Source organism: Canis lupus, chromosome 34, assembly GCF_003254725.2.
Source record: "Canis lupus dingo isolate Sandy chromosome 34, ASM325472v2, whole genome shotgun sequence".
NCBI lineage: Eukaryota > Metazoa > Chordata > Mammalia > Carnivora > Canidae > Canis > Canis lupus.
This window is the reverse complement of record NC_064276.1, coordinates 9,885,599-10,029,777: the sequence shown is the minus strand read 5'-3', so window position 1 is coordinate 10,029,777 and position 144,179 is coordinate 9,885,599.

The following is a 144,179-nucleotide window of genomic DNA, read 5'->3' as shown; positions in this document are numbered from 1 at the left end:
GCTCTTTTCCAGATTCTTCTGGAACATTCTGCAGTCTCTGCAAGCCTCTGGCAGCTCCACTGCTGACCCGCAGGGTGTCCTGGCTCCCTGGCCTTTGGGGGGCAGTTCCAGAAAGCTCCTGTATGACTCAGGGCTGCTGTCTGTGGGGCTGTTCTGAGAGAGGTCCACCCTCTGAGTCCACAGTGACCCAGCAGGCTTTACCCGTCTGCCTGGGGACCCTGCTCTTGACGTACAAAGTTGGGGGCCTAGCCTACTAAGCCATTCCCTCCAGCTATTTCAGGTCGGTACTAAGAGCATTAAGCAAATTATAGCCCTAGGGGAAGTGCAGAGAGAAAGATGGAGCTTCAGCCTCCCTTCAACTTAGGTTAAAAAGAAAATGAAAGCACAAAAAAAACTTGGTCCAACCAGCCATGTCTACAGGAACCTTTTTTTTTTTTTTTTTTTTTTTTAAGGCCCCAAGCCTGGCAATTGAACTTGCAAATGAATGCAGTGCTGGGCATCAAACAGCCCACAGCCTGACCACCCTGCAGCCTGAGCACACGGGGCTGTCTGACCGTGGTATCTTCACAGAGTTTGGCAGCTACTTGTGCCACACATGCCCCATGCCCTTCAGACCCTTGGGGTCTTAACTCACTAAATCTGCATAGCAATGCCATGCTGGGGAGGGTCTCTATGGTCCTCGTTCTGCAGGTGGCCAGTAGAGACCCAGCTGTGGTGGGAAGCCTGCAGCCTGGCCCACACACCCTTGGGATCTCAGCTGTCTGTCCCACAAAAGGTACCGGAGGGTCCCTGGCCAGGGCTCATTCCCAGCTGGGCTTTTTGCTTCCCTATGGCTGGATTGGGTCCACCACCCTGGCTCTGAGCTGCCACGTCTATTCTAACATCCTAACGGGTACCTCCTGAAACAGTCTATGTATCAGCTGTTCTCTCCGGGAGTCCACCTCTTCACTGGGGTGTGCTAAAGAGCTGTGTGATGCTGTGAGCTCCGCTGAGCCCTTCAGAGCTTCCCTACAAAGGAGCTTGCTGCCAATGGGCTGGCCCTGTGCAGGAGTAACTGGCCTGGTCAGCTATCTGGGGGCCCCTGGAACAAACCACCACACACTGAAGTTCTTTCTCTCAGCCCAGAGCCAGAAATCCAACATCAAGGTGTCCCAGAACCCAGCTCTGTCTGGAGACTCTAGGGGAAGACCCTTCCTGCCTCTTCCAGCTGCTGATGGGTGCTGGTGTTCCTGACTTGTGATCACATTGCTTGATTCTACGCCTCCACCTTCCCGTGGACTCCTTCTGTATCTCTATGTCCCCATGTTTTCACATCACCTTCTTACAGGGACACAAGTCACTGGATTTGGGCCTCGCCTATTCCAGTATGATTCATTTAACTGACCACATCTACAAACACCCTATTTCCAAAGAGGATCCCATTCGGATATTCAACTTGTGCATGAATTTTGGGGGCACACTCTTTATCCTTGGAGATGAAAATTAAAGGTGCAGCACACTTTTAAACTATACTGTGGCAATCAAGAAAAGGAATTGTAATTTTACCAGCAGAAAATGGGAGACAATACCATTTACAGGAATTGATCACTGTCTGGACTTTTAAATACTTAGGTTTTTTTTTTTTCCTTTACTGATTATTTTTGCAAGCTCATGCTTCCACAATCAAATTATTGATGTACAAGTATGTGAAATATATATATATATATATATGTATATAGGTATATATATATATATAAAACTTTTAAAACTTCTTTTAAAAGATAGCATTCTTAAAAAAAATAAAAAAAAATAAAAGATAGCATTCTTCAAATAAGTAAATAAAATCTTTAAGAGAGAGAGAAAAAGAGAGCATTCACTTGAAGTAAACTGATTAGGAAAGGTAGTGGGGGCAGGTTTACTTTTCCAGTCCATATACTTTCTTTTTGTTTTAAGATTTTATTATTTATTCATGAGAGACACACAGAGAAAGGCAGTGACAAAGGCAGAGGGAGAAGCAGGCTCCCTGCGGGAAACCCGATGTGGACTTGAATCTCAGGACCTGGGATCATGACCTGAGCCAAAGGCAGACGCTCAACCACTGAGCCACCCAGGTGCCCCCCAGCCCATATACTTTCCTCAAAGATGCATTTATTTTACTTAGAATCTTGAAAACCCAAATAAAATTCCATTACTTTGAAAGAAACAAAGTGGACTTTCAGCACACATCTGTTCTCCCACTTCGGAGCAAATCAGAAGGTGATTGGGTGAAGAAAGAGCATTAATCCTACCTACTTCCATTGTCCAGACCACTTCCTCAAGCTCCCTGAGCTTCAGGGTCCTTTCAAATCCTGATGCAAATTCCCCCACTCGACCCATTCTTGCTGCTTGCCTACTCTGCAAGGAACCAGAAGGGCTGGGGAGACCTGGTCTACAGTGAACACAAATAGAGCAGGTGTGAGCAAGTAGACCTGTGGCCACATGAACCAGTGGCTGGAGCTAAGGAATCAGTTAGCTAAATCTGTTTCCCAATCCTCGACTACTTCAGGACCCCCAATAAAAAAGTAATCCAAAGATATCTTGTTTTTGGACACTTAATAAGACATACACGAACATGAGTGCACCCAGAGTAGGAGGCAATTAGTCTGGGGGTGCCTGGGAAAGGCTCATGAATGTAAAATGGTTATTCGGTTCTCAGCAAGTGTGTCTTACCTAGTTATTCTTCAGTAGATTGTCTTGACTCAGATGTGCCACTGCTTCGGCCTCCCTCAGAGTGCCCAGACAGCTGTCCTGACCCTTCCATGAGTCACAGGAGTGTCCAGCCCAGCAGGTCCTGCTGTTCTCTCCAGACAACCTCTGGCCTCTATGGTCTGTGGATGGAAGATTCCAAGCAAGGCTCCTCAATGTGACACATGAAGTTTGACTTGTTCCCAAACCAAAGTACAGAGAGTTGACAGATGAAAGAAACTCTCTCCAGAGTAATAGAAGCCAGATGACAGTGAGCAAATCTTGAACCAAAATGTGTGGAAAGACAGCTGGGGCCACAGGATGTGAGAAAGAAGTTGGAGCCAATGGCTTGGTTCAGGAGTAGGAACAAGATCAAAGGGTCAGGGCCCAGAGCTGTTGTGATAGAGGTCAGGGACAAGTGAGGAAGACAGGGCTTGGGCTGTCTTCACTGGCCACATCTGAGTGAGGACAATGCAGAGGAGGGTTATTGAGTCCCATGGCCCTCCCAGGAGCACCCAGACTCAGGCGCCCGATTCCATTCTCCGAGGGAAGCAGTGGATGTGGCATTCCGTTGTGCACAAGTCAAGGATGCACCAAATGCTTTCACCCCCTGCAGGGCCTCTCAGAAACCTGCTATATGCTAGCTGTTGTTCTTAGGCCCAGTCGGTAGCCTATCGTTGCAAGAATGAGTGTTGAACTCAGTGGATACTTACTGGATAATTCTTTCAAATAATTTTACATTTTCCTGGCCCAAGACTCAAGAGTATTCCTTTCACCAGGCAACTAATAAACAAATTTATGTCATCCATGGCCCACCTGCCTCTTCATCTTCATCTCTCCCTCCTACATCGCTTTCTTCTCTCCTCTTCCCTCCTTCTCTCCTGCCTGCTTCCCTAACTTCCCCCTCCCTTCTTTCCTTCCATTTTGCCACTCCTTAACAGGTATTTATTGAGTACACACCTGGGACTGGGCTCTGTCCTAATAACTTTGAATTGCTGTCATATTGGCCCCATCCACACTCATTTATTTTATGTCTTCCATGAAGTGAGTTCCAATGCTTTGTCCAAATACCCCTAAATCTTAGTCACCTGTAAGTCAGCAGCTAAACTATGCATCTTAATGAGTCATAGCTATAAAGATTAATTAATTAATTAATTAATTAATTATTTTATTTGTCTACTTGAGAGAGAGAGAGAGAGAGAGAGAGAGAGAGAAGCAGACTCCTGCTGAGCAGGAAGCCTGATGCAGGACTTGATCCCAGGACCCTGAGATCAGGACCTGAGCCAAAAGCAGACTCTTAACCAACTGAGCCACCCAGGTGCTCCTATAAGGCTAAATTTTAATGAGCCTGCTAGCATACCATCATTTCTAATGCCTGTTCCACACACTTCCTGCTCCAGTGCATGTGATCGTGCGGGCATAGTGCCCCGAGACCACTGAGCAGGTCCTGGGTTTCCCTTCCCCAGATGCCCTGGAGCCTCAGTGAGATCCTTGGTCTTCCTTGTCAATTTGACTGGGTCACAGGGCTATGGGTCACCCAGATATTTGGTTCATCATTATTCTGAGTGTGTCTACGAGAAGGTTTCTAGATGAGGTAGACAGATTATCTTCCCCAGTGTGCATGGGCCTCATTCCATTTGTTGGAGACCTGAAAAGAACAACAGGTTCATTCATTAGGGAGAAGTCTCTCTCCATCTGACTATCCAAGCTAGGACATCAGTGTCCTCCTGCCCTCAGACTGGGACCAGACTGGACCTCACCCCAAGGGCTGCCCTGCCCACCCTTCACAGTAGGACTGGAACCAGCTCACCAGCTGAAGATCTGGGACTCCTCCATAATCACATGAGCCAATTTATCATAATAAATCTCTTATTATAAGGACATATAAATGGATAGATATGATCTATATTATATCTCATTGTTTCTCTGGAGAACCCTAATAGCACAGTTGCCACCTTTTATCATCTTGGCACAATAGACGCTGTTCCTTATTTTATTTCTTCATTTTCTAAGTCATTTTATAGACAATTTATAATGATAAGAATTTTTAATCACAAGAAAAGATTTCTTTAAGACATATTTTTATATTTCACCTGTGGATGTCTGGAACTTCACTCTTGGTATGTTCCCAAATATGTGCTGCCATTGAAAGGGCAAAACATTATACTGGTGGAGTTTTCTACTAATTGCATTTTAAAGCGTTATTTTTCCCAATACAAAATAACTTTTTTTCTCAATATATATAACAAAAATCGAAACCCCTATGTGTATTAAATAGTAAATAGACAAATACTTTTTTTATTTCTCTTGAAGAATTACATTTTGTATAAAAGTTTACAAATTATGGTTTTTGTTTTTTCCAGTATAAAAAATTGACTTGATGGCATATTCTGATGTAATGCTAATTGCTTATAGCATAGTTCAATGTCAGTATTGAAGCCTACTCTTTCACTGCCGTCTTGTTTATACGAACCAGTGTTGACCAAGCATGTATTTTGTATGTTGTTGTGTTGTACATTGCAACTAATAAGTCGAGGAATCGACTTATATTAGGTGTGTGTGTACTGTTTCTAAAAACCACAAACTAAGAGTGATGAATTATCAGAATATTTTAGTATTTGCTAATTTTACTACAGTCTTTTGTCATGTATGTATAGGGAAGTCATAGGGATTATAAATTATATTTGAGTCAAGTTTCAAACCATGTATTTTGTGATAAAGGGTCTTTAACTTAAGACAGCCAAAGCACTGGTATTATATACGTGCTGTAAAGAGAATTATGAGAGTTTTATTTTTCTGATATTAAAAGTTACTTAATACTCGTTTCCATTAAAAAAATTTTCACATGGCAAACTCACATTTGATTCCATATTTTCCATGTTTCCAAGTTTCAAGGTCCATATTCATGAAATGGATAAAATCTTCTGAATACACTATCTACTCATAAACCTTCTTGCATAAATCTGGAATAAAACTTCCCTATAAACACCGACTTCAGATTGCAGATCCTCCTCTGATCCTTTTTCGAGTAGCGTTACTTCTTGTTCTCCTTTTTTTTTATATATATTTTATTTATTTATTCATGAGAGACACAGAGAGGGAGAGAGGCAGAGACACAAGCAGAGGTAGAAGCAGGCTCTGTGCAGGGAGCTCGACGTGGGACTCGATCCCAGGTCTCCAGGACCAGGCCCTGGGCTGAAGGTGGCGCTAAATCTCTGAGCCACTGGGACTGCCCTTGTTCTCCTTTTTGCATTTGCATCATCAACGCACACTTTAAGTAGTGCTTCGATTGTTTTGAAATTGTCGACAGCTCATCATTTTCGTAGAGTGAGACAGTTATCTTTGCTTCCTAATGGCAAGCAATTTTGATTTTCCGTTTTATGGTCGTTAGTTGAAAGAATATTCGATACTCTACTTCCTTCCCATCGTTCTGTACGCATGCTTTTTGCTACTTAAGAATAATGTTCAATGAATTTGGGACAAACCTCCCAATGCCATCATGGCACTTGGAAAGACTGTCATGTTTTCACTTTGCAGGACGGGATGCTGTGGGGCTGGTGTCTGGATGGTGTGATGGGTTTTCTCTGTTGGACGGCTGACCTGGAGAGCAATAAGTTTCCTCCTCGTGTGTTGACACACACGGCTCTCAGTACGGATTCTCAGCTCGAGGAAGGTATCTAGGACGTCTGAACAAGCTGATCTCAGAGAACTGCTGTCTGTGCTTTATACTAACTCTCTGGTTTGTCTCACAATTGTGAAACATGCTCCTGGTTCATTGCTTTTCTGTTGACCACTTTGGGCAAAATCAGAAAAACCCCAAAGTATCTTGAATCATTTTTACATCTCCCTGAAAGGTGGTCCAATATTTTGGACAGCGCAAAAAAGCCCAAAGGATGATGAACTAAGTTAAAAGCAGTTTATTTCATCATTTCTCATCCTTCCGGGAGATTCCATCATTCTTCCATTCTAATCGTTTCAGGTTTTCTGAGCAGTGCTGGAGATAATGAGTAAAGACAAAATCGTTCCTGGAATGCTCAAAGAGTGAAGTGCTTCCAGACACAAGGAAGAGGTCACCAAGACTCTGGCTTTTATTTCAGACTCGATGTGAAGGGACCAATGGCCCGGATGGTAACCGGGAGGTAAAGAAATCTCACTGCATTAAAAATAATAGTAAATAATATGTCTGCACAACAATGAAGAGTGCTTTTAAATAAGTGAATTTTTTCTTTGTTCTCTGGGCAATCTCTAGCAACTAGTGAAAGTCGTGGGCTTGGACCTGCCATGGAAACCTGGAAACAGAAGTTGGATGCACTGACCCTGGGGGAGCCCCAGGGCTCCGAGCTCGCGCCTCGCTTCCTGCTTTACTGACACAAACTGTGCTGGTCCCCGTATGAATATTTTTTTAAGAAAAAAATTTAAGTTTTATTCGCATATGGTAGATTTGTTTGCAAGTTCTACATTTTGTATCTGATATTTGTGAATTAGTAAAGAAAGAAATATCTTTGAAACTGCTTAAACTATCCTTGCAACTTTACATCAGTATCAAATCTCTGAATTAGACAACAGGGGTCTGAAAATCTGCTGTAGTCCCAGATTTTTTTTAACCTTTTTTATTGGAGTTCAATTTGCCAACATTTAGCATAACACCCTGTGCTCATCCCGCCAAGTGCCCCCCTCAGTGCCCATCACCCAGTCACCCCAACCCCCCGCCCACCTCCCTTTCCACCACCCGTTGTTCGTTTCCCAGAGTTAGGTGTCTGTCATGTTTTGTCACCCTCACAGATATTTTCACTCATTTTCTCTCATTTCCCTTTATTCCCTTTCACTGATTTTTATATTCCCCAAATGAATGAGACCATATCATGTTTGTCCTTCTCTGATTGACTTATTTCACTCAGCACAATACCCTCCAGGTCCATCCACGTCGAAGCAAATGGTGGGTATTTGTCGTTTCTAATGGCTGAGTAATATTCCCGTGTGAACCTTAAACGTGGAAACCTGGCGATTGTTTACTTAGAACAAAAAGACAGCTGCCCCCAGCCTCACGGTGTGAGATGCTCGCAAGCGGGGGCTCCGTGGTAAACCGGGAAATCATCATCACCTTCGAAAATGCTGCCAGCGACACGTGGTGGTTACTGGGTGCTGCGTCCCTGTGCTCAGTCCTCCTTGGCCAGGTTCCCTGAGACGGGGCCCCGGTGCTGCTGGACCCCAGCCCCCCACCACCGTCCACCCCCGGTGCAGGGCGGCTGCACACCCAGGGAGCTGTACATGGAGACCAGAAACATCTAACGCCCCACGACAGATTTGTGTCTGCTTTCCATAAAATCTAAACCAAAAATAGATTCTTGGCTAAAGTCTCACCTATTAGTTAGTGGCCTTATTATTGAATCAAGCATGAGCTATCCAATCAAAACTAAATCTTGAGGCAACAGCAACAAGAAGCCCTTCATTCAATTTCTAACTAAGTGAGGAAAGAAAGACAAAAGACACGCTGCTGCTGAAACTCCTGGCTCCCCGTCCCAGGGAGCCCCAGCGGGGATGGTAAGTGAAGCGAGCCAGGCAGTCAGGATGTTTGGGACCCGGAGCCAGACAGAGCGGCACCTGTCCTACAGCCCCGGGGTCCCCAGGCTGTGTGGAGGGGAAGCAGAGAGGAGCCCTGCAGCCTTGCGGGTCTGGTACCTCCATGCCAGACTGCAGGTGCACATATTTGCTCTTGTATGACAAAGGTTTCACAGCTAGTTTATACATAAGTGGTTTGGGGCAAGAAAATTGAGAGTTTGACCTAGATGTGCCAAAGAAATATTCTGGATGGTTCTCCCATTTGCTACCATGTAGCTTTGAATTCTGCTTTGTCTTGTGGGAGTGTTGCCTCTGGGACTGCTACTCTAAGACATAGTGAATTTTGCCTGAATTGCTTTTATGAAGAAAGGAGTGAAGACCAAAAAAAAAAAAAAAAAAGAAATAAAGGAGAGAGAGGAAAGAGAGATAACATGTTACTTTTAAAAATGAGTTTAAATGAGCTTCTTTCAAAGATTCATGTTTACCCACATAATATCAGGCATTAAGACCATCCTGCCAAATGTACCGCCTTTGGAAATTAGTATTCCTGGAACAGAGGACTTTAGTATCAGCTCATCAGATTTTCTGGCAATGCAATGCTACTGAAAGGTAAGTATCATTATTCTTTAGGGCAAGATGCAAAGAAAAATGAGATGGGATCCATGAGCATCCATGGCTGGGTTTCAAATACACTTGTACTAATCGTCCTTGAAGCTGTACTCCTGTGCATTATAGATTACCCCAAACATCCCTGGATAATATTTACACTAGAATAAATATTGGCTTTATGTAGAATAAAATTGTGCTAACATTTTGAGCAATTAAAAGATAAAACATGTATGGCTTGCTGAAATGAAAAGGAAGACTTTTTTTTTTTTTTTTTTTTTTTTTTTTTTGAGTACTGAACATAAAAGCCAGACCCTTCAAAACACAGGAGAAGCAAGTGTGGCTCTTGGTTAAAAGATCATTGTGGAATGTAGAGCTGTCACCTTGGAAAGCAGAGCCTCCACCACAGTGTCGACAGCCACCCTGGAGCCCATGCACAGCCACACATCTCAACATCAACAGAAAGCTACCCACAACAATAAGTAGTTTGGTTCTGGTTCAGTGAGCAAAAGTTTAATTTCAGTGTGATCAACAAGGCACACACTTGGTTCACATGTAACTTATCTCTCTGATAAGCATAGAGCCAGTCATGTTACATTTGCATTAAAATAAAATTATAGTTTATATGTGCCTTCAATTAATATTTTTTACATCACAGACATCAACTTAACAGTGGGGATGTTGAACTTCTATAAAAACAAAGGGAATGGCCATTTACTTCTCTAGACTTTTGTTATTTCCTTTTGTGTGTGTGTTTGAGCCAGACACGGACCAAAAATAGATAAAACAGCCCTACCTGGTTGAGTCATTTATCATCTTATATAAGAAAAACAATAAACAGGTTTATTTAGCTGTACTAATCTTTCATATCTTCCTAAATTTGACGTTCACATTTAATTTCAATAAAATAATATATTAAAAGTTTGAGAATATTCAGAATCCTAGTGTCTTTAGTTTATAAAATAAGCTTTGTTGATTTTATATCTATCTCTGCCCCCATTCTCTGTATGTTTATCTATAACCGTATCATATCTATACCTTTACCTACATCATTTATATGTATAGGTACAGGTGCACCTGGGGGGGGGTTGTGTTTAGATACACAGATGGAAGGAGAGATAGACAGTAGATAGATAGACAGAGAGGTAGATAGGCAGACAAGTAGATAGGCAGACAGAAAGACAGATAAACCTATACCTACACCCATATCTATGTTACTATTCCTCTGAGTAGCCTGTTAAAAATTTTCAGTAGCTACTCAGAATTACCCAGTTACCAGAGCTCCTGTGTTCTGCTCACAGCCATCATAAACATCCAAATAGACTTTGTGTGCCTTTTCCAAGGTTTCAGAAGAGTTGAACTAGGTTCATAATGGAAGCCACTGTTTGCTCAGATAAAGCAAATCACTCTGGCGCTTCCCAATGCCTGGACAGGGCATGGTGTGGACATCCAAAGATAAAAGAAAACGTGGAGCTGTTGGCCGAGCACCTCAAGCATGATGCTATGCAAATAAGTTACCAGTTTTCCACCGGGCCCGAAGCGAGCTGCGTGCGAGGAACCGCAGCCCTCTTCTCCATCGAGGGCCCCGGGAGCCCCTTCTGGCCACAGCCTCGCACGGTTGCCGGACAACGTGCCGCAGTTCTGGAGGACGTGCTGTTTTTCCAGGCACCACTGTTGAACTTTTACCAATCACACACACACACACACACACACACACACACACACACACACATTCAAAAAGCTCCTTCATTAAATCAACAAAGCCTCCCTGGAGTGTATGGCTTTATTTTATTTACACAGGCTGTCCCTGGGCAGCTCGTGTTGGTCTCCACCCTTCCAAGGTCTAAAGAGTCAGGTTTGATCTGATTAATCCCAAGGGGCCCAGAAGAAGTAAGTGAGTATTATGTCCAGGTCTGGATTCACATGTGGGGCGTCGTCACAGAGTCTACCGTAAAGGGCTCCCCTTCATAAACTTCATGAGAGCGTGACTCAGGATAAGGTAACAGTATGTGCTCAGATCTTACTGAGGTTGTCTAGAGAAAAAGGAGTTCTGTGTCTACGTAGTAGCAGCAGCTCCTGCCTGGCCTTTCAGCCTGCTGGCCTGCCTGTCCTGTGTCGTATTAGCTGTCCAGGAAAACTGTAGTCACCCAATGGAGAAACGTGGTACATACACGGAAATTAAATGGTTGCAAATCGATTTACAACAGAATAATTTATATATAAGGAAACATAATAAAACACCGACATCCCCAAGAAAGAAAAATATCCATAAGCTTACTCCATGGACTTCAGACTTGCTGTCTCCATAATTGTGAGAGCCAATTTTAAAAAATAAACTTGTTTTTCTAATAAAATAATATAGAAATGTAATACTAGAAATGTAATACTAGATTGATTTATATATCGGTCTGTAAAGAATACACAAAGATGTTTAATATAGAGATATACAGACATAGATGCAGATACTTCATGAGTCCTCTTTCTCTGGAGATCTTTGACTGATGCGCCATCCATGGCTAAGACTCTGTCCCTGGCAGGAACAAGGGGCCCCAGATGAGAAGAAGAGTTCTTCCCTGTTTGTTCCCAGGCAGGTTCTTAAAATTTATTTGCAGTGGGAAGTACCACTTAGGACCCTGCAGACTTCACAGTGGTCAGTCAGGACTTGGCCAGATACCTGGAGAGGAATGATAGGCACAGATTGCCCATCCTTCACGTCGGTTGACCACATACTTCATATCAGACAGAGGCCTGTGAGGACATAGAAAGTGCCAGCAAAGCATGAGTGTTACATCCTCACAGATAAACAGAATGCCTGCAGAAGAGCCAGGAACCTCTGGACACCCCTCCCTCTTGAGTTGGGATGTGTTAGAAATGCCTTCATGTAAGGTAAACTTAGGGTTGACCAAAGGATGGTTTGGGGATGTGTTAGAGATGCCTTCACATAGGATAAACTTAGGGTTGACCAAGGGACGGTGTCTCCTTCCACATGTCCTCGATCAGGTGTGCATGCCTGGGCTCGTCTGGCTCAGGACTCCCAGGAAGGTGAGTCTTGTCATGAGGACCAGCGCTGACCTTCATATGCACGTGGCCCATCCAAGCCAGATGGGCCGTCTTCTCAAGCCTGAGGTGATTTTACTTCACACAACTGAGAGGAGCTGCGAAGATATGGGTGAGAAGTTTATTAAGATCAAAAAAGTCATAGTGACTATAATTTCTGTGGCTGCTGTAACTCATTAGCCCAGGCTGGATGGGTTCAACCAACAGGACTTTATGTTTTTATAGTTCTGGAGACTAGAAGTTTGAGATAAAGACGTTGGCAGGTCCATGTTTACTCTGGAAGTTCTAGAGAAGAATTCCTCCTCCCTCCAGCTCCTGAGGGCTGCCACCATCCTGGGCATTCCCTGGCTTATGGATGCATCCCCCAATCTCTGCCTGTGTCACTCCACAGCTGTCTTTTCCCTGTGTGTCTGTCTTTTCTCTTCTTATGAGGACATCAGTCATTGGATAAGGGCCACCCTAATGCACTACAACCTCATCTTAATGGGGTTATATCAGCAAAGGCTCTACTTCTAAATAATGTCGCGTTCTAAGCTCCAGGTGGGTGTAAATTTGGTGGGGGGCACAGTTCACCACAGCCCAGAGAGGCCCATGGGATTTCCTTAATCACTGCAGTGGATGTGTGAACCCACAGGGAACATGAACACAGGGGTTCCTGCTCAAGCAGAGTCCTCAGTAAGGGTAGGGGTCCTTCACCCTGCTTTACCTGAAATGAGGGGTTCCCAGATCATGGACTTTCAGTGCTAAACCTACAATAGCCCTGCCAAGTCAGTCAAGTCAGAAGGGGCCCTTCTTAAGTACCTGGCCACAGGCAAGGTCGTTGCCATCCAGCCCAGTTCTGTCATCCTCCTCTTTTGGAGAACAGTGTGCCCCTCTGTCCACTTCTTGGGTCTTGGCTGTCCTCAGCCTTGGATCTTCTCTGTCCGCTGCCCGAGACTCTGCCACACTTTGCTTGTTGGTTTTCACATTTGATCTCCTCTCCACAGAATTCTCTGCCCCTTCTGGGTTCTCTTGACTTTCTATCATCCTATCAGGACAGTCTTTTTCTTCATGTTTTCTTATTTCCTGCAGGAAGCCTGGACCATAGAGTTTATGAACACATGGAGCTGAACAAGAAGATTGTCAGGTTCTTCAAGCTTTCACTTGTTCTTGTGTAGAGAAAGTTAAGTGAATAATGCATTTTTTTTCAAAGGGAGCACCTTCCCATTGCATCTAATGTTTGGTAACTCTAGCTTCGACAATGACCAAGACCTCATTTCGTAGCTCATGGAATCAGACAAGAACACAGAAAACTCAATGAGCCCTTCTCACTTCTTAGAAGGCCATTTGAGGAGTCCTAATCTCTGATGGGTACAACTTCCTTATGAAAATGAGCTCTTACTGACCCTAGCTACTGTTCCCTGGGAACTCACTGCTCTGATTTCTTGACTTATCTACCTGACATAGGGGGCTCTGCAACAATGCATGACAATTTAGGGGACCTTACCTAAACTCTGGTCGTCTGACATTTGCCTTTGACTGAACAAGACCACAGGGTTTACTCCCTAAAATAACAAATTCTGAGCAACTCAATAGAATCTTTGTATGGTCTCCAGCTTAGTTAGCAAAAATCCTTGTTGGTTCTTTGACATTCATGGGGTCCCACTGAAGGTTAAAGCACAGACTCGTGGCGCTGCATCAGCATCCCTATAGCGGACCCCACATGCTCCAGTCACATTGAAATCTAGATTCATATTGTAGGAAGTAAATGGCAAGGTGGGAACCTACTTAGAATGGCTATAGCTTGTTCAGATAAGTCTTTTCAACTCTAGGGAAATTAAGTATATACTAATCTACATAATGTGAAATCAAAGAGCATGAACAACAATTGATAGCAGCTTTGCTGGGTTCTGGTGGGATTCTTCAGTCAATGGTGCACTAACCAGGCAAAACAGCCGATTAACATGGTGTTTCCCACCAGTGAGTCTTAAACCCCACTCGAGTGCCCAGAGGAAATGTTTCATCTCCTCCAGAGGGCAAGGACCTGTCTCCCATGGGGCTCTGGAAGGAGTAGCAAGTCAGACAACTCCTCCTATAGAACGAGGCGCCTCACGTTCATGAGAAAGTCAGGGCTGCCAGAAATGAGGTGTCTTCAAGCTGCGTACTACGCTCCTGGCAAGGGCTGCTGGAACCTGTGATCACATTCCCTGTTTGGGGTGGTGACTACTCCCTCCATACAGTCCTTCTATAGCATCTTGAACATTTATAAATTTGTCTTTGTGTTTTAATTATTCCTACTAATAACTAAAAGTTTCAGGAGAACTTGAAGTTCGCAAATCTCTCATATAGACATTGTTGTCTGTGATTCTCCTGATGGTCTGTCTGGCATGAAGTGGATAACCAGCTTCTTGAAACAGGTGAAAAGATTGGGACTGAGGAAACCTCTGCCATGGCGGGAGAACCGCTTCCAGGCCCACGAGAACTCGCCAGCAATCGTCATGCAGAATTGGGTTGACGTGGGAGCCACACTCCCAGGGGTGGGCCCAGATATACTTCACTGCCAGAAAAGCCTGGGACCCGACTGGTCAGGGCAGAGACAGCTATAAGCCTGGCACACCTCATCAAAGCTTCCGCAGCAGTGGCGACCCAAGCACAGGTGACACCAGGGCTGTTGGGCAACAGCAGGAATCTGGAAACAAATGTGCTGGAGGAACCTGACAACATAGTCGCCAGACTCTGGGTGCCTTTACTCTGCTGATGAGCAGTATTCTAGCTCTCCCAGGGGAGGGCGGGCTGCATTATGCTTTCCAAGCACCTGGGCCTGGAAATCTCTGCTGCAGGGAACGTCCCCAGGGCCTGGGAAACCTGCTGTGGGAGAGATGTCGTCCCTGGGTCACAGGAACTTGGGAAAGGATGCCATAGCAAAGTTGCTCTTCTCAAAGGGGCAAGTGTATAAATATGTAGAGGCTGGCGGACACTGGGGACCAGACTCCGGGGTGGCCCTCAAGGGGACATGTCTACCGCCAGGTCTCACTTTACCCTGTTTTAAAGGACTGTGGTGTCCATCTTTCTGCACAAACCGTTTTTGAGTGTGACTCATTCTTATCTGTCTGGAAGTGCATGAATATGAGCATGTGTGAGTCTGAGCACGTGTGCACAAACCTGTGTGTGCTAGAAACTGAAAGGTGACATTTAACGTAACACAAGACTGACCCTTGAACCTCAAAACAAAAGCGATGAGAAAGTAGAAATGATGAGAACATGGGGAGATTCACCCCCACGGCTCCCCACCCCCCAGCACACATACTTACAGAAAGTTGGTGGATGTTTCACACCTGACCCCTTGGCCTCAAGGTCAGAAGCCAGCCCTGCCCAGGCTCAGTAACAGACTCCTTCCCCCAGTCCTGGTCTTTCAAGATCCTAATACTGTCAAAAGAGTTGGCCAAATATATATTTTGTGCCTACTTTTCTGCATATAACTGCATTTTCTAAATTTAGATGAGCCTTCTGAGATTTAAAGACAGCTTTGACATTTTTATCTTACTTTTGTCTCATTTCTACTAAGTTGTGTAAAATATTACAGTGAAACACTGAGTGTAGCAGCTGAAGGGTAGGGTTGAATTGACAGTCCTATAAATGAGTTTGTCCTTTCGGGGAAAGTCTAATTATTGAGGATTAAATGCTCTGCTACTTTCTAAAAATACTAAGCTAGAATTCGAAGGAAGATTCCCAGAATATTGTGACAATAGCTGACAGCAGAGCCGAGATCCCCCTGTTTTCTTCAAGGTGTGTTCTCATTACAGCAGGGACTCACAGTTAACCAGGGCGCAGACGCCCCCAACAGTAATAGATATAACTCAGCAGATCCTAATGAAAACAGAATATTCTATGGAGTTAAAAATCAATAGATTTTAGCCAGTCTTATGCTAATGAACTACTCAGATTTCTTTATCAGTCTCTTGGGGGTTTGAGAAAATTATAACAGCGAACCTCCGCCCAAAGTCGGGGTCAGCACTTTTCCTGGTGGGTTCTTTTTAATGCCCCCTTTCAAACATATGCAACGGTTGGATAAAGCTTGAATGCTCAGTTATGCAGTATTGATTTAAAGACATATTTGTTCTCGTCTGTTCAGAAAGAATACCCAATCCGAACTGCAGGATTCTCATAATTGGATTCAGCATGTTTTGTATTAACTAATTAGAAGTTTTGCCTTTTTGTGCTTGCTCTTTTTTGTCCGCTCAGCTATTTTAATCCTCTTTATTCTGTGAAGCTCGAATGTAAGATTCATTATTTTCTTTTTAAATATTTGACGATGCACTTTCAGCCAGATCGGGGTGACTGAGGATACTCATCTAATTCCTCCTATCCTTCTGAATATTCTCTCTGTAAACGTGTCTATAATGTTCCTGTCCATCCCCTGCCTCTAACACGCACATGCATGCACATGCATGCACACACACACACACACACACACACACAGCTCCTATTGACCTCAGGGCTCCCATTTGTGTGTCCGAAAGTTCTGATCAGATCTTTAACAGATAATCTTGTATCCCCTTAATATTATACACTAGTTTGCAAAAGAGATGGTGGTTGGTGGTTGATGCAACTTGCTTGCTACACCCGTCTGGCATTAAACCCGGTTACTGAATGGCTGTATTTGACTTAGCATTCCAGAGGCATTTGATCTGAGTGAAGGAAATTTTCTGGAACTGAGAAATCTTGAGTCTGACTCTGCACTGCCTTTGTCCTGACTGAGCTCCCCGAGCCCGGAGCTTCTATTGAAATCCATGGGAGCCCTGAGCCTGGGCCAGCTCTGTGGGGACAGGCAGGGAGGGGCGAGGCAGGCCTTCGTGGGGGCCCCTGAGGAGGAGAAGGATGTCTGCAAGCTGGTCGTGCAAGCCAGGCAGCCCGGAGCCGTTGGGGGAGCCATGTGGACGCAGATGGGATGGGCTGGAGGAAGGAGAGTGAGTGGTGGAGATCAGCACGTGTGTCCCATCTACTGAATTTTACTCCACATGTAGGGAAATAAGCCTTAAAATATGAAGATTATAAAAGCGTTACTCTATGTCGATTATATTCCGAGGTGCTTTCTTATCATTCTGACATAATGTATTCATTCTAATTGAAATCTGAGGAAATAGTTCAATAGAATAAATAGTGGGGCACCCCATCAGCCAAGATGTGGCTTCCTGGTGGTCCATAGCCAGCTTTTCTCTGCTGGAGGGACCCGCTTCTGTCTGATGGGCTCTGAGTATGTTGCAAGCATGGCTGTGTTTTTATTTTGGAAGTTCAAAATAATGCACCTTTTACCATCAGACTACTTCAATCCGGACAGCTCTGCAGATCACCGACAACACGGGTCTGTGGCCCTATCTGTGGTCTCCGGAGATCGGGAGCAAGTCAATGTTAGATTCCTGTCACCCAGTCACCCAAGGAGGGCACATCAGCCAGAAGGAGGAAGACAGGCTGCTTTCAGAGAAGCAGCACTAAGCCGTGGGTACCTCGGTTGTCACCAAGGCATCAAACCTACCAGTTGTCTCACCAGCTCATCTGGCTGTAAGACACCATCATGTCTTTCGTCATCTGAGAAAGTGCCCCCAAATCAAAAGCACAGCAAGCCTGGGACCCTGACCAGCATCTGTGCTGTTTTGTCCTTCCAGGGCTTTCAAATATTAGAAGCCCTAGGCATTTCTCTCACACTTCCAGAAATCCATGACCTGAAAATTTAAACAAGTCTAGTGGTGTTTTGTTTGTTAAATGCAAGTAAAATCTCTTAGGTGTGAAGCCTGTCCAATCTGCTGACCGTGCTCATCCCTGGGCTTTGGCTACCAGGGGGTCCATAGATTTTTCCTCTCGGCACAAGGTCAGAAATGGATTAGCTCCCACTCCTGTTTGTCAGCTCAGCCTCCCTCCTGGGAGGGTGCTGCTTGCTTCTTGCAGGAACTCCTCATGCTGCTCTAACCCCAGGCAGGCAGGTCCCCTCACAGCCCATCTTGTGGTTCATACCACCCATGATGAACCCCACTCATCTGGGACCAGCTTGGGTTACCCCATCATGAATGCATTGGTTCTGCTTCACTCTGAGTCTGAGCAAAATGACGCATGACCCTCCACAACGTCCCTGAAGTCTTGGGTTGCTTGAAGTCCCAGGGTCGGAGGAATCATGTCAGCCTGGATGTTAATGACCAGAACAATGGAAAGTGCTATGGCAGGGACAGCATTGTCAGTGTGTCTGTGAGAACCTCCGTGTGGGTACCCGGGCCCCAGCACCACACCAGGGTTTGTGCAGGTGTGCAAGTGTGTGTTGCAATCATTAGTGTGCATCCCTGCAGTATTCTTCAGTTGTTACATTCTGAAAACAGAGTGCTGAGAACCCTGCTGGCTGGCTTTCCCCCTCCCTGGGCATCACACCCGAGGCAGAGCACAGAGGTTTAACACTGCAAATTTGAGAAATCGGCTGTCTGGGCCCCAAGGAGAGAACTAACTCTGGCCAATTCCTCAAACTCTCTGTCCCTCCTTGTCCTGAGTCCCTAACTGGAGATCATAATGACATCCTTTTACCAGAATTGGGGTGAAGTGTAAATACAATCATGCATATGGAGTGCTCTGTATGGTATCTAGCATAGAGTAAAGGCTCCGTAAACTTTGGTTGCTACTGTTATTGCATTAGAAGCTGCCCTCCCTACCTCGGCTTCCCTGGGGACTTTCTGGAATGGGAAGGGGGAGAGGTGTTCAACCAGCTTCTTATCACTGTTTAATGATGTTTCTTTCTAAAAAAAAAAAAAAAAAAAAAAAGATGTTTCTTTCTATCATCTGGATTTTCCATACGTGTCCTTCTCCTGCCTGGAGCACATAGCATAAAGTGTCTATAAAATACTCAGCCTCAGGATTCAGCCTGAAGAGAGAAGGAAATCCTGTCCTCTGCAGCAACATGAACACAGGGGACACTGTGCTAAGTGACGTGAGGCGGACAGGCCAAGACAAACACTTTGTGATCTTACTTGTGGGATTTAAAGACGCTGAACTCAGAAGCAGAGAGTAGCGTGTGCTTTCCAGGGGCAGATGCTGGGGGGACTTGGGAGGGGGTGGCGAATGGTATCAATTTCTAGGCTGAGATGAGGAAGTGCTTGGGAGTGAATGTGCAGTGTGGCAATTGCAATTAGTAAGACTGTTGTACACTTGAGATTTGTTGAGAGTGAATCCTGTGTTCTCACACCACACACAGACACACAGTAAGTGAGGTGATAGATGTGTTAATGGACTCAGTTATCGTCACTATTTCATTCTATGTATGTTACATATATATATCGTCACATTGCACACCTAAATATATACAATTTTATTTAAAATAAAATAAAAATAACAAATCTCATTCTTTATCAAAATCCAAAGTCTTGAGGCGGGGCAAGATGATGGAAGAGTAGGGTCCCCAAGTCACCTGTCCCCACCAACTTACCTAGATAACTTTCAAATCATCCTGAAAACCTATGAATTTGGTCTGAGATTTAAAGAGAGAACAGCTGGAATGCTACAGTGAGAAGAGTTCACGCTTCTATCAAGTACAATTTGTTTTTGGCCACTGTGCAATGAGCAAAATGACTCGAAGGAAAAGCTCACCACAAAAGAAAGAATCAGAAACAGTCCTCTCTCCCACAGAGTTACAAAATTTGGATTACAATTCAATGTCAGAAAGCCATTTCAGAAGCACAATTATAAAGCTACTGGTGGCTCTAGAAAAAAGCATAAAAGATTCAAGAGACTTTATGACTGCAGAATTTAGATCTAATCAAGCTGAAATTAAAAATCAATTAAATGAGATGCAATCCAAACTGGAGGTCCTAACGACGAGGGTTAATGAGGTAGAAGAACAAGTGAGTGACATAGAAGACAAGTTGATGGCAAGGAAGGAAGCTGAGGAACAAAGAGAAAAAGAATTAAAAGATCATGAGGATAGGTTAAGGGAAATAAATGACAGCCTCAGAAGGAAAAATCTACATTTAATTGGGGTTCCCGAGGGCGCCGAAAGAGACAGAGGACCAGAAAGTGTATTTGAACAAATCATAGCTGAGAACTTCCCTAACTTGGGAAGGGAAACAGGCATTCAGATCCAGGAGATAGAAAGATCCCCCCCTAAAATCAATACAAACCCCTCAACACCTCGACATTTACTAGTGAAACTTACAAATTCCAAAGATAAAGAGAAGATCCTTAAAGCAGCAAGAGACAAGAAATCTCTAACCTTTATGGGGAGAAGTATTAGGTTAACAGCAGACCTCTCCACAGAGACCTGGCAGGCCAGAAAGGGCTGGCAGGATATATTCAGGGTCCTAAATGAGAAGAACATGCAGCCAAGAATACTTTATCCAGCAAAGCTCTCATACAGAATAGAAGGAGAGATAAAGATCTTCCAACATAGGCAGAAACTGAAAGAATATGTGACCACCAAACCAGCTCTGCAAGAAATAATAAGGGGGACTCTGTAAAAGAAAGAGGAAGCCCAAGGAAACAATCCACAAAAACAGGGACTAAATAGGTATCATGATGACACTAAATTCATATCTTTCAATAGTAACTCTAAACATGAATGGCCTTAATGACCCCATCAAAAGGCGCAGGGTTTCAGACTGGATAAAAAAGCAGGACCCATCTATTTGCTGTCTACAAGAGACTCATTTTAGACAGAAGGACACCTACAGCCTTAAAATAAAAGGTTGGAGATCCATGTACCATTCAAATGGTCCTCAAAAGAAAGCAGGGGTAGCCATCCTTATATCAGATAAACTAAAGTTTATCCTGAAGACTGTAGTGAGAGATGAAGAGGGACACTATATCATACTTAAAGGATCTATCCAACAAGAGGACTTAACAATCATGAATATTTATGCCCCAAATGTGGGAGCTGCCAAGTATATCAATCAATTAATAACCAAAGTAAAGACATACTTAGATAATAATACACTTATACTTGGTGACTTGAGCACAGCACTTTCTACAATCGACAGATCTTCTAAGCACAACATCTCCGAAGAAACAAGAGCTTTAAATGATACATTGGACCAGATGTATTTCACAGATATTTACAGAACTTTACATCCAAACGCAACTGAATACACATTCTTCTCAAGTGCACATACCACATACTGGGTCACGAATCAGGTCTGAACTGATACCGAAAGATTGGGATCATCCCCTGCATATTTTCAGACCATAATGCTTTGAAACTAGAACTAAATCACAAGAAGAAATTTGGAAGGATTTTAAACACGTGGAGGTTAAGGACCTTCCTGCTAAAAGATGAAAGGGTCAACCAGGAAATTAGAGAAGAATTAAAAAGATTCATGGAAACTAATGAGAATGAAGATAAAACCGTTCAAAATCTTTGGGATACAGCAAAAGCAGCCCTGAGGGAGAAATACATTGCAATACAAGCATCTGTCCAAAAACTGGAAAGAACTCAAATACAAAAGCTAACCTTGCACCTAAAGGAGCTGGAGAAAAAAGAGCAAATAGATCCTACACCCAGCAGAAGAAGAGAATTAATAAAGATTCGAGCAGAACTCAATGAAATAGAGACCAGAAGAACTGTGGAACAGATCAACAAAACAGGAGTTGGTTTTTTGAAAGAATTAATAAGGTAGATAAACCATTAGCCAGCCTTATTAAAAGAAAAGAGAAAAGACTCAAATTAATAAAATCATGAATGAGAAAGGAGAGATCACCACCAATACCAAGGAAATACAAACGATTTTAAAAACTTATTATGAGCAGCTATAAATTGCCAGTAAATTAGGCAATCTAGAAGAAATGGACGCATTTCTGGAAAACCACAAACTACCAAAACTGGAACAGGAAGCAGAAAACCTGAACAGGCCGATAACCAGGGAGGAAACTGAGCAAAAACCTCCCAAGACACAAAAGTCCAGGGCCAGATGGCTTTCCAGGGGAATTCTATGAAAGGTTTAAAGAAGAAACCATACCTATTCTACTAAAGCTGTTCGGAAAGATAGAAAGAGATGGAATACGTCCAAACTTGTTCTACAAAGCCAGCATCACCTTAATTCCAAAACCAGACAAAGACCCCACCAAAAAGGAGAATTATAGACCAATATCCGTGATGAACATGGATGCAAAAATTCTCAACAAGATACTAGCCAATGAGATCCAACAGTACATTATGAAGATTATTCATCATGACCAAGTGGGATTTATCCCTGGAATGCAAGGCTGGTTCAGCACTCGTCAAATAATCAATGTGATTCATCATATCAGAAAGAGAAAAAACAAGAACCATAAGATCCTGTCAATAGATGCAGAGAAAGCATTTGACAAAATACAGCATCCATTCCTGATCAAAACTCTTCAGAGTGTAGGGATAGAGGGAACATTTCTCAGCATCTTAAAAGCCATCTACGAAAAGCCCACAGCAAATATCATTCTCAATGGGGAAGCACTGGGAGCCTTTCCCCTAACATCAGGATCAAGACAGGGATGTCCACTCTCACCACTACTATTCAACATAGTACTGGAAGTCCTAGCCTCAGTAATCAGGCAACAAAAAGAAAGAAAAGGCATTCAAATTGGCAAAGAAGAAGTCAAACTCTCCCTCTTCGCGGATGACATGATACTCTACATAGAAAACCCAAAAGACTCCACCCCAAGATTGCTAGAACTCATACACCAATTTGGCAGTGTGGCAGGATACAAAATCAATGCCCAAAAGTCAGTGGCATTTCTATACACTAACAATGAGACTGAAGAAAGAGAAATGAAGGAGTCAGTCCCATTTACTATTGCACCCAAAAGCTTAAGTTACCTAGGAATAAACCTAACCAAAGAGGTAAAGGATCTATACCCTAAAAACTACAGAACGCTTCTGAAAGAAATTGAGGAAGACACAAAGAGATGGAAAATATTCCGTGCTTATGGATTGGAAGAATTAATATTGTGAAAATGTCAGTTACCCAGGGCAATCTACACGTTTAATGCAATCCCTATCAAAATACCATGGACTTTCTTCAGAGAATTGGAACAAATTATCTTAAGATTTGTGTGGAATCAGAAAAGACCCTGAATAGCCAGGGGAATTTTAAAAAAGAAAACCATATCTGGGGGCATCACAATGCCAGATTTCAGGTTGTACTACGAAGCTGTGGTCATCAAGACAGTGTGGTACTGGCACAAAAACAGACACATAGATCAATGGAACAGAATAGAGAACCCAGAAGTGGACCCTCAACTTTATGGTCAACTAATATTCGACAAAGCAGGAAAGACTATCCATTGGAAGAAAGACAGTCCCTTCAATAAATGGTGCTGGGAAAATTGGACATCCACATGCAGAAGAATGACACTAGACCACTCTCTTGCACCATACACAAAAGATAAACTCAAAATGGATGGAAGATCTAAATGTGAGACAAGATTCCATCAAAATCCTAGAGGAGAACACAGGCAACACCCTTTTTGAACTCGGCCACAGCAACTTCTGGCAAGATACATCCATGAAGGCAAGAGAACCAAAAGCAAAAATGAACTATTGGGACTTCATCAAGATGAGAAGCTCCTGCACAGCAAAAGAAACAGTCAACAAAACTGAAAGACAACCTACAGAATGGGAGAAGATATTTGCAAATGACGTATCAGATAAAGGGCTAGTTTCCAAGATCTATAAAGAACTTATTAAACTCAACAGCAAAGAAACAAACAATCCAATCATGAAATGGGCAAAAGGCATGAACAGAAATCTCACAGAGGAAGACATAGACATGGCCAACACGCACATGAGAAAATGCTCCGCATCCCTTGCCATCAGGGAAATACAAATCAAAACCACAATGAGATACCACCTCACACCAGTGAGAATGGGGAAAATTAAAAACACAGGAAACAACAAATGTTGGAGAGGATGCGGAGAAAGGGGAACCCTCTTGCACTGTTGGTGGGAATGTGAACTGGTGCAGCCACTCTGGAAAACTGTGTGGAGGTTCCTCAAAGAGTTAAAAACAGATCTGCCCTACGACCCAGCAATTGCACTGCTGGGGATTTCCCAGAGATACAGATTCAGTGAAATGCTGGAACTCCCGTATCCGATGTTTCTAGCAGCAATGTCCACAATAGCCAAACTGTGGAAGGAGCCTCGGTGTCCATCGAAAGATGAATGGATAAAGAAGATGTGGTCTATGTATACAATAGAATATTAGCCATTAGAAATGACAAATACCCACCATTTGCTTCAACGTGGATGGAACTGGAGGGTATTATGCTGAATGAAGTAAGTCAATCAGAGAAGGACAAACATGATATGGTCTCATTCATTTGGGGAATATAAAAATTAGTGAAAGGGAATAAAGGGAAAGGAGAGAAAATGAGTGAAAATATCAGTGAGGGTGACAAAACATGACAGATACCTAACTCTGGGAAATGAACAAGGGGTAGTGGAAGGGGAGGTGGGCAGAGGGTTGGGGTGACTGGGTGATGGGCACTGAGGGGGGCACTTGGTGGGATGACCACTGGTGTTATGCTATATGTTGGCAAATTGAACTCCAATAAAAAATTTTTTAAAAATTAAAAAATAAAAGGTAAAAAAATAAATTAATTAAATTTGAAAATATTTTTACTTCCAACATACAAAAAAAAAAAAAAAGAAAATCCAAAGTCTTGGCCTATTAAACAACATCCCAGCCAGGAGGTGGGGCAAAGGGAGAAACCAAAGGGCACAGCTATTTTGTGCCTGTTGCCATTGGGAGGACTGTGCTTGAGCACAGCCAGCTTTGCAGGTGGAGCAGGGTGGCCCCGTCTGGGCCTGTAGAGGTTGCCCATCTCCCATCATCAAGCTTTCCCTGAGGGAGGTAAAGGGCAAAGGCAGAACCAGCCTCCTTTTATGTACTTAACACAGGACTGAAAACATGAGCGAATCAAAACAAAAACAGAACTACAGGGACACGGCCGGGATCCCTGTGTAGCTTGTCCATCTGTCAAGGACAAAGGCATTTGTCACAACTTCACAAAGCCTCCCTGATGGCCATGCTGCTACCCTCCTCTGTCCCCATCCTTGGAGGCCCTGGGTACCCTTCCTGCATCCCGTAGCCCCGCCAGGGGCCAGATGGCAAGTGCTAGGTGTCCTTGCCTCCCTCTGCTGCCTCCCTTCTCCTTCCCCTGAACATCCAGACACCCCCTCGTGCACAGGGGCACTTCCTGTCCCTTCCTGGATCCAGGCATAGAAATGTGTTCTCAGGATGCCACGAGGTAACATCCAGACATAGGACACAGGAGCGGACGACAGAGAGAACCGGGGTAAAAATTTCCCCCAGTCTTACAGTGGAGGGGGTTTACCTTGACTGTAAAGACTAAACAGTAGATTGACAGGGAGAAAGCAGGAGAGGATGTGCAAAATGCCAAGGGATGAACCAACATGATGTATTTATATGCAGCAGTACATGTGATGAAGTGTGTGCATGTGATACATACAGGAAAGGTGAGCTGTCCCAAGCTTGCAGAGAATACAGAGAAAAATACAATTAATGTCTCCCTCCCTACCAACTGTATTTAATATCCTGTGACATTTGTCCAGGAAAAGGAAGTGTGATGATACATGCGGGCTTGTGTGTACAGAGATGGAGATCTCCATGCTTCTCTGCTCAGAGTATACATGTAAGACCACCCCCATACAACCTTGGCCAAACCTTATAGAGCTACAGTGCTCGCCCAGCAATTTCACTCCAACAGGTCCATCTCAGAGATCCACCAGGTCCTGAGATAAGATCACAGGGGTGTGTAAGGGCCAATCCAGGTAAATTAAGGGTGTGTGGTGCCAGGCAGGTCAGTGGGTGTCGTAGGACTTGACTTGCTACCTCGTCTGGGATAGCTGGCAGTTTTCAGGTAGGGGCGTGGCTTGGTCATATTTTTGTTTTAGGAAGACGTACCAGTCAGGTTGGGCTAAGTTCAGATGTGGTGATAAGCATCCCCAAAATCTCTGGGCAGGATGGGATGGTAGGGAGTGTTGAAACATGCAAGAGTTCTTCCAGTAGAGCATCAGAGCTCTCCTTTCAATCACTCCCAAATTCTGTGTGGTTTTTCCATCTTTGGTATTTTTCCCCAACTCTCCTCACTCTCCTCACTCTCCTCTGGAGGCAGAGCCTTTCCCTGAGAATGAACGGAATCCTGGGATTTGAGATCATAGGAAGTACAGGAAAGAGGATGATAAGGAAATCAGGGGCAGGGGTTACTTAAACCTTCCTAATCCTCACAAGTGAGATCCAGAATCTACTCAAGGTCTGGAAAAATACATCCACTTATTTTTTAACTATAACTGAAGGAATAATTTCACAGTGCTTTAAACCCAACAAATACTTAATAATGATGTCTTCTTACACTGAGTGCTGTGCTGGGGAGAATCTTGCACATTCAATACTGACATTGCTTTCCGATGTAGGCAACACTGGCAGGATGGTCCCAGTGCACCTGTTGGAAGTGTGTGCTCTGATCCCAGGAAGCGACTATGACATATATATCTGGAAGACAAGGTGATTTTAAAGGTGATCCAAGAAGATCTTATACTCAATTAACATCAGACAGTAAAACAAAAATATTAATGTGAAACCAAACTGACCTCTTAAAGGCTCAAGAAAGCACATACATTTCAAGATAAACTGGAGTTTGACTTAGTCTTTGGCTGTGACAAGAGGAGGTACTTCCAATCACGCATTTGGCTGCAATGTGTGTCCTGTTACTGGAAGTCCAGGAGTTGCTTCTCTTGTGTATCAGGTTCTTGCTTGTTTATTTCTGGCCTCCCTGTGTTGCAAGGATCCAGTCTCTACCACCATGAGTGTCATCAGCTTCACCCAATGTGTTTATCCACAACTTTTCATTTCAACATGAAAGGGAGGATGTATGCTGGAATATCTTGGGTGTCCTGGGCAGGGCTACGTCTGGCAGGAGATGGAGCTAATCATGCTGATTGGAAGGCAGCATTACCACGTGAAGTACTGAATAGGTGTGTCTGCTGAAGTAGAGCCAAGATATTTACGCAAATTATTAAAAGGTGTGAGATGCTTATCACTTCTAATCCACCAAATGAATCATTTAAATAAACTCTTCAGCACATCGGAAAAAAAGGAAAGGCTCAAATGACAGCCAAGATTGAATGAACTCAACAGATTTCCTCAAAGTCAGTCAACCAGAAGGAGAAAAATGCATTTACTCTGATAGAATGTCAGGAATGAGTTTATGGCAGCAGTTGCTTCTTGCTCAGCACTTTTTTCCTGATATCTGCATAGTGAGCTTGATGCTTAAAGAAATCGTTTCACACATTCCATCAAAAATGATTATCTAATAACATCAAATAAAATTAATTAATTTAAAGGGGACCACATGTAAATTTATTAGCTTATTAATATTTCTGTGCATATGTGAACATGAAGCCTCAATATTTTATTGCAACAAGGCTAAGACAATCTGCATTGTCATGAAATCTGAATTAGAGAACATTTGTTGAAATTTTTTTGTTGTAGTTCATAAAAGAAAATATTTCTCGGGGACTTTGTTTTAATAAGTATGTAAGAATGATTAAAAGTGTACAAATTAAGGTGAATGAATTAATATTTCTAAATTAAGGTACTCTAATTTATTTTACTAAGTGCTTCATAAACTCCCTCTGATCTTACATGCTTTAATAACTCATTGAGTAAATTCTAATTTTTGTTATTGTTGAAGATAGAAAACCCACCCAGACTAAACTACTCTTTGGTGGGTTCTTGGACAGAGGGGAGGCTCGGGGGCCAAACTACCCCCGTGGGCACAGCCATCCTGAGCTCCATGATGGTCAGCTCTAGTCTGGTGGCCATCTTCTGGTGGCAAAAGGACACATCCTGGTTCACAAGGGCTTTAGGTGCCAGGACTGCAAGCTGTGGTTGCTGTGTGGATTCCCCTTTGCCTGTCTACCACAAAATCAGATCATTCTCCACCTCAAGGTTCCACTTAACTTCATAAGAGGAATGAGTACCTATTGAACTCTGGGAAAACTCCTTCAATTCAGTTCTGGATTCCCTTCTTGCTCTCTTTGTCTGGGTGAAGGATCATAGTCCTAAGGCCTCCGAGCATGAGGGCATCAGGGAAGCATCAGTCCTGAGTCCTGGCTCCCTTGCCAAGGCATGCTCCTGTGTCCCCGAAGCCTGCCTTCTGCTTCAGGGACAGGGACGCTCTGAACATCTCACCTCCAGCTGCCCACATCACTCAGTGCCCAGTGTCCCACCTGGAGCCTCCATCTCCCCCCACTCCCCACCCACTCAGTAGGGGAGATGCTCAGGGATCCCTATACCCTACTTGGCCAGGACCTTCCAGTCTAGGAAGGAGTAAACTGGCTCATCATCCTTTCGCCTTTGTCTGCTGGCGAGGGCAGGAGGGTGGCCCCAACCCAACCCAATTATTGAAGAAATTTAGGCTGATAAGCTCCAACAATGAAGAGAACTTTATCTCTCACAGCTATTCTCTCTGGCATGCATAGCAAAAGCTTACTTTGGAACTCAAAAGCCACAACTTCATTACCTCTTCCCTGAAGTGTAAGCTTGAAGTGCCTCACCATCCATGACTATTTCTGTTGGGGGAAAGGGCCAAGAGGTAAAATAAATTAGAGGGTGTGAAACATCTTAATTCACATACGTATCTCTCACTTAATTTAACAACTTGGGCTTATTTCTGAAAATTCTGCCCTGAAGAGAAGAAGAAATAAATGGGGGGGGGGAGTTTCCATTAATTTCAGTAAGATAAATGACGATGTATCCCAGCTTAACCCAAGAGACTCACAACTTTCACAAAGAGAAAAACAAAACAGTTGAACAATAAGAGCAAGTTCATATAAATAGTAAGCAACAATTTCAAACTAAGTGCATATAGTTTGCACATAATATATAATATTAAGTGTGCACTTTTTTTCCTCTTTCTGCCCAACATTCTTTACCAATTTTTAAAAAGATTTTATTTATTTATTCATGAAAGGAACAGAGAGAGGCAGAGACACAGGCAGAGAAGGAAGCAGACTCCCTGCAGGGAGCCTGATGCAAGACTCAATCCCAGGACCCTGGGATCGCGACCTGAGCCAAAGGCAGATGCCCAACACTGAGCCACCCAAATGCCCCCATTCTTCACCAATTTAAAAATCTTTTTAGGCTTATGGTTATCTTGCATTCAAACTGTGGTAAAAGCTAAGTAATGGGGGCTCAACATAAAAGTAGCACTCGGACACCAATGGAAATAGGCAGGTGAGCCATGAACCCAAGGGTCTTCCAGGAAGGTCATCTTCATCCTTTGCACCCATACGAAGAGCAGTAGTCCTTGACATGAGATTGGAAGACACCCTCAGCATGTCCCCACTATGTAGCCACAGCTGGAGAACGTGGTGCTCCACAGAAAACTTGCTTCTTCTATGGAAACTCAGTGCCTTTGCATCATCTTCCACAGTGAGAAGTCATCCAGCACCAGGATTCACCAGCTTTGGATGTCCTGAGAGAACATCCAAGCCCACCCCATAAAGACAAACCTTTGCTTCCTGAACAAGACAGGCTTTGATTGTCTGGGTGGGGTTCTCTTGTTACAGTTAGGCAATAAAACATAGCATGCTTATGCAATGAGAGTGTCTTTAATTCAGGGAAGCTTTCCACAGTAGTGAAAGATATTCTGATTTTTCTTGGGATGTCAGGTAAATTGGTGAGAATTTCTATCTGAAAACCTAATGTGAGATGTCACTTTTCATAGCACACCTATTTTCTGTGTTTTCTGTTGAAGATGTCACTACACAAGAGTCATTATCCAGAGCCCCTGTTGTGAAACGTTGCTCCGTAAACCCTCCTTATACCAGACAAGTGTATAGCCAGAGATGTGGGGCTGTACTGGCAAAGCTCTCTGCCTACTATTCTTTCACTCTAAAAACACACCCTTGCCGTTGTACTTAAATAAAGCAAACACCTAGTCTGATCACCTAACCCACCTACACCACGGTATTATGGTACAAAAATTATATTGAGATACAAATGAAGATACTTCAAATAAAATAATTGAAATCATTGCTGTTACCTGAGTATTGAAACCAATATTTCATGAAATCAGTCTTCAGACCACAGCTTCACAGTCAGAAGATGTCTTCTAAGGACCACTGCTGTAGACGCATCTGCTCATGTAGGGCACACGTGGCAGCTGCAGCCACACCATGGGCTCACAGGCGGGCTCTCTTCCTACATGCGTGGTCTTCCTGTCCAGGTGAGACTGGACACCTTGGAAGAGAGACTGTGTTTTATGCTGTGGTGAACACCTCATGTCGCTACTTGGTCCTCAATTAGTCCTAAAGGCACATATCTTAGCTATTGAAATATCCATAGATATGGGACAAACTCAGTTTGGTAATACTAAGCTAGAAAAGCCTTAGACCCCAGGTTGAATTTCGACCACTCACACCTGATTTCCCAAGAAACGTCCTTCAGGCTCTCCAGTGACCCCATGAAGCAGCGCAGCCCAATTTGAATAGCTTTGGATGTTTGATTCTAGCTCAGTATAAAGAAAAGTATGCCACGCGAGGGACATGAAGCAGAAGTCTGAGTGGTTGAAGGCAGTCACCATTACCTTCTCAGGCTCCCATCTCAGGCTAAACAGCCAGATGTAGCTCCAGTTGTAACGTGGATAGGGTTCTGCACCAGAACCTGGTCCATGCCTCCCAAAGAAGTTCTGGATTGCTGGGCCATCTCTTGAAGCACCTGCCCAATGCTTGAGGCTCAATCACAGCTCGGCTGCCTTCAGCCTCCTTGTGCAGGTGCAGGAGGTCGCTTCGTTATCCAATGTGAAACTACAAAAAATGGAGGCAGCAAGCCACAAGCTGGGAGCAAGCTTCACGTTAGAAACTCCTTTACTAACACCCTGTAAGTTGTACTCTCCTCTCTTCACGTGCAACGAGGTTAACACACAGCGGACAGCAAACGACTTACCGTGGAGAGAGAGTCTCAGAGCAAAAACAGAACATCTCAGCCCCTTGACAGTGTTCCACCTATATGGCAGCAATTAGGGGGATAAATCCACTTGTGGCAGACCTAGCTAATCTAGCAACAAAGATGTGCCAACATAATGAAGAACTTGGGCATTTCCAAGAAATTGGATTAACTCATCATAATACAGAGCTCAGCATTTATGGAGTGACTGTTCCAAAAACTTGAAAATGAGCCACAGAGACAACACGTGGTGTTCACTCAGCACAGAGTGTACTGGAGAGGGAGGAAGAGGAGGCTGGCATTGTCACCTCTCTGTATACATGGGAAGGCATTGAGACAAAGCATCACTAGGAGCCCACACATTGACAAAATCAAAATTGACTGGATCCTGTGAGCAAAATGCATACCCTTCAACTTGCATGGAATATCTGATCATGTCATTGCAAATGAACCATTTTTTAAGATTTATTCCTTTATTTTAGAGAGAGAGTTTGTGCGTGTGTGAGTGGGGAGGGGCACATGGAGAGGGAGACAAGCAGACTCCCCTCTGAGTGGGGAGCCCCACATGGGGCTGGATCCCAGGACCCTAAGCTCATGACTTATGCCAAAACCAAGAGTCAGACACGTAACCACCTGAGCCACCCAGGCACCCTGCAAATTAAATCATAAATGCATCTTAAAAAACGAATGTCACATTATATTGGACACATGATTGGTGCTGGTGCTCAGCTGAGCTTCCAGAGATGTACCTTATTGAGGATGGAGTGCTGCTAGGTCCTATGTGATGGTGAGGCTTGAGCGTCCCAATTCCAGTGGCCTCTCATGAGATTTGAAAAGAGATGATGGGTTCATAAATGCTGCTGGTGAAAAGTTCTGGAGGCTTGGGATGAGCTGGGCTGTTGAGATCCATTCTAGGAACAGGATAAGTAGAGGGAGGGAAAACAAAATGAAATATTGTTTGCTGGTGACTCATCGAATTGGAAATTTTAATGACACATGAAGATCTTCTGGGAAGTTCTCTTTGGAGACTCCGAATTTGTGTTTCTGAATAGAAACAGAGTGATGGACCCATCAAGTTGGCTGCAGAGAAAAAAACAATTGATAGACATGGTTAAGCTTATTTTAATGTTTTTAACATAGGAAGAGTTGTGGGTAAATAACAATAGTTTCTGAGGGAGATGGAGAGAACCAGCAACTTCTTCCCTGGGGCCTGGGCACTCAATTCTCCACTAACAAGCACAGTACCCTGCCCTTGCCATTGGTTCTTTGTCCAGGTCCACACAATCCGTGCCTTCCTTTCTCAGCTGGCAGGTACTGCTATGGATAGTTCATGTATAGATCTATTTTTAATCTCTGCTTTTCTTTAAAACCAGACTATAAGCCCCTCCAGGACAGACTCCTGTCTGTCTCTCATGTTTGAGCTCTTCTGTAGGATGGCAGTGAACTGGGTGGTGGTGGTGGACTGGGTCTGTGGAGGAAGGGCAGGGTAGGAGGCAGTGCACTTTGGAATTCCTGATGCCGGCATGAACACTGGGCCCAGTGGTGGAGCAGGCGTCTTGATAGCAGTTGGCCTGGGTGTTAGTCTGGTGTGGCATTCCCAGCCTTTCTTGCCTTAGTTGTCACATCTGGAAATGAGAAATAAGATCATACCTACCCCAGAGGAGTAAAGAAACTATGCTATAATATAGTAGGTTACACGTGGCTCCCCTAAGCATGAACATCCCAATCCCAGAGCCTGTGAATAGGCTCTTACTTGGTGAAGGAGGCTCTGCAGATTCAGTTACGTTTGTGGGTTTTACAAGAGGGAAATTATCCAGTATGATTCGGTGAGGGGCGGGGAGGGGGGCTTCCAGGCCCTACAGCTGCCATAACAAAGCACAACCTCCTGAGTGGTTTTAGCAACAGGAATACGTCCTCTTGTAGCTCTGGAGGCTACAAGTCCCAGATCAAGGGGTCCACAGGCCTCGATCCTCTGAGGCTCTGAGGGACCACCTCTTGCAGGTTTCTCTCCAGCTCCTGGTGGCTGCTGGCCATCCTTGGCATTGTTTGGCTTGTAGAGACCCCACCCCAATCTCCGCCTTCATGTCCACAGGTGTTTGGCTTATGTGTGTCCATCTCTGTGTCCAAATGCCCTCCTCTGGTGAGGACTCTAGTCATATTGAATCAGAGCCCACCCTATGGCCTCATCTTAACTTGATCGTCAGCAAAAACACTATTTTCAAATAAGGTAATCCGCAGGTACTGGAGTTAAGGCTTCAACATCTTTTGTTGAAGATGGGACATAATTCAACCCAGTACAAGCCCCTGAAGCAGAGAGCTTTCTCTGGCTGGAGTCACAGAGCTGTGGCAGAGGGGAAGTAAGAGGGCTAAAGCCAGACGTGGGCCTGTTGCTCTGTTGGGCCTATAGATGGAGGACACAGACAAAATGCAGGTGAAAGGCAGATGCTGAGGGTGGCTCCCCACTGACAGCTGGATGAACCAGGCCTTCAGCTCTAGAAGCACAAGAACTGTCCACTGCCGATGCCCGAAGGGCAAGGGAACCGACTCTGCAGGGCCAGCATTGCTCGTCCCCCACGTCCTGGCCTATAGAAACCACTGATCCTATGTGGACCACTGACCTGCAGACTGGTGGGGCAGGTAATCTGTAGTGCTTTAAGATATTATGTTTGTGGTAACTTGGTACTCACACAAATGGCATATAAAGGTGACTTGCGGCACCCGGCTGAACAAATGTTGGCGGGCTTATGTAATCTGTCCAAAATATGCATGTGTGGGCAGCCCCAGTGGCCCAGTGGTTTAGCGCTGCCTTCAGCCCGGGGTATGATCCTGGAGACCCGGGATGGAGTGCCATGTCGGGCTCCCTGCATGGAGCCTGCTTCTCCCTCTGCCCGTGTCTCTGCCTCTCTCTCTCTCTCTGTGTCTGTCATGAATAAATAAATAAAATCTTTAAAAAATAATTTTAAAAATATGCGTGTGTTCATACCTGTGTAAATTCCCTTGTTCTCTTTCGGGGTCAAGGCTGCTATGTGGACCCACACGCACACACTCACCCACTCACACACTCACTCATCCTAAATCTAGATCTCTATCCTGCTATTTTTACATAATGACCTGCTCTACTGTAACATGTCTTCTCTACCTTTAGAAGACATAACATAAATCAACTATATACATCACTGAGATGATTCTTTGTTGATGAGATGCCCTAAGTGCATCTCGACTATTATTTTATTTAACATAATCCCACATAAAAAAACGATAAACTGATCTCTGCTCTACAAATGTTATTCCTTTTCAGAGGGAAACCCGCTGGCCTGAGGGTTCTGCTTGCATTCTTGTTGGATGACACCCATCATTTCCAAACTGAGAAGTGTAGCAGGCAAGAGCCAACATCCGGGTGCAGGCTGAGGGTAGCATGCTGGCTGCAGGGAGGGGAGCTCCCAGATAATTGAGAATGGAGCCTCACTCTCCAGTCAGGAAAGGGCTCAGGGATTTGTAAAGAATGATGAACACACAACATGCTAACTCTTATTTCTGGGGGGCATAAGACGGTAATTATGGTGGGACTAAGAAATCTATTCCATTGATAGAAGTGAAGCCAGAATTCTTTATTTATGGACACATGGCCTTGATGATGGCGTTCCAACCCTACCCACACTCCCCAAACTCAGCTCCAACCCTCCCCGGTGCAATGAATTAAAAAGACCCTCTAGGCTTAGAGCCACAGGGAGCCACACCAAGTCAGCCTTGTTGCTGATGAGGTGAACAACTACATTTATTGAGCATCTACTGTGTACCAGGACTTAAGCTCAGAGATTTTTTTCACATTATTTTAATCCTTTGAGAACATGCCCTTCCCTCCAGGAGTTACACTATTTCCTTTTTCTGGGCGAATACTAGGACCAGACATAAATCACTCAGCTGTCTGTTCTATGAAATACTTGATCCTGGAAGATAAGACCATTAACCATTTAAAATAACTTACTTATCAAGGTTTATCAAGACATTTGCTCTTCAAGACCCTCCCTTCAATGAACGGATCAACCTCAGACTATGATGTTACTGTTTACCAGTTCTTAGGGTCCTAAGAGAGGTTGACTGCAGACACCTCACTCACCGAGAGGTGACGCCATGGCCCCACTTCACAGAGCTGGAAGCTGAGGCAAAGAGAACAAAGTTGCTCACCAAGGCAGAGCTTCCATTCTCCCCGAACTTGTACCTTGGTTTCTGTTAACTGGATTCTTGTTATTCTGAGTTCCATTCCAATGTGCAGGTCCCAATATGCATTCTTGTGTCCATCTCTCAGTCACAGACCTCACCAGTTGTCCTGCTGTCCCCAGTATTTAAATCTATCTCTGAAGTCCAGTGAGACTGGCCAAGACCACATCCTCCATGCCTGTAGCCTGCCTGCAAAGCCATCACCCTAACTCCTCACCACGTTTACTAGGATTGACTCCTTTGTCTTGTCCCTGCTATTGGGTACATCTGCACCCAGCTGGCAGCCCTTCCCAGTCAGACCCAGTCCTACCCCAGAGCAACCCTTAGTCTTGATGCTCTTAATCCCTAGTGCATCTATATTTAAAACATTTGAAAATATTTACTCTCCGGCTTTCTGGGTCAGATTATCCCATTCTATCAGTGACGAGAAAGTCCAAATGTTTTAATATCCTTAAATTAAATATTTCAGGACGGTTTCTGTCCTGTAGTTATTTTGACCAGTGATTCCCTTTTGTATCGTTGCCAAACAAATCACAACAAACTCAGAGGCTTTAAATAACATGCTCATTATCCCTCAGTTTCTGAGGATCAAGAGTCAGGGCATGACTTCGCAGGGTCCTCTGCTCTGGGTCCCCCACCAATGCATCACTCAGGATGGATTCTTCTCAGAGGCTCGACTGGAGAAGATCTGCTTCCAAACTTCCCAACATGTTGGTACAATCCATTTCCTTGAAGCTATAGGATTGTTCTGTGTTTTCCTAAAATGTATTTGTCTACTGTTCATCCATTCACCACAGAGCCATATATTTTCTTTCTTTTTTTTAAAAAAATGATTTATTTATTTATTTGAGAGAGAGAGAGGGTGTGTACAAGCAAGAGGGGCAGAGGGAGAAGAAGGGGGAATCTCAAGCAGACTCTGCGCTGAGCAAGGAGCCCAACATGGAGCTCAATCTCAGCCTTGGGATCATGACCTGAGCTGAAACCAAGAATCAGACCTTTCCTTTTTTTTTTTTTTTTTTTTTTTTAAGATTTTATTTATTTATTCATGAGAGACACAGAGAAAGAGAGGCAGAGATACAGGCAGAGGGAGAAGCAGGCTCTATGCAGGGAGACCAATGTGGGACTCGATCCCGGGACTCCAGGTTCATGCCCTGGGCTGAAGGCTGAGCCACCCGGGCTGCCCAAGAGTCGGAACTTTAAGGGACTACACCACTCAGGCAGTCCCTATAACTATATTTTCTATATCCTTGATACTGTGAGGCCCGTCCTGGCCTGGGCATGGGTGGTCTCTCCCAGAACTAATTCCTGGAGATGATAACTTGCCCAGGAGCACACTTTTCATTTGCAAACTAACCAATCCCAAGCCCGTAGCCCCAGCCACCTCCTTACCTGAATCTTACACGCCAAGTTCGTGTTTCCCTGTCCTAGCTCATCCAGGGCCAGGTACCTAGCAACCAGAAAACCAGGTGACAGCAGCCAAGCACACCAAAATTATTCAAACTAGCCTAAGTTGCTCATTTCTCAGTGTTGGGAGACTCCCACCTCATTCCTGCCTCCACTCCCTGACCTCTCTGTGGGCCTGTGTGGTGTAACATGGCCTGCCCTCTTCCCGCAGAGAATCTAAGGAATCAAAGTTTTCTTTTAATGGGAACAGCCTCTCCACATCAGCAGCAGCTCATACCTCTATAAATTAAATCTCAAGTATAATTTAGAGCAAGGATCCACAGCAGCTTGCTTCTTCTACACTGAGGCTCCTAGCACGGTGGAGTCCTACACAGAGCAGTGCTGCCGGGGGAGTGCACCCCTCACCACTCTCTGTTGGTTAGAAACAAGTCACAGGGCCTGTCTACACTCACAGGGAGGGGCGTTGCCACCAGGATGGGGCTCATGGGATCACCTTATGTTTGTCTGCCCTGATTTATGTATTTTTAGAAAGATTGTGTGAATTGAGTTAAAGGTAAGTCAGTTGATATATACATTTTACTAGCCAACACATTTGCTTCTTAATGACCATGGCTCAGTAAATATGAGCTCTGATATAGTGTGTGTTCCTAATTTGCTAGAAATTCATATAAGCTGCCTGAACGTGTGCATGGTGATGTGCCTAACTGGGTGACATGACTGGCTCAGCGGGTGTTCACTTTGATTTAGCAGATTAAGTGTCTGATTCAGCAGAAAATTCATGTTGTGTCAACAGGTTACGATGTATATGGCTCAACTGGTGATCTATTTCTTTTTAGTTGGTGTTTGTTTTTCCTATGAATGATTTATCTGTTCTAGAATGAACTGTGTCAACTACTGCACACGGTATATTAATTTCAGTGTGTTATGCAAACATTTCCTTGGTAATATACCTTATTCCATCTTTATTTGCTCTCACTGGCAACATCATATCCTTTCTTTATTTGAATTAAATAGCTTTTTCTAAGTAGGCTATTCTCCTTGGGGATGGGGATTGCAGAGCACATAGAAAGGAAGCTTTTACTTTAAAAAAAAAAAAAGTAACTCTTATTAACTCTTGCATGAGAGTGCTTAACACATTAAATATTTTGCTCCAAATATTCCAAAATATGCTGTCATTTGGTTATATAAAGCTGATATTCATATTTTTCTATAGTTATAATAAAAATACCATTTTTGGACCATTAACAAAGTTTTAAGCTATTTAAAATAACCTCATAACATAGTATTAGCTTAATGAGGTCTGGAGAGGATCGATATGATTATTCACATTTCACAGAGGCAATTAAGCACAGGGATCTCAACTGATGAGGGAGCAGCCACAGAGAAATGTGGCAGGTGGGCTTGTCAGCACTGGTTCTCTTCCGTTGGAGGGAAACTCTCTAGCTTGTTTCCCAGTGCTAACATGTGCTTTCCTGATCCTTACCCCAGAGTCCACAATCATACTGGGACTCAATCTAGAACCATCACTGTACACCAGGCAGTCCTTGGTCTGGAACCATCACCCTGCACATCAGGCTCATCTGGAGCCATCACTGTGTACCAGGCTAGTGTCTGGTCTGGAGCCATCACTGTGCACTAGACTGGTGTCTGGTCTGGAAATATCACTGCATACTTGGCAGTCCCTGGTCTGGAACCATCACTACATACCAGGCAGTTCCTGATCTGGAACCATCATTGTACACCAGGCTAGTGTCTGGTCTGTTTGCATTCACGAAACATTAAAGGAGTTTTAAACTGTTTAAAAATAGTCTTGACTGTAGACACCTCACTTTACCACTGATACGCTGACATACACAATGTAATATAACATAACAAAAGAATAGTGCTGGACCCAGACCATCACTTCACACAAGGCAATACCTGATCCAGACCATCACTGTATACTAGGGTAACGCAAGATGTGGAATTGTAACTATACCAGGCACACACACGTGTGCGCACACACGTGTGTGTGTGTGTGTGTAGTTTTGTAGTTTAATAAGCATACCGTGAAATGTTCAACCTTAAATATGCCATTTAGTCAGTTTTTATAAATGTAATTCAAGACACAGAAGCTATCCATCACCCCAGAAAGTCCTTTCCTGCCCCTATCTGGTCAATGTCCTTTCCCCTGGAAGCAATCCCTATCTGACTTCTACCACCATATGTTAATTTTGCTTATTCTAGAGAACTTCATATAAGTGGAGTCATGGAGTGTGAACCTTTCCATGTTCAGTTTCTTTCACTGGATTAGCAGTTTTGGTGCTCTTCCATGCTGTGGATTATTATATCAATATTGTGGGATCCCTGGGTGGCGCAGCGGTTTGGCGCCTGCCTTTGGCCCAGGGCGCGATCCTGGAGACCCGGGATCGAATCCCACATCAGGCTTCCTGCATGGAGCCCGCTTGTCCCTCTGCCTGTGTCTCTGCCTCTCTCTCTCTCTCTCTTTCTCTCTCTCTCTGTGACTATCATGAATAAATAAATAAAATAAAATCTTAAAAAAAAATATTGTGTTCCCTTTGATTCTGAACCACCTTCTGTTGTATGAGTATGCCACAGCTGATGCATCCATTCTCCAGTAAATGTTCTTTCTGACTTTGATTGTTATGGATAATGCAGCCATGGACACTCTTCTACAAGACTTTTTGTAGATATAATTTCATTTATCTTGGTTAAGTCCTTAGAGGTGGAACCCCTTGGTGGCTCAGTGGGTTTGGCAACACTCTTGATTTTGGCTCAGGTCATGATCTCAGGGTCATAGGATCAAGCCCTTGGGCTCCCTGCTTAGCACTGAGTCTGTTTAAGATTCTCTCTCTCTCTGTTCCTCCCTCCCACCCTGTGCTTGCTCTCTTTCATTCTCTTGAAAATAAATAAATAAATAAATCTTTTAAAAAAAGAGAGAGAGGGAGAGAAGTAGAACTGTTGGATCATAGGACAATTGCATGGTTAAAATTTTAAGAAATTACCATAAAGTTTCTGAAAGTTGTTTGAAAATTTTATAGTCCTAACACCAATAAATTAGAGTTCTGGTTGTTCCATACATTCTTCAACATTTGATGTGGCTACACTTTTTAAATGTTAGCCTTTCTCTTATATGTATAGTTGTATTTCATGATGGTTTCAATTTGCATTTCCCTGAGAATGATATTAAGCACTTTTTCATTTGCTATTTTTATGTGCTCTTTTCTGACCTTCCTGTTCCAGGCTCCTGGGTATTTTTACTGAGTTGTTCGTTTTGTCTTTCTATTGAGCTGCAGGAGTTTCTTATATAACTAGATGATTTTATTGTCTCTAATATTTTCCTCCATTTTGTAACTATTTATGTAGCTTTTGATGAAAAGGTATTTTTAATTGATGAATTTTTATTTATCAACATTTTACTATATAATCCAAGCCTTTGTTTTGTTTTGATTTTTAGGAAATCTTTACTTGCTCCACAATGTAGAAGCAATTCTTCCAGAAGATTTATCATTTACACTCTACATGTGGGTTATCTGGCTTCAGTGGATTTGGGGTCCAGTATAGGACAGGACTTGAGGTTCTCTTTTTGGTGTGTGGGTATTCAGTTGCTCCAGCACCATATGTTGAAGAGATTTTCCTTTTTCCATTGAGTTTCTCTGGTCCATTTGTTGAAATAATTTGATCTTATAAGTGAGGATCAATTTCTGGATTTCTAATATTGTTCCAAGGATGTAATTTTAATCATTACTTTAATATCACATTATTTTAATTACTATATTCCATACTGAATCTTGAATTCAAATAGATTATATCCTTCATTTATGTCTATGTGTGTACTATTTTTCTTCCTTTGTCTTTCTAAATTAATTTAAAATCATTAATTTCTAGAAAAACTATGTTGAAATTTTAATTAGAATTTCATTGATATAGATTAATTGAGAGAAAATTAATATCTTAACAACACTGAGCCTTCCAGAAAAACAAAAAAACAAAACAATATTGAGCCTTCCAACATGTGAACGTGGTACATCTCTCCTTAACTTACATATTCTTTAATTTCTCTCATTAGTATTTTATAATTTCCATTGTAGAATCTTATAGTTCTTTTGTTGCTACCACAGAGTTGATAATTTTGATGCTATTATAAGTAGTACTGGCTTTGCAGTTTTTTTTTTTTCTAGTTCTCCATCCCAAGTGCATAGAAATATAATTTCTTAATACTGAATGTTGCAATATTGCTGAATTTCCTTTCTCTATTAATCTTCTTAGAGATTCCTTAGGCCTTTCTATCTACACAATTATGAGATCTGTGAATAAGCAGGGTTTTATATTTTTCCTATTTGGATTCCTTTATTTATTTATTATTATTATTTTTTAAGATTTTATTTCTGTATTTATTCATGAGAGAGACAGAGAGGCAGAGACACAGGCAGGGGGAGAAGCAGGCTCCCTGCAGGGAGCCCCATGCGGGACTGAACCCCGGGTCCCCAGGATCACACCCTGGGCTGAAGGCGGGCGCTAAACCGCTGAGCCACCCAGGGATCCCCTCCTTTATTTTTTTTATGATATAAAATAGAGTCTTTGTATTAATGTGTAATAGTAGTGATGAAAGTGTATCTTCTGGTCTTGTTCCCCATCTTAGGTGGAGAGCACATCAATATTTCACCGTAATGGTATGAGCAGTAGATCTTCCAGCATATGCTTTTATCATCTGATAAAGTTTCCCTTTATTCTTTATATGCAGAGGGTTTTATTATAGATGCTTTGTATTTTGGCAAATATTTTTCTACATTTTTGACATGATTATATAACATTTTCCTCCCTTAGTCTGTTAATGTGGTGGATTAAATTAATTAATTCTGATGTAATAAGCCAGTTTTGCATCTCAAAGATGAAGCCAGCTTAACCAGGATATATTGTTTTGCATATACTGATGAATTCAGTTTGGGGTGTTTTTTGATAATTTTCGTGCCTATGTCTAAGAGAAACATTGGAACTTAATTTTTTCTAATTTGTTGCCTTATAATGTGAATTAGAAAGTATTCCCTCTTCCTCCATGTTCTGAAAGAGTTTGTTTAGGAGTAGAATGGTTTTTCCCGTAAGTATTTGATGGAATTACAACCAACAAAACTCTCTGGACCTGAAGTTTTCTCTATGACATGTTTTCAATTATGAATGAGGTTTATAGAATGGAAATAAGGTATCTAGATTTTCAATTGCTTCTTGAGTCAAGTTTTTAAAAAAAATAAATTTCATTTAAATTGTTTATTCCATAAATTTATTATAAATCCCTTCATGATCATTTCATCTATACAATCTCTCATGATGTCACCTCTCTTTCATTTCTGCTGTTAGTAATTTGTGTTTTCTATCTTTTTTTCTTTGACCAATCTTGCTAAAGTTTACCAGTTTTATTTATTACTTTTGAAAAAATACCTTCTGGCTTTGTTGAGTTTCTCCATTGTATTGCTGTTTGTTTGTCTATTCATTTTTATTCCATTAACTTCCACCTTTATTTGTAATATTACCTCTGTTCTTATTTAAAGTTTAAGTTATTCTGTTTTCCCCTCCTATTTAAGATGGAAGTAGAAGACTTTGACTTCACTGCTTCTTTCATTCTAATACAAACATCTAAAGTTATCAATGTCCCTCTCATGATTGATTTAGCTTCAATCAATTCTAATGTTATAATTTCATTATTAATCAAAATATTTTCGATTTATACTTAATTTCTTCTTTGATTCAAGGATCATTTAAGTTTTTCAATTTAATTTTCAAATACTTGGAAATTTTTCTAGCAATCTTATTGCTATTGATTTTTACATCAGTACAACTCTTATCAAAGAACTTACTTTGTATCATCTCTACCTCTAATGGACTCCATCCAGCCAAATGCTTCATATGGCTTGAGAAGAAAGTGCACTCTCAATGAGTAGAAGAATGGTGCAGTGGTTTATAAATAACAGATAAAATTGGTTGATACATTACCTGCTCAAACTTAGGGGAAGTTTTATGACATGAGCACCGTCATATTCTTTTATTGATTGTTGCCCAAACAACTGAAGATGAGTCTTGTAAAAGAGAAGACATGCTAGTGTGGTGAAGACACCATTAATGAAAGGAAGTGCATGGTGAAGGATGAATCCTGGTGGGGGAGACTGAGCCATGGAGTAAGGTCCTGTCACTGGGAGAGAAGGGCCCTCTCTGTGGTGACCTGTCTTCCTCCTCAGTCTAATGTAGGGTGATCTTTTATCTTAAAGGGTCAGGTAGTAAATGTTTTAGGCTTTACGGACCAAGAAAAATTGAGGCTATTATGCAGATACTAACATAATATATAAAAATGGAAAAGCTAATCTTAAGTTGCAGGTTGTAACACATCAGGCCCTGGCCAGGTTTGGCTCACAGGCCATAGTTTGCCAGCTCCTGCATCGTGTCCTGAGTGTGCTCTACTGAGCACCATGTAGAACGGCTATGGCAGATGGCATCGAAATGAGGTCCCTGGCCAAAAGGGGAGGGGGTGTCTCTGGATGAAACACACTTGAACAAATAGTTTTACTGCTGGAATTTGCAGAGGCTTCAGCATGGATGTGCACTGAGGACTTCAATAAGAGTCCTGTAAATGGAGATCCTTGCTGGAGAGGTCTGACAAAAGAATGGTTTTATTTTGCTAAGTTTCCTGAGGGTCTGGAGTGCCTTCAAACACTCTCTAGCAAACACTGGTCCAACCTATTTTTCAAAAGCCAGCTCTCCTTTTCACTCCTGGTATTTTTAAAACGGAAATTGCTCTGACCCATTGTGTTTCACAAGTTAAAAATTCTTTCCTTTCATTTCTAATAATTAAGGATAGGAGTGAAGGTACCAGATGGAATGCTGAATTCACATTGCCTTTTTATCTGGGCAGGTTAGGAACATTGGACAGACCTAATTTATCTGTGTAGGGTCTATCTCCTCACCCAGAATGTAAACTTCTTGGGGGCAGCACTTTTTGTCTGTTTCAATCACTGTTCTGTCCTGGAAACCCTAACCAGTTTCTAACATAGAGAGTGGTCTCAATGAACACATGTTCAGTGAACAAAGGCTGCATCATGACCTTCAGGAAACTCCAGCAGAACGTAGCATCAAGTCCTTCTGGGAGCAGTATAATGACCTGCACCTCGATGGAGTAGTTCCGGGTCTGCCACATGAGTTCCCACAAACCAGGTGGCTTCAAACAACATAAATGAATTCTCTTTCAATTCTGGAGTTTAGATGTCAGGGATCAAGGTGTCTGCAGGTATGAGCTCCTTCAAGGGCCGGGGGAAGACCCATTCCTGCTTCCTCCCACTTCTGCTGGCTACAGGCAGCCCTGGGCTAGTGGCCACATCTTTCTCTGCTCCATCTTCATAGAGGCTTTTTCCTGGTTGTGTCTGTCTCATCTGCCTCTACCTCTCTATCATCAAAACGCTCGTCCCATCATTGAGAGCCCAACCAGATAATCCAGGACAAGCTCTTCATCTCTAAATCCTTAACTTAATCACATCTTCAGCCATATAAGGTGACACAGGTTTGGGGATTTGGATGTGGGATCTCTGGGTTCCCCATCACTCAACCCAGACCCCTGGTTTATGGAAAAGTTGGAACCTTATTTCCATCTTTGCTTCTAATAGGAATCGACCTTGATGTAGAGACAGAATGTCTCACTTTGTGCTGCTTGTGACATAGCCACGTGCAACAAAGAAGTCTGGCTTTCCAAAATTACCAGTCAGTGAAGAAGGACCAGCATGCTTCTGCATTATTAGTTCCAAATTCGTTTGACATTCTTTTGGATGGACTATCTTATGCAGCAAAATGTAAGTTATTACTGAATACATTAGTAACAGAAATAAACAGAGCTGCTTCTGAGTCATTTAAGTTGGCGATGTAAAATTCAGAGAAAATGATAAGTCCTTGCAAAGTGGGTTCTATAAGGGTAATGCCAGCAGTCTCTAATGTTTCTATCAGTTCTCATTGTCTATAAATCACTTGGGGTTTTAAGTTTTGGGGCAGGTTTTAAGGTAAACAGAGACTGAATTCCAAACGGCTTCTGTACTTATGATGACCCTGACTTTATTAGTAATGAGATCTAATGACATCATCTTTTGACAGTCATGATCTTTAACCTGGTTTGATCTAAACCAGACTCCTCAGGAATGATATCATTAAGGTAAATCCCTGAAAAGAAACCCAGCCACTTCAGTATAAACCGTTGAGAGGGATTGAGTTACTGAGAATGACTTCACCCACCAGTCTGTTCTTCCTTGGGCAATACGGAGCATATCGAAACTGCAGAGGAGGGCAGCGGATTAGTGATGTTGTTTTTAGTAATAACACTCAAAATCATACCAGAATTCTAATTATGCATATGGACAGGCTTATTTAAATGTGGTTTAAATCCTTTTTTTGTCAGACAGATTTTAACTCCAAGAGTCTGTACTTTTCTCCATGTTTGAAAAGAATGGCTGGCATTTATGCAATGGTAATTTTAAATAAACCCCATGTCTGGTGTACAGGATAAGGTAGAGGCGTCTTTGTGAATATGCCACTTAGCTGTAAGAACAAGTTGTGAAAATAACCTACAAATAACATTTGCATGAGCCAGAGCAGTGCATGCAAATGAAGCATGTCTGTGGGTCCCCATGTCTCCATTTCCAGCAGCACTGCACCAAATCCTGGCTGGGACACCTGTCTCCTGCCCTGTGATGGCCTCCTTCCTAGTCTCCTGGCTCCTATGGGCACATCCTCCCAAAAGCATGTCTGTGTGGAGCCACAGAGTACTGACCTCGGTGAGTCTAGGCAGAAACGGAACTGTATCCAGACCCAACCATGCCAGCCAGTCTTATAATACTCATCAATATTCACATAAATACTTGTATAACCACAGAACTTGTCATCAGTTTCCATATAACTTGAAAAAGTATTTCCAGAAAGAACTAATATTATTTTCTTGATCTGACCTAGTTCATACATGTGATTCTCCAAAAAAATCAGTGAATTCCTCAGAGGTAAAAACACAATGGATCTCAAGTCACTAGAAAAAAATACTAATACTCAGGATAAACGTGGGCTTAGTCATGCTATAAAGATAAGTTTGAACCCATGGTAGATTTTCATGTCTGTCTTTACAAAGCTACTGCGCGAGTGAACATACCAACTGAACAAAACCCTAAACCATTTGGCTTACGCAGAAGTGAACCAATGCTCTCAGGGTAGACCTGGCTTCAGGGCACAGGGTAATCCTGGTGGTGTTGTCAAGACAAGGTGGTGGTGTTGTCAAGACGAGGGGCTCTGCTTCCCTCGGCGGAGTGTGCGCTGCATCTCCCCTACCTCAGCTCCGAGGTTTTGGAAGATGATGCAGAATCTCCAACCACCGGTTCAAAGTTGGGGAAGTAGCAGGAACCCCCAGCCCGGGAACCTGGGTGTTCTCCTTCCACTTGCAGGCTCTGATTTGATCTGGCCCATTTCTAAGGCACCAGTCAGTGCAGCTGGGAGCTACCGAGTGCTCGTTCTCTGCAGGGGACACCCCGGGGAGTGCACCCTCCCCGGGGACCAGGATCCAGGTGGGCTGGGTTCCAAGGGCATGGTGAGTGCTGTCCACTGTACTTAGCAGCTGTAGCAGGCGTTCCCCTGACGTTCACTTGTCCCTGCACTGGTGAGAGGCAGCAAGCCATGGTTTGCTGGCTCCAGGGGCAGAGGATTGGGGTTTCTGGTAAGGCCAGGTGATGGCAAGCACCCAGCTTCTCCTGCCTCCAATTCCTGCTCTGCGAACTGGGAGCAATGACAAGAATGCCGCCTCCAGGAGATAGTGGGCAGCTCCGGGGCACTCAGACCCATGTTTCATGTTTCACACTCGTACCCGCAGATTAGCCTCTGCGCTAGCCTCCCCTCTGATGACGGAGGCAGAGCCAGCGGGCAGAGGCCGGTGTGAGAAGGAGTGAGGTTTTGCGTATGGCCCTGGTGGCTCTTGGATCCCCCAGCTTGCCCGCATCACTATGTGCACCCCCCCCCTCCATCCCCATTAAAGCCAGGAGTTCCCAACCTTTAAAACAGTGCAGTGGGAGGGAACTTAACAATGTGTGATTTGTGGAGCCATCAGAAGGAACACCGCATCTCTGTCCTGGAAACAAATCAAAGTTCAGACATGGGTGCAAATAAATGACTTCTAACAAGTGCGAGAAAAAGGTGAGGGAGGGCAGGGCTGCGTTTGGCCCCTCCAGACAGCAAGCTCCATGAGCAGGGAGCCCAACCCCAGGGAGGAGAGGCGGCCTGAGCACCGCAGAGGCCCTGCGGCCGCCGCCCTTTGAAGTCTCCTGCCCGAGGAGGGCCCAACATCCATCTTTAAAGTGTACTGAGTCCGAGGGCTGCTTTGGGTTAGTGAAGGAATGTGCACTTATTTGAAACCTGACCCTGGGGCCCCTAAAATGTAGGACTTAGGCGGGGCCGGGAGTGACCTTGTGAATTTAGACAGCTGCTTGGAGCAAATTACTAGGGCAGCGGTGATTTTCCGCCCTGGAGAAAGCAAAGGGCACCTCTTTAGCCCTGCCGGGTCAGCTCCCACCTTGGAGGTGGGTGTGAGAACCGGAGCCTCCGGAGGAGCCCGGCCAAGCTGGGCCAGGCGGAGGCTGTGGGGCCGGTGGCCGCGGGGAGCGCAAGCAGGTACGCCTGAGCCCCCGCCCGAGCGCACTGGCCGCCCGTCGGGGCACAGCCTCCTCTGAGCCAAGTCCACGCACAGGTGTAACGCACAGAGCGGGGAGTTATTGCGACTCTGTGCCCGATGGTGGGGTCGTTCCCTTTAGAAAACGATGTTGGTCTCCCCGCACCCTCCGGGAATCCAGCACCGGTGCAGTGAACGTGCCGCTGGGTGTGCAGGTGAGTCGGTAGCCGCCCCACACCAGTGCCAGGCGCACCCGCGCCTTGCTAGGTGAGCAGCCTCGAACGGCTTGTGAATAAAATGGTCCCCATTATTTAAGGTTAGAGAATGAAAAACAAGGGAGATTCTCCGGAGATACTTTAAAGATTTAACGGTTTAGGGCAATCTGGTTGGCTCAGCGGTTTAGCGCCGCCTTCAGCCCAGGGTGTGATCCTGGAGACCCGGGATCCAGTCGCATGTTGGGCTCCCTGCATGGAGCCTGCTTCTCCCCCTGCCTGTGTGTGTGTGTGTGTCTCATGAATGAATAAATAAAATCTTAAAAAAAAAAAAAGACCTAACAGTTTAGAAACGGAAAGAGTCAGGTTTCCCAAGGGAGCCCCAAATGAAGCAAATGCACACGGGGAATTTGGATTTATCGCGGAGGGTTGGGAGCTCTTGGTCCAGCCGCCTGTGCCTGGGGAGCCACGGTACCTCCAGACGGTCCTCACCGAGCACCCTCATTTTGCCCCTTCCCAGCCTGCACCCCAGCTGGTGTGGGTTGTGCTCACAGGCTGAAGGATGCGTGCCCCAGGGCCTGGCCACAGGTCATGCTGGCACCACAGCTATCTGCTGTCTGCATTTTTCAGATTGAGTTCCTCTGACAGTAGGAAGCCCATAAATACTGTAAGAAGTAAGGGGAGGGGTCACAAATCACTATGAAAACAGATCCCGACCAAGTCGTGCCGTGTTGCTTGCTTGAGTCTTCTGTGTCTCTTACCTGGGGCTCCTGGGTAACTGGGCTGGGGCCGGGGACGGCACCCATTCCAGAGTTAGACCAATCTCTACTGGAACCTTCCATTCATTATTTCCACCCCCAGTTAGCTCAGGGGGGTAGATAGGGACGGGGCGGGGGTGGGTGGGCAGGCAATGTCTACTTTGGGATGTCGAGGACTTATCTCCATCCGGGACCCCGGCGCCACCCTGGAGACACCTGTGTGAGGGGAGAAGAGGCAGGACCCTTGCCACAGCAGGGCATCTCGCCACTCCGGAGGCATGCATGCCCTGACTCCCACCACTGCGACTCACTGCCAGCTGCTCCAAGCTCCAAGCAGGGATCCGGCCGTTCCCCTCCTGGTGTGTGTGTGCCATGGCCTGCTCTTGCTTTGCAAACTTGGGATTCAGGCGTGGGTGGCCAGTCTGTCTGTCCGTTTCCTGCAGATGGACACTTCAGATGGGTTCTTCTCCTAGAGTCGTTGTGATTGTGTTTGCTGTCAGACGTACCTTCTGTAATTTCAGACACATGGGTGGTGTGGTGATGGACACTCCTTCGGGGACAGAGGAAAATGCAAGTGGCATGTTTGTCCACAGGTGAGTCAAGAGAATGACCGAAACGCCCCACATTGTGTTGCTGGAGGTCATCACTGCAGGGCGCATGGCCGAGTCACCAGCTGTCTGCTGATAGATGCCATCGGAGCCGCCAGCCCCTATGGGAGACAGTGCAGAATTACGGACGCTGTGGTCCTGTGTGCAGATGGGGACACCATCCAGGACTGGGAGCTCTGGGCGCACTCCAGCCTTCTTGCCATCTGTGTCTTCCTTCAATCCCTCCTTGGTTTCAGGTCTTCCAGGACACATGGAAATCTGGGGCAAAGCTTGCTCAATTGACTCAAACCCGTCCTTGGCCCAGGGCATCACCACGCCATGCGTGACAACACAATGGGCATCGCAGGTTCCTGGACGGGCGCGTAGAACACTGGGCTTCCCGGATCACCTGTGGGGCGAGCTCTGTTCACAGAGCACCTGGCATCTCTGGGGCCCACGCCATGGAACAAACGTTGGGAGGTGTGGGTCAGATGTGCTTCCCATGACCCTGTGCAGACTCACTTTGGTTTTTCCTTTAGAAGAGCCATTTTCTCAAAGTATGGCTTTCATCATGAAAGCAGATCTTCCTTGACTTGGTCTGTTTGTTCGTTGACGTGGGAGATGCATTTACCTTTGTGGAGGAAAATTCTAAAACAAGTGCCAGGTTTGTTCTGGAGGTTGTGACAGGGACACATATCACTCTGGCTGGGGGGAGGTTGGAAAGCAGGCAGATCCCTGTGCCTCCCTGTGGCATGATTCTCCTGCCAGTGGGGGACGCTGGGTAGGCCACCAAGACCACCAGTCAGAAGGACTGGCTGCCACCCAGAGAGGATGAGCAGGGACCAATGGGAGCATTGCTCCAACAACCAAGAGCCCCCAAAGTCCCACGGCCCCCATTCTGCACAAAAACTTTAGATTGTCCCCCAAAACCAGGAGCCCTTCATGTGAAAATTTCTGAAGGTTAACAGAGCCTTTAAATCCAGCCTGAGCTGTCCCTTGACCCTACCAGACAGATGGCTGGAAAAGCCACTTCTAAATGTCTGCGGGCCGGTGTGTGTGTCCACGCATACTGTGGGGATGTCCTGCGTCATGTCAGCGCTCGGCCCGTCCATCTCTGGACCAACAGCGGAGACACAACACCAGCCTCCCACACACGATGGTGTGTGTGCACGTGAAGGTCACACCTGCTGGGTTCTGCTCCAAACCTGGGCACTGTTAGCGGGGTCCTGCTCCCTGCAGCGCCCCCCATACCTGCACCTCACTGGGAGACATTTCCATTCCAGATCTGGGAGGTGATGCCAGGCGATGTGCTTCCTCATCTCCAGCCCCGCCTGGCACCTCGCACGGCGCCTCTTCTCTGGAGTGTGGGGCAGGGCTCCCGCTACGGTGCTCCAAGTGGAGATAAGCGCCAGCCCTGGGAAAATGTCCCTGAAGTGGCAGTCAGTGAATAATTGACATCAGACATGAGTCCTTATCTGTCAGGGCTAGTGTAAGGCAGGGAATTGGAAAGCAGAGTCTCCCAAATGTCAGCCACACCTGTTCCCTGCAGAGCCAGCCACTGCGCTCTGGAGATGACAGGGTGGCGCCCCGGCCGGGCTTGGCGCCATCCAGTGGGTGTCCTGAAGAATGACGCAGGCTTTTCAGTTCGGGATGACTCCACAGGTGCAGTTTCGGGGGCAAAGGGAAAGGACTTTGTATTTCTCAGGCAGACACATTCCCACGTTTCCGTCTTCAGAAGAAGGAAAACGCAGTGACGCAGAACCTTGTTGCACGCGCGGCCTAGCAAAGCGCCCAGCAGCATCCCTGGGGGTTGAGACCTCTCTACGTGGCCCGGCCACCACCTGTGGGGTTCTGTGGGCTGCTGATGAGCTCTGCTGCCTTCCCTTCATGCTGGGAGGCTCTGGCCCCTCCGGGTGACCCTGCTTCAGGGTCCTAGTGCGCAGCTGGGGGAGGGGCCGAGGTGATCACCCCAGGGACGTGTGCCTTGTGCCCTGGGGGGGAAATTTCATCCTAGACGAGGTGCAGGTCCGCTGTGGTTCCGGGCTGACGCCGGCCTGTCCCTTCCCGAGACACACTCTGCGAGCCCTCTATGCTTCAGCTTGCTCAGCTGCCGCGTGGGACCGTGACGGTGTCCACCTCGTCGGATGGCGCAGCGACTGCTGAAGGCGACACAAGTGAGGCTGGATGCAGGGAGCGCGGGGCGACGGGAGGGAAGAGAGAGGGGCGCTGGGGGCCGTGACAGCCAGGGAAACCAAGCCCCATCTGGGGAGCCGGGGTCTCCGTGGGAAGGTGATGCTCACGCCGTGTGCTCAGGGGACAAAGCCTAGCTCAGGAGACCTCCGGGCTCTGGATTCGGGTCCAGGCTCTGAATTTTATTTTCCAGCAGGAGTTTACGGAATCCATCACTTCCTGTATTCTCAGTTCCTTGTGACAAATAAGAGCTGCCAGATTGAGATAAGAAACTGATAAAGTGGATGAGAAATCAAAAGGAGAACTTCAAAACCACATAGAGGCTTCTGCTGCGATGCCATAAATCTATCACCATAAATCAAAACTTTAAATGAAAACATATAGTCACAGTGGGACTGAGCGCAGGCGTCGCCCAAGGAGAAGGTCTTCCTCCTTCCCAGCAAGTGGCCTCTCCCAGGCCCTTGGGGGTGGCTCCTTGTGGGGAGGGGATGTATTAATGGAGGGCGCAGGACATGGGGCCTGCGGGGAGAGTCACCTGCCTTTAGAGGACCCCGCGGGCAGGGGGTCGCCCCTCCCTACCCTGAGGGTGCAGGCAGACATGTCCCCAGGGCCGCCGAGGCCACGGGAGCAAAGCCGTGACTGTGAGCGGGGCTGGGGACAGGGCTGACTCTGCGCAAAGTGTGGGTGAGGGTCTCAGGCCCGGAAGCTCAGGAGCCCAGCTCAGGACTCCTATGGGGAGTCCTCTGACCGAGGACCGCCACCCACCCACGACTGCAGGGGTTGTAAGCTGTGCGCCCTCACGAGGAGGCCCGGGGCTGGCCAGGTGGGGCTGGGGAAGAACTGGACAGGAATGAGGGGGGCCCGTCGGAGGCCGCTGCATGCTCCGAGTGTAGGATGGCCGCTGGAGGAACACAGACAGCAGGCAGTTCCCGACAAGACTAAACACGCTCCTACCACACCAGCCGGCCGTCATCTGCACTCGTGTCCACCCGAGTTAGTTTACAGTGGGCGATGGATAAATACATTGTGCCGCACCTCCCCACCCTGACCACAGAATACTCTTCAGCTTTCCAGCCGTGGAAACACGTGGGGTAAACTAAATGCACATTACAGAGTGAAAGCTGCCAATCTGAAGTCCGTGTTCCACATGGTTCCAGCTCTGACGGTGGTGTTGATGTGTCCACTTGGATGAAACACGGGCCACCCGGACATAGGGCTGGACGTTATCTTGGATGTGACCACAGGGGTGTTACCGGATGAGTTTAACATTTGAATCAGTGAGCTAAATAAAACAAACTGGCCTCCTCAATGCAGGTGGGCTCTATCTAATCAGTTGAAGGCTTGCTTGGAGCAGAAAGACCAAATAAGAGGGAGCTCCTCCTGCCTGACCACCTTGACCTGGGGCATTGGTGTTTTATAGGTCCTTGGATTCAAACTGAAACATTTCCTCCCCTCTGGGGCCTGGGCCTGCTGTCATTTTGGTGCAGCTGTCCCGTTGGCTCTCCTGGGTTCCATCAACTGATGGTAGATCCCAGCACTTGTCAGTCCTCATGATCACAGAGCCAGTTCCTCATTATTATGAGGTTTATTAACCTCTGGGAGAGGCACAGCTCTGCAGGCAGTGAAAGAGCCAGGTGGGAGGGAAAGGCGAATGGGTGGATCACAGCCGATGTGCAGGGAAGCCACCGGACGCACAACCCCAGGAGTGACCCACATGCAGGCCACAGGCTCTGGGTGACAATCATACATCTTCAGAGGTTCATTGATCTTGACAAGACTACTGCAGAAGGGGTGTTAGTAATGGGGGAGACTGTACATCTGTGGGGTGGGCTGTGTGGAAATCCATACTTTCCACTCAATTTTACCCCCGCCCTTCAGCTGGACACGTGGTGGCCCCACGCTGCTCACAGGTGGCACTGCCAGGAGTGTTTCCCCCTAAGTCATGTGCAAACAGTGGAGCTCAGACTGAATCTGACCTGTGCTGCATGTTCGTGTGCCTGGGCCTCACTTTCTCTATTGGGGTGAGAGCCAGGAAACGCATTGATTTTTAGCTTTTCACAAGTGAGACAAAATTAATATGCACCTGTATTATTAGTGGTTCCTATAAACCGTGCTGCAGAAGCAGGGAGATCACTGGACGCCAAGGCGGGACAGAGACCTGGGGAGTCACCATGCTCTCCGTGGCACGGTCGCCCGCCCGGTACAGCTGCGCTCTTCTTCCCTCGTTTCCAACACTGCAGTTTAATCAGCACGTGTGTATTGAAATAAAATGTTCTCACCGCCATTTTCAAATGGATTTTGCATAGTAAATGCTAACACAAGACAGTGCAGCCTCATTTCTACCCCCAGGAGGCCTCAATGGCAGGGTACCTGGGTCAGGTGCCATGTCCGTGCCATTGTAACTGGAGCCAATACCTTGCTCATTCTATGTGCCCAGGCCCCAGCACTGGCCCCTTGGGATGCCTTTCACCTCCTCGGAGTCTGGCCCTGAATTTGTCCAATTGCAGAGCTGGGTGCTGGTTGCATTTCTTCCCGTGCTGAAATATTTCTTGCATCCTATTAAATACCTTATGGTTTGACCAGCGGGTCATGGAGGACCCTCCTCCACCAGTTGTAAACACTTTTCTCACTTTGGAAAAAATAACCAACTTCCTGTTTCCACCACTTATCCAGGCCTCTGAGGCCGGCTCATCCTGTCCCATCTCAAGAGGCAGGGAAGGGGATCCCTGAGTGGCGCAGCGGTTTGGCGCCTGCCTTTGGCCCAGGGCGCGATCCTGGAGACCCGGGATCGAATCCCACATCGGGCTCCCGGTACATGGAGCCTGCTTCTCCCTCTGCCTGTGTCTCTGCCTCTCTCTCTCTCTCTCTGTGTGACTATCATAAATAAATAAAAATTAAAAAAAAAAAGAGGCAGGGAAGCTTCTGAGCTTAAGCTGATTTTTCAAACTGCCCTCTATCAGTCAGACACCAGGGAACCTCCTCCCAAGGCCACATCCCTGCCTTCTCACCTTTAAACCAGGAGGACACCTGTAACTACGTCCCTGTGGTCTCATCACAATACAGTGCACATTTGCTAAAGGGCTCAAAATAATGTTTGAGAAATATGCCTCACCATTCCAAATCGGGAATGAGGGGTGACCATGCGGCACTGCCCAGGGCAGCGTGGGAGTGCTTGCAGGGATGCAGGGGTGTGCGGTATGCGGCTGCTGTCACCTTTGACCCCAGGGACAATGCTCTGAGAGGCCATGGCTGGGCCGGGCTCACAGCTCAGCTCAACAGGAGGCAAGAGGCACTGGACTGAGAGCCCATGCCCTGGCCAGAGCCCAGAGCAGGATGCTAGGTGGGGACAGGGGGCCGGGGGCTGACGTCACATTTAACAGGTAAAAAATGGCCTTCCTTAAGGATGGGGATCCAAGCCCAACACCTCCAGCTCAGTAACTCTCTATAATTTTACAAACTCGGAATTCGTCTTGTGTGTAGGCCTGGCTCTCCAAGATGCAGCTTGCAGGAGTTGGTGACAGGACGCACTGGTGTGAAATCCACAACCTTGTTTTGGGATAAACCTGTTGGGCTGCATTCCACAGCTAGGGATGCTCCCTGCAACCAGGAATGCCAGATTTTGAGGATCAGCCTCTGTAACATCTTCATAAAAGTTCTATATCATTTCAGCCTTTGCACTTTTCACATCAAATCCTAATTCAAAAGGACCATTAAAAGTGCTTATGATATTATTTCAGATTCCCTATAGATCCCAGTGGGAGTAGGAAACCCTCAGTGGGCTTGGGTTCCATCCCTGTACAGCAGGGAAGACCCTGCGTGGGGGGCCAGGTCCTATGCAGGGTGGAAGGTAGGGGGTGAGGGGGTGGCATCCCTGAGGGTGGGGGGAGGAGAGGCGGGGGGCGGGGATGTGCATGGCATCTCTGAGGGCAGCCAGCCAGGACCTGCCCCAGATTTGGGATCTGGAACCTCAGTTTTCCTTGTCCAGCACTCACCACCTGCCTGAGTTGGCCTAGCCAAATGACCCAGCCTCCTTTCTCTTTCTTTCTTTCTTTCTTTCTTTCTTTCTTTCTTTCTTTCTTTCTTTCTTTCTTCTTTCTTTCTTTCTTTCTTTCTTCTTTCTTTCTTTTTTTCTTTCCTTTTTTTTCTCCTCTGTTTCTATGTCCTCACAGGGAGGCTGTGCCATGTACCCTGCCTATCTCTCTGGTGACCATCCCTTGAGGGATGAGTGCGAAGTATGTAGCTTCTGAGGTGATTTTTCTGTCTGAGACAGAGAGGCAAGCCTCGGGTCTGCGCTCTGTTCTTTCTTGACCTGGACTTAAAAATTTTGTTGTTGCTGTTTTTTACAGACTTTATTTATTCATGAGAGACACACAGAAAGAAAGACAGAGACACAGGCAGAGGGAGAAGCTGGTTCCATGCAAGGAGCCTGACATGGGTCTCAATCCTGGGTCTCCAGGATCATTCCCTGGGCTGAAGGCACATGCTCAACTGCTGAGCCATCCAGAAGTCCCTGGAATTTTAAATTTTATACAGAAGGGGCACCTGGGTGGTTCAACAGTTGAGCGTCTGCCTTTGGCTCAGGGCATAATCCTAGAGACCCAGGATTGAGTCCCACATCAGGCTCCCTGCGCGGAGCCTGCTTCTCCCCCTGCCTGTGTCTCTGCCTCTCTCTCTCTCTGGGTCTCTCATAAATAAATAAATAAAAAATAAATAAATAAATAAATAAATAAATAAATAAATAAATATACACAAACCAAAAGGTAAATGAATTCTTATAAAGCGAGGACACTACACAACCATCACCTGGTGAAAGCAGATGTCCCCTCCTGGGCTGCCCTTTGTCCCCTCCCAGCCACCATGCTGCCTCCATGGCCCTGTCCTGGTGCTGACCCCTCAAGAGATGTGTAGTTTGGAGTCAGTGTTGAGGACATGGCACAGACCTTTTTGTGGCTGTGGCTTTGTTGCTGGACGCTGTGTCTCCGTGGCCTGTCCACGTTGTTACTCGGCATCATGGGTGGTTCTGCCTCGTGGATTCCACCATGGAAATAAACCCCGTGTGTTTCTCAGGCTCTCTCTGTCTTCCGACCTGTCCTCTCCTCTTCCTCTCCTTGGGTGCTTCCCCTAGGTGCCCCCCTCCTCCCTGTCCTTCAGTCCATCATGGCCCGTCTGCCCTGCCCAGGCCCAGGTGATGCGAGGCCAGCTACTCCTGCAGCAGCAAGTGCTCTGTCCTGCACAAACAGGAACTCATCCAGCACTGGAAAGAGGAGGAGCCAGAGAAGTCACCAGCATTGGGGGCCCCCCATGCTCTATTGGCCATATGACCCCCTCCCTTCCCCTCGTCTCCTCCCCATGGCTTCCCTGCCAGGCAGGGGTCAGGGGCCCATCTTCATTTCACAAATTATGGGTGGGCACTTCAGACATATGTGAAGATGGGTCTGAGTCCCTGAGCTTACTGACTCCTGTGATGATCAGTTTGTGTGTCAACTTAGTTAAATTTGTTCAACCAGACACCAATCCAAGTCTGGTTGGGAAGCTATCTGAGATGCATTAACACCTACAGTCAGTGGGCTTGGAGTGAAGGAGGGGCCTCTATGGTGCGGCTGGGTCTCATCCAAGCAGCTGAAAGACCTCTGATGCAACACTGAGGTTTCCCTGAGGGAGAAACAATTCCAGCTCAAGACTGTAGCATCAACCCCTGCCTGAGAGTCTCTAACCTGCCTCTCCTGCTGGCTGCCCTCAGGGTTCCAGATGTGCCAGCCCCATGACTGCAGAAGCTAACTCCTGAAATAAATCTGTAATAAAAATATGTGCGTATACATGCGTGTGTGTATGCATATAGCCATGTGCAGATAGACAGTAAGTAAAAATACATAAATATAAACGCACATGTACACGTGTGCATGTTTGTGTGATTATACACGGGCAGATAGACTATGTATGTATGGTTCTGTGTCTCTGGAGCACCCCACCCACACACAGCAACTAAGCAGGAACACCACCAGCCTGTGCCCTCCCCACCTCGTGGCGCCTCAGGCACCATGCGCGCCCCTCATGCACTTTCCTGTCTTCATGCTATGCTGCAGCTGACCACAGCACACGTTTGTCTCAGTGTTTCACCATCCAGCCGGAGGTCCTGTCTCATCTCCATCCAAGAGAGAGCAGAGGCGCCACCCTCTCCTGCCCTGCAAGTTAGGGCAGAGACACCCCGGGTCTGTGGATGTATGCTCTGGCTGAGGACAAGAGTTCCTGGTGGGACAGGACTGAATCTCTGGTTCCGTGGTTTCTCCTTGAACAGGTCTGTGTTGAAGTAGACTATGTGGCCGTTCTTGGCATCTGAGGCTGTTGTGTGTCCTATGAAGGTGTTTTAGGCAACTTATTGTTTTGCTAACAAAGGGTCATATAATAAAACAAAGCTTTTGGAAATAATGAAAGCGTTAGTAGAGTTCAAACAGTTTTATAACTAAGCTCAAGCTGTTTGTACAGTGGCAGCGGTGAAACTTGTCGGGCAGCTTTGATAGCATTTCCTGACATGGGGAAATCTGTCCATAGGATGTGTTTTGAAACATGGAGGAAAAAAATGACAGGGTGGCTTGTGTAGCATGAGGGTTGCTGTTTTATGACTGTTCCGTTACCCATCCTTTCATCCGCACTGTGCATAGACAGTTCTTAATTTATTGCTCATATATGGCCAAGCTGTTGTCCTCAGCGAGGAACCACAGCAAAGTTAGGAAACTGGGTGCCACTTCACCAGGATACAGGTTCTAGCTCAAGGGCTATGCAAACACTGGTCAGCCTGAGAGCAAGGAACTTTAATGAAACAGTAGGATTTCAATTTCAAGGATGGAAATACGGTGAAGAGTTACCAGGAAGACTTATCTGGGGACGGCTCCATTCTGCAGAAAGCTGTGTAGCGGGTCGGGGTCTCTGTGGTGGCTGCTAGAACGCTTCATAATATGGAGAACCATCTAAAGATTGGAAATGCCCAATGCCAAGGGAGAAGAAATGTGTGGGAAATATCAGAAAGGGAGACATAACATAAAGACTCTTAACTCTGGGAAACGAACTAGGGGTGGTGGAAGGGGAGGAGGGCGGGGGGTGGGGGTGAATGGGTGACGGGCACTGAGGGGGACACTTGACGGGATGAGCACTGGGTGTAATTCTGTATGTTGGTAAATTGAACACCAATAAAAAATTAATTTATTAAAAAAATTAATAAAAAAATAAAAATAAAAAAAAAGGAAATACCCAATGCCTACATTCTGGCTTAATTCAAAAAATAAAAAGTGTACTGTGTGTAACCCGACAGTTTGGGGAGAGCTAACAAATGGTTCCTGTTACTGCTTTCTGACCTAACGGTCGTGGTGGTACCAGTTTCTATTTATTGTGCTTGAGCTTGAGGATACAAACGTGTCGCTTGTCCCCCACTAGTTCTCCCACAGGGAGGTCTCTGAGGTGACTGATTTGAGGAACGTTGTGTTGGGTTGGCTCCGAGACACGGAGCAAGCACATCCCAAGAGATTGGTCGAATCCCAGGATGCTGAAATCCAAGGCCAAGCCACCTCTCCTGGCTGAGGAGAAAACAACCATTTAGTGCTGCAAGAAATAAAGCTCTCGGGGTTTTAGGGGAGTTAGGTCAAAATTCAGTCTCATTTTTTCTGTTTTATTTCAGCAATGTCACTTATTCAACGGACTCTTATTGAGCAATGGCCATGTGTTGGCCAATTGTTCTACAGTTAGACACACAGAACCAGGGTATATAAGAAAGGGAAACATCGGAATACAAGGGTGCCTGGCACTGAGGGCATGAAGGAAGGGCCACCTCACTGTGCTCAGGAAAGCCTACTAATATATGAAGCCACAGCTGGAGGATAAAGAGACCAATGGGGAACATTCTAGGATGAGAGAAGGCAGGGTGTTCATCTAAAGTGTATAACTCACTGAGAACTCATCTGAAGTAACATCAACTATTATTTCTGTCCAGAAAAAGTCTAGAAAATATATGCTGTAGAGCTGACCCGTGGTTCTTGACCAGTTCTTTCTGGAAGACGTGCTCTGGAGGGCCAGTGACTTTGAACTTTGGGGGTTGCTGTTGCCTGAAGGCACTGGGAGGGGGCTGGTTGCTCTGAGTTCAGAGAGTGAGCATAGAGGGCATAAGAGTGTGTTCCAAGGAGCACTGGGATGGAAGAGGTGGAACCAACACCACCAGCTTGGTCAGACGAGGAAGGGGAGGTGCTGGGAAAACTGCAACCCTGAAGCCACCCAGAAATTAGCCCAATGAGAAAAGAAGACCAATAAAGACGGCAAAATAAAGTGAAATGACTCAGCAAATGTCTAAAACTATCATGGTTCCTGCTTCCTGATGTGTTTATTAGTATTCTTTAACATTAGTGCCTTCAAGTTCATCAAATGCCTTCATGTAATTCGTCTCATTTAAATATTTCAACAGCCGTAGGAGATGCACTGAGAAAGCCTTTTTTCCAGGTTTTAACAATGAGCAAAGAGTTGAATGAAAGAAAGGGACGTCACTTTGACTGTCTGGAGCAGCAGTGTTCCCATTTCAGAGATCTGAGAGGGCAGAGAGGGGTCCTGGCCTGGGAACACTCGCCGAGGGGGCCCAGGGAGCAGGATAGCCAATGCACACACACCAACACCTGTTCCCAGAGAGTCCATACAAGGGGTTGTGCAACCAGAGGGCGGGAAGTCCAACCACGTCCCAGCAGGCAGAAAATACTGCTGCAAAAGACCATGAGTAAGCGGAGAATTAACAGATGAAAATGCACAAGCACTTACCCATAAAAGTCAGTGGGGGAGGTGTTCTAACAGGGAGAAGTCAGCCAGGGTTGTGGTGAGGGTACAGGAGAGCTGGGCACGTCTTTGGGAGGGCAGGGATAGCTACCCACAGTCACGCCACTCATGGTTGGCAAAATGTACCATAGGTCAGACAGAGGGCTCCCCAGTACCTGTCTCGGGATGCTGCTTATACTTCTCCTCTGGTCCCCTGTCTATCCATCTGTCCATCTGCCTATCTATCTATCTATCTATCTATCTATCTATCTACCTATCTATCTATCTACGTATCTATCTATCATCTATTTCCATCCATCATCTATCTGTCCATCCATCAACCATCCATCCATCCATCCATCCATCCGTCTATCCATCTATCATCTATCACTGTCTACTTATCATCTATCTATGTATCTATGCATTTACCTCAATCTCCTTGTCTATCGATACTTGTCACCCATGTATCTACTCCAATTTTGAAACTTAAACATATAACATCAAATGCTGATGGGCTGTGTAGAGCAACAGAAACTATCAAACATCATCAAGAGTATAAGATAGTTCAGCCATTTTGGAAAACTCTTTTTTTAAAAAAAATGAGACCACTATCTATATAATGACCCAAATATTCCACGGCAAGGCAATTAATAAGGAGAAATGAAACAGTAGTGTGCATAATGATGTGCGTGAGAGTGTTCATAGCAGGTTTATGGTCCTGCGGAGTGAATGGTGACACCCCCAGTGCTCTCATGGGGGAAGGCTGGACACTCGTGGCTCATGCAATGCAAGGGGATGCTGTGAAACAGCAGCCACAGAGCAGGTGCAGAGACACTGCCACGTGGATGACGCCCAAAGCCTTGCCCAGACGAACAGAAGCCGGTGTCTGCAGTATGGACAGTGTGCTCCTCTGACAGAACAAGTTGGGCAGGGGGGCGGAGAGCAGGAGGCGGGGCAGGGGCGGTGCCCTGGGGGACAGTGTCTACACACACCTTAGGCTGGGAGACGGGGCAGCAGCACTGTCCACACTCCTCCAACGGGACGCTTCAGATGGTGCGTCACCAGCACATAAACTACCACTCCCTGCACAAGAGCTGGGGTGTCTCTTGGATGGTAGGACACTGGACAGGAGGATGAGTCTGGCATGTTCTCCCCACAGGAGGCTTGCAGGGGGCTATCTCGTGTCAGGCAGTGGGAGTAAGTGCTTAGAGCTAAACCAGACTCCTGTGCTCCCGATTTCCTCTTTCCAGCCCCGCAGTCTCTGGGCACTGGGGGTCCCCTCTTGCTGGCCTCTCCTTCCAGGAGCTTTTCCCCTGGGCTCATCTTGCACTCCCTCATAGGACGGCTTCCACACCAGCCAGGTGCTTCCAGGTGTCAGCTCCCAGAAACCCCAGCCCCAGGACAGGTGGGAGCAGGTGCAGATTGGGCAAACGAGACTTTCAGCAACCGACAACTGGTCTCTCTGCATCTTCGTTTCTCTGTTTTTATGCTTTCTCCATATCAGAAAAGTTCCCCAAAACATCATCTGGAGAAGGAGCCAAGTTCTGGGAACACGCTTGAAATCAGAATTATGATTTCACTCTAGACTTTGATTTTTTTTTCTCACTGATATATGCCACTATGCATTTGCTGCTGGTTAGATAGGCATTCGGGTCCCTTTGTTGGCAGGATGCATGAGGGAAGAGCGAGAGGCCAGGGTGGGCTGACCTCACACTTGCGGCCCAGAGCTCTCCGTGTCTGCAGGTCCACAGCTGTTGCAACCCCATGAAGGGGTCAGTCAGCTCAGAGCCACGTGCATGTGATCAACGCTGCCACCCCAGGAAGGGACAACTCGTTAAAGGAAATGGAAATACATGTCCTAAAAGTTTTTTGGAAAACCAGGGAGTCTTAGGTTTGTCCCAAGACTCCCTGAGTCTAAGAGAGATGATATTTCCACTTTAAATAGGAAAAGGTCAACACCCCCCACCCCCTCCCCAGGAGGCTGCAGCACCTCCCTGTGCCATGTTCTCCAGGGAGGAACTCTCTGTTCATGTCATTTTGTGAGAGGCACTGGTTGAAGGGGGTGTCTGTGGGAAATGTGCCGGGCTGAGTGCGGCTCTTTCAGCATTTCGTTTGGACAAAGCAGTTGATGATGTCTGCTGGAAAACCCCAGAGATGGGGACGCTGGTGAGTGAGACTCTGGGTCGTAACAATGAGTAACTGTCCCTTCTGGGCCATGGGGTGGGTTAGCAGGTCCAGCCGACCACAATCCCAGCAGAGAGGAGCCCCCATATCCCAGGAGAGCACTGCCTACACCCTGGGCCAGTTCACTGTTGCTGTGCCAGGGACAGCCAGGGGACCCCTGCTCAAGGACTCCCCTACACTAGAAGAAATGTCTCCCCCTTCTTGGGGAGGACTGTCCGTGCCAGCACAGTGCCTGTACTAGGATCAATCCTGAGTATTTCTGTTCATTGGTGGGCAGACATCAAATTGTTATTAAACTGCATACATTTCAGTGATTTCTATGGTCTTCGAATAAGTTTTCTGTTGCTATCAGTGAAACATCAGGTGTCAGGGACTACATGTTGACATTTCTCCCATCCAGACGCACATGTTGAAGCCCTAACTCCCAATGGGATGGTGTTTGCAAGCAGGGTCTGTGCAACGTAACTGAGCTTAGATGAGGTCATGAGGGTGGGGCCTGGGATGGGATTCGTGCACTTCAAATAAGGATCTTTCTCTCCACCCTGTGAGGCCACAGCAAATGGAGGCCACCTGCACACCAAGAAGCAAGCCCTCCCCTCATGCCACATCTGCTGGCTTGTTGATCTTGGTCATCCCAGCCTCCAGAACTGTGAGCAGTGCAGGTTGGTTGCAGTGCGGGTTTGTGTGTCAGCCCACGCAGATCGACACAGTGGGTTTAAATGATGGTGCTGCAGGGAGACTCACGTAGCATTTGCAATCAGGACTCTGGGGGTCAGAATAGTCCTGGTGTGTGCGTGTGTGTGCATGTACAGGCATGCACACACACACCCTCCCCCCCGTGCCTATCTGTCTTTCCCAATCAAGGACTCACTACATCACTATCTTTTTTTTTTTTTTTTATCTCCTTGCCTTACAAACACGGCAAATGTTATTTGTGTTGAATAATGAGTGTAAGCTTTTGACCACCTCTCAGTTCACTAGGTACTCACTACAGCTTCTTGGATGGGCCCCGGCCCAGGAGCAGCTCCTGAGCACACTGAGCAGCTTCTGCGCACTGGCTATGTTTCCACCTTGAACTTCCTGTCTGGGTCCCATCAGACATTCAGAAGTCCTGCCTGGACATCCTGAGGAAGGCTGAGCGCCGTGGAGGGACAATGTTGCTCTTGTGTGCAGGTGGTCTCACCCTCAGAGAGTGTGTGGCCTCTTGGAGACTGGGATAAGAAATCAAAACCGGCCTGTCATACTATAAAAACAGGCTGAAATCACACGAGGATGAGTAGGGAAGATACGGTCCTCCCTGCACGAGTGGACATCTGCAAACCATAAATCCGTAAGCAACACACAGGAGATGTGGATTTAACACGTGACATGATGTTTCATTCAAAGGTCGTATGATATAAGAGAAAAGACACCTTAGGTTCAGACGTCCATTTGCCCTCTATTAGCCACCAACTCAGTCAAATCTGAGCCTACGTGATAATGTTAAGCAGGGATGCATGTGAGAAAGGAACCTCGTGTTCAAGGAGATCCTATTTTACAAGGTAAGCCAGGTCGAGCATTATAAATTCATGAAAATGGTAAAGGTAGGGAGCTAGTCAGAGGATGTGTTGCCTGATTGACAATAAATGGGCCAGTGGCACAGAGTCAGGGGACAGGGAGGGAGACGGCAGGCCTTACAAGTGGAGGGATGGGTGAGGCATCGAGGATGGGAGGCCTGTGTGTGCATGTGCGTGTGTGTGCACTGCAGATGGCTGTAGGGGCAGGGATGCAGCAGTGGGCTGGGCTTCCTGACCATGAAGGCCATAGAGAGGCAGGAGATGATGGGCCCCTCTTGCACCACTTTTTGGACCACTTGGGGTATAATGAAAGCCTGGTGCAGGGTGGGTTCCCTGGATTGAGCCAGGCCCTGAGGATGGAGGGGAAAGGGATATGGAGCTTCTGGGCATGGTGGACCTAGGCCACACAGAGGCTTGGGCGATGGAGACCCTTGCAGGACCCTTCCCTCCGCCCAAGGGGCTTAGGAGGAGTGGAGGTCGTGACAGTGTCTGCAGCTGGCAGCTGTTTCTATGGAACAGAGTCTGTGAAGGGTGGAGACAAAGAATGCAGTGTAGATGCTAGAGCAGGAAATGGGATTTTCCACTGGGTGAGAGGTTTGGGATCAGGTTTCTTTCACCTTTTCTTGTCCTGTTCTTCATCCCTCTTTCTTTTTTCTCATCTGTGTTATCTGAATTTTCTGCAACAACCTGTACTACTTTTCTCATAGACACAATACCATTGTCTTACAACTTTAGGAAGGCCATTTATTATACTCTGATGAGCTCTTTATAATTAAAGAACAAGGCACAGAATAAAACTTGGACAGATTTTGAAATTTTTATTTGTGAGGAGCCAGAAGAACCAGAAGAATGACCAGTTGGTAACAGTGATGGGACGTCGGACATTCTCAGGACAGATTTTAGGGCCACTAGTGGTCTCTGCTCCTGAACCTGGATGCAGACATTTCCCGTCCATCCCATCACTTTCAAGAGCAGTAGCGTCTAAATGCCTGCATATTGTGGGGAGCTCAGAGTGACCAAGAACCAGTCAGGTCACAGAAGCATATTAGAGGCCAAAGGATCAGAAGCAGGCCTTGCTGGTGTCTGACCAAAATCTGGTTGACGATAATAAGAGGAAAGAGAAAGAGAGGAAGACAGTTGATCAGGCTGGGTCCTAAGGAGAGTTCAGGATTCTCTGGAGGACCCGTTGCTAGAATATGGGTCTCATGTTAGCATCACATTGGCTGGTGGATCCGTCTTAGCGTCTTGTAAAATGCTGAGGCATCAAGAAACACCCAATCAGATCTGTAGGAATACTGCACGCTGGACTGCGATGTGTCTGGTAATGTTAATTAAAGATGGAGCCACTTGGAAGAAGTCACTCACTGAAGCAGAAGTATGTGTTCCCACGCGAGGTAATTTCCCTGTAACGCTCTTTATTTCGTATTTGCTGATAGGAAGGGACTCCTGATGAATACTTATGGGCACTTCAGGCTTGAGCAGGGTTAATCTCTTTAGTTCAGGTGAGTTCATTTTAGCCGTGATTCACTTCATTGGCTATCTGTAATGATTATTAACAAGCTTAAAGACCTCTGGGAGATTGTGGATAAAAATGCAGCGCCAGGGAAGTAGGCTATCATTATGCTAATAGGGTTGGAATAATAATTACCAGGCACGCACAGTTTCCACAGGAATCCTTGGGACCGGGATGGGTCACCGGGTTAGACAATCTCTCACCCCGGTGGATACGCCTCTCCCCGCACACACGCGCGCACACCAACTCTTATAAGACGGATATGAAATATATATTTACGTGCATTGCCTTGTCATTGCACTTAAATGAACTCACAGTGAGATGAAGGATGATGTAAAGAAATAGCATTTATGTTTTTCATGCATCAGCGACACACTTTAATAGCCTTAAGTATGGATTCTGTTAAAATATTTTAAACCTTTTTTTCCTGATCCATCACTTGTATTCCAGTTGCTTATTTTGTGAAAGTGGTTTAATGTGTTCGCACAAAAGTAGGAATGGAATGCACTGAGAGCTTTGTTTTTCTGTAGGTGAGGCCTTGTGCGTGCTGATTTCTCTTCTGCGTCTTTCTTTCGCAAACACAAACATCTCTGTGCCTTCCTCTGCAGGGACAGCCCTCGCCCGTGCTGGGCCCAGCTCCATCATGCTGCTGTGGTCCTGACTGCCTGCTGCGCCCTGAGCTCTTGAGTGTACCCATTGTGCCTTTGTGTCCTGGTGCAACGAATTACACAGATGTTTAATATGAAGGCATATTTTTAAATGCATGGGTACGTGGTCATGGGCGTTCAGTGAGTTAATGTCCACCTTTCCCACAGCAGATCCATGATCTGTCTCAGAATATGACAATTCCCATTCTATCCTCAGAGTGGGGGGGGGGGTTGAGGCCCCCGTGGGGAGGGCCCTGGACCTCTTACACACGTTGCCTCGGTTAACTTGACATCCATCTTCAACGTGGGGAGGCCTCTGAGTTCCCCCTGGGTGACAGAGGTGGGCACCCAAGGCCAGGCTCTTGTGTGTGCCAGTGAAGATGTGACAGACATTGGGAACACTGGGAGAAATCTCTTACATAATGGATGCAGCTGGACCAGGCGCGGGCTGTGGCTGGTCCTCACTTCAGGAAGGAAGGAGGAGGCAAGTGCCTCCAGTCCCAAGGGGCTCCTCGCGTGGACGGGCAGTTTGCTCAACTGGACCGGTGATGGAAAGGGCTGTCCTCACCTGGAAGGAGGTCGCTACACAGATGCTGGGAGGACAGCATCTCTCAGGCAGGGGCTGGACCAGAAAAGTGCTCTGGCTACACAGAAGCTCTGGTCTCAAAGCCCACTGATTTTAGGTTACAGTTAAAAACAACAACAACAACAAATTATTTTTTTAAAAAAAAGTTGTTTTGGTGATGTTGTCTCTGATTTTTACCCACCTAGGTTGTCAGTAGGTCTGAGGAAGCAGCTGGGGAACCCCTGCCTCTCGGGACTGTAGATTCTTTGCAGGGGAGAACTGCACACAGAAGCAGTGGCTGCAGTGCAGAGAAGGTCCACACCCAGGGCCTGGTGAGATGCCCCTGTGCCAACATGAGGCGGTGGTCACCTCAGGAAAATGCAGTGACCATGAGCAATGCGCTGGCCTCCTCCCAAGCCCTCCCTTGGCCTCCATCTCTTAGGCAGAGTCAGGAAAGGATGCTGGAGGTGTTCCTTATCAACTACTTCCCTGTAGGGAGAGAGAGGCATAAGCCAGGGAGCCCACAACTCAGGTGCTTGGGGTGGGGGAGCTTTCTGCTTGAGCACTTGACCTCTGTGAGGTCTAGGAGGTTGGCAGCGACCTGGAGGGGAAAGTTTCTGCAGCCCTGGGACTCACCGTCACCAAGAGGCAGTATTGCTTTCAGATGAGACTGTGCTCCAAGCAAGGGTGGGTCCTCATGTGGCCACGGAGGGATGCCAGCAAGGAGACAGCAGAAGGAGAGTCTGGGATGCAGCCTGCAGTGCCTTTGCCCAACCTGGGACAAGCCAGGCCCCAGTGGGCAAGCCCCGACCTGCAGTGGAGTGGCTGAGATGGCCGAGCATCCAAAGACATAGGCTGGAGGTGGTGACCGCGGGGCTGAGCCCATTCTGTAGCCATTGTGGTAGTGATTTGTGGTATCGTTAACGGAAGATTCGATTCTGGTCCTAACACCTAAGAAAAGTTGAGAAGAAAAGGGACTTTCTTCTAAGGCCTGATTTTTACACTCAATTAATTAACCCCTTTAAATCTCAATTTTGATGATATTCCCAGTTTTGCAGATGTACCATAAAAAAAATGCCTAGGAAATGTAACAAATCTAGATTATTGGCCAGCTGCATTTTCTTCACCCCTAATGCAATATTTTAATACATAACCAGCTCCCTTGATCAGTAAGTCATGTATGTCAACCTATTAAGGATTATTGTTGCCGATGTTTAACCTAGAATCCTGACACCGACCGCTGCTTACAAAGACGATTTTTTCCACATTCCCAAATCTGAGGCTTTCTTCAAAACACCCGGAAGGATAGCCAAATGGAATTAACATCTTGCTTAGCTTTAATTTAAATACTCTAAATTAGCACGCTCTGTGAATTATTCTTAACTTCTCTTATGATACCAAACCGGGAGAATTGCTGATTTCTGACACAGGATTTGAAAGCCACTGATGAGTAGACAGTAGGAACGAGGTGGCAGCCGGCCTGCGGTCAACGGAATGTCCCTGGAAACTGGCGGCCCAAGTATCTGCCCAGCACGTGTGCGCCTACGCCAGCCGATCTGGCTCTATTTTTAGGGCATTCTAAAATGCAGCATTTTCACGAAGTCCAAAGCACGAGCATTGATGCTAACAGAGGCACTTTGCAGAATGGGGGAACGTGCACCTCAGCACGGCGCATTGTGCCAGAAAAACACACAACTGGCAAACTGCTGGTGCTTTCTCGGTGCGACAGGAAGTGTAAACATGAATTTGTCATTACAGCAGGCTTATCGGATTCTAGTGCCGGGGACACATAGTTTGTTCCCCCAAAATGAATTTTAAACTTACTGCTTGTTAATGTTGAGATAGATCCTTTGTGAGAGATGTTTCAATACAAACTTGGAAGTTTTGCCTAAAAACTTTCATTGAAAAATTAATATATTGGATTAGAAGGTCATGATGTTTCTCTTTGAGTAAGTTTACATGTTGCCAATTAGGGCACGTGGACATATGTGCTGTCTCAATTTGTCTGCATTGTACAAATGCATCCAAATAGACCTGCATCTTTATCTCTGGACATAAGTAATCCCAGTGTGGGGTGGAAAGTTTAAAAACATTTTTTTCTTTCAAATGTATGTTCCTTATCATTAGATACATCGTGGAAATTCTGCGTAGACTTGGCGGGAAGACGGAGAGAAGCCAGGTTTATGCATGGGGCCGGGATGGCTGCATTAAAAAAAATGTGGGAAGAAGATTTTCAAAACCTGTTTCTTTCCTTTCTCCATATCTGAGTAATAAACAGATCAATCGGTGAATATTTTCCATAAATTTGTTCCTTATGTGTTTTATTACTCCCTGCTATAAGCGAGTCCTTTTGACTGAGTGACAAGAGTCTTAAATTGCACGCCTGCCTGCCTGACATCTCCGAAGGCATGCTCCTTCCTTTAAAAGCTTTCCCCCCACATCACAGCTATGATAAATTTCTCCTCTAATATAGAGTTGCAGGGAAAAGTTGAACAAGATGAAGATGATTTTAAGTGGATATTCGTTGTATTTGAACGGTGCTGTTTCCCCATCTGGCAACCATCTTTCCTGAAGATCAAAAGGCTTTCAACACGGGCCTGTTCATCCTCGCGCTTCATTCCTGTGAGATGGGCTTGCTCGTGGGCTGGGCGGGGCTGCCACGATCCCCCATCCCAGCAACGGCCCAGCCGGTCCCTGAGCAATCGGACATCGGGTCCCACTGACCCGGGTGGCCCTGCTGGGCGTGTCACCCTCCAGGGCTTCCTGTATCAGAAGAGCATGCTCACTGGTGGTCATCGTCCTGAGACCTTCTCTGGTGCATTTGTCCAAGGCCCAGCGAGGAAACTAGAAAATCAGACCATTCTAGAGACGGTCCAGACACGGATGGTCCAGACACAGTCCAGCCTCAACCTGGCAGGCTTCCGCACGGCCCTACCCCCGACTGCCGGCCTCTGCCACCCGCCCCTCCTGGGGTCTGAAAGGGAAGGATGGCAAGTCCAGGATCAATGCTAAGCCACTGCAGGCGGTTTGATACTAAACGTTTGACAACGTTATGAGCAAAAACGTGTGTTAGTAGTATTGGTTATCACAAACTATAAAGTGTTGGGCTGGTTTTTAGGTGCTTTCCCATACTGTTTTATCCAAAGAAATCTGTCCATCTGATGTCTGGAGCATAAACACATGCAAACGCACACAGACACACACACACACGCACTCGGGCCGGTTCAGTGCTTGGTGGGTGCGTGTTGTGTCTTCACCTCCCGCTGCTGGGCCAGCAGTTGGTAACGGAGCCAGGAGGAGCCTCAGGCCGCGTCCAGATGTCTCGGGGCTCCTGAAGCATGAAAGCAGAGGCACCTGCCCATGGTCCCAGCAGCCCCACAGAGGACAGGACGGGGTGCGTGGGCATTACTGCGGGAGCACCTGCCACCGCTGCGAAGGACCACGGTACAGCACGCGGCCCCCACGTGGGCAGACAGACGGCGCCCTCCTCCTCCTGTGACATCTGGGTAATGGGCTCCTTGGGAGCTGTGACCTGCACACACATACAGGGAGGGGGTCCTACCCTGTGAGCGCCCCCTCGGCTGCTTTGCCAGTTTGCACGGTGTTTTCCCTCCTGTGTTTGTAAACTGTCCAAGAGTGACTATTCTGTGACTATTGATCGACGATATTCTTTTATTGACAAGTAGGTACCCACAGTTCCTATTTTGAAAAGAAAAAGACTCCCTACCAGTTAATTAAGTTTAAACCTTAAATGTGAAATTAAATTATAGCCTATGTCTGGCCATGTTTAAAAGCGAGTGCTTTTCATCTGTTGTGGGAAATACTTGGCATGCTTGGGGAAGCGATCGATCCTAATGATCAATTATGAGCAGCTCGCAGGCATGAGCCCTGTGATTACCCTGTTCGTCCGTGATCGCATGTATAATACCTGTCCAGAAGGCCTCGTCCACCCAGCAACTTTGTGAAGTGCAGCTGGGAACCTCGGGAGTCCTTGGTGCCAGGATAAAAGCCCCCAAATTATAATATCACATTCAATTATTCGAGGGCTTTTCTCACCAGATGGTGTTCATGTGTCAGGCTCAGAAAACTTGCTTTGTTCTGGCTGCGCGGGTGGATTCTGGGTTTGCAGGAGAGTGGGGGAGGCCTTGGCCCTGGGGCGCTGGCACTGTGCGTGTGCTGCGGGGGTGCTGGGGTATTGGGGTGCTCTCCGGCCTGGCTGTCTGAGTGACCATGATGAGCCAGGGCCCTTCGCTCATGGGTCAAGCTGGGGGCTGGTGTCTCAGCCCAGGAGGCGCCCCCTTTCAGCCCTCAGCTTCCTTTGGGCACCCACCTGGCTTTTCCCTCTATCCTCAAATGCTCTCCTGAACACAGCTACTGGGAGCCCCCAGATCCCCCCAGACCCCCGCCCCCCGCCCAGGGTCCCTTCATGAGCCCCTACAGAGGAGCTGCTTGGTGTTCAAAGATAAACCATCAAGATGGTCAAAGCCTTTCTCCCAAGGCCACGACCAGCAGGAAACCATGTCGTGTGGAGACCCGTTGGCCGCTCTGACTCAGGACCTTGGGACATGGGGACAGGACAAGGATAAGGCCAGCCCCAGGCAGCTCCAGGTTACAGAGAGGGCTCAAGGCAGAGAGGTGGGGGCCTCTGGTCCATCAGGCGCAGGTGCAAGTGCCACGCTCAGACCCCTTGTCCTCAGCTGCTGGGTGGGACTACTGGGGAGCACAGGGAGCCCCGGGTCCCGGCAGACTCCACTCTCGGGGCTCCCACTGCCCCTGGAGTGAGAACACAACACCCCAGCTCTCGGCTCCTCGGCTTCTAGTGTCGCCTCCCTCCAGAGCACCAGACCCTTGCCAAGCAGCTAAAAAATTATAATGTTATTAATAACAAAGACAGTAAAAGCTTCTCTTGATAAAAAAAGGAGGGAGGGGAGAAATTGTGGGAATGAGGAGAAAACTGTCTTCCACATACTTTATGTAAAAGTTGAGTGAAGTTGACAGCACTGGGTGGGAATATAAACACGGAAGCAAACCAGCCGTGGGCAGAACGGCATTTCTGACGGTTTCTAGAGCACCTAGGACACTCGTGGGATTGGAGAGAAGCTGTAAGGCAGCGGGTGTGGTTACTGAAAGCCGGGGCTCCCAACACTCTGGGTGAGAATGAGGGTCTGGGGTGGGGGGCCCATGCAGCCCAGGCAGTGAGGGTTGTAATGCCCGTGGATGGTGTCTCTACAACACACTGGGCCAGAGCCAGCCCCACCTGCCCCAGCGGACACAGAGCTGCAGGTGCACTGATTCAGGGGGCCCCGTGTCTTCCCCAAGGCCCCCTTCCCAGAGCCCAGAGAGGCGGAGGCCCACAGGCCCCAGGGAGAGTCCCCTGCCCAACCACCCACCAGCCCCGGTCCCTGCAGGAGCAGGGTCCCCAGACATTCAACATCCAGCCTCCGAAACCACGCCCTCACCATCTTTATGTAGACACTTAAAACTTTCCATCCTATTTGAACAGTTGTGGAATATGTCATTTTTGGTGAATTACAAATTTTGGTGAATTATAAATATCAATGCCATCAAAATAAAATTGTCACATCACCCTTTCCACTGATTGGATGCCCAACAGCATGGATTTAAAGACCCACATGCAATCTTGAAATTTTGGTGTGACACTGAATCAACGCATCCCTTGTATCTTCCATGTACATGATCTCAGATTTCAAATATGTCACCGCACAGACACCCACCCTCTTCTGTGTAACACGCAAACAATCCCCTCTTTAACACGTGGGAAAAGCCACTCACCTTCCTTTTCTTTAACTCCTGTTTTCATTGTATTTACAACCCTAATTTTATCTATTACTCTATTGCCATCAGGTCTTTTCTTCTTTGCAATGAAATTTTATATAAAATTGAAATGGGGTTTTCTGATAGAAGTTTTGACTTATCTTTCCTTTTGGACTGAGTTACTATTAAAAATACTTGTTAAAAACTGAACAAAACAGTAAGAATATAAATGTACATTTAGAAGTTGTTATGTATAAAATAGTCTTTGGAAATTAATCTTTAAAGAACATGGATATACACAGATAATTTTATTTATTGCCAGAGTTAAATATGGTTTAATTTTATTTGGTTGTGGTCATTGAAGACACACACAAGTAGATGGGAATAGAGGAAATTTTGGTATAAAAAAGCACTCGGTTCTCTAAATCCCTGAGTTATAGATCAGAAATCACCTCGTGATCTGTCTTCAAAAATTATTCCTGATGATCACCTAAAAATATGATTAATTCCTCCTTTAGATTCAATAAATAAAAAGCTGTGGATGCCCCCAGACTTGTGGGAGGCTTTGTGTGTGTTTACCTGCCCTGCTTGGCCTCTTGTTCACGAATCGTGAGGAGGAAGCAGAGGTAAGTTCCAGACGGCAGGACAGCACCTTCCCTTTGAGAAGCAGGGGATGGGTGATCAGAAAGGGAGAGGAAGGCCTGGGGCAGGTGGATCTTGGCCAGGTCGACTCTGAGAAAAGTGCAGGTAAAAGCTGAGTTCAGAGCATCCTCACACTCAGCTGAGCCGTGTTCACCTGGAATCTGTCCTCCTTGGGGGTTGAAAACTCACTCTGGGTGACCGGGAATGGCTTCGAGGCATTTAGCTTTTCAGTATTAACTTTGGCCGGAGGAGGTGCAGGAAGGTGCAGCCGAGTGCGCACGCTGGCACAGCAGCCCACTCACACCAGCTGGGTGACCCATGCATACGAGCCACCCACCAACCAGCCTCCACAGCTGTGTGACATGTTCCCACAGAGGATCCCCGGCTCCGTTTCCACAGACACAAAGAAAACCCAGGTAAAAGCAAGCTGTTTACGTCAAACATTTCCACGGGTTCATAACCAGTGCGCTGAGGCTGCTTGGGCTGTGAGGACAGTTGTGCCCGGGGACCTTTCCTCCCTGCTGACACCTTGCAGACCTAACAGACATGTCCACGGAACCATTGTCAACCCCTGTGTGGCTTTCCAATTAGGGAGGGTGCCCTTGGTGAGGTTTTCCACCGCCCGTTTCCTTCAGCCTTGCAGAAGCAGACACACGTTTCCAGAGACCATGACTTGTAGCTAATGACATGGGATCCAGAATATTCTTCAGGAAAGAAAGCAATCTGGCCTCTGAACGTCCCCTGTCTCAGCCGGATAAGCTGCCTGCCTTCCAGGAGAGCAGCTGGAAGAGGAAAGCAGGGGAGCTCCACACAAGCAGTTCAGGGACACCAGGTCAGCACTGGATGCTCATAGCGGGTTCTTTAAACTTAGTCATTTTGGGGTAATTTTAGGTTTACAGAAAACTTACAAAGATAGCTCAGGGAGTTCCCAGGTTCTGCTGCTGCTAACATCTTAAATTACTAGGATGCATTTGCAGAAAGTCAGACCTCACCGCTTCAGACACCCTGCTAGCAAAGCACAGATTCAGCGTGGACTTTGGAGGTTTCCCACCCGGGTCCTTTCTCTGACCTAGAACACCCACTGCATTGAGCCCCTGCATCTCCTTAAGCTCCGCTAACCAGGACAGACTCTCAGGTTTTGTTTTTCATGACTTTGGCAGTTTGAGAACTATTGGTCAAATATTTTGTAGAATGTCCCTCATTTGGACTGTGATTTGTGCCACGCTTAGCCCGCAGTTGTGGGTTTGAGGGAGAAACCATGGAGGTGAGGCGCCTGCACAGCACACGTTAAGGACTCCTGGACGCCCTCGGGACATGGCAGGCAGCTCACCTCGCTCACCTGGCTCACTTGGGTGGGGTCTCCAGGTGTCTCCGCTGTCGAGATGCCTTCCTGGTCCCTCAGTCTGGAGCAGAGTCACAAAGTCCTGCATGTCATCGTGGGAGGGAGTGTATTTACATGCATTATTTGGAATTTCTCTATAAAGATCCTCCCCCCCTTTTCTCTCTAAATATGAAATGTTTTCTAGTTAAGAATCTCTCTATATTTCATAGGTCCACAGTCAACGAGATCTCTAACTATGTAGTTAGAAAAAGTTAGAAAAGCCTAACTGCAATGTGGGTGATTATGCTCCTTTTCACGTGGCGGCTCCGGGCGGCGCGCCTCCCTCTCCCTATTCTCCGCCAACCCCACAGACATGCACATGGCACTTACTTGCCATCTTTCTGATGGAAAACACACATTGGCATCACTCAGAGTGAACGTGGCTGATTGTAGCATTATTGGTAGTTTTTTTTTTTTTTTCCCCTCTCTCTCTTTTTTTCTAAGTACAGGAAAGTCCCTTTTGTCCCACTAACACTTGTAATTTGCAACCGGCACTGAAATGCAGCAACCTGCTCTCACGTGCGGTGCACTCCTTCCTAGAGTTGAGCCCTGCTGCTGCTGAACGTCAGCCTGAGATGAAAGTCAGGTTATTGGGATTTTACTTCACAGCTCAAGGGTTTTGCTAAACGTTCACATTTTGTTTGGAGGTTGACACAGCCGCACGGCCTCCTGGCCAAGGGGTGCATCTTACGGAGCGTTCTCTGGGAGGTGTAAATGAAGCATAAGTGTTAGAAACGTGGATCCTGGTCCGGGTGATATTTTAAACAATTACAGATGGTGTGGGGCTGGCTGTAATTGACAGCAGTATCAGCCCTAGAAGGCCCTTGACAGGCTTCCTCGTACGATGATTAATTACCGCGAGCTGTCTCTGGGCATTCCAATTTCCTCTCGCGCAGCTCGGAGCTCCAGTAAAATCTGCAGCTCTTATTACACCACACAACACAGGAAATGTCTTTTCATTGCCCTACCCGAGGACCACTCAGGGCCCGGGGAGCCGCTCCAGCAGGTCTCCCTCTGACAGGTTGGATCTGGAGAGGATTTGGCACGGGGAACCCAGAAGGCTGCGAACCACGGGGGCGCCCTATTCTATTGACTTCTAAGTTGACAGTGACTTACCGACTCCGCAGGCCACCCGACGGCCGTCACACAGACGGGCGGGCCTCCGAGAAGAGGAGTTGCCCACAGCAGTGAGGGCTTCGAGGAGAACACGGGGCAGCGCTCCATCTAGCGGCTTCCCCTTAGCCACGTGGTGTGGGGCGGTGGGTGCACGGCGGCGAACGGACTCACACCAGGGGGCTGCAGAGAGACTACCTGGCCTCCTGCACCAGGTGGCATTTTCTGCCCTGGGCCACGAGCGCTCGGCACCTCTCCAGCCTGTTCCCACATGGAGTGTCGGGTCAAGGGCCCGTGCGGGTCCTCCCGGAGATGCGGTTGGATGTCACCTGCGAGCAGGTGAGCCGAGGGGCCAGCAGGCTTCTCGGCCTTGTGGAAATTAATGTGATAACTTGGACCGTGGCCTTGGGGCAGATGCTCTCGACAACTCCGTGGACATGGAGACAAGTGTAGCTCCTGAGGCAAGTTACTTCATTATCATTATTGCGTACAGACTCTGTGGGGACCTGGTGCTCCCAAGGGGCTTTGGGGCCATCAGCAAGCAGATGAGACCGGACAGCTCCTGAGTGATGGAGAAGCAAGCTGAGAACGGCAGCTGGGCAGAGCAGGAGCACTGCAAACGCAGTCCTTGCAAGGACACAGCTCGCTTCCAGAATATGCAGAATGGAAGCAGCCAACAAATCAACTTGGCTGCAGGTGCTAAAAACAGATGACCACCAGGCCAGCGGAAGCAAAGTGAGAAGGAGGCGAAGCTTGTCTCTGGCCCCCACTTAGGGGCTGGGATGTCACGTGCAGGGGGCCCTCTCCTACCTCCTTCCTTCGCACTAGGCGGCGTCCTGGGTTCCAAGCCTCCACCCTCTCATCTGACACACATAGGGGGTGGCCCTTCTCTGGCTTCTTTTGTGTGATGGGGCACAAGTGAAATGCAAGACTCCGAGTGGTCAGGTGCCAGTGCAACGCACCCCACCGCCCCCGGCCGAGCAGTGGAAAGCTCCAGTTCTGGGGTCATGGGCCAAACGGTGCGCTCTCTGCTCTGCCCACCACATCTGTGAAACAGAGCACCACGGGCAGGTGCCCTGGCGGTGGGATCTGGCAGGCTGCCTTCCCGGAGATTATCGGTGAGCTTTTTCACCAGGGAGCAAGCACAGGAGACCGGCAACGAAGCCACTTTGGGTGGCTCTGCCCTGACCCACCGGGCACAGGTTTAAATCTAGCCTGTCCTGGGGCTGCTGGCCTGTGCCAACATGCAACCACCCTCACCCAGTGAGGGTCATGGCTCCAGGGCAGCCTGCAGAGGACGATCCGTAGGACAGCTGACCAGATACCCAGGACAGGCCCAGACTGACGGGGAATGGGTACAATCCTATCATATGTATGCCCTCAGAATCAATAAAGACGATCCACAGAGAAACACGGGCATCCTAATAGCCAAAAATAGGAGAATAAACATATTCAACGTCACTTATCAGGGAAATAGAAATCATAATCTCATAGATTTACAAATACACAAAAACCCTGAGCAATGCGGGTGTTGGGGGACTGCGGGAGAAGTGGGGGATGGGGTCAGGGCTGTCACGTGGTCGGCTCCCCCAGGGAAGGTGCAAGGGCCCGGAGCAGCCAGGAGCTCCTGCTCCGTCTCTGAGCGAGGACTTGGGCTCATCCACAGGGTTTGAATAGTAATGCAAGGTGACACCTCCATGCCGGCCACGGTGATATCCAGCGGACACAGCCTCCCTCAGTCTAGACTGCTTCAGACACTGGGGAGTCTACACTTTTATTATTTTGAGGAAACACACTCCGTCGTGAAGAAAGTCTTTTTTGATCATATCCTAACGTCAAATTCTCCATGGCTCTTTGGTTTTGAACAGCGAGAGTCCTGTTTCCTTTCCCTGACAATTAGCATGCAGACTTTTACATCAGGGTCCCAAGTGTCCCCGGGCAGCGGTCGGACGCCACTGCGGGCAGGAAGCGTGCGGCTGTGGGCCTGTCGGAGCCCGGGGCCCAGCTCTGCCCACGACGGCGCGGCCGCCGCTCCTCAAGGCACCTCCCGGCTCAGAGACGCGCCTCTGTCCTTGAGACTCTCCTTGGGATGAAGGTCGTGTCAGGCCCGCCAGGCCACCCCGTCAGGAAGCCGGCAGGAACGCGGCCCCCCAGGCCCCTCTGGCAAAAAGCATTCCACAGCACTGAAAAGAAAACAGGCACTTTCTTGGCCTGCCTCCTACTACTGCAGTGTGCAGGATGACCGGATTTGACCGAATCTTGTGATTTTCATCTGGTTTTTGCAGCTTAGTTTTATTGTCCTTAAGTGAAGTGGGGAAAGGAAACTCACGTTGATGGTTTGCAGATTGCAGACCCCAGGCCCATTGGTCACCCCCATGTGCGGGAGGAGACAGCTCGGGCCACTAGCGCGTGTGCGGGACCGAGGCTGGGGACAGAGAAGCTGAATTCCAGACTCAGGACCAGCCTGTGCACCCCCATCCCTGAAAAATGACAATCTTGAGACAGCTTGGAATGCTGGGTCTCCGGCTCTTTCGACCACAAAGCCCAGGCCCACATGTACCCCTTGCGTTCTGGAAGTTCCATGGTGTTAGGACCACTGCCTCACTGACCAAATGCTCTCAACTGAGTTTTCCTGGAACTAAAGATCACTCCTACTCACACGAGTGGGACATGCGTGGTTGACTCAGGGCCCTCAACAAACCAGGGAAGAAACCCCAAGAACCGACACCCTCCGCCTACAGCAAATGTTCCAACAGACAAAGCACATGTGCACACAGTCTATGAGAAGAAATGCAAACTTCAATGAAACATGTAAAGGAACTGCTATCCACTAGCAACCGAATTTAATTTTTTTTTTGTATTTAATAAGAGAGAGCATTTTCCACCTATTGGTTTAACGAATGGTCTTGCCTGTTATTTTAAAGTGCGTGCTCACCCTTGGGGAGAACATGAACTAGTACGTGTTGTCTGGAGAGAAGTTTGGCAGCATTCTTCCAAAGCCTTAAAATGTGCATACCCACCCGTAATTCCATTTCTGGGAATTTACCCCTCACAAATCACTGGACAAATGTGCAAAGGTTCCTACTTGAGGAGAGTCATTTTAGCAATGTTTCTAACAGTGACAAGTGAGAAGTAACTTGGACGTCCAGAAATAGGTGTTTGGTTAAATAAAGTACGCTGTGGCATTCTCATTGGATTCGTGTCTTCAAAAATAAAGACAGAGACCTTTACTTATTGACATGGAGATACGTTCATAATATATCGCTATATTGAAAGCGACAAAATAGTACAATCGCATTTTAATAAAATGTGTAAGTATAGGAAGAAGCAAAACAAAACATATGAAGGGAACACAGTGTAGATTAGGGCTTCACCGAGATTATCTGTGGAATAATTCTTTTGTTGTTGTTTCTGTATTTGTTGATGTTTTTCATGTGTAATGGATATTCATTACTTTCATAATTAGGACAAACAGTTACTTCAATTTTACAAAACGCGGGCCACCTGTCTGTAGCTCATGAGCACTTGCCAACCACCAGGGATTCTCTCTGCTGGCTAAAACAGCTTCTTTCTACTTTTCCAGAGAGCTGTTTGCAATAATGCTTTGGCATCTCTTCCTTTCATTCTGAAGCATTTTGAAGCATCCGGGCTATTTGCATTCCCATAGCCTTATGCAACATCCAGCTCTGAGCAGCTCCATTTTTTCTCTGGCTTTCTTCATTGTTTGCTTTTTCTACAAGGTGGAATGTGGAATGTATTTTTATCTCTCTTTTAACTAGTAATAATGCATTCTATTTCATGGTAATAAAACCTTTTTGAGTGGCCCATTCTTAAAAAGCCACCAAATGTTTCTATAAGTATCTGAAATTCTTCATTTCCCTTCTGAGAAGTTTCTTTATAAATGTTTTCAATCACTAGACTTTTTAAGCTTCGTTGGTTTGGTGTGTATAAAATGTTACCTGATGCTGGCTGATGTGGCAGCGTCGTTTTCCTTGCAAGTATGTTTTTCCGAGAAATGCACAGGGGACAGTACCCAAATGTTACTGACTTTAACAAATAAAATTTTGCATTTTGCCAATATTTCAGCCAATGTCCTTCCTGTCGTTCTAGTCTAGGATCCCATGTTGCACTGAGTGCCGACATCTGCTACGTGTTGAACTGTGTCCCTTCAAATTTTACAAATGCCGAAATTCTCACTCCCAGCCCCCCAGAGTGTGAATTTGTTTGGAGATGGAGTCTTTGCGAAGGTCATCATGTTGAGGTGAGGCCGTCAGGAGATACCTGGTCCCAAAGGATGAGATATAGCAGAATAGGAACCAAGACCAAATAAAGAGACCCCAGAGATTTGTGTTCACGGAGGGAAGAGCGTGTGCGGTCACAGCAGCAAGGTGGCCGTCTGCATACCACAGACAGGCCTCAGGAGCAACCTCGCCTGCCCGCATCTCGATCCTGGACTATGGCCTCCAGGACCATGAGCAAATTAATTTCTGTTGTTGGAGCCCCCAGCTTACGGTACTTTGTTATGGTGGCCCGAGCAGAAAACACCCTCCCCTTTCCTGTTCTTGACGCACCTGAAGCAGCCCCGTTAATGAGTTGCAGAATACTTTGGGTTTGTCTACTGTTTTCTCAGAGTTAGAATGATGTTGTGAACTTTTGGTAAGAGTCTCATGAGAGGGCAGCCCAGGTGGCTAGTGGTTTAGCACCATCTTCAGCCCAGGGCATGATCCTGGAGACCCGGGATCGAGTCCCACACTGGGCTCCCTGCATGGAGCCTGCTTCTCCCTCTGCCTGTGTCTCTGTCTCTGTCTCTGTCTCTCTCTCATGAGTAAATAAATAATATCTTAAAAAAAAAAAAAAAGAGTCCCGTGGGAAGGAGGCTGCATCCTTGGGCTGTCACGCGACAGCTCCTGCTTCTGCGGGTGGTGGGGCACCCGAGACCATCGGGCCTTGATACCTGCACGTCAGTTCTGTCAGGGGCTCACGGCACAGGAGGCTGGGTGAGAGGCAAGCAGGACTCTCTGGACTGTCTGGATAACTTTGCTCTAAGTCTAATATTAGTGCAAGACAACACATAAAAAAACAATAGAATTCTATTTATCAGAGAGTTCATCAGTTCATGCAAGTGTTCTGAAAAAAAATCAATGATTCTCTTAAAACCTCTTGTCAAAACAGACATTTCCAAATCCAGGCACGAAGAGAAGATGGGAGGATGGACAGCATGAGAGGGCGTTCCAGATGGAGGAAGGACCAACAAGCAAGTGGTCAGAAGAAAACGACACTGGCTGGATGGCCTGAAACACTCAGGAAGACTGGTCTTTGTTCCTCTGGGCTGAGGGGCCTTAGCCTGACCAGTCACCTCTGGGCAAAGGCCCCGAAGTCAGTCGCTGCAGAATCCGGGATTGGGGACAGTGCTTCCCATCGGTGTCGGGTCAGGTGGAGGAGCTGCAGTGAAGGCATTTAGAGTGTCCCCGGGTGTGCACCTCCTCCATGTCCAGCCAGCACCTGGAGTGTGAGCTGGACTGTTAGCTCCCTTCTGCCGTTTAACCATCACAAACAGAAGGCAAAACACAGCTGAACAGAAAACAAAACGGAGGTGGAAGCAGCAGCAGCTGTACCCCTGTGCGGTGGCAGGAGCTTGCCCACCACTGGGGGCCCGGGCGCCCACTCTAGCCCAGAGAGAAGGGCTCCTGAGGGACTGCATCATCTTTGTCACCTGGGCATGGCATTCGGTGGTGGGCGGGGAGGTCAGCCACATGGACTGGGGCCTGCTCTTGTCAAAGGGAGCTGCAGCCGGACAGTAGGAAAGCAGTACACACAGCTTTCCTTCCGGAACCACTGCCGTGGGGCAGAAGAGACCTCAGGATGGACGCGGGCTCCCTTCTGAGAGCAGCAAGGACTGGGGTTTAGACCTGAGGAGCAGGGTGGGGGCAGCGGATGGAAGACACCCTGGGAGACATCGAGAGTAGGGGTGTCTCGCTCAGTGGACAGGCCAGGAATCCTGCTACCTGGAGCTCTGCGGGCGCGGAGCCCGGGCCCCGGGAGCCTGGCAGTTTGCTGCAGGCGAGTCCACTGTCAGGTCTGAGACACAGAGCGGGAGCACAAGGGGTCATCCTGTCCTGACATCACCTCCCTCATCTAGGGGCTCCAGCTGCTATAGCTCTGAGTGGGGCCGGGGGGTGGGGGCGACGGTGCCCAAACACCCAAAACTCTCAGGTGAGCAGAGGGGCGGAGTCGGCCTTGCTGGCACACAGGCTCCAACCCTGACAGAGGTGACCCCTTGGTCTCCATCACTCTGGCCCCCTGGATTTCGCACTTGACGGGAAAGAGTGCCCTTGAGAGTCAGACACCCTGAGGCCCCATGAAGCGGTCCAGTGCTGTGTGCGTCTGGGCCTGGAGACTGCGATTTCTAACAATTGCGAACACATTATCCCCATGATGGCAATCAGCCAATTTAAAGTTTTGTTTAACTACTTTGTTATTCAATTATTTTCTTTGCTTTTCTAATGAAGGAGAAGAGACGTTCCTATCTCCCCAAGGATCTTGGCCATAGAAAGGCATTAAATATATATGGGGAGCCAGGGTCAGCAGGAAAGGACAGAGCCAGCAGTTGTCCAGGGCCGGCAAGGGTGCTCTGTTGACGCAGGCAGAGGAGGGAGGCAGGAGGCCCTCTTCTCTGCGAGCTCTCCACATTGTCATCTTCTACTTATAGATTTTTATGTTTCATTATTTATGATACTACCCGTGACTTACTCACTGCCAGACTTGTCCTCGTAATTCAGGGACTGTGAGAATATGCATAAGGCTGATGTCAGAGGCCTCTTTCATTTGGGGCCAGAGGGCAAAGTATTTTCAAAGAGGCTTCATTTAGCTCCAGCCAGAACACCTTTGACTCGGTACCCCAGTTTTCCTGATCCCCAAATAGCCCACATCTTAACTGGACAATAGCTACACTTTTGCTAGGATTAAGAATAGAACTGGTCCTATCTCATTTATAAAAGCCACAAAAATAAAAAAAAATTATCAAAAAGCAAAGAAAAAATGTGTCGTGGTAACAGTTCTGGAAGGGAGAGAAAACGCTACATAGGCAGGTTATTGAAGGTCTTACTTGATTTGAAGTTTTCCTGACAAAACTCAACCCACAGTGTTTCCAGCTATTAGCTGCCCACCCGGGAAAATTTGATTTCCTGGAGATTATGCAGAAAGTGAGACCACGTTCTAACTATGTCCTCAAAAAATGACATCATATGTTGTTCTAAATTTTCAGCCCTCTTTCAAATCACATTTTAAAATATTAAAATGCAATATTTATTTAATTTGCACAAATTCCAAGCCTAGGAATGATAGTCAAATAGACAATATGGTTGCTATTTAGAGTTATTAGCAACACATTGAAGCCAATGGAACAGGAGAAGCTCCGTGGAGCGGGGATCTCTTACTTCCCCACAATGACATTGTGATAGCTAACGTTTTTCAGCACTTCCTCTGTATCAGGCACTTTGTTAGATGAGTTTTATAGACTAGATGGTCTCTTTAAATCTCTCCAATGGCACTGAAACATTTCTGTCTGCAGAACTAATCCTTTTAGAGGCCAGTAAGGTGGGACTTCCATCACCCTCCTGTTTCCCCAAGGATGCGAGCCTCCTACTCCTATCCCCACCCCAGACTCACTCATCCTGGAGGGAGTGATGGACTTGGGAGGGCCCACCCTTGTTCTGCTTGTTGAGTGCCCTCCTTCCTCCTCCTTTCTGAACCTCAGGGTCACTGGATGTTTCCTCTTTGCCACCTGCTCTGGAATCTGCGCCACCACGAGGCACATGGCGACTTTGTCTATTTTTAGGAAGAAGCCTTGGTAAACCTGTTTGGTTGCTGATCCAATGTCCCTTGTTTAATCACCTTCATCAGAAACAGAAGCAATATTTTGCTTGCACCCCCTTTCTTATTTCTTAATTAGTTTTGAGAGTGGGAGAGAAAATATGGAGGTCTGTGCCGTGACCTGTCAGAACTCCAATAGACAGCTGTCCTACATGAAAGGGGAGTGTTGGGGTGAGAGCCACCCACAGAGCACAGCACTCTCAGCTCCCAGAAAGGTCAGGGTATTGAGGGTGCAGATCTGATGCCATCCATCCCTGGTTCCCCAAATACCTCCCCCAAGAAGCCTCCAGGAATCTGATTCAGTTATCCTGACCACCTTTAATTGTTCCTGAATATCTTGTTCTTCTCCACAAATTCCAAAGTCTGGTTGAGTTTTGGGTAACCTATTAGATAGTACTCCTTCCCTCGGATCACTCCCAAGTACGTTTGTGGAAACTATAGACAGAGGGTGCCCTTGAACTCCCCGTAACATATTCATGTCTCCCTGAGTCCACAGAAGAGGGAAACTACCTGGCCTCAGAGTTTCCCCAGCTGGTGTTGGTGTATCTGTCTCCACAGACCCCATCCTGTGATCTTTTTGTCACTGCTCTGCCATAAGCATTAAGAAATCTAATGCTGTGTCTTGGTCACTCACCAATTCAATGTCCAACCAGGTCTGCCATTCCCAGGAAAAACCTGTATTCCAGACCTATTATGTCCCATCCAGCCCCCATCAAACTAGCCTCTCTTGTGTCCCATTCTGATCACGATGCTTATGAGGTCCCCCGTCAATTGTAAAACTTTAGCCTATGAGTGAGGAACCTCGGTGAGCACACTATTTTCCCTAATCTCAGTAAGCGCACGCATGACTGAAGTGATTCCATGCTCACCCATCCTTGTTTTGATAGACCCTCAGCAATCTTGGCATTGTCTCCAGCAACAATACCTAAGAGATTATGTTACTTTAAGAAAGCAATTGTTTTCTTTCCCCCTGACTTTGGTAGTTTCACTCTTACTTCATATTGTGGTGTGGCAAGTGAACATACAAGTCCTCTGTTTCCAGACCAGGCTGCTCCTTAGCATGCAGGCCCCAGAACATACCTTGGTCTTTGCTACAGAAGGTGGCATTGAACCCCTGCTCACTGCCTCTGTCTCCAATCCACAAAGAGTGGATTGCTCCCTGCAACTTGCATTTCTATGTTCCTCTGGTTTGTGTGAGGCACACTGATTACACAAGAACACAATTGTTAAGCGTGGGCCAGTAGTGGGGTTGTTCTGTATTTTAAATCCTTGACTCGGCTAGTATCACCCTAAGATCTAGACTTCCTTCTACAGCCATCTCCTCAAGCCCACATCATGTTCTTTCATAGCTTTAATGCCCTGTTAGAGATTCAACCATCTTCCAGTTTCTAATCTGTGTTCAGCTTGCCAAGGAGAGACATCTGGTCTACCATGCGTCCCCCAGGGTTGTAACTGAACACCATCATAGTCATTGAACATCTGAATTACATCATACACAAAATGTACATAATACAGTTTCCTGTGAAAACTCAGTCCTTCTCATCCAATCCTACTTAGTAAGGGATTTTCAAAATTACGTGTAGTAAAAATCTTCCAAGGAACGTGTGCTTTTCCTATTTCTTGTCATCCATGGAACAAATCTCCCTTTGGATGGAATTCCCCAGTGTGTGTAGTGTGAAGGGACACAATGCCCCATGCCTTTCATAATGGGAGCCAACAGGGTTGTCTTTCTTCCCTCTGCTTCCTGGAAGCCACAAGTTTGGCATGTGACCCTCCTGCCCAAGAGCTTGCATTTTTAAGGAAGACCTCAAAATCTGCTTGGCACTTTGGGGTTTCTCCACTGGGACTAATGGAAGGCCAGCTTCCAGGTTTCGTGACCGTAGCTCCTGCTCCTCACTACCTCTGCCCTGCTCATGTTTCTCTCTGGTCTGCCACTGACTCTGAGCCACCCAGCTCCTCCTTCTGCATTCCTTCCTTGCCTAAGCTAGGAGGAGTTGACCACAAACCCGGGGTGAGAGTCACATGAAATGTTACAGTAAACGGAATCCCAATCTGGCTCTTGCCCTATCATTCCATACCTCACCACATAGCATGGGATTACCCAGTGTGGGAAAGCCTATTAGTCAAAATAGACCATACCTCTGCATATCTTATTGCAAATACTACATGAAATAAACATGATAGACTTTATAGGACTGACCATGTCACATTTTTCAGGTTTATTATCACTTATGAAGGTCCGTGTTAACAAATGAAAAGTTCTAGTGGAAATTTTTACATTATTTTCCATAAATGTCTACTTGGATGTTATTTCTTATATCTTGGTGTAAAATGGAAATTTTCATTTTTAAACTCAAAGGCATCTTGTTGAACAACATTATCATCATTTTACAATGTCAGTTTATTTAGATCTCATGTCTTCTTCCCTTTCTGTGGCCTCAGATCAGCAAACTTACTATATACACCTCAGATACTTCTACTTGGAAACTTTAGAATTTTTTCCCTGCATTTGTGTGTGAATGTTATTCTGTCTCTTCATTAAAGCCTTCCTAATTCACAATGATACTGGACACAGGTTAATATTACTTGGGGAGCTGTTAACCACCTGCTGTTTATCTTACTTATCCAACGAGATGCTGACTCCTGATGTCCACTGCCTGGGGCCTCATAACTGTCTTTCTCTTTTCAGGTCAGGACCAGTAGCCGCTTGTCTGCAGGAGACATGGCATTTCAAGTCCTGGGCTCCAAGCCCACTGTTGGAGACAGGATGACTGCTGCATTCCTGAGTATGACCCCCAGGTCCTGCTGTGGAGCATTCAGACACCACGACAGGAGCTCAATTTCAAGCAATCTGCCCACAGGAACTTGGAATAGGTTTCCTGGTTGTGTCTTTCTTCATAGAGGGTCCCTGTGGGATCCTGCTGCAAAAGATCCAATCATGCTAATAGGTGCTGAGATTTTTAGATTGAAGACTCCCTGGTTGTAGGGAAAATATGCATGACTGACCTCAAGCACTTGTGCTGTTGAGTAAATGTGCAGAGAAGCTGAGAGGCAATCCAATGATGGCAAAAGGCAGCCAAAGATCAGGGAAATACAAATCAAAACCAGAGTGAGATACCACCTCATACCCATTAGAATGGCTAAAATCAATAACTTAGGAAAAACGGATGTTGATGAGGATGTGGAGAAAAGACAACCCTCGTACACCATTGGTGGGAATGCAAGCTGATGAAGCCACTATAGAGAATGTTATGGAGGTTCCTCCAGAAGTCAAAAATAGAGCTACCCTAACATCCAACAATTGCATCACTGGGTTTTTATCAAAAGGTAGAAACATAGTGATTGAAAGGTTACTTGCACCCCAATGTATATAGTTGCAATGTCCATGATTGCCAAACTATGGAAAGATCCCAGATGTTCATCAACAGATGAATGGATAAAGGAAAAGTATGCATATAATGGAATATTACTTGCTTATCAAAAAGAATGAAACCTTGCCATTTGGAATGGTGTTGATGGAACTAGAGGGTATTATGCTAAGCGAAATAAGTCAGTCAAAGAAAGACAAATATTCTATGATTTCATTCATATGTGGAGTTTGAAAAAAAAAACAATGAACATAGGGGAAGGGAAGGTAAAATAAAGTAAGATTAAAAACAGAAAGGGAAGAAAACCATAAGAGACTCTTAACTCTAGGAAACAAATTGAGGAATGTTGGAGAGGAGGAAGGCAGGGGGATGGGGTAACTGGGTGATGGGCATGAAGGAGGGCACATGATGTGATGAGCACTCGGTGTTACATACAACTGATGAATCATTAAATTCTACCCCTAAAACTAAAAATACACTATATGTTGACTAAATTGGATTTAAATAAAACGTTTGAAAAGGGAAGCAGCCAAGGGTTCATTCATTTCATGACCACAAGGTGCATTTTGAGAAGTCTGTGTCTGATTTTTAAGTCTCAAAGAAACAAACTTGCTCAGAGAGCATATGCTTTTAACTTTCAACTTATTTACATGTAAAATCAATTGTTAAATTTACTTGGAACCCAAATCTTGGGGCTGAATGTGGGAGACATTTTCCTACTGTGTCTATCCTTATGTCCCAGGTCAGAGGTTATCGCTGGCTCTCACCTCTGTCCCACCAAGACAATACTTCCCCTAACAGGTTTACCAGAATCTCAAAGAGAGGAAAGCCTCCTGCAGAGGCCGACAACAGCCCTGTGTTCACTCTCCCAATGGGAATCACTGAATTATAATTATTCCTCCCCTTCATGTGTTGGGTTATCACATCAAATGTTGGAATGTCTACCTGAGGTCCCACCAAATACACCCATGGTCAAATAGTTCAGAAAGGCAAATGGAGCATCGCATTTCTAATACAGCTTTTTATCACTGACTTCCAATGACTTTCAGGAAACTGAATTCTAGGCTTCTGAGAGGAAAAGTTTTACTCTAAGCAATGAATTGCTATCCAGACAATATAGATGTATCTGCTCAGTGTTCCAGCCAATAGGAGGCCCTCTGCCCATCATTGATGGAGACCTACCTTTCACAGAAAGACCACACCCCTAGTGGGCAGTTTGGATAACTGCCAATCTCTGTGTCCTCAACTCGCAGGAGCAGGGCACCCGCCACATCTCAAAGAAGGTGCATCCACGTTGTGCTGTTACTCTCTGCCTTTAACTATGTGTAGCTTCCTGAATTCTGCCTCCACTAAATTCCTTACCTGCTATGCTCTGGCTCCCCACTCGCCCTTATGCTTGTTAGGCATCTAGAGCTCTTCCCTTCCATCTTATCAACAGGGAGAAGGGCAGTGGAGAGGTCTGGTAGTAGCATCCCTGGGGATCCCCCATTTGAGTGTGGGTACCCTCCCACAGAAGTGTCCCAAAGACTGGATGAGAAAATGCATCTAGTGAGCCTAGACCAGACCCCATCTAAGACAAAGAAATGGAGATCCAATCGACAGGGTATGTGGAGCAGCAGAGGAATCAGATGGTCCAGTGAGGCAGGGGTGTAACCTCCATTCTGTGGTTGTAGCTTCTCAGAGCTGGAAGACGTCAGAACCATCTGGGTCAAACTGCTTTTCAGTCCAGCTAAGGAACAAGCTGTCTACAAGATGAGGGAACTCTGCAGACCCGTCTAAGAAGTTAACCTGGAGCTGGGATTGCGACGCTTCCTATCTTAAGCAGACCTCTGGAGCTGCTGAGGCACTCAGCTTCCGATGACCTGGGTCATTCACAGTCTGGGGAGATGGGAGAATGCAGTTTAGATGCGGTGCACTGTGTCCCGGGTAGGGGAGGGCTTCGTAAAGCCCGAGTGCAATATCTGCTAACAACTCCTTGCAAGTACTGATCAGTCACACTGCACCCCCTTCTCCAGCAGCCCCTCCCTGTCACCGCACCCCTAGAATTACGGAGAGATTATGCAGAGTGCACAGGGATTCACCTGAGGGTTTGTGAAGACGAATCAAGTCAGCGTCTCTGATGCTCTGAGCTCCAACACAGCCTCTCCCTGACCTTCTCCAAATTGGCAGTTATAGATGATAATCCATCTAGATTTAGTGCAGATGGAATCAGAAAGGTGGTGATGGTTATGACCAGGCTATCACATCTCATGTGAGTCCTGCCATTAGAAGAGAGAACGTTGCATACATTTCTCTGAATTATCTGGAGAAATCCCGTGTGCACCATCGAGAGAGCATGAACCAAGATCACTGAATTCTGGTGGGTTTGATGGGGTTCAGAACCTACTACCCCAAAATAAGTTGCCTTAGCATATTGAACATTTTGGGCAGAAGGAATCTGAGAGCGCAGCCATACAGGAAGGGCCTTATAACCTTTCCCTGCCCTTCTGCCTTGGAGTAGGGGGCATGACCCTTGTGGGAGGTGCCTTCCATCTCGGGAGGGAGGGAGGGAGGAGGGAGGGAGGGAGGAGGTCTTTACCTGAAGAATAGAGGGACCCCAAGAGAGGAATTTGATCACACAGACCTTGCTATGTTTCCCCGTTTGTTTCTCTTAGCTCATACCCTCCTTGTCTGAACACATTTTTCCATGGCTATCCTTCTCCATCACATCTAGTAGGAAAACACTCAGGTTTGCCTGTTTCTCAGGTCTCCTTGTTCTTATGAAGGCTCTCATATATGTAAAATAATTTCTATTAGATAAATCTGTATGGTTTTCTTCTACCTCTCTGCCTTTATTGGTTTAATTTCAGACCCAGCCAGGGACCCTCAGATGGTCAAGGGAAATTTCTTCCTCCCTCTACGGGTCATAGCAACTAACTTGCCTTGACTTGGGGCAACCATGTTCACTGTCTGCTGGAATTTCTTAAAAATCAAGAAATAGGGCAGCCCAGGTGGCTCCACGGTTTGGCTGCTGCCTTTGGCCCAGAGCCTGATCCTGGAGGCCCGGGATCGAGTCCCACGTCGGGCTCCCTGCATGGAGCCTGCTTCTCCCTCTGCCTGTGTCTCTGCTCTCTCTCTCTCTCTCTCTCTCTCAATCTCTCTCTTAAATAAATAAAACCTTAAAAAAATAAAGAAATATATATTCATAAAAGCCTTGTTAATGAGCATTTTATTACCAACAATCTAAGTAATAAATAATGAGTCAGATTTACAGAAATTTGTCCACTGCAGCATGTGTTCCAAACTCCTACCTGGCAAGACCATCCTCATGGCCCGTCTCCCTCTGTGGGAGGGCCTGGAGGGGGCCCTGCGAGTGAGTGCAGGAGACGGACTTGCAGAAGCCAAGGGAGACATAAGGGGGTAGCGGGGACTGTGCCAAAGTGCAGAAGCACCCCATAGACACCACGTGCTGGTACCTGCTGCTGTTCTTGCTTCTCAGACAGGGAGTCCTTTGGTGACTCTGACTCTTTTCAAGGTAGCCTGGAATCCATATTTTGGTTTTAAGGCTTCTCATTAAAAGAAAAAGGTATATATAGTAGCAACTCAATTTTTGAAATACTCTGCGGACTCCCAGCTACCTGCCTGAGACCTCTGCTATATTTTAGCCTGAAATAACCTAAATAGGACCATTCTTTTGAAAATTTTGAGTATCTATGCAGAAAATTCTGATAAACAAACTAATTTCTCCCCATGTTTGAAAGGAGCTGCAAGGTCCCCCTGTGGCCTCCTTGTTTCGTGATTAATGAAAAGGCTGTACCTCATTCACCACCTGGCGACTGTCCCTGATGAGGCTCCATCTTTGGGACCCAAGCTCCTCCGGATTCTTTGATTAAAGCTGGGGCTACACTTGAGACTGCAGACCAGTCCTGCCAATGGGGTGGGGAGAAAGTCTGTGCTTTGGGACAAGGGGAATGAATGGGATTTTAGCAATAAAGGTTTATTTATTTATTTATTTATTTATTTATTTATTTTTTTTTTTAGCAATAAAGGTTTAAAGAGAAACAAAGTCCTGCTTATGTTATGAGTAGATCAAGGCTTTGGATAGCGATGTGTTCAGAGGGCTGTGCTCCGATGGCTCCTTCCTGGAGGAAAACCTGTCCTGGGGCTTTTGTGCCCCTTGTTCTTCGAGGTCACCTTGCTCTTGGGTGCTGCCTCCCTCCCTACACTCCTGAAGGGGCCTCAGACAGCATGATGACCGTCCCCAAGCAAAAACTGCGGTGGAGATGCCCAGCCCAGGACAGGTGGGGGCCCTTCCAAGGGCAGACACATCACACAGCTTCAGTTACACGGAGTCATCAGTCCCCTGCTTAATACAGCCACGGAAAGACTAGGAACATTCTGGAACAGGGTGTGGGGAAGGGCACAGGGAGTCTGCGTGGCTGTCAACAGGTGGCAGCTGGGGGGACAGGTGGCAGAGGAGAGCCCCGCCGAGAACTGGCCATGCGAGGCTGGGGAGGGACATATCCCCCCGGGAGCACACAGTTAGGACCCCCTGTGCAGAAACATGCTCCCGCTGGGGGACCTGAGGCCGCACAGGGGCTCTGATGCCCTGAGCGAGGGGTGGTCGGGACGCTCGCTCACACAACCTCCCTAGTCAGAGTCTCCCAGGCCCTGGGTCACCGCAGCTTTGAGGACACAGCCGTGGGAATGTGTGAGCCATGTGAAAGGATCGTAAACCCAAAATTAACTTCGACCTCTTCCTAAAATGTGTTAGAACTCTCACAACCGGCCTCTGAGGATAAAGGGTATCAGGGCAGTTTGAGCTTCCACGGCTGTGGCTGCCTTAGCTCAGACACCCCAGGACACAGGGCTGATGCTAATCTCAGGCAGCAGCTTGGGGACTGTGGGCACAGGGCTGCACCCTGGAAATGGAATGGGCAGAGAAGTTGGGAGGGAGGGACGGCCTCTGAACTGCCCCCCTCACATGGGAAAGCCCGTTGCCCCATCCTGAGGGGCATCTCTGGGCAGGTGGGTGCAACGCTCTGCAGAGAGGAGTCTGCGCTGAGGCCAAGGGAGAGGGATCCAGCTGCTGGGGTCCCCGGCTCCGGCTCTCACTCCCTGGCCACCCCCCTCGGGGGCCAACCCCCTCGTGGCAGCTGGTCCAGGACTGCTGGGCCAGAGGGGGGCAGGCCACATCTCTCCTGATTTACAGAGGACCAGAGCATCTGTCCACACCTGTACGGTACCCGTATCTGCCACCTGTCACCTGTATACTTTCTATCGACCTCTGTCTACCATCCCCTTTTAGCGTTCTCCCCATCTACCTACCCTGTACTTGTTCATGTTCCACAGGTAAGAAAGTTGCTGCTTAGCGAGGCTGAGTCACCTGCCAGGCGCCTTCTCCAGGAAAGGACACACTGAGCTCACAGCCGGTGTGTGTGTTTGCAAGGTCCCCTGTTTGCAACACCAGCTGCCGCCGCATGGAGAACTGGTCTTGCCTAAATGTGTCATGCAATAGATAATTTAAGTGAAACAGATTGACCGCTTTTCCACATGGGCCTCGGTGTTTCTTTTCAGGCTCCAGAATAGGCACACTTGGGGAAGCAATAACTTCCAGACTTGGCTACCCATGTAAAGAGGAGGGCTTTTCTCTCTGTCAGGGCTTTGGCAGGTGTTGATTTGTATCACATGCCATTAATGTACAGCTCTGCACCTCTGGGCCGCTGTTATGAATTATCCCTCTCCACGTCTCCGGCATCTGGAAAGATGGTTTACTACATAGAAGGAAATAATAATTCAGTTGTGTATTGACAACCCAAGCAGTATATACTGACTCCATGTGAAGGGATATGAATATTGCTCACCATTATTTAAATAATAGGTATCTCAATAGAGGTACAAATCTAAGTGGACTTAACCCATGTCTGTGTGAGTGACAAGCACGTAATCCAGGCAGTGTGGCCTCAATTGACCATAGAACAATTGATTCAGTGTTTTTGAATGGTGGATCAATGACACAGCCATCGGTGGAGTCAACTGAGCGATGACTGCCCCGCCAGCAGGACCACAGTGACCGCTCTGTCCTGGCTCTGGGAGTCCTTCCTTACAAATGTACCATGAGCTCGAACACCCTGTCTGCCCTGGGTGTTTAGAGATAATTCAAAAATCAGGAAGGAATCAATGAGACTGGATATTCTGGACATGTTGGGAAAAGCATAACATATAACAAGAGTTTGGAAATAGACCTGTCAGTTGTGAGTGGTGGGGTGGTGGAGACTTCAGAGTTTCTGGTTTCTCGCATTTTCCATTTCACCTTATGAAATAATGTCCAGGAACCATATAGTCAATCTTCCATAAAACGGATTTCTCTGACTGCGAGCCTGACGGACTCTGCCGCTGGCAGTTATGTCCATAGCAAAGACTCTGTTTTCAAATTCAACATGTGACAGAAGGGGTAGCAGGGCACAGGCTGGTAAAAAATGAGGATTAAATAGGGGATCCCTTGGTGGCTCAGCAGTTGAGCGCCTGCCTTCGGCCCAGGGCATAATCCTGGAGTCCTAGGATCGAGTCCCACATCAGACTCCCTGCAGGGAGCCTTCTCCTCCCTCTGCCTGTGTCTTTGCCTCTCGTTCTCTCTGTTTCTCTCATGAATGAATAAATAAACAATCTTTAAAAAAATAAGGATTAAATTATTTTTTTAAAAAAAAGCTTTCATGTACACACATATAGCTTTGCAAAAAAATCAGGATAATTTGCATACTTCTTTTTTTTTTTCTTTTTTAAGATTTTATTTATTTACTCATGAGAGACACAGAGAGAGAGGCAGAGGCACAGGCTGAGGGAGAAGCAAGCTCCATGCAGGAAGCCCGATGTGGGACTCAGTCCCAGGACCCCAGGATCACGACCTGAGCCGAAGGCAGACACTCAACTACTGAGCCACACAGGCCTCCCTTGTTTCCTTTTCTGTTGTGTTTGCCTCGTGTTACCCACTCGTTTCCTCCCACGTCAGCCAAAGCTCAGGATCACAGGCTGGCACTGTGTCCCCCTAACGCTCAGCGTCTCATGTAGTCCACGCTTTCACACTTGCACATACACTGACTCGGGGCTCTTTGTTTTACAGACCCAAGTTCACATATCACAGACACTTGTCACCACTATGGTTTCGTAGTTAAGCATATCTGGTGGAGGTTGTCACCTGGCATAATTCAAATTCACTTTTTAAAAGCAATCTCTACTGTTTGGCGGCATGGACGTGCTATGACAGCCAGGCATTCCTCATCTTGTGCGGACATTCTCTTGGTCTCTGAAGTTGGACACTCTCAGCCACTCTGTAGTAATCACTTTTGTACTTAAATCTTTACATATCTCCCTTTTCTGTTTCTACCATGACTTTGCAGGACGGCTGTGCTGGATTGGAGCACGTGGCTCTAGAATCATGAGCTGTGGCCAGAGAGCTATCCAAAGGCCATGAACATCAACATCCTGGCCTCGTGTCCTGCCAGCACTACGTGTTTCCTGGTTTATTTTCTGCCACGTGCACAGGTAGTTGTAGAGTGATGCTTCATTGTTGCTTTAATTCAGGGAGTGTGAGCACCTTTACACAGGTGTGCCGGTTGTGTGGATTGCTTCCTTGGGAATCAAGATTTTATGTTCTTTGCCAGTTTTTCTATTCATCACTCCCTTTTTACTTCTAAGATGGTTTTTTCCACCCTTTCAAACCACGGATAATACTCTTCCTGTCTTGGGCCTTGTAGACACTTCCCCTAGTCTGTGGGTTGACTGTGGCAGTTGTTAGGCTGCTCCGTATTCCAAATCTTTCCTTTGGGCAGGTGCTTAGATTGTATCTCCCTCCCTCTTGAAGTTGGCCATGTCTTTGTGATTTACTTTGGCCCATGAACTGTGATGGGATGTGAAAAGTTTTATCTTTAGCCTGAAGGCTTAAAGAATGTGGATGTTATTTGCCATATTCTCTTCCCTTTGTCAGAGAAATCACTGATGTTCCAGATGGTGATGCACATCGCAGCCATAGTCCCTGAGTGGGTGATACATGGAGGAGTGGGCCACCCACCCCACCACCAACCATAACCTGAGATGGACACGAAACCTGAGCTACTTATATATTTGTTGCTTTCAAGCACAGAGATTTGGGTCCCATCACTTAGTGCATTATACTAATTTAGCCTAATGGTTAACTCAAGACAGAAGTAAAGAGGAAAAGAAAAGAAAGAAAAGAAAAAAAAAGACAAGACAAGAAAAGAAGAAAAGAAAAGAAAAAAGAAAAGAAAAGAAAAGAAAAGAAAAAAAAGAAAAGATAGATACAGGTATAGAAATAGACAATCCATTGACTTTGAGACTGGTTAGCATGTATGGCTCTGCAATTATCAATTATCTGGAAAAGATGATCATCTTTTGGTGGTAAAATATTTGGAAAACTGTTGTCTATGAAAACATATAAATAGGGCAGCCCCGGTGGCTCAGCGGTTTAAGCACTGCCTTCAGTTCAGGGCATGATCCTGGAGACCCGGGATTGAGTCCCACGTCGGACTCCCTGCATGGAGACTGCTTCTCCCTCTGCCTGTGTCTCTGCCCCTCTCTCTCTCTCTGTCTCTCATGAATAAATAAATAAAATCTTTAAAAAAAGAAAACATAAATAATAATAATTGTGTAGCTCTAGGGGAACAAGACAAAAAATAGAAATATTCTCATGTATACTGTATGTACACATACAGTGTATCTGGATTTAGAAATTATTAAAATAAAGAGATGACCTCTGAGAATAGGTCCATTTTCAGGCAGGAGTAAAAAGCAAACTGAGTTAATAAAGATTAGAGCACAGATTAACAAATAGAGAAGAGAAAGCCATCAAAAGTAAGAGTTAGTTCTTTGAAAGGTCAACAAATTTGGCAAAAAAATTCTCTAGATTGACTAAGAAAAAAATATTCAAATAACTAAAAACAGAAATTAAAGAAGGGGCTTTTCAACTGATTTTCTAGAAATAAAAAAGATTGTAAGGGATTACTATGAACAATTACACCCAAACAAATCAGATAGCCCAGATGAAATGATTAATTTCTAGAAATATTGAACCTACCAAAACTGAATCATGAAAAGATAGAAAATCCAAACAGACTTATAATTAATAAGGAGATTGAATTGATATTAAACCTCTCAACAAAGAAAATCTCAGGACCAGCCGGCATCACTGGTGAATTTCACCATTTAAAGAAACACTAAGACCAAGTCTCTACAAACTTTTCCAAAACACTTGAAGAAGAAGGAGTGCTTTCAAGTGCATTCTGTGAGGCCAATTTTACACTAATAACAAAGCCACACACAGACACGACCAGGAAAGAAAACTATAGACAAGTATCTTTGATGCAGAGGGATGCAAAAATCCCCAATAAAATACTCAAAAACTGACTTCAGTAGTGCATTAAAGAGATTACATGCCGTAAAGATAAAATGAAGAAAGTCCTAGAGACATTAAGGCCAGGTGGAGCTTAGCTTTGAGGTAAGGATGAAATCAAGATGGTCATGATGCACACTCTGGAAAGTTCTGAATGAACCATGAGATGGTTGAGGGTGTGGCAGAAAATTTAACTGGAAGAAAGGCAAGAGTAGAGATTAAAGGTGTGGCTCTTTCTCCAAGCCCAGTAGATACTAGTCACTCAAAATATCCTGAGGGATGAAGCATTGAGAAGAGAAGAAGCATGTGAGCATTGTGTCTAGACAGGACCATTAAGTGCAGCTCTTGGCACTTGGAATTAACTGGAACATGAACTAGCTAGATGGAGAATCAACCAGCTCTGTCAGACACTTCAATTGTCAAAAGAACTACCAGTCTGGACTGAGATTTGCAACAACTCTTAGACTCCTGACTATCTGTGGGCAATAAGTAGGATGAGAAGACACCCAGCTTCCAAGAAGTGAAGTCCCTAATGTGGTCAAGGATAAAGATGGAGAAGAAAACACCTTCCAAAGAATGGAGTCAAGGATCACAGGGGGGAAATATGTACAGGAAATGACTCCTAAGGAGCAGAATCAGGAGTTAATCAAGGAAAATCCTGCACCTTCAGGATAGAAAACTCTCCAAATATCTATTTCCACAATTCCTGATGTCCATTATTGATTATGCATCTGATATTCTTCCCCTTTCATAATGGAAGTGCTTATTGTCACTGTCCTCTCCTGTAACAGACTTGTGTGCTGTGTGTGTGTGGGGGGGAGACAGCGGATTGATGAGTGATGTGGTGAGTCCCCATCACTTTCTCATTGCTGCCACTTATCCACAGGGATCCTCAATGTTTAGTGTGGTGTCATGATTAGATCTGGGGATGAAAATATTTTGTGTAAGAGGAAGAATAAACTGCATATTTGGAGATACAAAGGGCAATGTATGTGGTCTCTGTTGTTATTTGCCAATAGTTTCCTTTCTCCTGTTGAATGCATGGCAGATTGTACATTCCTATCCTCTCTAAGTCAGGCACAGGCATGAGGTTGGTTTGGCCAATGAATCTGAGCAGAAGTCATGGATGTCACTTTGGTACAGTCTCTAAGAAGCCCTCAAGGACCAATAAATGGTTTGCCGTTTGCCGTGTTTGCTTCCCTTGCAAATACCAGTGCCCTCCTAGGTACGGATACCTCCAGCAACCTCGAATTATCTTGTACTGTAAGTGAGAAATAAGCATTTGTTGTTAAGACCACTGAGATGGGGCTGTTGTTTGCCACTGCAGTGTGGTCTTGTTCATCTTGATTGAAACCGCTATTGAATTTGTTTATGGTAACTTTTGCTATACAAAAGCTTTTAATTACTTTTTAACAGTTATGTCCATCTTTTCATTTATAAATTCTGGGGCTCCAATCTGGTCCGAAAAGATCTCTCACATCCAAATTAGACATGTTTCCACCCCTTATCTTGGGATCTAACCCAAATTGTAATTAATTAATCCAGCACTTTACCTGGCCCTCTCCATGCCTCTATCCTACTGTTCCCCCAATATCCTGTTCAGAAAATCAATAGGATTTTTTTTATTTTCCTGTAATACAGAGAAAAACAGAGTTGATTAGATATAGTAGGCTATTCACTTAATATAATGGTCCAGAAGAATATGTCTAAGAAAAAGATAGAGTCCCCAGGGACTCCCATGACTGCCCAACTCATGTCTGGTCTGCCTACTTAGAGTCCTGGATGTCCATAAATTGTATTTTCTTATCTTTACCTCCTAAAGTTGACCATTTATTGTTCATTTCTCAGGAATGGCTTTCTACCCACACAGTTTGATTTAAAAAGGTCATTCTTAGCAGGAAAGAACCACTTTAGGAAATATTTGTTACACTACCTCGTTGTCAGGGATATTGATATGACATTAGGCTGCTCACCATTTCTGTGCCTTCCTCCCTCTCCAACTCTGTTGGAAAGGATCAAATATATATATAATTATATAGCAGATCTTTCAAAGCTATAAAATAATTACAGAGATTAGCTTTTCCTATGCACCTTGTTATAAATGGATATAAGAGCCTGATCTCAAAGTTACTGGAGGAGGGGAAAACCTGATGTATGCTGGAAGAGTGAAAAGCAGTCGTCCATTCTGTGCTCATAAGTAAAAAACAACATTCCGTTCATAGAACTCGTGAGGATAAAAATGTGCTGAAGTGTGTTCTGATGGAACCAAAGTGGCTCGTAGTGTGGGACCTGTCACTGTTCATATTTACACCCCAGTTTATAAAGGAGACTCTTCAACAGGATAAGAAACTAGGTTTGTCTGGATTCTGTTTGGCAAGAAAGAGGCTAAATGAAGGAGTTCCTTAGTGGCTTTTAGAAACAGCATTTGATAATAAAGGGAATTTTACATTTAATTCTTACAAATATACCCTCTTTAATTTTTTTTCTCTCACCAGAAGTGAGGGGGTGCAGTGGCACTTACATTGAAAGGTGACACTTTGGGATGACCAAAAATTAGTTACTGAGTTTATAGGGCTGAGTTTATAGGGCTGTTTGTAAACCTTGTGAAAATCTGTTCTCTTTGCTCCACAAGCAAGATGCAGAGCCACCAGTTTCAGGTCTCCAGAATTGGCAGACATTTTTGAGGGAGGAAGGACCTTCCAAAAGCCAGGAATGGTCAAGATTTGCTTTGTGACCTTTGGTCTCCGATGGGTTGTCTATGGCCTTGCCAGCAGGTCGTTGAGGTCTTTAAGTGAAATTTCAGAACCAGAGTCTATGAGAAAAGCCAAGTGGGGTCAGACTCTCCACGCTCTCCAGGCTCTTCTTCCCATGAGCAGGAAAGAGGTGGAACCCAACTTCCCAAATCAAACAACACAAACCAACATTTCAAGGTTCGTTTTGTGGAAATCTAACTTCAACGAAGTCCCTGGATTTTCTTACTCCGAGGACTGATTGCTCTGTAGACATCTTTAGGGAGCGGTATTTCTGGAGCAAGTGGGTTCAGCTTTCACAATCGTCTTTGACAGGTTGGGTGGCAAGAGAGATTACCCACTTTCACATTGGATTTTGCCTGAAGTGATGCTATGGTTGATGGCTCAGGAGTTTGTCCTATTTTTGGAAGGCTCATGGCTTCCTCTGGTTATCAGTGCTCACAACATCACACTCGGGTTATCTGGGAGAAGCCAGCTGGGGGCAAAGTGTGAAGTGAGGAAGTGCCGTCCCCAGATGTAGACAATAACCTGTGGCAGCCAGTCACTTGCCGGGGTGGGCTTCCTGTCAGAGCAGGAAGAGGTAATTATGATAGCCTCGAGTGGGCAGGGACACAGTTTCCATCTGGTCAGAGCTGCCCAGGACGTGCGAATCCTTTGAAAGGCTAAGAATTTCACAACACTTTCAAGGACACGCTTGCCACTGGGAGAACCAGTGTTGAGGGTTGACATATTTGGAAGACTTTGGATTCTTAAAAATTGGATAACTCTGTTGAAATAAAATGCTGTGTTTCCAAATACATGCTGTGAAAGAGAACTTTTGCCCCAATTTGTAAAATTATAGTTTATTGCTAAAACAGCCTGAGGGCACAAGTACAAATGAAATGACATTAATTAAAATACAGAAAAACAGCAGAAAGAATCATTTTATAATGTAAGTTCAAAAGAACAGGAAAAAAAAGGAAATATGTGTCTTTCCAGCACTGGGGAGAACCCGTTTGGAAAGGTTGGGTGCAGTGCCCCCTGGCTCATTAGAACGAAGCCAGCCCCAGCACACGTGCCATGGCCTCCCATGAAAGCTACCCTGCTTCACTCTGTCAAAGTGTTATTTAGGAGTTGAAAGTAAGTTTTGCTCACTGATCTCAAATGTCATGAGAGGCAGAGGAAACTGGATTCCCACTTGGCTTTGTGGCACCATGTCAGAGAGATTCCTATCCTGTCCCTCAGCTCTACAAGCCCCAGGTAGAAGACCGTATCGGCCTTGTGGACACAGGGAATGTGAAATCCCTTTCCACCTCAGGTGCACATGGTAGGGAGGAGTCCCCAGGGCTGTGTTCTGTCCCCTGGGCTCCGGGCCTACATCAGTCAGAGGTTCTGGGTAGTTTCCTATTTGAGAGGAGCATCGGTTGAGCGCCGGACAATGAAGATGCCCTTGAGAGGAGCACCCTGACAGTCTTTGTGAATGGGCAGCCCCACGGGGGGCGGGGGGCTGGCAGAGGGGCAGAAGGCTAGCCAAAACCTGTCCGTGGAGAAAGTCCCTCGGTGGCAGAGCTAGTGAGACAAGAGCAGAGCTCGGAAGGAGACGCAGGAGCACGGTCGGTGACGTGGGATGCTGCTCCTGGGGGTGAGACTTGGGCAGAGCTGGGTTCCAGAAGCTCCCAGGTCCCATACAGCACTGTCCAGTTCCAGAGGGGAGGACACCCTGTTTGTGCTTCTGCCGAAACGCCTGGATAACATCACGTAGGGCATGTGGTCTGCTCGGAAGGCAATTCTGGAGCCGGTTTCAGGCTCCTGTCTCCCAACACGGGTCTCCAAAGGGAGCGTGGAGAAGGAGGTGTCCCTCCCACCTTGTGCTTGGGACAGAGACACCAGCACCTTCACTACTGTGGCCCCAGTTGGCATCCAAAGATAGGAATCTTTCCCGCCAGGCTTACCCTCAGCATGGCCTCACCCACTGCCCAGGGGCATGCTGAGGGCCTTGCTAGGGACAGAGAGGGGAGTCACAGGGAGAAACAGTCTTCTGTTGATAAGCTCCTCATCCCTCCCCCTGAAATCAGTCTTCTCTGCAGCCACATCCTGATGCATCCAGGAGCCTGGTGTTTGGTTCCCTCTGAGGGATGTGGAAGCCAGTTGTATGCATGTGTGTGCATGTGTGTGTCCGTGTGAGTATGCATGTGTGTGTGTGTGTGAGTGTGAGTGTGCACACACACATGCAGGGAGGCAGGTGAGTAGGAGAGCAGAAGTTAGAACTGGCTGCCAGGACTGAGATTCAGCACAATACTCAGGACTCCGTTTCAGGATTTTCATACCAAATCAAGAAGAAAATGAGAAAGTAGAGAAGAAAAGATGATGTCATCTCAGACGACTGTCAAGGAAGTCTAATTACAAATTATATGCACACACAGGAAGTTGCAATCACTGCTTTTGTTTTTGTTTAATCTCTTGAAAATTCCAACTTGTACAAAAGGAAAGCCAAACCCCAAACGGGGGGAGCCACTGCACCCTGTAAGGTCCAGGGGTCCAGGGCTGGGCTGCATGGGCATGGCCCGGGTGTCTTCCCCTGGAGAGGTGGAAGGAGGTCACTGGTGAAAGCTGACCTGTGAGAGGGAGGCTTCCTCCAAAACTGTGGCCAGCCTCCTCTCAGAGATCCCTCCCCAGCGAGACACTGGGGTTGACCTCCAGCCCCGGGCACGAGCACGTCCATCACTGATGTGAGCATCACTGGACCGCAAGCATGCATCTCACCTGCAAACCTGTGTGCAGTCCGACGGGGACACTGAGGAGAAGGTGGAGCGCTGCACAGAACCCAGGGGCCAGTGTTCTTCGGGCCCGATACCTGCAGGGACTCATCTTCCCCACGCTCCTCCCTGTCCCAGTCCCTGTCTCTGTTTTACTGACCGTTTAAGATCGCGTTCATGTCAGTATCTGTGCCCTCTGTGCCTAGGCCTGGAGCCTCGTCTGTCTCAACACTCACATCTACACCGCATGAGACTTCTCTCTACAGCCATTGTTGTAATTTGGGGGAAAAGTAGGATAAAGTAAAAATAGGCCTTCCCCTCTCACATCCACCCATTAGCATTGACTGGTCCCATATTTCACATAATTGGAATAATACGTGTTTATATTTCCAAGCCTTTTTTTTTCTCATTTACATTAATACATACCATCCAAGCATTTCCCAACATTATGAAACATTACTGCTTGCAAACTGATTGTTCACAAAACTCTCCCAAATGATGTAAAAGCACTCTCCCGTGGGTAGGCATGGAAAACTCGGCTGTGATATGGAGCACGTCACGAACATCTTCGTACAATAAGCTCTGCTGGACTTAGACGCTAGGGTTGGAACCCTAGCGTCTTGAGGTGTTGAGCCCAGAAGCATGAATGTCCTAAGCCTCCTTAGGACACATTGCTTCCAGGAAGGTTCTCTTGTGGCGTGCCAGGGGCTGAGGGCCAGAGGGCTGTGCAGGAGCCCCCAGGGTACTCAGCCTGCCCTCCAGGCCACTGCTCTCCTGAGGGTTTTGGTGCTGCTCGGAAAGGCAGGGCACTGTCCATATGCTGGACGTGCTGATTATTTCACTCGAATTTGATGCCCCTGGGGAAGTCACACAAGTCATAAAAATTTTCACAGAAACTGTTGACTTCAGGTGTGTCAAACAGCCCATGAACAACAGAAAATCCCTATAATAATGTCCCTCGATACAGGTTTCTCTTTAGGCTCAACTGGGAACTATCAGATCCCTTCCCAGTGATTGATACTTTAATAACTATGTTGCTGTCACATTAAATTAACCTTGGATTATCTAGCTCAAGATGCATCAGTCTGCATTTTCAGCTGTTTTTCTTCTGTTCGATCCTTCAAAGAACTCATTCAGATTTTGAGAGCTGTCGATTGCATAAAACTGGTATAAAATTGGCAACGCTGAGGGCCACATAGGAGGTGGGGCCGCTCCCAACAGAGCCCACCAAGCTGGCTGTTGGCATGCAGACCTCCAAGGCTTGGTCCGGCAGGAGGGACATGAGGGTCCCACACGAAAAGTCTGCAGGTTAGCAGAACTTCCCAGAGACAGGAAAACTGCCTCAAGGCCCTGGCCCAGGAGAACAGATCCTGGGACAAATTGTGGAGAAACCAAGGATAGAGGAAGACAGCGGCCATCCGTGAAGACAGGTTTCCATCATTCCCCTCTGGGTCTACCTAAAGTAGGAGGCTGGGGAAGCCACGGGTGATGTGCAGAGAGCCCAGCCCTCACCCTCGGGTCTAGTGCCATGACAACACAGCATCCCCCCAACCCCCTCCACTTGAGAGCCTGCAGCCAGCCGGTCCAGCCCCTCAAAGAGGCAGTGAGCTCTGGAGCCTGGACCATGGCACAGCCTACCCTTTGGGCCCAGTTCAGGCTCCCAGGTTATCACCCCCAACCCAGCCGGGGAGACGTGCTGCCTACCTGGGGGAGATGAGTCATCGTCCATCCACTCAGCAGAATGAGAGAGGGGTTCGTTGCACGGGGTGTCACTGGAGGGCCCCTCCTCTGCCCCCATGGAGGGGGTCAGTCCCTGCTGCTTCTTCCATGGTGAAGCCCTGAGAAAGGACAGAGCCACCCCTGGCTGGGGAGTTGGGAGACCTGCCAAGGACTCGGCACCTCTGGCCTTCTGCTCCCCTCTGATGACATCTGCCTCCCACCTGCCCTCCCTGCACCGTAACCTGGACCTAGTGTTCCTTCCCCATCACCGATAACTCCCAATGGCTCTGTTGTAACTGAGCTCCAGCAAGGTTTGTTTTGCATAACTCTATCTTTTTTTGGGGGTGGGGGACTTAATACTCAAGTATTTTCATGAGGGGAATGCATCAAAATCAGGCATCGTGTCTCTGAAACCTCAGAAGATAGGCACACTTAGCGGCGGATGTTAAGGAAACATTTTTCAGAAACCTGAGAGCTGAATATAGTGCTTAGTTATGGGACCCTGGTTTGATTTTATTCGTAATGCTCCTTATGATAACAGAAACCATACAAACGGGGCTCCCATCTCAGCATGCTGATTTTAGTTGTTTTGTAGGTGAGTGGAAGGCAAGCTGGGCTCCGCGTGCCTGCGTGTCCCTGGCTTCCTTATCTGCCAGCTCCCAGGAGCCGGCCCAGGGGAGCCCTCCGCCGGTTCCTCCCACCTCCCAGGTGCCCGCTCTGCAGCTCCCACCACGGCCTCCTGGACTCCACTCCGGCCCCCGCCTCACCCTCGCCCTGACCCTGGGCTGAGCCCCTTTACCTGGAATCCTGATTTCCTGCTGCATCCCCTGGGCTCCTGGAACAAGCGGCTTACATACCGTGGACCACGGTGCCACTGCAGCTGGGCCCAGGCCTCGCCCTTACTGCAAGAAAACATGAGAGACCACGGAGAAATAGGTAACGTGTGCTTGTCAGATGAGACCTTTATCATTGACCATCTTAACTTATCTTCTCTGGAATTACTCCGTTTAACACTTGTGATACTTATCTGTGCATCCTCCAAATACATTCACCTCTCCTGATGTGACTTGCCTGGAATTTCTTTCAAATTAATTTAAGTATTTGTGAAGCAACAAGACTCATATATTACACATTGTCAAGGTCTTTATTCCTGCTACACTTCACAGGTGATAGGCTCCAGGGCTGTTTTATTTTCAGACCAAACCAAGTCAGATTTGCTGGACGAGGTGTAGGTTGTGTTGGCCTCATGCAAAACACACATTCTGTTTTGACAAGTCTACCACGATAGCATATTAAGAGGTATGTGTTCAAATACTCATTCCAATAAATTCAAGATAAACATATTCCATAAGTTAAAAAAAAATTTTGAAAAGGCGTGCAAGGCGAATGCTTGTTAATTGCCATGTACGTAGTTAGTAGGCAACTTTCATTCATCTTTAAATTTTGCTAACAATTAATCAAAGCGACTATAAGACACCGTCATCAGTCTTATAGTAGATCTAATAAAAATTATTAGATTAAACACACAAAGTCAAAACATACACTTCTTGTCTCAAATGGGCCTGATTGGCAAGCGCACACACAGAACCCCGTAGGTGTGATCTGGGGCCGCCTCACTGGCCTCGCCATGCCAAGCTCCCGGGCGTCGGGTTGAGGACAGTGGTACCTGTGTCGGATCCGAGTGTCAAGGGTGTCCAGTCCTCCCAGATGGAGCCCAACTACCACTCTGCTTCCCCAAGAATTTGCAGCTGTCATCAAGCCGTGAGTAGCTTCAGGTTCGCTCCACTGACACCTGCCTGGTGAAGGAGCTGGAACTGGGTGCGTGGCCAGGACTCCTGCTCTGCATTGCGCCTCCTCCGGCATGGCCGTGTGTAGTTGGCAGTGAGATGCCCACCCAGAGGCAGGCAGGAAAGGGAGACTGGAAGTAGAGCTTCCAAAGTGGAAACCCAGGGAATGTTCCAGTGCTGAAGATTAACCCCAGCTTACAAAGGGCCATCTTGGTGGTGCGGAGTGATGTGCAAGGGAGGTGCCTCTCTCTGTCTCCCCCCACCCCCTCTGGCTCTTCCCCCCTCCCGCATCTCTCCCGAAGCTAGAGATAGTGGTTGATTGGACAGCCTGGGCTGTCTCTCCAGGGCTTTGAGAGTGCAGGAGGGTTGGGGTACTAGCACTGACCTCCTTTGCCTGTGTGAAGTCATGGCTTTGGAATTCTGGAGGAAACTGATAAAATATTATGAAATGTGTAATACCTGATTTTGTATTATATAAAGTGAATTCATAATTTTAAAAAAAATCAAATTGGCTCTTCTCCTTTCTACTGTGTGTGCTTTTTCTGTGTGTCACGCACTGGTCCCTGGGGTGTGAGGAGAGGCCAGGCCTCCTGAGGGGGCGGGGCCCAGGCCCCACTTGGCTGTTGGCTGCCCTTTTTGTGGGGAAGGTCCCCCAGGGGAGGTGAGGTTGGGCCTTCTGTCCCCCAGCCAGGGAGACGACCACATGCCCCTTCAGATTAAAACTCCGGTCCCTGACGTACCTTAAACCTCATTCTTTCTTTACCAAGTGCGACCTTAGGAGTCACATACGAGAAAGGGATCCACCCTGTCGATGACCTCTGGGCTCATATTTCGGGGGTAGAAGTCATAAATTCTCTCGAGTGAGCACAGGCCCTGGTAGCCTGGCAGGGAGGGTGCAGCCAGGCACATGGTGGGTCCCCGCCCTGGGAAGGAAATGGAGGGGCTCACAGCCCTGGGAGGAGGTGGTGCGGATGGAAATGCGGCAGGGCCAGGCCCCCTGAGCATGGAAGGAGAAGGCAGGGACACCCCAACACTCTCTAGGGAAGAATCTTCCACAACTCTGGGCACCTGGTAGTTCACTGAGCTAGGCCAGGTCACCCGGGAGCTCGTGCACCTGGCTGCTATGAAAACACAGTGTGCTTCTGGAAAGGGGGCAGGGGTTACTGTTTAGGGTGCCTAATAACAGCTGACTTTTCTTTAATGTAACTGATTTATAAAGCCCAGGTCCTGATGGGCAAGTAGCTGGCGATAACTAGTTGGAAGATGCTATATAGTATGAATAACGACCGGGGGGAGGTGATGCCATCGAAGTCCCGGGGGGCCTCCCTCTCTTCCCTGGAAGTCCTTCCCTCTGACCCCCACCCCAGCAGCGCCCTGCCCTTCTGGAAGGACAACGAGCCTCCTGCACACCCCTGCCTCCCGCCTCATCTCTGAGAGGCCAGCATGGTCGGCCCCGCACCTGCTGCATGGCCCACAAGTCCTCCACTCTCATCCCGAAGAGCCAGGAGATGGGCCCCATGCTCATGAGGACTGTCAGGGGCTCCTGTGATGCCCCGGCCCCTGAGCCTCGGCAGTCCTGCCTGTAAGCGCATCGTCAGATGGACAGGGAGGTGAGAAGAGAAACCCAGAACCACTGCCCAGCTCTGCCAAGGAGACATGTCTGGCTGGAGCATGACGGAAACAGTACCTGAGCTGTGCCACCTGCGCCCTCCGTGACCCTAACCGACCAATCTACATGTCAGTCTTAGAAGGCTGTTCTGTAAATGTGCTTGTTTCTCCCAAAACTGTTGTCCTAAAAATATGCTTTTGAACTAGCACTTACACTGTTTGGGGAAAGGCAGGTTTTGGCTTGCTTCCTGGACGAGGCCCCACCCAGCTCCTTCAGGAAAGCATGTCATCTTGGGGAGAGGGGCCTGCAAGCGGCTGACAGGGCCGGTGGGCCACCCCAGCTGTCCATCCTGAGGTGGGCTCTGGCCAGATCCCCTACCTGGGGCAGGACCATGGGCCATTCCCAGGGGAGACCTCAAGGGCTCCCTGACCAGGCTTGGGTGCTGGCCCAAGGGAGAACGTTCCAGAAAGTGCCTGGCTAGAACCTGCAGGATATGCGTCAGTGCTGAAGCTACTTCTGAAAGAGCAAACAAATACACAGCGCTGTGCCTGGCCCTGACCTAAGGCCGTGCCCAGCCTGTCGGACATCACTGTCCCGGCCAGCATACCTTCCATTCGGAGCTGACCAGGCTCCTGCTGGCCCAGAGCTGTGCCGGTGCCCAGCCCCTGGGGACTGTCTGGCTCCACTCATGTGTCCCCTCCTTCCTGCCTGGCCTGCTGGGCGGGACGGTCTTGGGTTTCAGCCTGGACCCCAGACCCTGCCTGGCCTAGTCAGCCCGGCCACCCGCCCATGCCCACTGCTGCCCAGGCATGGCTTGGGGCCTGTGCTCAGCCTAGTGGACGATGGGCTGGAACCACCTGGCTCTAGGGAAGTGGGTCTCCAGTGCAGGCAGGTTGGGAAGGGGCTGGACACAGTGACAGGGGCTCACCTGGTTCATGCCCCTCACCAGCACCACTGCCCCCCTGAAGCCAGTCCCACTCTCCCACCAGGGATGCTTCTGGGTTTAATTCTGTGCCATGTGCCTGGAGAGGCCGGTCAACCCTGTCCAACAGCTCCTGGAGGTTTCAGAGCCGAGGGGCACTCTCTCCCCTCCTCTCACCCTCTGCTGCCCCCATATCCACGTGGAAGAGTGAGGGGCACCCTCAGAGAAGGATCCGGAATTGTCTAGGACAATGGGAAGCCGTGTTTGCGTGCCAGGCAGGGGGAGGACGAGGGAGGTGGGAGAGAAGTCTCAGAGGACTGTGGACGCACACTTACTACTTATAAGTATTTGTCTTAAAACAGGGATGTGAGGGAAGAGGCACAGGGCCAAGTTCCAGGGAGGCCCGGGTGGAGGGGCAGCGGGGGTCGGGCTTGGGGCAGGAACCGTCCTGCAGCTCAAATGTGAGCGAATGTTGTGGGAGGGCGCGCGCTGAGTGTCTGCGGTCCTGGGGCGTCATCTGCACCTGCAGCCTGTGCCAGGAGCTGCTCAGGCCCCACTGGGAACCGTGCATCCGGGGCACAGCCTGCAGCCTGGCTCCTGCCCAGGGAGGGGGGACAGGCCGCTGAGAGGCTGCTTGGCCAGAGGAAGGTAATTCCACGAGACACGTGAAAGGTCAGAAAGGAGAGGAAGGACGAGTGGGGAGCAGAGGCCCACGGGCCCTCGCCGTTGGAGGGTTGTCCCCCAAGGGAGCCACACAGGCTCTCAGCCCGGTCTCAGCCCTGCCAGGTGGCCCAGCTGCACCTTCTCAGGCGGCATCGGCATCGGCACCGTGGCGAATGCGCCTGACATAATGATAAGGGCCTGGAATTTGCTGGAAAACCTTAAACCTTACAAGGTGGCTCCCCGCCCCCACCGCCCCGAAAAGGAGCACGGGCCCTGCAGTCCCACGGCGGGCGCGCCACGGTCGGCTGTGCAGTAAGCAGACAGGAGCCCCGGCGACAGCCCGCCACGCTCCCAGATGAAAACCCTCTCCCTCCACTTCTGCAAAGGTAATGAGGAAGTAATGAGGCTTGACCAGAATGTTCTCAGCCCTGATGGCCTCCTCCCGCAGGTCCCGTAGGATGCGGTGGGACGGGCCCTCCACACAAGCTGGCTGCCTGGCCGGCCGCAGGAGGTGAGCCGCTCCCGGCTGCCGAGCGGCCCGAGTGAGAAGTTCAGATAAATCCCCCCCTCCCCGGCCCCCCCACCCCAGGCTGTCCGCCGAATAAGACAATTTGACGGTGTGCAGGCCCCGTCAAGCCGCTGACTGTTTGTTTTGTCACTTGATGGATAGGAGCCCTGACCTTTCCGGGCTACCTCATCCCCGCCACCCCTCCTCCCCGCCCCCACCCGTGCCCCCGCCTCAGCAGGTTTGCGGTGTCCCGCCGCGCCGAGAGCCAGACCCGAAAAAGGTAGGCAGAGGGCTGCTTGAGATCATTAGCTTAATTTGAGCTGAACGGCCTTTGTTGTGAGTTGGGGAGGGGAGGGACCTAGGGGCCTTTGCAAAGTGTTTTGCTGGCAAGCTTGTTGAGATATGATTGCCTTTGTTGTGATAATCTGAAATTAATTTGCACTTGAACCCATCTTTCTTCTGGGCTCCCTTTAAACGCCGTTGTAATTGCGCGCCCCGCTCGGAAGGGAGCTGGGCCGCGGACAAAGCCGGGCTGCAATTCCCCAGGTGCGCGGGCTTTCTTCCCGGGACTCACAAGGTAATAAAACCAAATGCTCCCCCGCACGGGCTGGGGAGCCAGGTACTTGCCGGAGGGGAACAGGGATAATCAGTGTACTGCTACACATTTTCCTATCTGCTTTCTCAGGGGGTCAGTCTCTCTCTTTTTAAGTCATGTTAAACTTCTGCTGCTATTAGTTGATTTGTACCTGGAACGTTATAAAAAACGTAAAAATGGGATGTTTTGTTCCATCTCAGCCGCGCCTCTTCTAAGCGGCTTTGTCTCCAACATCCATTTCCTCAGATTTTTTTGGACGCTATTAAAGGCTCCCTCCTCATCTGCACAATTGATCTGCGCCGAGCACCTTCCCTGTTCCCAGGGTGAGCTGTGACCTCCTTATCAGCATTCTCTCAGTTTTAACCCAGATTAGTGGTTTTGGTGAGGACTCTCATTAACTCCGGGCGAGCCCATCTCCTTTTGTGATTTGCCTTCGGAATGGTAATGGACTAAGGCCAGCGGGGCCTTTCCCCAGGCTCAGGGCTCCCACGCTTCGCCTCAGCCTTGAGCTCAGAATCTCAGACCTCGCTCCTCCTCCAAAAGGTCCTTCTGGAGGCTCCCCCGGGACTCAGGCTGCAGAGGGACACAGCCAGGGGAGGGGGTCTGCCCGAGGTCCCTTCCTGCCCTCCCCAGCCCCCTTCCCCCGACTCTCCTCCTCTTTGTTCCCTTCCTCCCTCTATCCCCCCTCCTCCCTCTGTCCCCCTCTTTCCCCTATTCCTCCTTCTGTTCCTCCCCATCCCCCTCCCCTCCCCATTTGCCCCAGTCCCTTCCTACAGCTGCTTCCTGGGACCCCTCTGAAAAACAGCCTTTAGATTGCCTTCATCTTACCCCAGTGTCCTGAAGAAAGTGCAGTCTCCTTGTCCCGGGAAGCACAGAACCTCTGCCCCACCTGAGCCAGAGGAAGAAGGCAGAGAAGGTGATGCTTTGTGAACCGTGCCTCCATGAAAAGAGAAGTTCATTCGCTCCAAATTATCCTTCAGGTTTCGTAAATGATTATTAACACAGGGTACCTTGCTTGTTTTAGGAATAAAACCACCAAAGGTCAAAATTCATGGTTATTTGGAAAATAAGACTTCATCCCAAATGTCAGTTTATTTCTGCAGTACGTGGGGTAACATGTCAACAGCAAATTTACGTGACTGCTCTCAGTTGTCAGAAGTTTTATTGTGGAAAAATATAGGTAAGGAATTGGATGCAAGATCATTTTTAACAAAAAGTTAGACATTTGTAAGGTGACTGGTCCCCTGAGCATAATTGTCTTGTGTGACAGAGGTGGACAGAGAGCATTCCAGTGCTGAGAGGTGGTGGTCGTCATGGGGCGGGTTCATTTCCTGTTTCCCAAAGCCTGTGACACCAGACACACACGAGAGGCATGCTGCTCCTCAGTCGCTCTTCTCACCATGTCATGTGAGGAAATGTTCTGAGGCAAGGCTTCAGTCTCATGGAAGGCCACGTGGTGTCCACGCACCAGGTCTGCAGAGAGGAGGCATGGGGGACCTGCTACCACGTAGGGGAGGTGGTGAGGACTCACGGGCCAGTGCATGATCACGTGTTACCCCAACAGCCTAGAGAGGAGGTCAAGTAGCTTGCATCACATAGCGTGCTCAGTGTCATACTGAGGAGCTATGGGTGCACCCCTGCCACCGAGGGGTGGCTGTGCCCACTACCGTGTAGAAGCAGAGAAGATGCCAGACACAGAGATGCAGACATGCCTAACATCACCTGTCAGGGGCATGGATGCCTCCTGTTCTCCACAAGAGGCAGGGGTTCACTTGTTACCATGTAGAAGTGCAGGTACCTGACTTTGCAGAGGTGATGTGGTATGCGTGTACCACCCAGAATGTGGGAGGGAGTGCGTGTTATCTTACAGAAGGTGCGTGGCTATGCATCTTGTCACGTAGGGAAGGTGAGCATGCCTACTGTCCCATGGAGCACAGGCGGTGCCCCCACTGTACCCTAGGGGAGCCTACTGTCCTGCGGAGTGCAGGTGGGTGTCCCCACTGTACACTAGGGGAGCTTACTGTCCCTCGGAGCACAGGCAGTGTCCCCATCTTACCCTAGGAGAGCCTACTGTCCTGCGGAGCACAGGTGGGTGTCCCCACCATACCCTAGGGGAACCTACTGTCCTGTGGAGTGCAAGTTGGTGTCCCCATTGAAACCTAGGGGACATGTGCACGGAGCTGTTGCCAATGGAGAGGACCAGGTGCTTCAGGTGTCTACCTTCTACAGAAAGCATGCTTGGGTCCCCCTGGAGACCCCCATTCTCCCGGATACCACACCCAGACCTGCTGCAGCATCTGAACCCGCACACAGAGCATCCCAGGAAGGACACCTAAGAAACGCACGGTCTTCAAGCGTCCATCCCAGGTGCGTGGTGAGCGTGGAGGGCAAGCTGGCTGGGTGGCTGGCTTCCTGCCAGGCTGTGCGCCTGCTTCTTGCCTTCTCCTCCTGCCTTATCTCCACAAGCTCACTCCTGCTGTGCACATCACATCCCCGCACTGACAGGCTGCCCCGGCGCAACAACCTTCCTCAAACAAAGCAGGCAGCCCTGTTTCTCTTATGATAACATCTCCTGATCTCATTATTGATTATCTGCTTTCTTGGGTCTTGTTTCCTGAAAGTTTGATATGGGGTACCAAAGGTGACAAAAGATTGGCACAGGGCTCTGGGAATTAAGAGGCCGGTCACTAGATCAGCATCCAGGGCAGGAGGCTGGAGTGTTTGGCAAAAGCATTAGATGCTGTCTTGACTTAATCTCTCCCTCCTTTATCTTGAATCTGTCCTGAACCCTCCCAGGCAATTTACTAGCCTTGTCATTGATTTTTATCACCTAAATGTGCCCCTGTGAAGAACTACTTTTTGAATGATGAATCAGCTCCTCATTTAAACAGTTGTGTGCTTCACCTTAATGTGAAAATAGCTGTCTAAATGTCAACAAAAATACCATAGATAACCTATTTACATCAATCTTTGACCAGCAGTGTAGTGGTCCTGAAAGCTCACCCCCTGGCCTTCTTGTTGGTGGCCTGGGAGAGCCAGGGGCACCCCAGGACTAAGCTCAGTGTGGGAAACACATGTGCACGACTTAAAACCATTCAGAGTGGTGGATGCACCTGGAAGTTCCGGCCATAAGGGCATCTCGTCCACAGCCTCTCCTTTCCCGGGACGGACTGTGATGCGTGCATCTAGGGGCATGTCTGACTACCACGGGTTTGCTATTTGTATTTAAGACCTACTTATTTTCAGGGCAGAGTTCTTGAGAAGGTTTCCAGGCCACAAAACTCTGAGGACAAGCATAGAGTTCAAACTAGTTTCTTTTCTCCACCCGCCTCCCTCCCTCCCTACCCCCCACTCCCCATTTCTGAACCAACCCCAGGTCTCCTTCCCTGAATTCAGCCGTGGACCAGGGGAGCTAACAACTCAGATGGGATGAGATCAGCATCCCTGGATCCTCTCTGCAGCAGAGACTCAAGAATTTAGTTTTGAAAGTGCCTAGCTTAACCGGAATTGTTCCCGGTGGCAGTCGGCATCACAGAAGCTCCTGCAGGTTATTTGCACAGTGGTAGAGCATTGGACCTGGCAGAAAACCACGCTTGGACCCTCTTCCGGATTCCGGCCACCTGGACCATCTTGTGACTGTCATCACACTAGAAGTTAAAACTCTCCTGGCTCATAGGCATTGGGGAGTCTGGGTGCGGCTTTGATGCTGGGTTGAGTTTCTCGCAAGGGCTGATGGTGTGTGATGTTCTTGGAGATCTATCTTGCTGGACAAGGCCCTGGACCTTTGCTCCCTCTCTGTGCCCCTGTAGAAATTCTGGGGATAGGACATTCAGTGGAGTGTGTGTCTTTGATGTCAGGTACAACTGACGTACAAGAATCTCCAGGGCTTTGATCTGTAGAGCAGGTGCAAAGGAATGGCTCCTGGGTGAGTTCAGCCATCCCTGTGGGTACAAGTGCTCCCAAGTGTAAGCACATGTCCTCCCCCAGGCTGGAGGTGGGAAGGGCATGCTGAGAGGAGAGCAGGAAGCTGGTTTTGTAGTCCTGTGTTTTGTTTTCATTCTGCAGAGGCCACCTTCCTCTGAGTGGAGCATGTCTTACCTTCCAGTAGAAATTGAGAAGAAGTCCCTCCCTTGGACACTGGCCTTGATCCTCTGTGCCAATTATCATTATGATTAATTTATACAATAAGCTCCCCATGGAGTTCCTGGCAGATGTACACAGCTGCATCCTCAAGGGTCCATGGAGGCCCCCAGCTTAGGAGTCAGCCACTTCCCACCTGCTCCTCTGTCCACTCACACCCACCCCATCCAGTCCAGGGAGTCCTGTAGGACCCACTCTACAAGGTCTCTAGAATCCAAGTCATGCCAGGAGCTCTGCTGGCACCCTTCTCTCCGCTCCACCCCCAGCTCCCTGTGGCTACTCCCACCCCTGTGACTGTCCCACACTGCAGCCACAGGACCCTCTGAAAACACCAACTACAGGGTGTCTCTCCTTTGCTCTTGGGAGTCCTCAGCAGCTCCTCAGAGAACTGCATTTGAACTCTCCCTGCGGCCAGCCAGGCCCTTGAAATGTGTCCTGATCTCCTGACATCTCCCTCAGGCCCAGCTACACTGGCCTTTTCACTGTTCTCCAGAAGTCTGCACTCAGCTCATTCCTGCCCCAAGACCTTTGCACTGGTTGTGAGGTTCTTCTCCCAAACCCAGGCATCCACTGCACCACTTTGCTGCAGAGACAGCCCTGCTCTGCCCGTCCCCAGTCACACACCAACCAGGTCACTTGAGTGGATACAATCCCCTTCTTTTATATCTACACAAGGTTTCTGTGGAAGACTACCTCTCTGAGCCTCAACAGTCTACGCTCTGAATGAATGACCTGATGTCAGAGATGCAGAGCACCATCAGAGCTGGACGTTACGGGAGCCCGGGCTGCCTTCCTGCTCCTGCGATGGTCCTGGCTGTTTCTTAGCTCTCTCTCCACTATCTCTGTGTTCTGGCCTCTGAGTCATGAATAGCAGCGGTAGGCACTTGAAGGAGCCCCATATGCTGGTGAAACTTTCCTACTAAGGATTTTGAGGGTTTACAGGAAAATTCTGTAAAAGAAAATCCTCACAGGAGAGTGAACTGTCTGCAATGGGCTTCCCACGCCGGCCTGAGGAAAAGCGTGCTGGGGAGCCGTGCTCCTCGTCCCCAGGAGCCCACCCAGCCAGTGACATTTCTGTCCCACGTTCCTTTGTGGGACTTATGTTTGTGGACCTATGAGTCAGGCGTCCACGGACGCATTCTGTGGGAGAAGCTGATGCCCACTGTTGTGTCAGGAGGGCCGCCTGAGGGGGTCCGTGGTAGGAGCACGGTTGAATCAGAGTTGCTGGGATAGCGCCTAAAGTCAGCACAGGGGTGAGAGTTATACATGCAAGACTTCCACGGGGAACCTGGGGCTCACGTTCAGGAAGAGGCTCCCTGTGCAGGGAGGCAGAGTCTGGACACAGCTGGGCACTGGCTGTATGCAGACAAGACCCTTCAAGCATTCCTACTCAGGCATAGTTATGAAAACACCTGAATAAAATGGTCTGGAATCTAACTGGTATCATTTTCCATAGTTGGAAGAATTTTTAATTCACTGTACACAGAAGCTCCAAGCAGCACCAAAACACCTCCTGTCTGACCATAGCAGTTTAGACAAGAGGATCACGGACCACAAGAGGCCAGTACTTTTATCAAGAGCAGCTGGCAGAGAAATGCAGCCCTGTCGCTGTAACCAGCATGCTGCCGGCCCTCCGCACTGGTCCAGGGAGACGTCTTCTTGCAAGCACCTACCCCTGCAGGTCCCCAGTGATGGCATGCATGGGCTGCCCACCTCTCCGTGCTCTTGTAGAGCTTTCTAAGTATTTTTCCCAACTCTCCAATGCATCTTATCAGACAAGGTATCTCCAACTTTGGAGATCAAAACCAACCTTTTGTGGAGCTGCATTGACAAGATCTGTAAGAGTAGATAAAACGACAGCTCTTCACTTGAGCCCCAGCTGTCCAAGTGGTGTCATGAGCTGTGTTCAGGGCAGGTTCAGAGATGAGTCCTGCTAATGGCTCCATCCCCTCCACTCTGCCTCACCTGCTCCTTGCTGCCTGCTCCCCCCCCCCCCCCACAGTCCCAGGCACAATACCCGTTCCAGCTGGACCCTGGTCAAATCTTCAAGCACTCCAGAGGCCTTCAGAACCTTGCTGGCCAGGGGTGAGTTCCCATGCCTGTGATGTCCCACGCCAGGTAACAGGCAGTCCCTGCACCCCCTGGGGCTCCCCACACCCAGTCCACATCCTCAGCATCTGTTCCCTCATCTGTCCTCCTTTCCTGCTTGCTGGAACGCACACGCAGGTCTCTGTTTCAAGATTGTCTCTTCTCTCCACGAGCCAAAATGTGTCAGATGCTCCATGGTAAGCCCTCCCTAACCATTAGTTAGTACAAATCATTGAGGACAGAATCCAGCCAATCCCTACCTTCTGGGGGAATTTTAAATGAAAGAATGCGTATATAATGTGGAACACAATGCCTGACACACAGCAGGTATTCAATAGACAGAGGTACATACTGTTATTTGAATTGTTAACATTATTGTTATAATCAAACTCTTGTTGTTTTTAAACCCTGACTCCCTGTGTCTCAGGGTCATTTCTTCATCTGAGCTGAGGCTGTCCATCCCTGTTATTTAGCACGTGGCATCCAAGATGATGTTTTATCTATCTCCACCTCTCCCCTGACACGCATCTCGACTCCACTCTTGGATTAGTAGTACCATCTTGAAGGAGAGCACTCCCTGAAAACACAGTGTCTACAATAAGTGAGGCAAAGCTTTTCCTCCTGAGGTTTTTGGATTAAAACTATGAAGAAATGTATATTGGCAGTGATAATCTGTTAACGAAGGCTATCCAATATTTTCTGCAACAGACTTGAGTTAAGGATCAAAGTAAAGAGCTCACAATGAAAAAGAGAAGCTCAGAATTAATGTTTGTGTTAGTTGTCAAAAATTCTGGGCCAGCCCTAGGGGCTGAGGTTTTGGACGAGATCCACGGATTAGTAAACTATGGCCTGTGGGCCAAATGTGACCCTCCATGTGTTTTTGTAAATAAAATCTTATCAGAACACAGCCATGCTCACTGGTTTATGTATCACCCACAGATATTCTCACTGCAGTAGCAGAGCTGAGTCTTAGCTTCAAAGACCTTGTGTGATCCCCAAAGCTGAAGAGGTTGGCTCTCTGGTCCTTTGCAAGAAAGGTCTGCCAACCTGCTTCTAGGTCCAAACACAGACACCCTAAAACAACCCCAGGCTCCTTGGACACAGCACAAAGGAGAGGACAGGTCATGCTGAGCAACCTTGTGAGAACCCCAAGGATCCTTGCATTCAACACTCAATGATTTGTCTAAAACAACTGTACAAGACAGGTTCCTCTTTGGGACAAACTTCCTTTACCTATGAAATGTGAGGTCTGCCCTTAACTTCTTAGGCCTGCCACCTGTTCTCCAAGGCAGAGTCAATTATTATTTTTTTTTTAAATAAAACTGTGAGGTAAAGGCAGGGATTATGTTAAAACATTGATACCACATCCACTTTTTGTCCCAAACCAATGAGTTACTCAGTTACAATCCCATGTCTATGGTTGAAGTTTTGCCTTTTGCAATAAATTTCACTCATCATGTTTGGGAAGAGTCTTGTGTAGATTGTTTAAGTGAATATACATACATTTTAAAATTAATCCTACTTTTCAAAATAGGGACAATGTTTGTCAAACCAGATAAAAAGCTTTCTCTTTCTATGAGTCTGATTTCTTTGAGCATTTTTGCTCTGACGTTTTGTCCTAAGAAAAACAGCCAACAATACCCATTTTACTTAACACAGCTAAGAGTTCCACATGGGATATCTGCATGCCCCTCGGAGAGTGAGCTCAGCCAAAGGTTGTTGCACTCTCTGCAGCAACACAATCAGGGTCCTGAGGGTAAGGGGATGAGGAAATGAAAGAAAAGTAAAGAGATGCGGACAGGAGGGACACAGTGGATGATGTCCAAGCAGTGTCAACTTTATTCAAGGTTCTTACGGTATTATATAGCACAAGCAGAACAAAGATAAAGGAATACCTACGTGCATGACAGACCCTACTGACACAGGAGGGTCCTAGTTAATAGATAAACATGCTATTCTAGGTGCATATGCTTTCAAAAGGACAATAGATATGATTAACAGACCAGTAAGAATAGCACAGACCCCTATTTAACTTTACCACCAGGCTAGAACACATTATATTAATTGTATTATGTGGGCGATCACGTAAAAGCGAGCTCCGGAAACCATTGCTCAAGCCCTTTCTCAAGCATCAACCAACTATTTACCCTTTGGGCTCCCGAGCCTTATGAGTAAATGAGGGACGCAAGTCCGAGCTTGGTTTGGTTTAGTAACTTTAGCTAGTCCATGGCTGTCCACAAAAGGTTTGTGCAGAAGGACACGATAGGAAGAGCACACAGACAAAAATCCCTCCACATCCAGTTATTCAAGGAAGCGTCTGCCGTGGGAGCATGCATGTTGCATGTCCCCCACTGAAGTTCAAGAGTGCGTTCAAATGAAAAGATAGCTCTGTACAGAAGATGATTTTGGAGCTTTGGGGTTCTACTGAGATTCTGTTGCTAAAACCCAAGAGGATGGGTGGACACAGGCCCACGACTGGCTCAGGCCTGGCCATCAGCTCACCCTGCAGTCAAAACTTGGGGGTTGAGGCTTTAGAGCAAACCGATGGTGTGATTGTATAGCGATCATCACATTTACCTAAGACACCTACAATGATTTCAGTACCATTATAGGATAGCGAAATATTTTTAAAGTTCCTGCAAGCGTGTCTTTAAATTAATTTCCCATGCCATGAGATATCCATGCAAAGAACTCATTAATCCAGTTCTGCATCAAACACGTCCACTGTCAACAAAATGGTGGTCAACACAAGTTTCTGCAATCCCACTGGGCAGCCAAGCTACACGGGAAGCCAACTCAAGCGCAGAGCAGTTTTTATTTTCGTTTGGTTCTAATTTTTCCATTTTGAGACGACTTTCTCATGAGGAAGGCTTCAGTCTTCCTGCCATCTTCACGTGAGTGGACGGAGTATTATCAGCTTGTGAAATAAAATCATACCTCGACCACCTCAAATGCCTCTAGAATCAGATGTTTCCTAGGGACACAGGACTGAGCTTGCAGGTAGTTCTTGGAATTCTTAACCAGTCGCTGGTGGTTCATTAGTATTTAAATATATGCTAATTTCATCAAGGTGTGAAAAGATCTTTTTCTTGCATATACATGAAATGACCATATTACTATTCAACTAGATTTTTTTATCTCTCTTTTTAACCCAAGAAAAGCTTGTTGTGATTTAACAAAAGGGAAAGAGGAAATTAAAAAATAAAAAACTATAAAAAGTTACAAGGGAAGTTATTTACTTCATATTGACAAATTATATGTAAAACACAGTGACTGGAGAAATGTCACACTTGAGTGTGTCCGTGTGGATCGGACTGGGCACTCGAAATCTTTCAAGTTCAAAATAACATCCCAAGATGTTATTTACACACGTTATCGCATCTGCCACTTCCATGATCTAGGTTTTCCTAGATGACATGATAAAATGCTGCATGGCCTCTGAGAGCATCTCCAGCCCTGGTGTCTTATCATTATCTGTTATGGATTAAAAAGGGGAAAAAAAAAGAAAAGAAAAGAAAAGCTACAAAATCCGTCAACACTTACCAACCTTCATTTACATCACAATAGCATTTACATGCGTTCCCTAGATGGACGCGGAGCCTATGCGCCCTGCAGGCTGTCTGGGAGCAGGAGTCCTGGCCGTCAGATGCCTGTTTAGAAATCACAGTCCTCTGCTGGACGACCACAGCCAGGGGCGAGGCGGCCTTGGCTGCCCTACCTTCCCAGCCAAAGACCTTCTAAATGGCTCAACAAGGCACATAATAAAGGCCTTGTCTTACTTTCCCGTCATGATACAGTTTAATAGTGTTATGGGGCGGCCTGGTGTGCGCTTGTCACGATGGTAGATTGTGGGGCGTATAGATTTGCTGTCATTCTGCAGGCACCTCAGACGTGACAGTGGTGGTACAAAGCGCGCCAGGGACGCGGGCTCGCAGGGGTTAAGCATCCTCCCCTCGGCCACCTCCGGAAGGTGGAGGTGCCGCCGGCCCCTCACGGTGCTGATGACAAGATGGATTGCCCATGTCACTCTCAGTACCCTCAGCGTCACTCTGCCACCGATAAGAGACCGGCTCTCCCGCAGGCGCAGAAGGCAGCTATTTTTCTCCATGATTTTAGGGGGAGAGCTCGTACAGGTGTCTTTTCCAGGGAGGCCTTGAGAAGATGTCTTACTTGCATAGGCTCAAAGGATCCCTCTGGATAAACTAATTCTGCTCCTTTGGATTAGAAATATACCATCTGCCCATTCTCATGGGAAATGCCCACATTTCTAAAAGTAGCTTTCAAATGCTGCAGCCCGAGAGTGAGACATCTAGAGCGTGACCTCTGTGGGATTTTCATAGGATCTTAGCTGTGCTCCCACACACCCACTCTGGACAGGCTCCTGCAGCTGCTCCTTGTGTTCTGTCTCCTGAGTAAGACTATCTTCTCTCTGACTGAGCAGGGGAACATAACATTGAAAGGATCTCAGCAGGACCTAATCTAACTTTTATCTTGCAGAAGCTCACAAGCAAACCATTTTTCTCAGCTACTTTCTGCTCAGGGAAGAAGCATTTTTCCCCAGAGGGACAGTGCAGTGATGACTTCCTGTTCTCCTGGAGAGGAGGTGGCACTCCACGCAGGCTCCTGATCCCTTCTCTGGTGGCTTGCGAGGCAGGAGCCTCTGTGGGTTGAGCTGGTGGGCGCCCCGCAAGGAGGCCGCGGAGGCCTCCTCTGGGAGCAGAAATCCCTCCCACCACATGAGAGGTGTATTAGCAAGCTCTGTTGGTGCTATTTAAGACCGTGAGGTGTATGTACCTCCTAGACCTCACTGTGCTTCCACGAGCTTTTTTGCACATGTTTATACTTTCTTTAAAATTGTATACAATTTTGAGACTCAGCTGGGAGTGAGGTCCTGGCTACAGAGCTGTCTCTGAGCCAGCGGGGCCCGTTCAGCTGGCCCCATTGGCTGGACGACAACAACAAAAATCATCCTGCTGGTGTGGCCGATGAGCTTTGGTTTGAAGTTTTAATCAGTTCTAAATGGAAAGTTATTGAGGAGGACGGTGCGGTCTGCATTTTAATCCCTGGAACCTCCCCTCCCCCCACCCCCCCTAGTCTCAGCCTTTATCACACGCGGTGTGGCCTTGGATGGCACAGCGTTCCTAACATACATAATGAGCTCAATGTCAAACTGTTGGGGCTTTTGTCTTTAACAATAAGCATTTAGCTCAACTAAATGAATAGAAATTGCTTTAGTGAATTACAAAAGCCAAGGTCTTTTCAATGCAGGAACGCCCGACATTCATTATTTTCAACATTGTGTTATTTTTTTTGCACATGTCGGAACTTAAAAATTTGACTTAAAAAGCAGTAAGTTCATTTGGTGTTTAAAGTAAAACAAATTATCAGTGAATCAAAGTATCTGCTGATGGGTCATGAAAATTCTCCTCGGGTTAAAAAAAAAAAAAAAAGAAAGCTACAGGATCTAAGTGCATGCCTGTGTTCCTTTGATTCGGAGTCTGAAATATCGTCAGCAATACCTACAACTCTCTCGATTCGTTGGCGGAGTTTCAAGGCGCCCCCTGCACCGCCCGGCTTCCCTGCGGTGGGACAGGTTCTCCAGCCTCGGCAAACAAGGGGCGATTGCCTTCCATGGAAACTGGGAGCGACATTCCCAAACGTACACCCAGTGGCCATCCCTCCCCTAGAAATCCCTCCGCCCTCGGCCCACAGTTGCCGCGAGAGATCTGAATGCTTTTCCTAAATCTCTGTAATCCAATAAGCTTTTGTGTTTAGCAGCTTGTTTTGAAACTTGTATAGCACCCAGCCTGTGTCTCCTACGGTCGCTTGCAGGCAGGTGAGCGCCCGAGGGCCCGATCATTATTCAAGGCAAGAGGCCTGCTCAGCCCCAACCAGAATGTAATTTGTAATTAACTGTCATTTACTTCTGTCTGCATTGACTTGTTGTTCAAAAGACAATGTAACTGGGCTGGTCACTCGTTTTCCTTTGTTGTGGATATAATGTCTCTCAGATCTGGTTGTTTTCATAATATTTAGAAACCCAGGGCTTACTCTCTTGAAACCAGAAGGAGAAGGGGAATTCACTGAAATAAATCCAACACAGATAATTTGTTATGCCAAGGCACATCAAACATTCTATTTGATGAAATGGGATAAACCGTCTTACAGAAGAACCACATACAGTTTAAGCCAGATAATTTAAATGACCGAGTGAGTGCTCTCCCGAAGCACATCTTTTAAAATGCAGTCTTCAAAAGGCGATCTGTTCTGTAGCGGTAGACTCTAATTTATGCTCACTTTTTCAGTTTAATTATTTGCTTGTCACACTTTTCATTAGGAGAAAAACAAACAGAATGTGTGGATGGGTCTTGGATTGGGTCTGTGTTTCCAAGATTGGCAAGTAATTCCAAGTTTGACGACTTGTAAATTAACAAAGCTCACAGGCCATTTGAACAGAAAAGACTATGAAAGTATTAAGAGGTTTTAAAAGGAAAACATGAGACGTCTTTGCAATTAGAGCCCTAACAAGTATGCTGCTCATTCCTTGGTGTTTGGGCGGGGGTGGGGGCCGATTTACAAAGGTCTTGAGGGAGAGGCAGTAGACCATCTTAAATGTTTAAATTTTTCCCTTAGAAATCTCAAATCCTCCAGCAAACAGGAATGTCTGAGTTCTGAAATGCCACGTGATACTTTTATTTTCGCCCTGAAGGTGCCATGCAGTGGCGTCTAGCATCAGGCTAGTCATGATGAAGAGTGTCATTGTGTGTGTGTGAATGCATCCTACCCCCAGAGTCCTCTCCCCCTGAAAGCCAGGCTCTTGAGCGAAGCCACTTCTCTCATCACGAGGCTAAAATGCAGAGGCCCTGAATCCCCTGCTTATCTTGAAAAGCATGGAGCCATTTCAATTCAGTGGTACTATGGTCCCCATAACATTATTTTCAAATGCATCAAGCAAATGAGGTCTGTGCATAAAAAGCAGCTCACACTGCGGTGATTGGCAGAGCGTTCCATTAATTTGGGCCCCGGACCCAGAAAGGTGGGTGGGTCACTGCTCCGCTTATTGTTCCCAGGTCACTTGGAACCCTTGAGAGCCTCCAGCCCTGCTCTGATACCCAGAGATACAAAATATCCCCACGTGTTCAGAGACCAGAGTCTGGACCTTGTGTCTGGATGGGGAGAGAGTGTGGGCAGAGGAGGGAGAGGAGGAGGTTTTGTTTAGACCCAAGCAATGAAGCATGGGCCCCAGGAGTCCCCTGGGGAGGGTCTCAGCCGGTCAGGCTGGCGTGGGCGGGGTGCTGCGTGCCACCCCACGGGTCCCCAGCTTCTGGGAAACGCAGCAGTGACAGCAGCTCAAAGCCGGCCACTCTGCAGTATTAGAATGCATTTCACGCTCGGCTTCCTCAAAACTGCAGAGCTCAAATTTACACCTTATTTGATGCGCTTCTCCCTGCTGTTAATTGGTAAAGGGAGCACTGACCCTTTTGATCTGGGCTACAAGCCTCTAAATGCCCAGGTCCGCTAAACTGTTTAGCAGGATGGCCCAGCAGTGGCCCTGGACAACCAGCTTCTCTTCTTCTCTAGTCTTTCTTTCTTTTTCCCCCCTCTTTCTTGGCTTTCTTGCCTTTGGTTTACGTCCAAGTAGCACAGAAATAAGAGATGACAGTTGTTACAGATATGGTGGTTTAATTACTTGTCAGCTTATGGCGGGTATCTCGGCCAGCCGACGCAGGAGCTTAACTTTGTTCCAGTAGCTTAAAACCTGACCAACTGCTATGGCTTTCATATTTAGCCCTACAACTCTGGGTACATTTAAGGTAACAAATAAAATAGATGAGCGGTCTCTCTGACTTGCTGGCAAGAGCCCCTGGCCTCCCGCGCCCCCGAGCCCGCCCCCCCCGCCCAAACAGATGTCCAGTGAGGGCACTTTTGACCACACTGGTATTTCGGGGAGCGTGAGCGGGCTCTCCACCCACCTTCAGATTTCCTGCAAACTCCACTCACACCGAGCCACCCCGCCCGCCGGCACCGTGCGAGGGAGACAGCGAGGCTGGGACCTGTGAGGTGCTGGGCTGAGGTCCGGAGGACAGACAGGCCGGGAGGGCTCGGCCCTAAGCCCAGCCCTCTCCAGGTTACCAGCACCGGGACGCACTTGTGCTTAGATGCTGCAGTCTGCCACCAGACTCAGACTCTTTGCATTTAATTTCACTTTTCCTACTTAATGTCAGATTAATTACTGAGCATCTGTGTTTTAAAGCCACTCCACAGGCCTGCATCCCTGGCTCCTGGCTTCTGTGCGAAAGGTCGCTCCCCAGAGAAATGTGGAGGTAGGAAGGGGGCCGGGTTGCTCAGCACCCCCGCGGAGTTTAGGCGGTGCCCCGCTGGTCCCTCCCCAGGATCTCCCCCCACCAAGGTCCCCTAGGGGTTTTAGGGTTTGGTTTTTTTTTTCTCCTTTAGCCCTGTCTTTGTTACCCTCCAAGATACATAGTTTCCATTGACCTGAGGCCTATTATCCCTTACTATAGTTCCCCTATTGCTCAATTCAGGGCGATGAAAACCTAGCCCAGGAGGCTGCGAAGTCCAGTTAGCCTATGGAGACCAAGGACCCTCCACCTGGTCCTCACCCTTTGCTCTGTTCTCGGGTCTGTGAGGTGCATAGTGCAGGGCTGGGTGTCAGGTTTACTTTAGCGGTGAGAGAAAGGCTCTCAGGAGTGCCCTCCTGTGCAGAGCTGCTCTTGTGGAGGTCAGAGGCTGCCCTTTGAGGACCTGCCCCCCCCCCCCCCCCCCCCCCCCCCCCCCCCCCCCCCCGGCCTGAGGCAAATGCAGTCCTTCGCCTGCCTGGGCCCTGGGACTCTTTGAATGGTCGTTGGTACCTGGCCCAAATATTCACTCTTCCTTTTGAGTGTTTTTGCAGAGACAGATTCCATGCTCCTGTCCCCTGACAAAACTGCTCCACCCAGAACCGTGAAGTTAAGACATGGGAAATGAACATTAAGGGAGCTGGAAACGCCAACTTTCACAAGAGTGAGAAGCAAGCCTCTGAGTATGGTGGCACCGTTAATGTATTCGGGGAGGCAGACACACAAATGTGCAGAGGCCCCGGGCGTTGGCCTGCGGATTAGCGCGGGGGCTTTTGTGCTTCTGGAAGCGACGTTCACATTCAACCAAGGATGACTAGGAAGAAAGTTAATTTGATTTGATAGCCGCAAAGGTCACATGTTTTGTTCAGGTCTTTGCAGGGCTTCCTGGGACTCGCTGCCCCTCCCCACACCCTCTGCAGCTCCATTCTGAGGATGGATGTCTTCTTCGCAGTGGCCCAGGCTGCAGGGAGCAGAGCCAAGCCCCACATGCCACGCCCAGAGAGCCACTGCCGCAGGGCCACGCCGTGCGTGGGTCACGTGGGTGCCCTTGCTTGCTCATCGTTGGCCTGGAATATTCCCTCCTGCATCTCACGTTTACAAACAAAATAGCCCAAGACAAAAGGCAAAACAAAAACAAAAACAAAAACAAAAACAAAAAAAACCCTCCTCACCCAGCAAATTGAAGAAGAAGGAGAAACCCCAGGAAAGGTTAAATGTTACCAGTCCCTAGTAAAAGTACAACCTTGCTCTCAACTGGTATTTGACATTGCTGAAGGTTCCGTCTTGATTACTTTCAATAAAATTCAAAGTAAGGATGACTGTCTTGGCTCACTAAGCAACAAGGTTTTATCACTAATTACAATCCTTTATTACCAGTAGTTTAATAGGCTTATGATAGGTCATAAAACAATTCGGCATGGGAGTACATAAAAGGAATGGCTTATACAGCTGTGACATCTTAATATCTATTCATTGTAATCATTTTATGATCTTTAATGGTAGTATTTTTTATTAAAATATGTACATATGCCTTTACATGGGCTGTGTTGCCACCAAAACTGGGAGGCGGAGCGAAAGCCACATAAATATGCACTAAAATACTTAATGAGGCATTCTGCAAACTTCCATTGTCAGTAGCATGTCGACTACATCACATGTGTGGAGTCTCATTATGGGTAATTATAATAAAATTATAAGTGCTATAATAATTCTAACCTTGAAGGCACAATAAAGGATGGCTATATTTGCCTTCCTAGCCCACACATCTGAGGCATTTTCTTCATTAATTATATTTCGCATAAGAATAATTATGTTGTGTAAGACTGGAATTCCAAGGCATGTGCTAGATTCTCTGAACTCCAGCCTTTCTCTAGTGAGCTAATTATATCACCACCTCAACGTACATCGAGAGAGATGCAATATGTAATTTACGTGGCTTGAAAGAGGGTATTTGTTGTTGATCTTAATTTTATTTTGTAACCCAATTAGTAAAGTAAATAAATCGGGAAAAGACAAGCTTATCAGTTGACTTTGCACCGGGGCCGTGTCTCCACAGCACAGCTGGGCCATCAGAGCGCTTCTCCTTCTCCCTTTGCCCATGTCACACCCCACGCCTGCTCTCTGGCGGAACACAGGGGCCTGTAGCAGGCCTCGTGCGGGCAGGGCAGTGGGGGAGGCCCTGCAGACCTGCATTCCTTTGTTAGATCTCTGCTCGAAAATCCATTCGTTTGTGCCTTGACGACCTAAGTATTTGACTCCATGTTTCTGGCCTGGGGACCATCATAGTGCTGGATCCAACGGAAAATCCTTGACGTGGAAGTGGATTGTGACCTCAGATGGTGACTGATCTGAGAATTTGGAACTAGCACCAGGATGACAGGTTTGTTATTTGTATGAAATACAGATGATATTTATCAAATTTAATATTGATCTAGTTTATTGGGGCTCCTCTGTTTAGAGATGGGGGGTCACTCTGTCATGAGCACCACTTTCTTAGGACCAGCAGACTCTACCGCCAGCACAAGCGCACACGCAACACACACACACCTACACGCAAACAATCCCAGGGCATCTACTTCTAGTCCTAGATGGATGACCGGAGTCCTGGATGGAACCCTCTCCCCCACAACCCCAGCTTGCTCAAGCGAGTCCCAGCACCTCTGTCAAAAATTCTACTTTAAGATGAACCACCTTCCAAGCATTTTAGAATCACAGTAGAACATGAGAGACAAAGTAACAGTGACAAAAACTGCAGTAAAATTTTACTAATTTAAATTAATTCGACAAAGTCCGTTTAAAGTATAGAGCCTGTTGGGGACACACATTTTTAAGTTTCAAGTATAATAGTAACTTCACCGAGGCCAAAACAAAAACAAAAACAAAACAAAATAGAGAAAGAAAGAGAAAGAAAAAGCCCAGCTGAGGTTCTCAAGGGAATTACTTTAGTGAATAGACCGGAATGATTTGTAATTAGCATATAAATTGTATGCATGTAAATGATGCTTCTAAAAGGTATTTGAAAAGTTTATTTTCTTAAGTATTTCAAATCAGACCCCCTGCACCCTTGTTTACAGTGCCGATTTGCACTTTCATGAAAGAGATTTGCAGCGTAAAGAGGAACTTGGGTCTGGGTGCTCCCTCCCCCCACCATGCTTTATCACAAATTACAAATTAGTGGCATACAAATTAATGAGGTTTTTACAGTATTCAGTCAAATCATGCAATAAAAAGCTTTAATTCAAACACTGGAGCTTGATTATTATAATTTATTTAAATGCAATGCACTGTTTGCTAAATTTCATAGGACTGGAATCAACATGTAATTTAAAGTTAATTTTAACATAGAGGAGCAGAAGCGCCCAGCCCTTGGGTTGGCTGGCAGTCTGCTCCACCCTTCTCCAGAAAACAGCAATTAGATACGTTATAGAAACACAAACTAATGTGATGGGGGCGCAGCCAACTCTGAGTATGAGGAGCCGAGGTAGGGTCAGATTAGCAGGACCCCAACTGTGGACCAAGCACTAGGACTCAGGCCTTCAGTAAGCATTTGCTTGGGTAAAGACCACGAAACGGGGGTGCAGTTGCCAGGCCATTTCTTCTGTATCCACAGAGATGAGGGAGGATAGCCCCTTCCTGTTACTGACATATTGCATCCTGCCCAGGGGTAACACAACACTCTGAAGCAACCTTTCTTCACGTCTGTGGGTCCCTGTGCATTCAGGTGTTTGCTGGGAGTAGTCAAGGTATCCTTTCTGCGAGGGACACAGCCCTGGTGCGACATCCTTTCCTCAGGATGCAGGGGGCCCAGCCTTTCTTGGGGGCAGGCCCCTGGCACAACGCACCAGAAATCCTGCAGGGCCAGAGGCTGCCTTTGCCTGTAGAGCTGGTGTTCCGTGGGGAACCATTCTGGGAACTACTGGTGCAAAGCTGTCTTCATCCATCAATGAGCCGTCCATCCTCTTTGCTATGTGGTTGGTTTGATCTGCCTTTAATTAAACTCATTTGAAAGGTAAAAGGAAGATATCTAGATGATCAAATTAAAATAGTTTGGGAAATACTGTTTTCTTTTTTTTTTTTAATGACTTCAGGGCAAATTTCTAACAGAATGACACTGCCTGCAAGTAGGTAGAGTTAAATGTCACCAAATTCCCCCAAGCAAACATTGTGGCAAATTCCCCTGGGAGTAGGCATGCAGGAAAGGGCTTGTTTTTTATATGCTCTGGCTGACCAAGGGGGTTTTACAACTTTTTATTCCTCTTTTTTTTTTTTCTCAAACAGAAAACAGATGCTTAGACATTGTTGTGATTTACATCATTCACTGATTGTGAGTGAAGTTGAGCCTCTTATGTAGATATTTGCTGACTTTTTAATATTCTATTTTATTTTTTTATATTTTATTCTTTTTTCCTAGTGAATTGTTTTCCTTATTGGCTTCTGAAAATCCTCTAGGCCGCCAGAAAACAGGCCCTCGTCCTTGAAATTGGTAAGTTGGTCACAGGGGAGCCTAATGGCAGGAGTGTGAGAGCGTGAACGAGTGGCCTGTGTGGACAGGGGGCTGGGGCGGGGCAGGTGCAGCAGGGCCTCCCCCCATCACCCCACGATCTCCTCGATCTTCTGACGGCATCTGGGCCAGGTGTCCTTCAGCGGCTGCCCCTCTAAGAGGCAGTAGTACATAAATAAATTCAGTTGTGTCCACTTAGCATTCGCTTGGAATGCAGTCTTGTCATCAGGCGGATGGTTGCTGCGAGGTGTGCCCCCTCCACCGTCCTGTTCTGGAGCATCTGTGTAAAGCTTGCGGGCGTTCAGTACTTTGGGCTCTGGAAGATGATGAGAGAGTCGACCTCAGACAAATGTGTCTCTCTGCTTCACAGCAACAAAATGGGCAAATGATAACCTACTTTCCTTCCAGTGTGGGAATCAGGAATTGTGCGCTGTGACTGCTGGTTTGCTGGTTCCCCATGCCACGGGGGAGCACTGGCTGTTTCTAGTGTCCCCGGGAAGGGAAGGCCTCCAATCTCTCACCTCACCAGTGAGGTGGAGGCAGACAGGTGGTCTTCCCCAGCCTGTGGTTCTCCACCGGGGGTGATTTTGCCATCCATGGACAGTTGGTGATGTCTGGGTACCTTTTCAACTGTTACAAGTGGGGAGGGAGGTTGCTCCTGGCATTGAGCAGATAGAGGCCAGGGAGGTGCTCAGCATTTCTCAAGCCGGGGACAGCTCCCCAGCAGAGAGCTCTGGCCCTGCGTGTTGAGGGTGAGGAGGCTCCCAGGCACTCTCCCAGAACCTGCTGGAGGAACAGCAGCCCTGGCTCGAGCCCCCCCTGGGGCTTTTCCCCTGGGGCCTCACACCTACCGCAGGACAATAGGCCCTGCTGGCCACCTGCTGTTCCCTGTCAGCGTGGGCCTCCTACCCCACCGTCCCCAGCTCCAGAGCTGGTTGTGTGCCAAGCTCCAGCCCACTCTTCATACCGAGCCCCATTAGGTCTCCCCAAGACTCAAGCAAGGCATGTGGGGATTGCTCCCAACGTCAATGAATTATACTGATCAACCATTGTCTTAAGAACTTGAACGACTCAGAGAGGCATTATCGTCTGTCTCCCTTTAGTATTAAAATGGTTTTAAATCTTTTAATTACATTTTAAATATTAATATTTTAAATATATGTGTAAATACGCATTTAAAACTCTCAAACAGAAAGCTTTCAGAACCACAAGGGGTGTGCCTGCCATCTTACCATCGCCCTGTTACCTGGGCTGGCATGGGGCAAATTCTTCACAGTGCCAAGAGGGACCAAATTAATCAGCTTAGAATACACCTGGCCTTCCCAGTGACCTGCACAGACAAGCACCAGCCCGTCCGCAGATACTTCAGGAGAGGCTGCAAAAGCTGGATCTGGTGGCTGGGTCTGGGGCAGAGGCAGAAGCGCTGTAATCCACTGTTACGGGGGCAGGAGCCCCCTGGGGAGGCCTCCTTGTACATCCATACTGACCTATAAACTTGAGGGATGACTATCTGCCTTGAGAAGACAATGTGACCCCTCCCTGGGGTCTAGAACAGTGGCCCGAAGCCTCATTATGTGTCAGATTCATCTGTGCCACTTAGAAACAAAACACCCAGCCAGGCTTCGCCTCAGACCTTCTGAATTGGAGTCCAAGTGACAGTAGAGTTTGAAAAGCACTTCTAGGTGACTCTGATATTCAGACAGGGGCACAGGCTGCTGACCTGGTCAATAGCAATCCTGCTTCCATCAGAAATCAAGATAAATAGTTGAAAGGGGCAGAAAAAGACAAAATCAAGGTCATCTCCAAGGTAGGAGCTGTGGACTAGAGACCAGACCTCCTTTCTGCTCTTTATTTGCTGCTAGCGGCTCTTCGTGGCCAGACAAAAGCTTCCACACCCAGCACTCGTCTAGGCACCACCTCTCAGAGCCCTTGTATCCTCCTACCTGGTGGACACGCATGCAGAGCACAAGCTGTTTGTCCTTTGACCCTAGAACCTTCTTGATCCTGGCTCCCAATATGCAGCCATTCAGAGGATAAGAGAAAGAGTGTGTCTCCCTAAGCTCCGGAGCAGAACCACCCACACTGGCTCGTGCTCATCCCTCTTGGGGCACATTCCACACAGCGGTGACCCATGACAAGGAGAGGCCCTTCCTACACCTTGGAGACACCTCAGCCAACTGGCAGTGGCTGGGAAGATGAAAGTCTCCAAATATTTCTCCTTGACATCTTGCAAATGGATCACCTCCTGTTCCTGAAAGATTAGTGTATCTTGGTTCATCACATGACTTTTTTTTTTTTTTTTTTTTTTTTTTTGAAATCTCAGGGTATCATGCTGGACAAAATTCCCCTTCTGAGGGAGTTAGATTGCCGGGGACCTCGACCAGCCAAATGTAGTGGCGGTTTGGCTCCTGAGGCCTGGGGGAAGGGCTGTGAGAGCCATCACGGATTCTGCTGGGTCAGAAGTTCAGACTTATTTAGTAAAACTACTACTTTGAAATTAAGGCTAATAATTTGTCAACTTGGTGTTTTTGTTTCTCTTGGAAACTCTTGATTCTCTGCCTGTAGAGAAAGCCACCGATTAAAAATAGAATAGGAAGAGGCTGCAGGAAGCATACTGTGATTCAGAGGGATAACACAAGATAGTGAAAACCAGACAAGGGGCATCGGGTTTGAAAACCTACCTCACGTAGGAACGCTCACACGTTCCAGCATTTCTAGAGGCAAAGTATGCAAGAGCAGTGTTTCACCGACAGCCTGAGACCCTGACAAGCCGACTTCATTTACTCCACTAACAGACACCAAGGGAAGTGAACTTGTTTTAAAACTAGTTAATCAAAATAGTTCAATGAAAAGAAAAATTGTTCCTTAAAAGAATACATTGTAGGGATCCAGAAAACCCACTCACTCAGGGCACTTTATTTACCAGCCAGAGGGAACAAATGAGGAGATACATCCAGAGCTGGTGGGAAGCCGTATGAATTCCGGGCAGGTGGCCCTGGCCAGAAATGACAGCGTGACACTGGCCTCCTGCTAATGCACTCCCTACAAGAGAGCAAATCATTTCCAAGAGCGCAGGTGTGCTGAGGAGTTAGCGCTGTCCCCCTGTGTGCCCGGCGGGGACGTGGGAACAGAAGGTCCCCAGGTGATGACTAAGCAGGGGGAAGAGAGAATGTCTGTTCCAGGGGAGGGCCACATGCATTCTTTGGAACACCCAGTGGGTGTCCAAAAGGTGTAGGGAATATTTTGTGCATTTCCCTTTGCTAAAATATTTCAAACAGGCTTTCTTATTTCACATATAAGCATATTGGGCCTCATCGAATTTGTTATTCTGGGAGAATAAAGTAAAAACCTAACAAGGTGGCAGATGCTTTGGGGGGGTGGAGAAGGCAGAAATGAAGTGCCTGTTGAGGACTGGTCCTGGTTACTTCTAGTCACATGGTTCACCATTCCCAGCAGGTGCATATTTAACGATTCTCACTTAGGCTTTTATCTTTTCCACAAATGCTTCTTGAGGTCATGGTCTAATAAATTAGTTTGTATAAGAATAAATACACCATGAGTACAGTTTTAAGAAATACTTTGGTAATGGAAGTTACTTTCAAAGGAAAAAAGACTTATTTTAAAAATGAGACCTATTTAAAATAAGTTATAAGTCGGTAGATTACCATTTGAATTAGAACTCAATACAGCCCATCTTCTCTGTTTCCCTCATGTACAAATGTGTATATATAATGCAATACACATAAAAATATAATGTTGATTTGTACATCTGTATACAAGAATAGGCGTGGTGATAATACATTCACTGTAAAAATTATGTATGAATTGAGATTCTGATCATATATGCTTCTAGAAATAAGTTTCAGGATAAGTGGTATTCCTTGTCATATGCACCAAGTGAAGGCAGGAAATTGTTGATTGAACAATCTCTCTTGGATAATACAGTAATAGAGACACAGACAACATAATGCAATAATTTCAGGACATTTTTAGTTTGGGAGATCCCAGGTAAAGCCTCCCTGTATATGTGCTTATAGATATGATATATCAATAGACAGAGTGTTTTGTTTTAATTTGTATTTATTTATAAGTGTATGTTTATTTATATTAATAATACATTCACCTATTTATTCTTTTATTTACTTATTTTTTAAAATATTTTATTTATTTAGTTGACAGAGAGAGAGAGAGAACAAGCAGGGGGAGTGGCAGGCAGAGACAGAGGGACAAGCAGGCTTCCAACCAAGCAGGAAGCCCATTATGAGGCTCGATCCCTAGACCATGGGATTATGACCTGAGCCAAAGGCAGATGCTTAACCAACTGAGCCACCCAGGTGCCGCTTTTAAAGAATTTATGTATTTATTTATTTATTTATTTTTTATTTTTTTTAATTTATGTATTTATTTGAGAGAGAAAATGCTGGGGGAGCTGAGGGAGGGGGACAAACAGACTCCTCACTAAGCAGGGAGAATGCAGGGATGGATCCCAGGACCCTGAGATCATGACCTGTTAATACCCCAGAGTATGCAGAGACTGCAACATAGAGGCCAAGAGACACGTGAAAAGATGCTCAACATGACTGATCATCAGGGAAATGCATATCAAGCCACAGTGAGATACCACCTCACACCGGTCAGATTGGTTAAAATCGACAATGCAAGAAACATGCATTGGGGAGGATGTGGAGAAAGGGGAGCCCTCATGCACTATTGGTGGGTGCAAACTGATGCACTCTAGAAACTTAGGGAGATTTCTCAAAAAGTGAAAGACTAAACTACCTCATGATCCAGCAATCACACTACTGGGTATTTTCCCAAAGAATACTAAAATACCCATTTGAAGGGGCAGCTGCACCCCTGTGTTTGTGCAGCAGTGTCTACAATAGCTGAGACATGAGAGCAGCCTAAGTGTCCATCGACTGATGGATGGATAGAGAAGATGTGGGATACATACACAATGGAATATGACTCAGCCATAAAAAGTATTGAAATCTTGCCATTTGCAATGATGCTAAGTCAGAGAAAGATAAATACCATATGATTGCACTGATATGTAGAATTTAAGAAAATAAAAACAAGCAAAGGGAAAAAAATAAGAGAGAAATCAAGACATAGACTCTTAAGTCTAGAGAACACCCTGACGGTTGGGGGGGGCAGGTCGGTGATGGGGATGGAGGAGGGGACTCGTGATGGTTCAGGGCATTGAACGGAACTGTTGATTCAGTTCCATACTGAAATATTATAATTTTATAATATTACACTGTGTGTTAACTATACTGGAATTAAAATAAAAACTTAATAAAATGGAAGAAAAACTTAAAAAAAACAGAAAGACTGCAACACGGAGGCACTGCCCATGCCCAGACTGCTGTTCTGTGGAATCCAGACTCTGAACCGTCCGGCAACGCTTATTAGAACGTCCAGACTGCTTCCTGCCTTACAGACTGCAGACAGGCCAGCCCCACCATCCTGTGAGCCTTCCCCCAAATGAACTCACTTCTAAAAATAGACCTCTCGCTTTCTCTTATACAGAAAAAAATATGTATATATATTTTAAAAACATATAAAATATATCTCCCCGGTGGGCCCTCTCAGGAGAGGCCAAGGCGCTCACCCCACCAGAATGCATGTTCGGGAAACTTCTGGAAGAGCAGGAAGGTATTCCAGAAACAGTGGTGTGACCGAGATGCAAAGTCCCCTCGGTGCCAGGGAGACTGTGTGTGGCACGGTGTACCGGGCAGGGGGCACAGCGTGTCGCCTTCCCTGCAGCCTGACCCTGCGGAGCACCGGCGGCTGTAGGTCAGGCCCCATCAACGGCTCCCGCCCAACCCGCCGTCCTCAGCCCCCCTGCCACCAGCCCCCAAGTGCCATCAGAGCCCCTCTCGCGCCTTGTGCCCTTTACTGCTCGCCTTTGCACCCTGCAAGTGTCCTCCGCTCTGTCCTTCTGCAGGGACGCGTCGGCACCCTGTGCAGTGGGCAGCCGGGGCGTGTTTTACCTGCAGGTGTCCTGCGCCCGGGAGGAGGAGGCCGCTGGCCTTGTGCCGCTGTCCCCGAGGGGCCCAGGGAGCAGGGGAGGGTCTACGGGGCCTGGGGGGGGGTGGGCGGCGGCGGAGCCCCCTGTGCGGGGTGGAGCACGGTACTGCCGATACCTCATCGCCACGTAGCCGGCGTGGACTTGGCGTCCTTGGTATATTAGGTTTTATTAAAACAAGGGATTCTTTTTTTTTTTTTTTTTAATGGGCAGCCTGGGTGGCTCAGCGGTTTAGCGCCGCCTCCAGCCCAGGGCCTGAATCCTGGAGTCCTGGGATCGAGTCCTGCGTCGGGCTCCCAGCATGGAGCCTGCTTCTCCCTCTACCTGTGTCTCTGCCTCTCCCTCTCTCTCTGTGTCTCTCATAAATAAATAAATAAAATCTTAAAAAAAATAAAACAAGGGGCTCCTGTGCTTTTCAGGGTCATTGCGGGTACACTTGGATCCCCGTCCAACACAGAGCAGGGGAAACCGAAATCATTCATTGCAAGGCGCCAGAGAGCTTCGGTGACGTCGGCCAGCAGGTGCCTGGGACTCCGGTGCTGCTGCTGAAATCCCATGTCATCACCGGGAAACCACTGCTAAGTCGTCTTCCATTTTGGCAGCTCACTTAGGACCTTCCCACATCTGCTCCTCCACCAGGGACCCAGATGGGGTCTTTCCAGAGGGACTCAGGGGCAGTCCCCGTGGCCCAAGCTTACACATCCCTCATGGAAGGTTTTCTGCCCTGTGTCGCGTGATTCTGGGTAAGTTTACACCCCAGGAGGTGCCGAGGGGGCAAGACTGGGCCCCAAGGCATGTGGGGCCTTTCTTGACTGTCTCTGGGGCGCTGGGGCTTGACGGGGCCTGGGGCCACAGGACAGCCAGGTCCAGTCTCACCCCTTATCCTCACTCACTCACTCGCTGAACACATGCTGCACACCTGTGTCTAGGGCACACGGGGCCCTGACCCCAGGAGAATAGGTGGCAGCAGTTCACGCCACGTGGGGCAGGACGGTGGTCTGCGCTGTGACGCCCTCTCTGGCTAAAGTAACTTGCTTCTGGGGCGGACCTCTGAGTGAACTGAGTCAGCAGGGGAGCTATTTTCAGGGTGGGACCAGAGAGCAATGTGTCTCAAGCATCCCAAGGGGGTTCCAGACCTGGACCACGGACTGGGGCGTGGGTTTCAGGAATCCTTCTCAGATACGAGTGACTTCCATGAGCCAGACAGGAGTGGGGAACGATCCCTTGGCAGGAGACCCTAAGTTTAGTGCATCTGTGGCCTCTGTGTGTAGAAATCTAATTGTGTCCACGTTCCCTGTCTCTCCCATCAGGAACTGAAGAAGGTTGCTGTACCTTCAGAAAGAGGAGAGGCCAGAGGGGCCGTCCTTACTGACCTTTGAACAAGAGCATCCAATCTCTTCATGCAGGAGCTGGCCTCTTTATCTAGATATACTCTGTGTTTCTATCAACTTTCTGGAAGTTTCTGGTAGTGGTGACTCTGTAGCCACTTTGCAAAGTGGTCATTTTATGCCACTCATCAGCACATAGAATGGAAACTGTAATACATACAATGAGGCCACCGTTTGGTTGGTATTTTATGTATAGTCCTACTTTATTACATTACATTAAATGATTCTAGCCTGCAAATGATTTAGCTTCATGAAATGAGTTTTTTTTTTCCCCCAACATGTAACTTACACCCCGGGGTACAGGAAAGGAGCCGGGACATTCGTTGGCACCAATACCACGATAATGAGTCTGTGAAGTGGGCTCGTGCAGGTTGCTTGTTCAGGGTGACCGCAGGCGTGCTGGGACGAGGTGGTGGCTGGTGGGCTGTGCACCTGCTTCTCCACTGTCACTGGGCTCCCAGGAGATGGGCTTGCCACCCGCCCACAGAGTTCCATCGTAACCAACCCAGGTGGGGACCAGGCTCGTGCCTTGGTCTTTCCATCATGGAAACGTTTCCCTTCAGTTATTCTGATAATTCACGTAAACCTCGTCTGTATATTCTGCATCATGTGCAAAACATATTATGTCTGTTATATTTATCAGAGGTATAATTTTGCTGCCGGGGCCATGTGATTTACATATCCTTGGATATGTGGATGGGTTATGTAAATATACTACCAAGTTATCCAAGGATATGCAAATCAGCTGGCCCTTCCCAGCAAAATTATGTCTGTTATCCATGGGCTACTTGAGAAACCTGGTGGAAAATCACCAACAGCGTTATGGGTAGGGCATCAGCCTTTCTTTTCCCAAGTCCACTTTCTTACATTTAAACTTTCTTACTCGATCATGCGCTGGAAATATGCCACTGGCCCATCAGATTCTAACCTTTCATTCACTTTCCTTGAGATATTTAAAAAAAAATTTTTTTTTATTGGAGTTCAATTTGCCAACATATAGCATAACACCCACTGCTCATCCCACCAAGTGTCCCCCTCAGTGCCCGTCACCCAGTCGCCCCCACCCCCCACCCACCTCCCTTTCCACCACCCCTTGTTCATTTCCCAGAGTTAGAGTCTCTCATGTTCTGTCTCCTTGAGATATTTTAAAAGGATAAATTTTAAGGCTTTTAAAAACCTGCGGCTTTTAGAAAAGCTTCATGAGGATATTAATGAACCCTCAAAGCCATCACTTTGACCTGATTTAGGGCCCAATGAGATCGATCTTATGAGCAGTCCAGGCTGATAGGAAGAGCAAGAAGGTGACAGTGCGGGGATGTGAGCCCTCCAAGCTACCCTTAGTGTTGTTGCTCATTCAAAATCTCCTGACTTCGCCATCAAGTGTCCCTGTGCTCAGGGACTTGTGCCCCTATTGCCTTTTTGTATTGTGATCAGACACTGAAAATGCAACTACAGCTATCACCATAAGGCTTCTCATGATTTATTTATATACGTCTTTAAACTCTCTGGGGGCAGGAACGGGGTTGATTGAAATGGGACACAAGGAGATTTTGGAGGATTGATGTGTCGAAGCCTTAACTCTTTTGGGGGTTGCCTGGCTGTGTACATTTGTCAAAAGTCATTTCAATGTATGCTTTAAATGGGTAAATTTTGTTACGTGCAATTTATAGCTCAATGTCAATTTTTAAAAACTCTCATGGCTGACTAACTGATTTTTGAAGCTTATTGAAAATAGTTTTAGAAACTATTTCCTAAAAGACTCCTGAAATGCTCTAAAATCTAGCAAAATGCAAACTCTAGTAAAGCTCTTTTTAAGAGTTTATAAGCCCACCAATGTGGTCCGTTCACTAATATAAATAGCACAGCATTTTCTGCAGTAGCTGTGTGCCCCCAAACAGGATGAGCCCCTACCCAAGTGGGAGAGGAATTGCAGAAAATCCACTCTGATGAGAATACCTCCTGCTCTGTCTGCAAACATGCCCCTAGCACGGACCCCAGAGGGGCCAGAGAATCCGGCTTTCCCATCAGATGTGGAGAGCCGTGCTCCGAGGGGATGAGGCCCTAAAGCACGGGATGCTGGACAGGGCGCATACAGCATGAGCAGGACAGGACCTGCTCTGGTCTCAGAGCCCTTGAACTCATCCTAGCGATGGAGCTCGGGACATTCCCCCAGGCATGCCTCTGCCTAGCACTCCTGCTCCTTCCCCACCTGCCTGGCTGGCCGGTTGTCCAGAGAAGCGCGGCTCTCCTCCCTGGGGCCTGACCTTCCGTTTCAAAGCCGCTTTTCTGACTTTGACATCCAACCCCAGCCCAACCCTCTCTTGCTGGAGTCCTACTTGACCTTGACTGATCCCTACACCACTACTTCCCCTAACCCATGCTTCATTTAACCCAACTACTATCTACGCCTGATGTCAATTCATCACACACCAACCAAGAGCTCAAGGCCCTGAAAGATTTTCTAGAAATCTACCCCATCCCACCAGCTGGGCACAAAGCAGTGGGAAAGCTGGAGACTCTGTGAGGTCACCCAGGAGGAAGGAAGGCGTTGCTCCTGCCTCCTAGCCTTTCAGAGAAGCAAAACTCCGAAACTACGGGCTTTCTCCAGGGAGCAAGTGTGTCTATTCTCCACCAGGGCAAATCCTCCCAGAGCTCAGCACAACATCAGCCCCACGCTTTGCTTGCAACTAACGTCAAAGAGCTTTCGGAATGAATGTATTTGATTTCTTCTTCAGTGTTTTCTGTTTTGAGTACTAGCTGCACGTGGACAGGGCCCCAGGGCTGGGTTTGCTCATTAGTTTCTGGCTTTTGGGCAAGGCCTCCTGGAGGGGTGGTGCTGGTGCTCTTCTGCACCAAGCCGACCCCTCCTGCCCTCCTCGGCCCATCCTTCCATGCTTGGATGAAACGAGTTTCCACCCATCTCCCTGCCTTTCTTCCCTGTGCCCAGACCAAAGGCAGAGGAGTCTTTCCAGAATGAAGTTCTGAGCATTCCCTTCTCTTGCTTAGAACTCTTACCCAGGCTTCTTCTGCCCTAGGAGAAAATCTAAAATGCTGAGTTGACCTTCACTTGTCCCTGTGTGAGCTGACTCTTCTCCAACCCCTCATCTCATCTCAAACCACTATCCTCCTCCCTTGCTGGTCGGCACCTAGTCCAAGGTCCCCGTATCTCAGGGCCTTTGCACATGCTTCCCCTGTCCCTGCGATGGCCACCACAGTCCCGCTTCCCCTCGGGGCTGCTTTCTCACTCCCCAGGTCTGGGTTAGACTATCAAGTCCTTATGGAAGCCTTCTTGGTTCCCAGCCCAGGTGAAGTCCCTCCTGCCCCATGGCCTCAGTGGAGGTGCTGTGCACAGTGCACTTCATTCACTGTGCGATTGCTTGCTTCAGTTCTGTCTTTTCTGGCATAATTTCACTGCAGGAGCTCTGTCCCTAAAGCCCAGGGACAAGATGAGACCTTTTAGAATCTGTTGAAGGAAAGGACTGTGACGTTTCCTTTGTAAAAACACTTGAAGTCTGGCCAGTCTGTTTGCCCATTTCTAGAAGGTTTAACGAGCTCTTTGCTACTATTTAAAAGATTTCTCACTTTCTTGGGTCGGGGCATATATATATATTTTTTAATTTTTTTTAATTTATTTATGATAGTCACAGAGAGAGAGAGAGAGAGAGAGAGGCAGAGACTCAGGCAGAGGGAGAAGCAGGCTCCATGCACCGGGATCCCGATGTGGGATTCGATCCCGGGTATCCAGGATCGCGCCCTGGGCCAAAGGCAGGCGCCAAACCTCTGCGCCACCCAGGGATCCCCGGGTCGGGGCATATTTGAAGCTTTGTTGTGACTTGTGGTTGAATGCAAAAGAAGAAAACAGCAAGGCCAGGCTGACTGCGGCTCAAACCCAAAATCTCTCCAAATTTGTTCAGAGCAGACTTCTTGATCTCACAGTGATGCTGGCCGGGTGGTTCCTCGTCCTGGGGGCCGTTCTGTGCACTGGCGGGTGTTTGCCAGCATCCTGACCTCTGCTCAGCAGATGCCAGTAGCACTCCCCTCCCTGAGGTGACAAGGGGAAACATCTCCTGACAATGGCTGAGCGTCCCCGGGAAGGCAAATCTGCCCTGGGATGAGCGAGACTGATGTAAAACTCCATCACAAACAGCTTGCCTCAGGACATTGAGCACCTGCATCTCCTCCACCTACACAAATATTTACACACTTGCACGCACACACTTTTTACGTGGTATCCTTTTAGATTTTTGGTCCCAAATTCCTACTAAATAATAGGATTTGTACCTTATTTTTTTTTCTTACTGGTGTATTTGAATGCTTCTACATTTATACAGCTTGGAAGCTCATATCCTTAATGAGCCATAAATCCTCCGTGTCCGCCGTGGGTATTGTGTCAGCGATGGTGCATTATGTCAATGATGCTGCGATGTCCTAGGAACCCCTGACACGGTTCCAGCTCGGCTGTTTGCACTCTTATCACCCAAGGTGACTTTCTGAACGTTGGGGAATATGGTAGTTGTTTGGAAAGGAAGACGTTTAAGGAGATGCTTTAAAATAATAAAGGAGAGGACGAGACAAGAGACACAGGGGGCTCTGCTGGGTGGGCCCTGGGTGGGGGCCCCTGTCAAGATCCTCTGATAGATGGAGGGCTCCAGGGGCCTCGCTATTTGTTTAGCACTCTTGTTCTGCTACAACTGCACACAAAACCGGCATTGAAGTGTCTCCAGGAAAACATAACATAACCCGACAACGACCAGCCCACAGGGCATTGCCCACTGAAGGCCACATTGTCCTGCTGGTCCAGGGCCTGGGCTGCGCGTCCTGGGAGCGGAAGCAAAGTGAGGCCTGGGATGGCTTTTCAGGCCATTAGGAACGGTTTGCCCACTTCCCGTCGGCACTGCCCGGACCTGAGGGCAGAGTACCGCCTCGTCCTGTCTGCAGCTTGGGCCTTTGTTCTCATCCCGCAGCCCAGAGAGATGTGGCCCGGCCTTTCCTGGGCTTGGAGCTGCGGGTCTGAAAACGCTCCAGGCGACGCTCGGTGGCCGAGTCCCTGGCAGCATCTGTCGGTGGCTGGAAACTCGCACCTCCTCCTCCGTGGTCCTCATTTGGGGAGAAACCAGGACGGCCTGAGGGGCCTTCACCTTGCTAACCACTCAGGGCCGCACCCAGGCCACATGACCCCCCACCTGTTCTGCTAATGGTTTCCAAGTGTTCTTGGAAGCAGAAAGAGTGTTTCAAATGCTTAATGAATTGTATTTATCCTGTATTTAAACAAAGGCAACGAGGAGGATCGATATTCGGTTGTTGCATGGCACACCACTTCAAGGATTTCTCGAGATTTCTGTGTCTAGAGAACACACAAGGACCTGCCGGGATGTTAGCAAATCTTACTCTGCAGACCCCTGGTGTTTGGGGGGTTGTGTTTGGCCTCTTTTTTTTTTTTTTTTTTTTTTTTTATTTTTTTTATTTTTTTTATTGGTGTTCAATTTACTAACATACAGAATAACACCCAGTGCCCGTCACCCATTCACTCCCACCCCCCGCCCTCCTCCCCTTCTACCACCCCTAGTTCGTTTCCCAGAGTTAGCAGTCTTTATGTTCTGTCTCCCTTTCTGATATTTCCCACACATTTCTTCTCCCTTCCCTTATTTTCCCTTTCACTATTATTTATATTCCCCAAATGAATGAGAACATATAATGTTTGTCCTTCTCCGACTGACTTACTTCACTCAGCATAATACCCTCCAGTTCCATCCACGTTGAAGCAAATGGTGGGTATTTGTCATTTCTAATAGCTGAGTAATATTCCATTGTATACATAAACCACATCTTCTTTATCCATTCATCTTTCGTTGGACACCGAGGCTCCTTCCACAGTTTGGCTATCGTGGCCATTGCTGCTAGAAACATCGGGGTGCAGGTGTCCCGGCGTTTCATTGCATTTGTATCTTTGGGGTAAATCCCCAACAGTGCAATTGCTGGGTCGTAGGGCAGGTATATTTTTAACTGTTTGAGGAACCTCCACACAGTTTTCCAGAGGGGCTGCACCAGTTCACATTCCCACCAACAGTGTAAGAGGGTTCCCTTTTCTCCACATGTGAGACAAGATTCCATCAAAATCCTAGAGAAGAACACAGGCAACACCCTTTTTGAACTCGGCCATAGTAACTTCTTGCAAGATACATCCACGAAGGCAAAAGAAACAAAAGCAAAAATGAACTATTGGGACTTCATCAAGATAAGAAGCTTTTGCACAGCAAAGGATACAGTCAACAAAACTCAAAGACAACCTACAGAATGGGAGAAGATATTTGCAAATGACATATCAGATAAAGGGCTAGTTTCCAAGATCTATAAAGAACTTATTAAACTCAACACCAAAGAAACAAACAATCCAATCATGAAATGGGCAAAAGACATGAACAGAAATCTCACAGAAGAAGACATAGACATGGCCAACATGCATATGAGAAAATGCTCTGCATCACTTGCCATCAGGGAAATACAAATCAAAACCACAATGAGATACCACCTCACACCAGTGAGAATGGGAAAAATTAACAAGGCAGGAAACAACAAATGTTGGAGAGGATGTGTTTGGCCTCTTAACACACTCGCATCCACTCCCTGTCAGCTCCAGCACCAGCTCCATGTCTCACAGTTCCGTCTCTTATGATCCTGACATTTTACTATTACTATTATTCGTAATTGTGATTAAAGTTCGCGTAACACAAAATGTTTTGTTTTCACCGGTTTTAAAACGTCCAGATGAGTAGAGTTAACATTGCAGACAGTGAGCACCAGCCTGTCTCCAGAACTCTGGTGACCTAGCTCGTTGAACACTAAGACCCTCCCCTGGCCCCTTGGTGCCCACCCTTCTACTTTCTGTCTGATGATCCCTCATGTGAGTGGAATCACATAAGATCTGCCTATTGTCATGCTCACTTCACTCAGCACAATATCCCCATGGCCCATCTGTGTTATATTGGGAGTCAGAATCCCCTTCCTCTTTAAGGCTGAGCAGGATTCCAGGGGATGGAGAGACCACAACTGGCTCAGCCATTCTTCTGCCAATGGACTTGTGAGTTGCTTCCACCTTTCGGCTCCTGTGGATAGTGCTGCTGTGAACCTGGGTGTTTGAACAAATTTGAACAAATACCTCTTTAAGACCCTGCATTCAATTCTTTGGAGTAACTACCGAGGAATAGAATTGGAAGATTCTATTTTTGGTTTTTTGAGGAGCTACCATACACTTGTCCACAGCAACTGTGCCATTTCCCATTGCCACCAAGTGCATAAGGGTTGCAATGTTCCCACATCGCCGTCAATGCTTTCTGTGGCCTATGCTGTAATGGTCGCCAGGGTGATAGCCTGTGACCCATATGGGTACGTGCTCTGTGGGGTCCTGGGAGGGGGCATACCCTGCTGTTGCTGGCTCTAGAAAGGTAACTAGGTCCTGTGGGCTGATGAGGTGCTTGTGTGCTTCCTGCTTTGATAACCTTGCTGTCTGCATCAGTTTTTGTTTTTGTTTTTAGTTGTTTTGTCAATTGCTGAGGAAGGGATCTTGAATTCCCCAACTCCAATTGTAAATTTGCCTATTTCCCCTTTCATTTTTGATTCATATATTTTGCAGCCGTAGGGTTCATACATAGAATCCTATGTTTTCTTGATAGACTGACCCTGTGATCACTACACGAGGTACCTCTCCGTCTTTGCTAATTTTCTGTGCTCCAAGCCTATTTTATCTCATTATTAATATAGTCTCCCACATTTGAGTTCGGTTTCCTTTGGTTGTTGTTTGCCTGATAGATATTTTTGCACTCTTCTATGTTAATCTGCTTATGTTGTTATAATTGTTATAATTAAAATGAGTTTTTTTGTAGACATAATACAACTGGGTGGTTTTTTTTTTTGTTTTTTGTTTTGTTTTTTGGGGAGGAAGGTCATTGTTTTAAAATCCTCCCTGTCAGTTTTTTTTTCTTTTTTTATTTTATTTTATTTATTTATTTATTTAAGAGAGAGTGCACGAGTGAGGGGGAGATGCAGGCAGAGGGACAGGGAGAAGCAGACTCCCTTGAGCAAGGAGCCCAACAGGAGACTCAATCTCGGGACCCTGGGGTCATGACCTGAGCCCGAAGGCAGTCACTTAACCCACTGAGGTGCCCCATCAATCTCTGTTTTTTTAATTGAATTTAAAACTTTTGCATTTAATGTAATTAATATGCTAAGGTTTAAGTTAGAGATTCTACTTTTTGTTTTCTGTTCTTTCTTCTCTGTTTTATTTTCTCTACCTTTCTGTGGTTAGGTGAACACCCTTTAGTGTTCTACTTTGATTATCTATAGTATTTGTGTGTGTGTTGTGTGTATCTCTGTACAGCCTATTGAATGTTTACTCTAGGTATGGAGTTATATATGCAGGACTTATCAGTGTATTATTTTACCAGTTGGAATACAGTATAGAACCTGACCTCCCATATGCCCCTTTGCTCTCCCTCATTTATAATATAATGATTTCAAATCTCCTTTAATAGATTTAGAACCACATTGGATGGTGTTATAACAACTTGTTTGAATCCTCAAACATAGCGTAGGGAACTCAAGAAGAGAAGGGGCTTCTGTGTTCTTGCTGGATTCCATCACTGTTTCCTTCCTCTTGTCTTCTCTGATTATTTCCTTTCAGTCTTGAGACAT